General features: G+C 32.2%; 5 protein-coding genes across 8 annotated transcripts in view; 3 read left to right on the top strand and 2 right to left on the bottom strand.

The window, feature by feature from the left end:
- LOC139495286 (serine-rich adhesin for platelets-like) overlaps positions 1 to 664 on the bottom strand; it is a 13865-nt gene extending 13201 nt beyond the window's left edge. For 2 of the 3 annotated variants that reach the window (XM_071283592.1, XM_071283594.1), the window contains exon 1: positions 474 to 663. The gene's annotated coding sequence lies outside the window, so the exon portion shown is untranslated. Of the gene's footprint in view, positions 1 to 473 lie in introns of all 3 variants that reach the window. The other variant, XM_071283593.1, reaches the window with a different exon arrangement.
- Positions 665 to 855: 191 nt separating this feature from the next.
- LOC139495287 (innexin unc-9-like) lies at positions 856 to 7380 on the top strand. Its single transcript, XM_071283595.1, has 4 exons — positions 856 to 959; positions 1059 to 1203; positions 3489 to 6340; positions 7143 to 7380. Coding segments are annotated over exons 2-3 (1254 nt in total). The 5' UTR covers positions 856 to 959; positions 1059 to 1201; the 3' UTR covers positions 4741 to 6340; positions 7143 to 7380.
- Positions 7381 to 18047: 10667 nt separating this feature from the next.
- LOC139495285 (uncharacterized) lies at positions 18048 to 30666 on the top strand. The gene is made up of 7 exons (XM_071283591.1): positions 18048 to 18204; positions 21692 to 21867; positions 22747 to 22813; positions 24104 to 24168; positions 24705 to 24926; positions 27654 to 27854; positions 29323 to 30666. The coding sequence occupies exons 1-7, from the start codon at positions 18177 to 18179 to the stop codon at positions 29584 to 29586; spliced, it is 1023 nt and encodes a 340-aa protein (XP_071139692.1). The 5' UTR covers positions 18048 to 18176; the 3' UTR covers positions 29587 to 30666.
- Positions 30667 to 41833: 11167 nt separating this feature from the next.
- Positions 41834 to 115657, bottom strand: LOC139495284 (transcription factor 12-like). Of its 2 annotated transcripts, XM_071283589.1 has the most exons (22): positions 115443 to 115657; positions 112027 to 112114; positions 104383 to 104491; positions 90171 to 90277; positions 89613 to 89670; positions 88442 to 88494; positions 81773 to 81845; positions 79548 to 79591; positions 62753 to 62849; positions 61788 to 61918; positions 57904 to 58104; positions 56511 to 56592; positions 55524 to 55615; positions 54266 to 54331; positions 52695 to 52853; positions 51265 to 51328; positions 50136 to 50256; positions 47828 to 47881; positions 47152 to 47238; positions 45806 to 45951; positions 44810 to 44932; positions 41834 to 42244 (listed from the first exon to the last, which is right to left on the bottom strand). In XM_071283589.1, exons 1-22 carry the CDS (start codon positions 115502 to 115504, stop codon positions 41949 to 41951), a joined length of 2313 nt encoding a protein of 770 aa, XP_071139690.1. In that variant the 5' UTR covers positions 115505 to 115657; the 3' UTR covers positions 41834 to 41948. The 2 variants fall into 2 exon arrangements, with proteins under 2 accessions (XP_071139690.1, XP_071139691.1); XM_071283590.1 differs by lacking the exon at positions 54266 to 54331 and having other exon boundaries at positions 44733 to 44932.
- A 10537-nt stretch (positions 115658 to 126194) lies between these two features.
- LOC139494067 (uncharacterized) lies at positions 126195 to 143196 on the top strand. The gene is made up of 8 exons (XM_071282237.1): positions 126195 to 126281; positions 130234 to 130390; positions 135891 to 136008; positions 138030 to 138083; positions 138622 to 138701; positions 141009 to 141174; positions 141868 to 141950; positions 142949 to 143196. Exons 1-8 carry the CDS (start codon positions 126195 to 126197, stop codon positions 143194 to 143196), a joined length of 993 nt encoding a protein of 330 aa, XP_071138338.1.
- Positions 143197 to 144179: the final 983 nt, after the last annotated feature.

The following is a 144179-nucleotide window of genomic DNA, read 5'->3' as shown; positions in this document are numbered from 1 at the left end:
AGGTGAGTTAAAGAGTTTATCTGAGTCAGTGAGTGGACAGTATCAAAGTAATGCAGGTGTTAGTTTATTTTTGCACCTTCTGAAGAAAGGAAAAAAAATGCCCAGCAAAAACCAAGAAAGATTTTATCTTTCTTAAACACAAAATGCATTTAACTTTTATATATCTAGTGGATGCTAGGCATTAAAACTTTTCAAACAGCACAGGTAAGTCTGTACGCAGAGTAGTTTTTGAGGTAAAAATACGGCCATATTTGTCCATTTGTTATGATGAACCTTAATGTAGCCATTGGCATTGGCATGTACATAAGCTTATCCTCTTTAGGATTCCGTGTCTAGAAGAGTAATATGATTTAAACACCTAGGGAGTAATTACACATGCTTTTAGTATATTTATATATATATATATATATATTTGAATATTTGAAAAAAAATAAGTGACTTGTACATCATTTTTGTACTGTCAAGTTTTTTACCAATTTTTTTATGCTGTTAGTTTTTGTTTTGATATACAGGAATGTCCTCTTAAACTTGATGTGTTGTTTTATTTTCACTGTGCTTGATGTATATCTCGAGCATTTCAATTTAAATCATGACAAACCAAAACATTGTTGACGCTTTTTTACTTCTTCTGGTTTTAAAGTGTGTAACTGGGATCCAGTTTTAAAAAGTACTATCTGAAACAAGTCAGGTTTTAACCCCAACAATACGGATTTCTTCTAAGTTCTGTACCTCCCATCAAAATTGATAAAACCGTAAAACCTAGGAAAAAGTAAAGATCTTGATTACACACAGACTAGCCAAAATTTCAAGAAATTTATAAAACATGTACAGAGTCAATATTATAGATGATTATTTTATCTAGTACGAAAAAAAATTGCAAAAAAGATTGCACTGCAAAGTCATGCTTCTGATCACGTGATTAAAGCGCGCGACGAATGAATGAAGTTCACATTTACATGGTAAACAAAGACACGTTTTTTTGTTCATTTACTATCATTAATTTGTAATCGTCTTTGTCATCATCATATCATTTAACACAGCTTCTCTTTCATTAACAGATGCAAAATATTGAAATAGCAACATTGGTAAAAAGTTCCATACACACCACATGCGACATGAAGCTGACAAGCTGCTGATGGAGGGATGCTGCATGCTGGGACGTTGATTTCATCATCACAGGATTGTTTGAAAGTTCTGAAGGATGTAAGTTGTCGGATACACCATGGCACATCATCTTTAATAATTAAAATACAAAAAAGTAACTAAAACCTAAAAAAAAAAAAAAACTGGAAAAAAACATATAGCCTTTTAAGTTTTAGGAATCTTATAAGAAATAAAAAATTTATTAGAACATAATGTGGGAATAAGGTTACTGTCAAAATGAATATTATATCATTAACACAGAAAATTACAAAAAAAAAAAAAAAAATTGCTTGCTCACAGTGTAAGCGGGATACAGGAATCTGATCAAAAAGTAAGCGGTGTCCGGGGTCAGAACTCAATGAGACCCACACAGAAAATGGCTTTTTGAAGCCTGATTGTTACTGTTAAGGGCATCCTACCGTCAGAAATGCTTGTACGGTCAGTCTTGAATTGGTAATTTTCTGCTTCTGGTAATTTTTACATGATTCATCACTGTTCTCAAATATTAATCAGTTGTACTGTTTACTTTGGTAATAAAACGTTTAGCATATATGTTAAGTGATGCGTTTATTTTGTTTTTGTTATGCAACAAAATTACCTTCAAATGTAGAATGTCTTTCGGCAAGATTATTTACCATTTTTCATAATGAAGGTACTCCTATTAAAGGTCTTCTTGATCATGTTGATAGATCCAAATTAAATGTTAATTTTTTTCCATACATGATAAATTAATATTAATTCAATGAATTTGAAAATAGTTGAAAACAAAAAAATTACCATGCTTTTTATTGAAGAAGCACAGCCAGGAAAATTATAGAACTAAGAATATTATGGTTATTTAAGAAATAATTCATGGGGGCTTGAATATATTGTGATTTTACCCCGGGTTGTTGTCCCTTTTATGACAAATATTTTACCCTCATCGATAGCGAGGGGTAATATAATGGCATAAAGGGATAACCCGTGGTAAAATCGCAATATAATCAAGCCCCCATGGATTATTTACAGGGGTTAAAAAATCCACTAGCCTGACGCCCGGGACTAGATCATTTACGCCTCGGGCAATTAAAATGTGTAATCCGATATGCCCGACGGACTAGTAACATAAATTTCTTGACGTTTCCAAAATAGAAAGTGAAAAATCCCTTCATCACTATTCTATGTTAGCCATTTCGATTCAATTAAGTCATCCGGGATTCCAAGAATTTGAACTTGTTTGTACAGGTCCTGTTGTACATATTTTAAACATAGAACAAATAACTCTGGTATGTCTGGGTGGCCTGGTATCATGTGTTGATTCTCGTACTTTAAATATCTGTATCGATTTCTCATACCATTGATTGAGGTATTGTACATTGCTTATCGTGCCGAGATTTTCAATTAACGTTATTTGGGGGTATGATGTATGATTGGTATTGACCTGTCTTGTTGCACAGCTCTTGAGCACGAAACTATGCAACAAAATATTTCTTAATATTTTAGTATGGGAACCCCAGGAACTTTGTCAGTTTCAAAACGAAAAACGGTAGATGAATGGAGTAACGAGGCTGAAAATTCATCCCCCTAAAATGCTAAATACGACAGGGAAAAACCGCGGGAAAAAAATAATAGTGTCCAGGACAGCAGGGCTGTCAAGTCTTTAGCGCGAGACTCACACATGTTCATGCTTATTTGGCGGCATTTTCCTTTGATCTATTGTTTTTTTCTCTTTGATCTTAACAATTTGGCCAACAAATCACGCATTTACTTCCTGAAAACTTGGCAGAACTGGGACACAATGATTACCCTGGCAAGGTTGGCTGTTGCTGATGAAAAAAACAGACAATGCTCTGTGAATATTGCCGTTAGTTGCCCCAAGCTAGCCTATAAAAAGTCTGCTTTGAATGTGGGAACAACTTAGTTAGGTTAAGCACCAAAAGAATAATAACAGATCAACAAAAAATATTAAATACAGTGTATAATGTCTCCTTCAAAACAAAGGGCACCTACTTTGTATTATGCAGCAAATTCTTAATTTTTAAGGCATACTAGGGCTAGCAGGTCAGTTTTGATGGACATGTAGGTAGCGTTTGGGCAAACAAACCTATTCTTTTTTAAGGCCCAAAGGAATAAACAAAAGGATAAAATTAAAAAGATATAAATTTTATAGAAAACAAAATATGAATATTTATACATGTACATGTATCTCCCCTTTGCATTACAAGTGTTAGAATCACGGAATTATTTAGGTCTAAGCATGATGCGGGATTGCCAACTTTTTGTGTTAGCGTAAAAATGACATTTACATGTATACTGTAATTCGACTGTGATGATGTGAAACTTTTTTTCATTTCCTTTTTTTACAGGATTGGAGGAGCGTTAGGTGGCCTGGCAAGTTGGTCACGGTTGACTGGATCAGCAGACGACGACTGGATAGATAGAATCAACCATATATGGAGTGTGGTCCTTCTGACAGTTTTTACTATTATTGTCAGTTCAGCACAGTATGTTGGTGATCCAATCCATTGTTGGATGCCAGGGGAGTTCTCATTTGCACGTATAGCCTACGCCAAATCTACCTGCTGGATTTCAAATACTTATTACATTCCGATGGACAATACGATTCCGGAACATATCGAAATGAGACAGAATAAAGAGATTACATATTATCAGTGGATACCCATAATCCTCATGTTCATGGCTTTCCTGTTTAAAGTACCGAACATTGCATGGCGTCTGCTTAACGGTTATTCAGGCATTGATATGAATAAGATTGTCAGTATGTCAAATGCTTCGTTAATGTCTACTCCTGATGATCGGACAAAAAATATTTCTCAAATTGCAAAATACCTTCACCGATGGATTGAATGTCAACAAGATTACCATAGTAACATTTTAGTTCGTATGCGACATAGATTTTCAAATATCTTTTGTTTTTGTTATGGTAAGCGTGACGGAACATTTTTAACTGGGTACTACCTTTTCATTAAATTGTTGTATTGTGCCAATGTTGTCGGACAATTCTTTATGCTCAATGCCTTCATGGCTATGGATTATAACGTTTTCGGTTTTGAAGTTTTAGATTATTTGTTAAGTAATGGGGAATGGAAAGAATCTCCAAGATTTCCACGAGTAACTTTATGTGACTTCCAGATTAGGCAGTTAAACAATGTTCAAAGGTACACAATTCAATGTGTTTTGCCGATAAATCTTTTCAACGAGAAAATTTTCATCTTTATATGGTTTTGGTTGTTCTTGGTGTCTGTTTTGACATTCATCAACTATTTTTCTTGGGTTTTCTATTGTACCTTTAAAGAAAAAAAGCTACAGTACGTTAAAAAATATTTGAAAATGGAACATGAAATTAGAACTGGTATGGACAAAAAACTAGCTAGAAAATTTGTGGAGACCTATTTACGTGATGACGGCGTTTTCATTTTACGAGTTGTCGGGAAGAATTCTTCAGACATGGTTCTGACAGATCTGGTGGTGAATTTATGGAAAATATTCAAAGATACTTATGTGCCAAGCAAGCAAAGCAACAGGTCACCAGGAAGCGATGATACTGATTATTTCCGGTTGAATGGTGGCGACACGACTAAAGAGAATTATGTCTGAACATATCATTACAAATGTATAACAAACAATATTTGTTTTCCAACAGATTTTAGAATATGTCCTACTAGTTTTTAATGACATTTTGAACAATGATTTGCTTGGAATTTTTCTCCCAGAAAATAAAATTATTGTGATAACTAAAATATTAAAAAAAAACATCTCTTAATCTGTACATGTACAGTATAACAATGTTTTACATTTGTATCAATTTGAAGTAAAAGGTATTGAAAGATCAAAAATCTTTTTTAAATCATTTTGATTTTTGACATTTTGGATTTTGATTTTTTTTAAGAGATTAAAAAGGTTCAGTGAACAATTTTAAAGAATTCAAATATTCAATATTTTGGGAATTTAAGCTACTTCATAGTCTACTTTAGTATCCTTGTTGGTATTTTGGGGGGTGGGGGACATGTAGATAGAGGGCATGTCACATGTGGCAATTTTTAAAAAGATTTTTTTTTATTTAAAAAAGAAGTTGTCAAAAAAGCAACACTTTCATTACACATAAAAGCCCCCCTTTTCAATGTTTCCACTCGTTAACTTGAAAACCGTATTTACACATTGCCAGTTACATGTAGTATGGTTAAGTCAAGATGTACAAGGCTGACTTGGCCTAAAGGCAGCTGAATATATATTACAATTTACAGTAACTATGGTAACAAAAACTAACAATGGTGAGTCACCTTTAAAAGTGAAGTCAGAAAGAATCTATTTAATCTGTAGTAAATCTGCAAAATCTAGTCTGACAATAAATCATAAATCTTGATTTATTTTTAATTTTCAATAATTGAATTACAAGATGTGTATGTTGTGATTTAAGTTAGAGGTCAAAGACCATGATAAATGTTCATATTTAAGTTGCAAGATGTTATGATTTTATCTTTTGTGTCGTGAGAAATGTTAGTCAGACTATAAGTTCTTGTCGTTAATTATAACATGTAGATATTTATTTGATTGTTTGTTTTGCATGTTTTAGTTTTTCTTCGTTTGTTCAGTATTTTTGTGATTTTACTTTTTACATGTTGTTCTGTTGTTTTTTTTTTATTCAGGAAGGATATTGTTAGAATTTTTATTTTTATCATGTTTATATTTTTGTGATCTCATACATGTACTCATAATACAATTTACTGTAGTATACATTTGCATATAACATTCATGAATACAAGTAGTATTGATACACCATTGAAAGTATCCCATATAAACAGTATTGGATCCAAGGGTGTCCGTCTGTCTGTCCCACTTCAGGTTAAAGTTTTTGATGAAGTTGAAGTCTAATCAACTTGAAACTTAGTACACATGTTCCCTATGATATGATCTTTCTAATTATAATGCCAAGTTAGAGGTTTTACCCCAATTTTACGGTCCACTGAAGATAGAAAATGATAGTGCGGATGGGGCATCCCTGTACTGGGGACACATTCTTGTTTAATTTTTATTAGAAACTATCATTTATATATATCCAATGTGTTTCAAAATTCATAATGTCATGCATGTACAAAATGTACTTCATGTTTTTTTCTGAATTTTAATTACCATGATTACTTGTACAAAATTTCTTTTCTAATATTTATATAATCAAATGAGAATTTTACATATACCGGTAAGTATGCAGCAGACTTTCAATTATACCACAACTGTTCTTTTCTAATCTTAACTGCAGGGATTTACCATGTTTACATATCTAATATGTGTTCTTGAATTCAATTGTACCACAACATTGTATACCGGTAAGTATGCAGCAGACTTTCAATTATACCACAACTGTTCTTTTCTAATCTTAACTGCAGGGATTTACCATGTTTACATATCTAATATGTGTTCTTGAATTCAATTGTACCACAACATTGTATACCGGTAAGTATGCAGCAGACTTTCAATTATACCACAACTGTTCTTTTCTAATCTTAACTGCAGGGATTTACCATGTTTACATATCTAATATGTGTTCTTGAATTCAATTGTACCACAACATTGTATACCGGTAAGTATGCAGCAGACTTTCAATTATACCACAACTGTTCTTTTCTAATCTTAACTGCAGGGATTTACCATGTTTACATATCTAATATGTGTTCTTGAATTCAATTATACCACAACTGTTCTTTTCTAATATTTACTGCAGGGATTTACCATGTTTACATATCTAATATGTGTTCTTGAATTCAATTGTACCACAACATTGTATACCGGTAAGTATGCAGCAGACTTTCAATTATACCACAACTGTTCTTTTCTAATCTTAACTGCAGGGATTTACCATGTTTACATATCTAATATGTGTTCTTGAATTCAATTATACCACAACTGTTCTTTTCTAATATTTACTGCAGGGATTTACCATGTTTACATATCTAATATGTGTTCTTGAATTCAATTGTACCACAACATTGTATACCGGTAAGTATGCAGCAGACTTTCAATTATACCACAACTGTTCTTTTCTAATCTTAACTGCAGGGATTTACCATGTTTACATATCTAATATGTGTTCTTGAATTCAATTATACCACAACTGTTCTTTTCTAATATTTACTGCAGGGATTTACCATGTTTACATATCTAATATGTGTTCTTGAATTCAATTGTACCACAAGTGTTCTATATGTCATGTGTTATTTTATACAATAATTACATACCTAATGTGTTCCTTTATTCATAGAAGTAAGTGCCTTCATATTGTAAAAATATCATGATTATTTGGTGTTGTTTGTACCAAAGATTGATACATTCCAATTTACATGTAAGGGAGCTACCATTTGATTTTTATGTGGGGGCTAGGATGAAATTTGAAAAAAAGGCAGGACAGGAGTTTTGAGTAAAAAAAAAAGGCAGGATGAGACACTTGCAAAAAATAAAAAGTCAGGACAATTTAGGTAAAAAAATGTCAGGATAAACTAAAAAAAAAAAGGCAGGACCGAACAGAGTGAAAAATAAAAAGGCAGGACAGAGATTACAGCTAAAAAAAAAGGCAGGACAAAATTTTTCATCCTAGCCCCCCCATAAAAATCAAATGGTAGCTCCCTAACTGAATACAATGTTGTTTTCAATTGCTATTGTTAAAGCCTTACTTTTACTAGTATTATTACTCATGTTACTAGTTTTAAATGTGCATAAAAATCTTTGAACAGAATTTCCAAAAGAATTCATTTGAGTAAATTATAAAACACTTTCTATAGGAACAAGTTAAATTTTGGAAATAAATACATATTGTATCCTAATATTTATTGGCTATTTGTTTTTGCTTAACATTAATTGAAATAGGATGACATTTCAAGTCAAAACATTCATTAAAGTACATTATACATGTACTAACAGTACTACATACATATGTTATTGTCATAAAATGGAGAATGGAAATGGTGAATGTGTCAAAAAGACAACATTTATTTTATGATATTTTGCAAACTAATGTACTAATCATGGTCTTTATATAAATCCCCCTCCCCTTACCTGCATGACCTGACAATTTGTGAAAGACCTTTGAATATCATAGCTGCAATAATCATCTATTTTGATAGTTGAATAGTGCATTTATAAAAAAATTAGAAACATCATACTTCTTTGATTTTAAGCTTTTTCACATTTTGGCTATGCAGGTATGTGTATTAAATATAAAAACCAATATTGTCTTATATATAGCTAGTTTGTTGAAAAATTGACATAAATATTGATTGATCTGTCCTATTTTCATTTCCACAGACCAGCTTAAGTTTTCTTCTTCCAAATTTTATGAAACTCATACTCAATTCTAAGAACCAAAACTTGCAGAGAATTCAAATTTTGGCAGGGTGCCAATTTAATACCATTTTAGAGTTATGCCCCTTTATAACTTATAAAATTCTTAATTTTTAAATTTCTACAATCCTACTGAAGTTTTCTTTCTCCAAACTTAATGGAACTTGTATTCTATTACTCTATACTAAAAACCAAAATTTGGGCAGCAAGTCAATTACTGTTCTAGAGTTATGCCCCTTAATATCTTGAAAAGTTGCAATTTCAACACTCTTACTTAAATTTGCTTCATCCAAATAATTTGAGATCATACACAATGCTTGAAACCCCAACACACAAACAGAGTTTAAATTTGGGCAACATGTTATCAACTGTTATAGAGTTATGCCCCTTCATAATTTGGATTTTTTTTTTTCAGTTTCTGAACTCTTGCTTAAGTTTGTTTCATTCAAATTCCATGAAACTCTTACACAATGCTGAGAACACCAATAAACAGACCAAGTTAAAATATGGGCAGTTAATCATTAACTGTTTTAAAAGTTTTCCCTTTTTAAGTTGAAAAATTGCAATGCCGGAGTTGGGGCATTCAAGTCTTCAGACGCATTATTCTTTTATTTTAGATATATGGATTGAAAGTATAACCTTTTTCTAGTTTTTCTAGTACCAACAGTATTATCGAGCTATATGATTGCTCTTGTCTAGTGACTTGTATAACAAATTTACATATTAAAATACATGTATATGTATATTTAGGGATTTTGAGTAAAAATTTGATTTACAATGAAGTGAAATTTATTATAGTGCTTTAATTTTTGTTTATTATGTTGTTTGGAATGTTGTTGTTTTTGTTCATTTTAATTACATAAAGTTATTTTACTTTTATAATGATCTTGAATAGATCGAAAATAAAATTCGAAACTACTCATTATTTTTGTTTATTATCCTTGCCAATTCATCAAAATGTTGGGCAGTGCATATGTATTTATTAATATTCAAGTATTGTAACGGTAAATCTGTGTGTAATTATGTGTCATTTGACGCTTGCCTTAGGACAGTTAAGTCTGGTCATTTCTCTTCAATATGGCCGAACATTTGATGCTTAACTGTACTGTCCAGACAAGCTGATATCCCAAATAGTGTTTGGTTTTTATTATGCCCCACCTACGATAGTAAAGGGACATTATGTTTTCTGGTCTGTGCCTCCGTTCGTTTGTTAGTCCGTCTGTGCGTCAGTTCGCCTCAGGTTAAAGTTTTTGGTCAAGGTAGTTTTTGAAGAAGTTGAAGTTCAATCAATTTGAAACTTATTACACATGTTCCCCATGATATGATCTTTCTAATTTTAATGCCAAAATATAGTTTTGACCCCTATTTCATGGTCCACTGAACAAAGAAAATGATAGTGCGAAGTTCAGGTTAAAGTTTTTGGTCAAGATAGTTTTTGATGAAGTTGAAGTCCAATCGACTTCAAACTTAGTATACATGTGCCCTATGATATGATCTTTCTAATTTTAATGCCAAATTAGAGAATTTATTCCAATTACACGGTCCACTAAACATAGAAAATGATAGTGCGAGTGGGGCATCCGTGTACTATGGACACATTCTTGTTTATAAATATTTTATGATCGTTTGAGTAGACGAACAAGAACATAAAGGCCAGTATTTTGCCTTTTATAGGGTTTTGATTTGATGTAGATTTCTGAAGTAATTAAGAATTCACCAATGGAAAATTATAAAACAATATTTTATATGCCCCACCTACGATAGTAGAGGGGCATTATGTTTTCTGGTCTGTGGCTCTGTTTGTCCGTCCGTCCAGGTTAAAGTTTTTGGTCAAGGTAGTTTTCGATGAAGCTGAAGTCCAATCAACTTGAAACTTAGTAAACTTGTTGCTTATGATATGATCTTTTTAATTTTAAAGCCAAATTAGACTTTTGACCCCAATTTCACAGTCCACTGAACATAGAAAATGAAAGTGGGAGTTTCAGGTTAAAGTTTTTGGTCAAGGTAGTTTTTGATGAAGCTGAAGTCCAATCAACTTGAAACTTAGTACACTTGTTGCTTATGATATGATCTTTCTAATTTTAAAGCCAAATTAGACTTTTGACCCCACTTTCACGGTCCACTGAACATAGAAAATGAAAGTGGGAGTTTCAGGTTAAAGTTTTTGGTCAAGGTAGTTTTTGATGAAGCTGAAGTCCAATCAACTTGAAACTTAGTACACTTGTTGCTTATGATATGATCTTTCTAATTTTAAAGCCAAATTAGACTTTTGACCCCAATTTCACGGTCCACTGAACATAGAAAATGACAGTGGGAGTTTCAGGTTAAAGTTTTTGGTCAAGGTAGTTTTTGATGAAGCTGGTGTCCAATCAACTTGAAACTTAGTAAACTTGTTGCTTATGATATGATCTTTTTTAATTTAAAAGCCAAATTAGACTTTTGACCCCAATTTCACGGTCCACTAAACTTAGAAAACGAAAGTGGGAGTTTCAGGTTAATGTTTTTGGTCAAGGTAGTTTTTGATAAAATTGAAGTCCAATTAACTTGAAACTTAGTACATATGTTCCCTATAGTATAATCTTTCTAATTTTAATGCCAAATTAGATTATTACCCAATTTCACGGTCCATGGAACATGGTAAAGGATAGTGCAAGTGGGGCATCCGTGTACTTTGGACACATTCTTGTTTAGAATTAAAAACAGACAATACAATTGCCAATTGAATAAAAAATGAACAACATTTCTATAAACACTACACAGTAAAATAAAGATAAATCAACACGAATTTACAAGTGAACTCATAATCCATTACTCAATGCTAAAAAAACAAAATTACATACAGAACTGTTGAGTTATGCCTCTTAATAACTTGGAAAATTGCAAATTTTTTTTCAGTTCCTCATTCTGATTTCATTTTTACTTCATTCAAATTCTTAATTCCACAACACACTGACAGTGTATAAATTTTTGGCAATATGAGTTTAATATCCCTTTTTTATTTAGAAAATTGCAAAGTTTTCAGTTTTAATAAAGAATAAACCACATTGAAATAAACACTACAAACACAGAAATAAAGATTAATCAACATAATTTCTAAGGGAGCTACCATTTGATTTTTATGGGGGGGCTTGGATGAAAATTTTGTCCTGCCTTTTTATTTTTCACTCTGTTCGGTCCTGCCTTTTTTTTTTTTTAGTTTATCCTGACTTTTTTTTACCTAAATTGTCGTCCTGACTTTTATTTTTTGCAAGTGTCTCATCCTGCCTTTTTTTTTTACTCAAAACTCCTGTCCTGCCTATTTTTTTCAAATTTCATCCTAGCCCCCCCCCCCCCCCCCCATAAAAATCAAATGGTAGCTCCCTAAAGCAGACCATGGGTGCTCAGTGGCAAAAGCAGTGCTAGTCTGACCACAGGGAAGCTTTGAGTTCAAACACGAACATGGCAGGTGTGTTTGACTGCAAGTTTGAATGACTAGGATTGTCAATTTTTCTTGCAAGGGTTGTGCTTTTCGCCTGAGAATCTGGCTCTGGAAGGGTAAACAGTTCCAATTGTAAATGTCATTATTTTCTGGAAGGGTCAACAGTTCCTGCTGTAAATGTCATGTGCTCTGGAAGGGTCATCAGTTCCTGTTGTAAATGTCATGTGCTCTAGAAGGGTTGACAGTTTCTGTTGTAAATGTCATGTGCTCTGGAAGGGTCAACAGTTCCTGTTGTAAATGTCATGTGCTCTGGAAGGGTCAACAGTTCCTGCTGTAAATGTCATGTGCTCTGGAAGGGTCATCAGTTCCTGCTGTATATGTCATGTGCTCTGGAAGGGTCAACAGTTCCTGTTGTAAATGTCATGTGCTCTGGAAGGGTCAACAGTTTCTATTGTAAATGGCATGTGCTCTGGTAGGGTCAACAGTTCCTGCTATTAATGTCATGTGCTCTGGAAGGGTCGTCAGTTACTGCTGTAAATGTCATGTGCTCTGGAAGGGTCAACAGTTCATGTTGTAAATTTCATGTGCTCTAGAAGGGTCAATAGTTCCTGCTGTAAATGTCATGTGCTTTGGAAGGGTAAACAGTTCCTGCTGTTAATGTCATGTGCTCTGGAAGTGTCGTCAGTTATTGCTGTCAATGTCATGTGCTCTGGAAGGGTTCACAGTTCCTGTTGTAAATGTTTTATGCTCTGGAAGGGTCAACAGTTCCTGCTGTAAATGTCATGTGCTCTAGAAGGGTCAACAGTTCCTGCTGTAAATGTCATGTGCTCTGGAAGGGTCATCAGTTTCTGATGTAAATGTCATGTGCTCTGGAAGGGTCATCAGTTCCTGCTGTATATGTCATGTGCTCTGGAAGGGTCAACAGTTCCTGCTGTATATGTCATGTGCTCTGGAAGGGTCAACAGTTCCTGTTGTAAATGTCATGTGCTATGGAAGGGTCATCAGTTCCTGCTGTATATGTCATGTGCTCTGGAAGGGTCAGTAGTTCCTGATGTAAATGTCATGTGCTCTGGAAGGGTCATCAGTTCCTGCTGTATATGTCATGTGCTCTGGAAGGGTCAGTAGTTCCTGATGTAGATGTCATGTGCTCTGGAAGGGTCAATACTTCCTGCTGTAAATGTCATGTGCTCTGGAAGGGTCAGTAGTTCCTGATGTAAATGTCATGTGCTCTGGAAGGGTCGACAGTTCCTGCTGTAAATGTCATGTGCTCTGGAAGGGTCAGTAGTTCCTGATGTAAATGTCATGTGCTCTGGAAGGATAAACAGTTCATGCTGTAAATGTCATGTGCTCTGGAAGGGTCAGTAGTTCCTGATGTAAATGCCATGTGCTCTGGAAGGGTCAACAATTCCTGATGTAAATGTCATGTGCTCTGGAAGGGTCAATAGTTCCTGCTGTAAATGTCATGTGCTCTTGAAGGATCAACAGTTCATGCTGTAAATGTCATGTGCTCTGGAAGGGTCGACAGTTCCTGCTGTAAATGTCATGTGCTCTGGAAGGGTCAACAATTCCTGATGTAAATGTCATGTGCTCTGGAAGAGTCAATAGTTCCTGCTGTAAATGTCATGTGCTCTGGAAGGGTCAGTAGTTCCTGATTTAAATGTCATGTGCTCTGGAACGATCAACAGTTCATGCTGTAAATGTCATGTGCTCTGGAAGGGTCGTCAGTTACTGCTGTAAATGTCATGTGCTCTGGAAGGGTAAACAGTTCCTGATGTAAATGTCATGTGCTCTGGAAGGGTCAATAGTTCCTGCTGTAAATGTCATGTGCTCTGGAAGGGTCGTCAGTTACTGCTGTAAATGTCATGTGCTCTGGAAGGGTCAACAATTCCTGATGTGAATGTCATGTGCTCTGGAAGAGTCATCAGTTTCTGCTGTATATGTCATGTGCTCTGGAAAAGTAAACAGTTCCTGCTGTAAATGTCATGTGCTCTGGAAGGGTCAACAATTCCTGATGTAAATGTCATGTGCTCTGGAAGAGTCATCAGTTTCTGCTGTATATGTCATGTGCTCTGGAAAAGTAAACAGTTCATGCTGTAAATGTCATGTGCTCTGGAAGGGTAAACAGTTCCTGCTGTTAATGTCATGTGCTCTGGAAGTGTCGTCAGTTATTGCTGTCAATGTCATGTGCTCTGGAAGGGTTCACAGTTCCTGCTGTTAATGTCATGTGCTCTGGAAGTGTCGTCAGTTATTGCTGTCAATGTCATGTGCTCTGGAAGGGTAAACAGTTCCTGCTGTTAATGTCATGTGCTCTGGAAGTGTCGTCAGTTATTGCTGTCAATGTCATGTGCTCTGGAAGGGTCAACAGTTCCTGTTGTAAATGTTTTATGCTCTTGAAGAATAAACAGTTCCTGCTGTAAATGTCATGTGCTCTAGAAGAGTCATCAGTTCCTGCTGTATATGTCATGTGCTCTGGAAGGGTCAATACTTCCTGCTGTAAATGTCATGTCCTCTGGAAGGGTCAGTAGTTCCTGATGTAAATGTCATGTGCTCTGGAAGGATCAACAGTTCATGCTGTAAATGTCATGTGCTCTGGAAGGGTCGTCAGTTACTGCTGTAAATGTCATGTGCTCTGGAAGGGTCAACAATTCCTGATGTAAATGTCATGTGCTCTGGAAGGGTCAATAGTTCCTGCTGTAAATGTCATGTGCTCTGGAAGGGTCGTCAGTTACTGCTGTAAATGTCATGTGCTCTGGAAGTGTCAACAATTCCTGATGTAAATGTCATGTGCTCTGGAAGAGTCATCAGTTTCTGCTGTATATGTCATGTGCTCTGGAAAAGTAAACAGTTCCTGATGTAAATGTCATGTGCTCTGGAAGGGTCAATAGTTCCTGCTGTAAATGTCATGTGCTCTGGAAGGGTCGTCAGTTACTGCTGTAAATGTCATGTGCTCTGGAAGGGTCAACAATTCCTGATGTAAATGTCATGTGCTCTGGAAGAGTCATCAGTTTCTGCTGTATATGTCATGTGCTCTGGAAAAGTAAACAGTTCCTGATGTAAATGTCATGTGCTCTGGAAGGGTCAACAATTCCTGATGTAAATGTCATGTGCTCTGGAAGAGTCATCAGTTTCTGCTGTATATGTCATGTGCTCTGGAAAAGTAAACAGTTCCTGATGTAAATGTCATGTGCTCTGGAAGGGTCAATAGTTCCTGCTGTAAATGTCATGTGCTCTGGAAGGGTAAACAATTCCTGATGTAAATGTCATGTGCTCTGGAAGAGTCATCAGTTTCTGCTGTATATGTCATGTGCTCTGGAAGGGTCAGTAGTTCCTGATGTAGATGTCATGTGCTCTGGAAGGGTCAACAGTTCATGCTGTAAATGTCATGTGCTCTGGAAGGGTCAACAATTCCTGATGTAAAAGTCATGTGCTCTGGAAGAGTCATCAGTTTCTGCTGTATATGTCATGTGCTCTGGAAAAGATAACAGTTCCTGATGTAAATGTCATGTGCTCTGGAAGGGTCAATAGTTCCTGCTGTAAATGTCATGTGCTCTGGAAGGGTCGACAGTTCCTGTTGTAAATGTCATGTGCTCTGGAAGGGTCAACAGTTTCTATTGTAAATGGCATGTGCTCTGGAAGGGTCAATAGTTCCTACTGTAAATGTCATGTGCTCTGGTAGGGTCAACAGTTCCTGCTATTAATGTCATGTGCTCTGGAAGGGTCGTCAGTTACTGCTGTAAATGTCATGTGCTCTGGAAGGGTTCACAGTTCGGGTTGTAAATTTCATGTGCTCTGGAAGGGTCAATAGTTCCTGCTGTAAATGTCATGTGCTCTGGAAGGGTCAACAGTTCCTGCTGTTAATGTCATGTGCTCTGGAAGTGTCGTCAATTATTGCTGTCAATGTCATGTGCTCTGGAAGGGTTCACAGTTCCTGTTGTAAATGTTTTATGCTCTTGAAGAATAAACAGTTCCTGCTGTAAATGTCATGTGCTCTAGAAGAGTCATCAGTTCCTGCTGTATATGTCATGTGCTCTGGAAGGGTCAGTAGTTCCTGATGTAAATGTCATGTGCTCTGGAAGGGTCATCAGTTCCTGCTGTAAATATCACGTGCTCTGGAAGGATAAACAGTTCATGCTGTAAATGTCATGTGCTCTGGAAGGGTCAGTAGTTCCTGATGTAAATGTCATGTGCTCTGGAAGGGTCAATAGTTTCTGCTGTAAATGTAATGTGGTCTGGGGTCAACAGTTCCTGTTGTAAATGTCATGTGCTCTAGAAGGGTAAACAGTTCCTACTGTAAATGTCATGTGATCTGGAAGTGTCATGAGTTCCTGCTGTAAATTTCATGTTCTCTAAGGGCTAACAACTCGTACTGTATATGGCATGTGCTCTGGAAGGATGGGAGGTTCCTACTGTCTATTTAATGGTCTCTATTGAAGGGCCAGCAGTACCGGATGTAAATGACTTGTACTCTGAAAGGGTCAACCGAGCGTTCATTTGAATGTCATGTCAAAATGATGTGCTTTGGAATAGTCAATAGTTCTTGCTATAAATGTCGTGTGCTCTGGAATGACCGGCAGTTCCTTGCGTATATGACTGGTGTTCTGAAAGGGTGATCAGTTCCTGTTGAAAATGTAGAATTGAAACGCAGAACTTTTTCATTGATACTGACTTATCACATTACATTTAAAGATTCTTTTTAATTCTTATATTAGTGATTCGAACTAGATTTCATGTTTAGTTTCGTCCTGAATTTGCCACTGGACGTTAAACAAAGTAACAATTAATAATGTTTAGACCATTTCTCTGTTTTCTTAATACTTATACTTTATTTTTTGCCAATTATTCTACACCCTAATTCTGGTCTTTGTGGTGCAGTCTGCCAAAAATAAGGATCTGTATTAGGGGTCTTACATTATTGTTACTAAATGATTAACTTTGAGACCCTTTTCTCTATTCTATTCTTTACTTTATTTATATTTAATCAGAGACATATGCTACAATTGAATTATATGTCTCTGATTTCAGAAAGCCATTCTCTATTCTTCATATTTTAACCACTTATTTTCTCTTATTTTTTTGTCCTTTATTTTGCACTATTTGCACATTAATATCTTCAATGCACTGATGATTTTTCGCCTTGTGACTATTTTTTGTAATTTAATAACATTCTATTGTATATGATAATATATTGAAACTATGCTGTGAAATTTATAATGCAACAATATATATTAAAAAAACGTTTGCATTATATGTGAAATGGACGAACATTAATTGTAGTGCGACAAAGGGTAATTATACATTTATCACATTTATCAACTTAATCACAATAAGTCAGATTTATCAAGTTTAGTTGAAGAGATCGATTGGTTGTTATGAATTGTGAAGAATTTTGTCCAGTGACTGGATATGATAGGGTGATTCAATTCAGCATAAATACGAACATTTTATTGTATTTGTGACGCCAATTTGGCGGTCGAATATCACATTTTGAAAATAATTCGGAGATGAATAAAAGATTTACTGTACATGATACGTCTATTTATACTAGAATAAGAAACAAACTTGTATGTTCACTACGGTTTGTCTTTGTGCCGGCCGCAAGCAGCCATCAACAATGTGGTGGTTGTCTCAGTGTCGTGAATCAGTACTACACAGACGTTCTATGCTTCTTTCTATGATCTTCTATGTGGCATGGGTTTAAAAAAGCAATTATTAACAAGACAAAGATCTACAAATAATTCCACAGGGCCGAAATCGTCAGTCAACTCCCCCTTTTCAGCTTTTGTGAGGAAGATTTGGTTGATTATAAAGGGAATCACTGAAGCATGACTCGAGCGTAAAGCGAAGAATATACAAATACTTGCATAAACTACTGTTATTCATTGTAGTCGTATATTAAGATTAAAAAAACACAATAAATCATGAATTGAACTTTTAACGTATTATATTAAAAGGGGGATCAACAAAAGTTTGACAAAAAAAGTTCACAGAAAGATGTTTTTATAATATCTGAATGCACGAAAAAGCCCAACCCTGAATCAAAAGGTTAAATTTATTAAGATCAATCAAATCTGAGACTACTGTTTATAATAAACTTATAGTAAGTAGTATTGGAAAACGAGTTTCAAATATATCCGCATAACTTTCTTGTCAATCCGGAATTGACTTGAAAATTACTAAGTTCAAAGTCCTCAAGAAATTTTGTTTTGGAACTGAACTTTTAATAGCTGTTTTCCACAATTCAAAGACCTGACAGCACTCAGGAGTGACATATTACTGTAACAGCATGGCCAGTGATGACGTTTTGAGAGAAGGTGCATTATTTACGTACACTGACTACACCTGTGAATACTTGTGCAGTAGATTTTTTGTAACAAGTACTTGTGGCGACTTGTGCAAAGTTGTTGACAGGATACCTTTTAAAATTTGACTTGTATAGAGTCTTTCTCAATTCAAGTTGCAAATGCTCTATTTGAGGACTTTTTGTGAAGCAAAACAGGGGAGGATCCAGCCATTTTAAAAAGGGGGGGTCCCAACCCAGGATAAAGGTGGGTTCCAACTATATATATACCCATTCAAATGCATTGATCGGCCAAAAAAAGGGGGGTTGCAACCCCGGAACCCCCCTGGATCCGCCAATGCAAAACTACTCAAGAAAGATAAGAATAATGTTTGACATGTTCTTATTCATGTTATTATTTAGAGTAAAATTGAGAAGCAAATGCCTTGAAAATTGTTCAGAATTTATCAAAAGAGTTTAAAAGATATCTACGAAAAATAAAGTTGTAATAATAATTTTAACACCCTGCAATAGTCATCTTGTAAAAGTTTGAACCCATACTAACTCCACATCCAACATACAGTACATCAAGTTGCCCATCTGTAGTAATTGCAAGAGTTGTGATATATCCTATCCCGGCATTGCTAGGGTCGTAAGTTGTCAGTAGATTTCCACTATTGTTCAGGACATGGAATTTATCACTATAAAGGAAATCACCAACAATAACATTGTCTAACGATGTTGTTACTAGGGAGTTAGGGGAAAATCTTTTGTAATCATAATCATCGTCGATTGAATCTCCAGTATAGATATTGATAACCTCTATCTTCCCCAGCACAACCACTCTCTCGAAACTATCTATCGCAAAAATATTTCCATTATGGGTGCTTGTCATAGCATTAATACTTTCCCTAAAATAAGAAATTTCTATCTTTATCAGTGTAATAATTTGTTAAATGTTTGCCATTAGTACCCATAGCAACAATCATTGTCATGAATGCAGGTTCTGGCTCTTTGCCACCTACGAGCACTCTCCCGTCTTTAGATACATGAACTGTTGTTAGTTTTAACGATTTAACACAGTAAATAGAATCTTTCACTTTTTTAGAGCCCGCAGCTATTTGTTTCAGGCAGTTTTCATTTGTAGCCAGTAGAAGGTCATTGGACGGTGTTAAAGCGATACAGTTAATTTCAAGGTTAAAAGTATTAATTGCCTTACATTTGTTTCCTTGAACTTTGACGTTCTGTATTCCTGTACGGGCTGTAGCAGAATCAAACAGCCCTATATCACCGTGGAAAAACCCATCGCCAATCCATAGTGAACCATCAAAGGACACTGCAATGTGATTTATTGCAAAGTCAGTGATATATTTCATAACGTTAGATATCTTTAATTCTGCTGCCTTAATATCAATAACACGATGTTCTTTCCTAGAATGCGTTGTGTCTTTACACATCATACACAAAAAAATATCACAATTCACACACTTCCATTTTACTCGAGGATCAATTTTACACAGTCCACACTGCACAGGCAGTTGTGCTTGTTTTACACCATGCACTGGATTTTGCGCTTGTTGTACAGGCTGCACTGGACATTGTGCCTGTGGCAAATTGCCTTTTGATACACTAGATCCCATTGTCTTGTGGCAAATTGCCTTTTGGCACACTAGATCATATTGGCTAGTGGCAAATTGCCTTTTGATACACTAGATCCCGTTTGCTTGTGGCAAATTGCCTTTTGTTACGTTAGATTCCATTAAGAATAATGCTGGAATAATTATTTTCTAGAATGTAAGCTAAGATAAATTGTTTATCCTTCACAAGAAACCATCTTGTTAATTTTAGTTGTTAATGTCACCTTTAGATATGGTTTATATATGCATGATATGCTTTACATTTATTTTTTTATGTATTCAAGAAAAAAGTTTATTGAATGAGAGCATTCAAATTAAAATGCCATGTTAAAAAATAGTTTTAAAGTTTAAGCACAAGTTTACAATTTACCTATATAATTATATGTAGATATCATATTTATATACAATATGAATTAGAAAATAGTTTTTCGTATTAAAAAGATTATTGGAGTGTTTCGCTAGATTTAAACATCTTTTCAAAATAGTTTTATTTAATATTTAAGGAGTGAATTTAATATTTTTCCTGTCTAAAAAGAAATAACATTAAAATGTGGTGCACTTATGCAGGTTATTTAAAAGTGTGCACATTTTTTAGGCCATTTTGAATAGACAGAAAAAAGATTTCAGCCAATCCTAATCAATTAATCTAATTTCCATTTCTAAGGAGTAAATCATTATAAAAACGTTGACTACATCACGGTCACAAAAAATTATGTCTATGAGCTGATAGACAAAACACTTTGGGCCAATCAAGTTACATGTTACATTCAAAATTGAATCTAAAGTGTAAAGTTATATACAATTCACTTTTAAATTATTGTTTTTACATGTTTTGAAGACCTGTAGTAGACCTCAGTTAAAACGGTTAAGCCTTTGTAAAACCGGTAGTTCATCAATGCCCTTCAACTGCTACCCAACATTTTGACCTAAATAGATTTGGCTTGTTTAATTTACATAAAATTTTGACACAATATTAACTTTGGCCTGTTGAAAAAAATATAAAAATTCAAAGAAATTTGAACCACTTATTTTACAGGAATAATTCAATGGGTTGCCAAACACAAATTTTGATTATTGAGAAGCTTCAGATTTGTCATTACTATAAGTATATATATATATATACAACTCGTCTAAACATCAACCTAACAATGTGAGATCTGTAAATTTGCTTTTCACTGACTCAGACGTACTTATATATATATATATATATATATAACCAAAACTTTGCGAAAGCAAATTTACAGATCTAACATTGTAGGGTTGATGTTTAGACGTATATATATATATAACTCGTCTAAACATCAACCCAACAATGTTAGATCTGTATATATATATATATATATATATATATGTGATTAAAAAATTCTACTGATTTTTAAAGAGCTAACTCCCTTAGGTGTTCTGTAATTCCTTAATCACTCATGTGCAACAGTATTGCTATTAAAACAATTGATTGATTTTTGCTTGCATGCTAAACATCCAGTTGGAAATATTTCATTCTCTATCCATGTACTATGAATATGTTTATTGTTGTTAATGGCAAGAATTTCTGACTATCAGCAGGAAAACTGGCAATCCTAGTCAATTGAGATAGTCAAGCGCACCTTTTCGCAATAAGTTTACCTCGCATTATCAGAGTTGACACTGTCACAGGCAAGGAGCGTTCTGAGGATTCATTATTTTTCGTTGGATACCAATATTCATGGATTTCAAGGGTAAATCAAAATCCTGAATTAACGAAGTAGAAATTTCCTATAAACTGATCTGCAGACTTTGGAAAACCAAGGAAATCATGCATATTCATTGGAATACTATTTTTCCTCAATCCATGAAAACTTGTAAACACAAGGAATCCACAGTAATATATGAGTTATATCTTTTTAGGTGTGAGAACAAATTTAGAAGCATGGGCAAAGAAGCTAGATTGTGGGGGAGACTTGGAGAAACAAAATCACTTCAAGAAACTATTCATCAAAAGATTACAAAATTCTCCTGTTGCCATAGAAACAGACAAGGCAAATGAACAACATTACGAAGTTCCAACAGAATTTTTCACAACAGTATGTGTTTATATTGTATTCTTTTTATTATGCCCCATTTAGGAGCATTATGTTTTCTGGTCTGTGCATCCGTCCGTTCGTCCTGTTTCAGGTTAAAGTTTTTGTTAAAGGTTTTGGTCAAGGTAGTTTTTAATGAAGTTGAAGTCCAATCAACTTGAAACTTAGTATACATGTTCCCTATGATATGATCTTTCTAATTTTGTCAAATTAGAGATTTTATCCCATTTTCACGGTCCACTGAATATAGAAAATGATAGTGCGGATGGAGCAGCCTTGTACTTGGGACACATTCTTGTTTTTTAATGTTTTTTCTCAAAACTTATAGTTTTTATAAAAAATTTACTGATGGAAATTAATCTGAGGGCCGTAATTGGGATACCTTCTTAAGAAATAATGATTAAAAATCTTGACAAATGTAATTAATGGTAATTTTTGGTGCATGACGATAAAATGTACACTTTCTTTTAGACAAACAAATCTGGACTGAATTTTCCAAAAATAACGGTGACAATAATTATTTGAGTCCTCAGACAAATCAAGATAAAAAGGATATTTTAACAAATCATAGTAAAATTTTAACCAATTTTACACTATCGGCAGTGTATCCCAAACTCTGTCTGACGGAAGAAATGTCAGACAAAATATCATCAGGTCAGACAGGAATTTTAGATTTTTCTGTTGAACATATAGTAAAAAATGTCAAATTTCTTTTTCTGTCATACAAACCATAAAACAGTTTGGCACCGACTGTATCGGTAGCCCAAAATTAACGCTTCACACCTTACAGTACTATAAAAGGACATTACTACCCTCTAATATGGGAGTATTGGTCTGAAACTGATGAAATTCATAGTTTTCTCCCTTTGTAATATATTGTAGGTTCTTGGAAAGAGATTGAAGTACAGTTGCTGCTACTGGACAGAAATGACCAAAACTTTAGAGGAAGGTAATATGAGGCCCCTCATTGGGGTGTCAAAGTATTCACAAAATCACAATTTTTTGCTGCATTAATCACATAACCAATAAATATTTTTTGGGACAAGATAATCAAATATTAAAAAATACAGGCCTAAGATAACAAATAATCAATTAATATTTTATCTGGCGATTAAATAATCACTATCAAAACGGCAAAGTAATCACATAATCAAAAAAAACCATGAGGAGGCTCTATGCTGAAACAGTATTATCTAGTCATGAAATAAAACTTGATGTAACATTTATTAAAAAATTATGAACAAATGGTATTCTTTTATTAAATCTTCAGAAAGGTAATTCGCTGAAATATATTATTCAGTTTAATGAAAGAAAAAACACTGCAGCCATTATATAGCAAAGGGCAATGAATGTAGTATCAAACACCTACAAACAGACATATTTAATTCTACTCTAGTCTTCATGCATAATAAGCTACATTTTTTTTAGTACTTCGATCACCACATTAATATGGTTTTAAACATATCAAATCTGCATTCTTTCTTGGTCTGTGTAATAAGAGTGATGGAAGATACATAAATATAAGGGATATTGAAACTCATAAGTTGAAGACCAACTGACAATGCTGTGGAAAAAAGCAATCAAAAGACATATAACAGTATACAAAACACAATATAGAAAACTATAAGAATGAATAACACTTAAGGTGGTACCTAACACTACAGGGAGATAACTCTGTAAAGTCAGCTAAATGTTTTAATAACGTTGTGTTGTAAAGGAAATATTAAACTTCTCAATGATCAAAATTGGTGTTTGTCAAACTGCTATATAACCAGTGTATTTTTTCTGACAAAACGGTTGGTTCAAAATGTTTTAGATTTTTATATTTTTGTTTAAGGGTCAAAGTTAATACATTGTCAAAATTTTATGAAAATTAAACGAGCCAAATTAATTTTAGTGAAAGTGTTGGGTACCACCTTAAAAACTAGGGGTGATCTCAGAAGGTTGATTAATATCCATTATATCACTATTAAAATATGAAATCTACATTTTTTCTCTCAAATAAAATACAAATACATATACAGTGAAACCTGATTAAACCGAACCCTGAATAAACCGGAAACCTGTCTAATCCAAACTTGTTCTGAAGACCAATCATATCATATTTTATGCATTGTGAACCTGATGAAACCGAATACCTGCCAAAACCGAACAACATCTCATGTCCCCAAAGAGTTCGGTTTAGTCAGGTTTTACTGTACATTGGTCTGTGATATGATTATTTTATTCTATGTTTTAGCTGAAGTTGAATCATTGAAGATATATTGCAAATCAGCTAAGATAACTGATGGTTTGTCAGTATTGGTAAGTTTTAGACCCGCCCATGATAGTAATGTCATTATGAAGCCTTACGTTTTTCGGTCTGTATGTCTGTCCTGTATCAGGTTAAAGTTTGGGTCAAAGATAGTTTATTATGAAGGTGTGCTCACATCAACTAATAAACTAAATTTAGTTTTGATACACACTTATTCAAATGTGTTCAAAATAAGTTATCAAAATTCTTTGATTAGTTATTCTGACTTTTTGATAAAAATAAAGTAGAAAATGCAAGGAACTATATCTTTTTCTACATATTTACAATTTGCTTTGAAGCAAAGTCAATGACAATGTCATGACAACTTCTATTGTTGTCAAGACTTCAAAGGTTTAAAATTACCAAGTTTATAAAATAAACACTGATAATTTCACATGTGAAATTATCAGTGTTTATTTCACTGGGAAATCAAAGTAGTTCATTGCAACCAATGTAATAATTGAAAATATCCATACATGAAAATCAATATCTATATGACTTCTGAAATTGTCAAGGCCATGTATATTCTAAAAGTTTTGTTTTGCAGGATTTAGGATGTGGATGGGGATCGTTAGGACTATTCATCTTACAGACGTACCCCAAATGTCAAGTCACATGTGTTTCCAACTCTAACACACAGAGACGACACATTGAGACAGAGGCTCTGAAGATGGGCGTGGCCGACAGGTTAGACTGTATAACTGCTGATGCCAACTTCTTCTCTACAAACAAAAGATTTGACAGAATTATGTCAATAGAAATGTTTGAGGTAAGTAAGGTTTTCTCCCTTGTTCTGGTGACTCTGGTTATATCTCCCTTGTTCTGGTAACTCTGGTTATCTCCCTTGTTCTGGTAACTCTGGTTATCTCCCTTGTCCTGGTAGCTACAGTTATCTCCCTTGTTCTGGTAATATCAGATTATTACATGGCATTTTTCATATCACATGTATTATCAGCCCTAGGTTCAATATCAGCCCAAGAGCCGCACGGCTCGAGGGCTGATATTGACCGAGGGCTAATAATAAATGCGATATGAAAAATGACATGTTATGATCTTTTTATCATATGCTTCAACAGTAGAGAAAAATAACAGATTCATATATTGATCCTTTTACGTGGTTCCCGAAGTTTAAAGAGTTAAAAAGTTCACGGCCGTCGGGCCCAAAAATAGATACTTTCAATATGAAATCTTTCTATCATATGCCTCAAAAAGAGAGAGAGAGAAAAATATTTTAATATGGACGAATCGACAAAAAAATAATTCAACAATATACCTAGTGATCATTGTTTGGAAAAGTCAACTTTTTAAAGAAACTTTCTAAATTATGTTTCAGAAAAACTTAAAAAATGCATTTATTAAATAATTTGTTTGTTTTTTTTTGTTTTTTTTTGTTTTTTAAATTTTATTACTTTAAACAATATACTTTCCAGTATTCAAATAATTGTTTTGTACACTACTTTGTAATGTTTTTCACTGAAAACGTAGCATCGAGGTATACTTTCCGGAATTGGCCGAGTATTACCGGAATGCCATGTGATAACCTTACGGAAAGGCATGTGATAACAATCGAAGCATGTGATAAACTTTTCATATCAGCCCGCTAAGCAGCAATTCGAAAAATATGGAATTTACGTCAATTTAATGCTATTATCATATGGTAAAATTTATATGTTATTAAGTCTAAGTATATGATAACTCTGGTTATCAAAGGCCAGGCCTGCCAACTATCCCGATTTTCGCGGTATCATCCAGATTTTCATCCCTCAACCCTATTTCCCAATATACGGATTGTAAAACAAGTCAAAAACCCAATTTTCACAAAATATACCCGAAAAAATTATTGGTTTATACCAATTTTGAAGTTTTTCTGATCAATTTTTAAAAATCTATAATTTTACCTGGGGACATATTATGACAAGTTTATAATGTATCACAGAATCACACAACAAAAAAGACACACAGCATTTAGTACAGAAACAATCTTTTTTAAATGTGCCCCACAATGGAGTGATTGCTATAGAAAATGATAATTTTTTCATATATGATGTTCCTGGAGATGGAAATTGCTTTTTCTCATCACTTATTAATCCTGTGCTAATCAACGGTCACAACAGGTGTCATAATTTGTTGTTGCAAGTAATCGGATTACCTGATTGGTCATAACAATCCTCGAAATTAATTAATATTTGTAAACAGAAATTCAGTCAGCCTTTGATTTTTAACCAATTTATCATACAAGCACAATTTGCAACGTTTACTGTAGTTCCATGACAAAATCGTATTAACTGAAAGATGAGAACTGTGTAATGAACTCTTAAGAAAACATCGTTTATCTTGAAATCCATTTAATTTTTGAAATCAGACATAAGTCTGTTGATTTAAAATCGATGCCATTTTGTATACACTTCTACTGTATATAAGCCTCCGCCGGTAAGAGCACCTCTGAACACAAAGAAAGATAACTCAAATTTTATCCATTTTCTCATTAATACTGACAGACTTAATAAAAATCTGAATTTATCTTTCTAACTTTAGGACATATAGGTTCATGTCTTTTGAGTAATGGTCTAAAGATAAGCAGGTCTTTGGAATGGGGAAAGGGGGATCTTCACTTTAAATCCTTTATTTTTTATTGTCATTTTTCTCTTTTCTTAAATTGTTTTGTCAATTTTAAAATAAGTACAAGAATCATGCAAATAAAAGAAATCAAGGCTATAAGCTTATCATCAGTATGCCTAAAGAAAAAAAGAAGAGATATGAGACTATTTTAAGAGTAAAAAACAGTGCACACAGAAATGCCGCAAAAACTGTAACCCTTAAAAATCTGGTCGCACACTAAATCCCCCATGGGGATTTTCAAAAGTCGGCAGGTCTGAAAGGCTCAATGAACTTTGTACGATATGAATATATGTATTTTGACTCCTGATGAGAAGAAATTTCAGTTGACTTGAACCAAATTTAGGGTCCCAAGGTTAATTAAAGCATTTAAATTGCATTGTTTTTTTTTATCTCAAATAATACACATATGTCAACACATGATCTAATGGATTTAAATGGATTGAAGAGAGAACCTGACAGTTATTATACCTGTAATTCAAATTCTGTTCATTGACCACTGTATACACCACCTTATTGCTATTTGTCCACCATTACTGGAAATCACATTGGTTCCTGTAAAAGTTTGACCTAAGAGAAATGCCTTAATACCACAAGGAAAAAGTGATTGTTGAATGACATCATTAGTTTAGGTGGCACAGATTCTTTGGTCTGACAGGTGTTACAGATTCCCAAATAGCTATAATGTCTATTTATTTATGACATACATTTCTTGCAAGTTTGTGTCGCTTGATCTGTCAAAATTTCAGTATTTGTTTGAGTCAAATTACGGGTCTCTCGTAATATTTTTCTGATCCAACTTTCTTTGAGATAATTAAGTTCAACTACAAATGAGTGTCATAATTATTAGAAATATGAACTTATTATTTTCTCATTGTAGCATATGAAAAATTACGAGATACTTATGCAGAGAGTATCGTCATGGCTGAAACCTTCTGGTTACCTGTTCATTCAGGTCTTGTGTCACAGACAACATGCTTATGCATTTGATACCAAACCGGGATCAGATACAGAATGGATGGCCAAAAACTTTTTTACAGGCGGAACCATGCCGTCTGCAGATTTGTTCTTGTATTTCCAGGTAAGAAAAATATATCAAAAGATCAATGGATGTCACAGATATAAGCTCAGACTCGGACTTCTCTTGAATTGAATTTTAAATGTGCGTATTGTTATGCATTTACTTTTCTGCATTGGCTAGAGGTATAGGGGGAGGGTTGAGATCTCATAAACATGTTTATCCCCGCCGCATTTTTGCACCTGTCCCAAGTCAGGAGCCTCTAGCCTTTGTTAGTCTTGTATTTTTTTAATTTTAGTTTCTTGTGTACAATTCGGAAATTAGTATGGCGTTCATTATCACTGAACTAGTATATATTTGTTTAGGGGCCAGCTGAAGGACGCCTCCGGGTGCGGGAATGTCTGGCTACATTGAAGACCTGTTAGTGACCTTCTGCTGTTGTTTTTTTCTATGGTCGGGTTGTTGTCTCTTTGACACATTCCCCATTTCCATTCTCAATTTTAGATGTGGTATGAGTGCCAATGAGACAACTTTCCATCCAAGTCATAATTTGTTAAGTAAACCATTATAGGTCAAAGTATGGTCTTCAACACAGTGCCTTGGCTAACACCGAACAGCAAGCTTCAAAGGGCCCAAAAAATTACCTGTGTAAAACCATTCAAACAGGAAAACCAATGGTCTATATTTAAAATGGGAAACGAGAAACATTTATGAACCATATCTACAAACGACAATCGCTGAACATCATATATATTATTAAAACTATAAATTGATGTATGAACAAGTCCATTGCAAAAAACAGACAGACACAAGCCCAGGAAGATAACATAAACTTGAAGAAAACACACACAAGGATTTTATATTATGAATAATAAATACCAAAAAAAACAATTGCATTAAGGTGACAGGGGCGTCTTAATTAAAATCCATAGAATTTTTAAATAATTTGACGAAAATGAAGTTTTTTTCATGCTCTTTTCAAAAATGTAATAAAAAGTATGGGTCACCAGACTTTTTATCTAGGTACAGTACAGGTTGTGTAAAAAATTTCAGATTTTATATAGATGCTTTGAAAATCCAATTTTGTGTCATGAAAAGAAAACTGCTTGATAGAATTTTAAGATAAAATGTGAGAAGATAGTTCTTATAACATGCTTTCAGATAAGAACAAAAAAAATATTTATATATGAGCAAGAACTTTACCCAACAAGATATTTTGCTACAAAATGTATTTGACAAAGATGTTGGCTTGTGTAAAATATCTTTTTGGCTAACTCACAGAAAAAAGAAATGCACTTTGTGAACCTGATTTGGTTTTAAAAATCAGACGGATTGTATTTTGATAGAATATTAATATCTGTTTTTTTCCAAAATCTCCGTACAAACCTATTGTTAATTAGTACTTGTTGTATATTTATACCCCCCCCCCCCCTTTAAGTGGGGGTTAACTGATAATATTGAGTTGTTGTCTCATTGGTGTAAATAAACCCACATTACCAATAAATAATATAATGTAACTTTATTTTTGCAGAAAGATGTATATGTGGTAGATCATTGGGTTTGGAATGGACAGAACTACAGCAAAACATTGGAGGCGTGGCTTGAGAAGACTGACCTTAATATTGACAAGGTCAAAGATATATTTAGAAACAATTATGGTGATGAGGCAGACAAACAGTTATTTAATTGGCGATTATTTTTTATATTTTGTTCCGAAGTTTTTGGGTTCAAAGGTGGCAACGAGTGGCCTGTAGCTTTATATTTGTTTAAAAAACATCTTAGTAGTTCTTTATGATGTGTTTATTTATACCTTTGAGTTTTAAAGACGACTAAAAATGGTTTGAAACTTTATATTTACCAAGTATTTAAAATGTTTATTTTATGTGTGTTGACATGAATTATCATTGATATGGTCTTCTCAAACATCTTAGTAGCTCTTTACGATACATTGATGACTTTTGGATTTGAAGACGACCATAAATGGCTAGTAGCTTTATATTTACCCGGTACTAATAATCTTAAATTTAAATCCACGAACATTGGTACCCACGAAAATTAAATGAATCCACAGTAGCTTTATATTTATTCCAAATCATTATTTTATCTGTGTTGGCATGAATTATCATTACATATGATCATCTAAAACATTTAAGTATGGTGTATTCATGACAAGTAGTTGATTAACTGATGAATATTTTTTTTAATATTATGTTCATATTGATGGGGTGTAAGACAGCCAAAAATAGTCAGTAACTCTATATTTTATTATAAAAATACAGAAAACGCTAGCTGTATTATTCATATTTAGGAATTGTACAATTGCTGGGACCAAATTGTGCCTATCTTTGCCTGAAAAAAGGTAACCATACCTGATGTCGTCACATAAAAAGAACACAACATTTGCAAATCTTTGAAAAGTAAGGAAAAAAATCATCAGGGAAACAGATTCCACCACTATAACTTGTGTATTAAGATATTTCAGCAAGCCTTACGCTTTAAATATTTAAGTTTAATTGTCTCAAGTGGAGAAATTTCATAACACACTTGTTTTAGTGGTGGAGTAAATATATCTACAATGTATTTGAATTTTGATGCTCTATATCAGAATTGTGGTGCCTAAAATATTAAATATTATGAAACTACAGGTTGTAAATAAAAATTAATGATCAGGGCATTGAGTTTCAAATTGTAAACCAAACTTTATATGAGATACATGTATAATAATGACAATTGATTAAAGTATACAATTATATATATCGATAATTTTAAATTATACAAATGATTTTATATTTATAGTTATTGTTGTTAATTTTTTTATATCAATTTATGTAAGATTGACGAAATATGTTTAATGATTAAATGATTTACAGAATAATCTCAGTGATTGTTTTTCCTTCATAACGTTAATAAATATATAGCACTTTCAAAATGCATATACATTTGTACCAGATACATCATATGTATTTATCATTAATTTATTTTCATGGTTCCCTGGTCAATGTTAATTTTTGTTGAGCCTGAGAATTTTGTCACAGAAAGCTGGACATAGGGATAGTGATCCAGTGGCGTTAGCAGCTTACTTCCTAAAAGCTTTAAATTTTAGAAGATGGAACACCTTGATGCACCTTTCTTTGTATCTAGATGCCTTATGTTATGAATTTTCCATCTGTCATATGTCCATTGTCCTTCACCTCATTTTCATGGTTCAGTGGTTTTTGAAAAAAAATTTATTTTAATTTCCTTCTGATGAGAAATAGGATAACTATATTTAGTATGCGATTACCTTGCAAGGTCCTCATGCACATCAGGCAGTTTTCATGTGATGGATCAATGAACAAAGTTTTTCATGGTCTAGTCCATATATCAGATACTGTAAGCAATACTAGGTCTACTTTATTGGGTATGGAATGATTGTAAGGTGTACATGTCCAACTAGCAGGTGTCATCTGACCTTGACCTCATTTTCACGGTTCAGTGGTCAAAGTTTAGTTTTGAGTTTTGGTCTCTTTTTTTCTAATACTATACGCAATAGGTCAACTATATTTGGTGTTTGGAAATACTATAGGATGTACATGTACAAGTCAGGCTCTTAAGATTTTTTTTGACCTTGACCTCATTTTCAAAATTCATTGATCAATGTTAAGTTTTTGTGTTTGGTATATATTTGTTATATGGAAGGATTGTAAGGTGTATATGTCTGTCTGGTAGGTATCACCTGACCTTGACCTCATTTTCATGGTTCATTGGTCAATGTGAATTCTTCAAGGTTAAGTTTTGTTCTTAGATACTTTAAGCAATAGGTGAACTATATTTAATGCAAAGATTGTTTGTAAGGTGTACATGTCTTGTCTGGTAAGGTTCATCTAACATTGGCCTCGGTTTCATGGTTCATTTGTCAATGTTAAGATTTTTTTTGTTTAAGTCAATTATTAGAAACTATAAGCAATAAGTCAACTATATTTGGTGTACTGAATGATTGTAAGATGTAAATGTATTTCTTGTTTGGTTTATCTGACCTTAGCCTCATTTTCTTGGATCATGTAAAGTTTATGCAATACTTGTAGTAAAGCTTTATATTTAGGACTATCAGCACAAAATCCATGGTAAGTAAAGAAGGCAAGACATTTCAGCATGTACACTCTTGAGCATATCAGCCCTGACCCTTGACTACAATTCATAGTTCAATATTTTGTTTGTTTCTTGAACACGCTAAGCAAAAGGTCAACTATATTTAGTGTATGGAATGATTGTCAGGTGTTTACCTCTCCTTTACCTTATTGTTATCAATCAATTCATGTGAGACTTGTAAAATCATTGTTAGAAATAAAAGACATTTCAGTATGTACACTCTTGTTGCAATACTGTTCAGACACTGGTCTATCATTGATTGCTATATTGTCCTCTATATTTCTTAAGGTCATTATTGCTGTTGGGTTGCAGTCTCATTGGCATATATTCGTACCTCAAGTTTTATTCAAACCAACAGAGATCTTTCATTTATGTGATTGGAAATTCACACCTTTGATTTCTTCTTCTAGGGAGGAAGTGGAATCGAAATTTGATGACTTAATTCAATAGAAAAACTTTGAGATGTATTGGTGAACACAGAAAGTTCTCTCTTGATATTTATTTAAAAGTTTTAAATATTTTCACAGTTGAAATATATTCATCTTGTTGTTGCCTTTTCATTCCAGAGAATTTAAAAAAAGCAGCTCTGACTTCAACAGTCGGCTGGTGATACTAAAGTTGGTAGATTTTTTTGTTGTTAATTGAATGCATACATATACACACAAACTGTTGATGATACTGATGATGGTAGATTTTTTGTTTTTGGTTGAATGCATACATAAACACTCAAACTGTTGATGATACTAATGTTGGTAGATTTTATTGTTGTTGGTTGAATGCATACATAAACACACAAACTGTTGATGATACTAATTTTGGTAGATTTTATAGATGTTGGTAGATTTTATTGTTGTTGGTTGAATGCATACATATACACACAAACTGTTGATGATACTAATGTTGGTAGATTTTATAGATGTTGGTAGATTTTATAGATGTTGGTAGATTTTATTGTTGTTGGTTGAATGCATACATATACACACAAACTGTTGATGATACTAATAATGGTAGATTTTATTGTTGTTGGTTGAATACATACATATACACACAAACTGTTGATGATACTAATGTTGGTAGATTTTATAGATGTGGGTAGATTTTATTGTTGTTGGTTGAATGCATACATATACACACAAACTGTTGATGATACTTATGTTGGTAGATTTTGTTTTTGTTGGTTGAATGCATATATATACAAACAAACTGTTGATGATACTAATGTTGGTATATTTTATAGATGTTGGTTGAATGCATACATAAACACACAAACTGTTGATGATACTAATGTTGGTAGATTTTATAGATGTTGGTTGAATGCATACATAAACACACAAACTGTTGATGATACTAATGTTGGTAGATTTTATAGATGTTGGTTGAATGCATACATAAACACTCAAACTGTTGATGATACTAATGTTGGTAGATTTTGTTGTTGTTGGTTGAATGCATACATATACACACAAACTGTTGATGATACTAATGTTGCTAGATTTTGTTGTTGTTGGTTGAATGCATACATATACACTCAAACTGTTGATGATACTTATGTTGGTAGATTTTTTTGTTGTTGGTTGAATGCATACATATACACACAAACTGTTGATGATACTAATGTTGGTAGATTTTGTTGTTGTTGGTTGAATGCATACATATACACTCAAACTGTTGATGATACTAATGTTGGTAGATTTTGTTGTTGTTGGTTGAATGCATATATATACACACAAACTGTTGATGATACTAATGTTGCTAGATTTTGTTGTTGTTGGTTGAATGCATACATATACACACAAACTGTTGATGATACTGATGTTGGTAGATTTTGTTGATGTTGGTTGAATGCATATATATACACTCAAACTGTTGATGATACTTATGTTGGTAGATTTTGTTGTTGTTGGTTGAATGCATACATATACACTCAAACTGTTGATGATACTAATGTTGGTAGATTTTTTTGTTGTTGGTTGAATGCATACATATACACTCAAACTGTTGATGATACTAATGTTGGTAGATTTTGTTGTTGTTGGTTGAATGCATATATATACACACAAACTGTTGATGATACTAATGTTGCTAGATTTTGTTGTTGTTGGTTGAATGCATATATATACACTCAAACTGTTGATGATACTTATGTTGGTAGATTTTGTTTTTGTTGGTTGAATGCATATATATACAAACAAACTGTTGATGATACTAATGTTGGTATATTTTATAGATGTTGGTTGAATGCATACATAAACACACAAACTGTTGATGATACTAATGTTGGTAGATTTTATAGATGTTGGTTGAATGCATACATAAACACACAAACTGTTGATGATACTAATGTTGGTAGATTTTATAGATGTTGGTTGAATGCATACATAAACACTCAAACTGTTGATGATACTAATGTTGGTAGATTTTGTTGTTGTTGGTTGAATGCATATATATACACACAAACTGTTGATGATACTAATGTTGCTAGATTTTGTTGTTGTTGGTTGAATGCATACATATACACACAAACTGTTGATGATACTGATGTTGGTAGATTTTGTTGATGTTGGTTGAATGCATATATATACACTCAAACTGTTGATGATACTTATGTTGGTAGATTTTGTTGTTGTTGGTTGAATGCATACATATACACTCAAACTGTTGATGATACTAATGTTGGTAGATTTTTTTGTTGTTGGTTGAATGCATACATATACACTCAAACTGTTGATGATACTAATGTTGGTAGATTTTGTTGTTGTTGGTTGAATGCATATATATACACACAAACTGTTGATGATACTAATGTTGCTAGATTTTGTTGTTGTTGGTTGAATGCATACATATACACACAAACTGTTGATGATACTGATGTTGGTAGATTTTTTTGTTGTTGGTTGAATGCATAAATATACACACAAACTGATGATGATACTAATGTTGCTAGATTTTGTTGTTGTTGGTTGAATGCATACATATACACTCAAACTGTTGATGATACTAATGTTGGTAGATTTTGTTGTTGTTGGTTGAATGCATATATATACACTCAAACTGTTGATGATACTTATGTTGGTAGATTTTGTTTTTGTTGGTTGAATGCATATATATACAAACAAACTGTTGATGATACTAATGTTGGTATATTTTATAGATGTTGGTTGAATGCATACATAAACACACAAACTGTTGATGATACTAATGTTGGTAGATTTTATAGATGTTGGTTGAATGCATACATAAACACACAAACTGTTGATGATACTAATGTTGGTAGATTTTATAGATGTTGGTTGAATGCATACATAAACACTCAAACTGTTGATGATACTAATGTTGGTAGATTTTGTTGTTGTTGGTTGAATGCATACATATACACACAAACTGTTGATGATACTAATGTTGCTAGATTTTGTTGTTGTTGGTTGAATGCATACATATACACTCAAACTGTTGATGATACTTATGTTGGTAGATTTTTTTGTTGTTGGTTGAATGCATACATATACACACAAACTGTTGATGATACTAATGTTGCTAGATTTTGTTGTTGTTGGTTGAATGCATACATATACACACAAACTGTTGATGATACTGATGTTGGTAGATTTTGTTGATGTTGGTTGAATGCATATATATACACTCAAACTGTTGATGATACTTATGTTGGTAGATTTTTTTGTTGTTGGTTGAATGCATACATATACACTCAAACTGTTGATGATACTAATGTTGGTAGATTTTTTTGTTGTTGGTTGAATGCATACATATACACTCAAACTGTTGATGATACTAATGTTGGTAGATTTTGTTGTTGTTGGTTGAATGCATATATATACACACAAACTGTTGATGATACTAATGTTGCTAGATTTTGTTGTTGTTGGTTGAATGCATACATATACACACAAACTGTTGATGATACTGATGTTGGTAGATTTTGTTGATGTTGGTTGAATGCATATATATACACTCAAACTGTTGATGATACTTATGTTGGTAGATTTTGTTGTTGTTGGTTGAATGCATACATATACACACAAACTGTTGATGGTACTAATGTTGGTAGATTTTTTTGTTGTTGGTTGAATGCATACATATACACACAAACTGTTGATGATACTAATGTTGCTAGATTTTATTGTTGTTGGTTGAATGCATACATACACACACAAACTGTTGATAATACTAGTGTTGGTAGATTTTATTGTTGTTGGTTGAATGCATACATAAACACACAAACTGTTGATGATACTGATGTTGGTAGATTTTTTTGTTGTTGGTTGAATGCATAAATATACACACAAACTGATGATGATACTAATGTTGCTAGATTTTTTTGTTGTTGGTTGAATGGCATTTATTAAACAGAAAAAAAGACACACACAAACTATAATAAAATTTTATTAAGTGTCATTTTCAGCAATGACTATACCATAAAGTAGTCAAACAAAGATAGAAGACAGAAGTGGGCAGGGCAAGGGGTGTGGCAGTGTTCTTGACTGGCAGTCGATATGTATAAATATTCAGATCATATTTGTGTTTAATAGCTTGTGACTATTGTCTCTTTATTGCTTGAAAATCATTGGGTCTTCACAACCAGATATCACATTAGTGTAATCCTGAACTTCATCATTTTAATCTTGAACTTTATCCTTTATAAAATATTTTTTTCTGGTCACATTCAAGTTCAGAGTAGAGGATGCCCTGCCCACTTCTAGTCTTCACTTCAACATTATAAACATACACATGTAATTTCAAAAAACTATTTTTTAATAGCATTTGGTTTTAATTTTGGCTAAATTCTCTATGTAACAGTTATTGAAAAAAAAATATGTTGGAAGTGTATTATATGATATTAAATACAATCAAATGTACAAATGTTCAATTATTTACTTGTTTAATCTACAAAATAGGCACGATCTCTTTAAATTTGGATGAAGGATGATATGAGTTAACTCCCCTCTCATACATGATTTATGTCCCTTTGATGAACTAATATTTGCATGCCAACAATATGTTTTGAGATTCAAATATTGCAACATTATATGAAAATCATAGATTGAACATTTTACTGAAGCCAACAAATAAAAAAAAAAATAGTAATACATAATTTTATACTTTCAAGATTTCTGGACATATTCAAAAACATTAGAAAAACAGATTTCATTGTGAAACAAATCAATTTCATTTGGTGCAAATTTTCATCTTAATATATCCAAATATTAAATACATGATGTAATTGTTACACAATTGTAAAAAAAAAAAGAAGAATTAATATCTTCAACACAAAACATTTAACAGATCTTATCAAAATAAAAACAGTGACAGTTCTAGAAATGAATATCATCCAATATCCTACCCCCCCCCCCCCCCCCCCTTTTTTTATTTTTATTTAAAGAGCCAATTTTGAAACAGTTAGCAGCAAAATAATCTGTACTTATACATTCCAGCAAAATTAAAATAAAATTGTTTTTTCAACTTTCACCACAGAAGATTCAAATTCTCAAAATTTCCAGATTTTACTTATGAGGTTGTATATCATTTCTTAACTTGGTAATTGAGACACATTAAAAATATCCAAAATATAGATGTATACAATTTGTATGTAAATGTTAACAATTTTCTAATTGGTAAAAAAAAACCATTTTGGTTGTGGCTTGAAAAAAAAAAATCATACAGTGAAATGATTTTTTTCATGTCAAAATTTCATATACATCAAATTCTTAAAAAAAATCTTGGCTTTTAAAAGTTCTTAACAATAAATTGAAGCCAAAAAATTAACAGCCATCTTTTATTTTGATGCCAGAACAATACATGACCATAGAATTTTCAGCTAAACACTTATATTTAAATGTACATCAGATTGAGTGAAAGAAAAAAAAAATATGAAAAATTCAGCACCATGTTATAAAAATCTTTTGGCTACCCTACATTTTAAAGGTACAAACTAAAAAAAAAAAAAAAATCAGTCAGGAATGAAAAAATAATGCAAATGGTCTATCTAAAATATCAGCTGAGAGATATGTTTGGTAAAAATCAAAATTGGTCAAAAAATGTTAAAAAGTTTGTTAATCAAATATACAAACTCGCATGCATGCACATTCATTCATTTTAAACAAAGTATTCATTTGTTTTGAACATAACGAAATAAATTAGTAGATTACTATATAATATAATTATAGTCTTACACAAAAAACTTTTATGAAGTGGACAAGAAATTTATTGACCAAAATTATTAAACTTCTATATTCACCAAGGTCAAAGGCTGAGGTTACTTATGGTTTTGTTTATTTAGTTTATAAACTTCCTTTCTACTTATTAAAACAAAATAAATGTTTTATTATGATATTATTTGTCTATCTCATATAAAAATTTCTCTCTTCGATCTATCTGTGTGCCATATACACCTTATATTTAACATTGTATTGATCATTCAATACAAATATTCTTAGCTAATCTGAAAAATATCTAGATTAATATAACAAAGTATCTTGTTTACCATGAGTAAAACTTTTGTTTCAAATTTGTACCCAACACTTTGACTAAAATTAATTTGGCTCGTTTAATTTTCTTTAAATTTTGACAAAGTATTTACTTTGACCCTTTGACAAAAATATAAAAATTTCAAAAATTTGAACCAACCGTTTAATCAGAAAAATTACACTGGTTATATAGCAGTTTGACAAACACTTATTTTGATCATTGAGAAGCTTATTATTCCCTCATGAACACAACTTCATTAAAACGTTATGCTGATTTTACAGAGTTATCTCCCTGTAGTGTTAGGTACCACCTTAATTAAGTCTAACAATTCACATCAAAATATAAGATATAATTTCAACTTCAAAATAAGAAAATTTGAAACAGATTTTTCATCGTTATCAACAACCCTTTAACCAATATTTCAGACCTAGTTTCAGCTTTGTTCACACACATATACACAACGAACACACTTGTAATTACACATGTACACACTTGTGACTTGTATTATCACATATCACTCAGACAGATGGGTATATTACAATGTTTTGATGCACTATGTACAAATTATCTGAGCAGACGGCAAACTGCACCACATTGTTTACATTTCTGTAGTCATGACAACATCAAAAGTTGTTTCTGTTATTTGTTTACAAAAATAAATCCTTTTAAAACTGAGAATGGACATATTTAGCATCTATAAAGGAAAAATAACCCATTTTAAACCAAATGTTGAAATTAGTATGGCGTTCATTATCACTGAACTAGTATATATTTGTTTAGGGGCCAGCTGAAGGACGCCTCCGGGTGCGGGAATTTCTCGCAACATTGAAGACCTGTTGGTGACCTTCTGCTGTTGTTTTTTCTATGGTCGGGTTGTTGTCTCTTTGACACATTCCCCATTTCCATTCTCAATTTTATTTAAAAAAGTAAAAAAAAAAAAAAAAAAAAAATTGCATATAACAAGTCATGAACTCTTAACATTTGATGAATTTAAAAAAAAAAACGGTTTCCAAAATGTTTAAGAACTGTGGTTGAATTAAATCATCAACTTTTCATATTGTCTCAACTACAGAAATCTGATTTAAATTAGATGAACATGATCAAATATATTAAAACTTAATGATTGGAACTAAAAATATTTCACAAAAACTTCAGTGTGTATATTATTTCATATCAATTTTTATTGCAAGTTTAACCCTGTGAAAATAAATATATATATGAAACAGAAATTAATGCATTTTTAAATAAAAATAGTACATTTTAATATTGATTTCTATAAAAAAAAATTATTCAGAAAAATCATTGAAAATTTCAATAGTTAAATCAAGTGACAAGATGTTTTCAAAAAATATAAAAAAATCTGAAAATTTCAAATTTCAAAATATATTTGTGTCATGGAGATTAACTTATGTTTTGACAGCAAATTTGCTGTGGTTAAATTCAGATCTATATTCAGAGATTTCTTATTTTGAGCTTTTCATCTACAGGGAAAAAAGGCATTTTTAATAACGGCTGCCTAAAAAACTAGACATACATGTGTAAATAAAAATATTTTTTCTGTGTTTTCTTTCACATTCTAAATTATCTGAAGCATTGTCAGAATTGAATACAGTTGATAACTGTATTGTAGATTGAAAAAACAAAAATAATATCATAGCTTAAAAAAAAATTTACTTTAGCAATTTTTGGCTTTAAAAAGCACCATATTTCATCCAAATTCATTAGAACATAATTGGAACTACGAAATAATTTAACAACAGATTCTTAAATTTAACAGATCTGTGTGAAGATTATACAAAGTGTGGTTCATAACTACACACATCTGTGTGAAGAAAATGCAACTTGTGGTTCACAACTTTACACAACTTAGCAAGTCCAGTTAAAACTGATTTGAGACATAGATAATTGGTAAAAGAAAACTGATAAATCTTCAAGATTTGTTTGTTCAAAAGTTATCTTTGTCAACTTAAACCAAATAAGTTTTTGTATGTACAAATTCCACAAAGCAGAAACATCTGATTGGATATGGTCCGAGACCACAATTGTCGTCCCTTGATTTTCGTTGTTCACGAATATAGTCCCTAGTGTTGACAGTGGGTTACTTGCCATTAATTTTTATACCCCTTCCAAATTTATTTCTCCATGTTTAATGCCTCAAATTGCAAGTAGGGGGGTGAAATTACACTGTAAAAAAAATTGGGTCCAGAATTTTAAAGGAAAGTAGTGATTTGGTCCAGATGAAAAAGGTTAAAAATTAGCTCTTTGGAAGCTGTCAAAAGATTTCATGACGCCCTAAACATAGAATTGTCCATATTTTGAGTTAGAGCCAATGAAGTTTTCTATAATTTTGATATAATTTGTCCCAAAAGTAGTACAGCACACTGTAAAAATTTCTTTGAGAAAGCGCAGGTGGGATTTTTTTTATTTTCATTTATGTTCTAAAAGAAATGCACTACAACATAATTGTGTTCTCGGACCATTTGTAAGTACAAAAAATATGGAGAAATCAAACTTTCATTTCTAACCTTGTTAAGGAGGTAGACCTAGGTTAAGGGAAGTAACTCTTAAAATCATCAGTACGTTTGTGTCAACCATTTTTGAAGAATATATTCTAAGCTTCTAGGTTACATAGATTATTTTCAATCTGTTTCAGGTAAATGCTTTAAATACATTGATGAACTTGACTTTTACAAACGTTTAACTGATTTAAAGAGTTATCTCCCTGAACCAAGGTCAATCCCCTTAAGTTCAACTTAATGTTCCTAAGCCTATCATTTAATCATCATCATTCAATCATAATTTAATACAAAATATTTTAGACTTTGTATGACACAAACAGTGTAGTTGTTCAACCGGAAAGATAATTATCATACACACATACAGTCTGAAGTTAGTACTCCATAAAAATCTAAAAGATAATAATACAAAAACTTAATTTAAATAATGGACAAAAGCACTTTAAATATGAACAAATACAACCATAGTTATTAGTAACAAAAATATAAACACAAATTTATTGCATCAGTGTATTCCTTAACTCCCATCATTTAAATCTTGAACTTTATAAAAAGAAATCACTCAATCTTGAACTTCATAATCTTTTTACAATATCTGAGAATCTGAATTTCAAATTCAAATAATTTTTTGGCAATGATTTTTCTTTTGGCATGGTTTAAAACAGCGGGATTATTCAACATGCTTCAAACCCCTACGTAAAATCATTTTTCAAAAAAAATAAATCTTGATTAAAAATGTGAAGTTATTAACGGAAAATATCTAATTATTAGAGATGCAAATTCAAAATCGAGATTCTCAATTACTAACAAATCCTTATACAAACAAAAAAACTCCTCCTCAATAACAAAAGATCATTTACAACTTTAGAGCAGACGACAAAATATGACCCACAAATGTTTTTTTGTTTTGATGAACTGGTACCACGAGAAAGCAGTCTTAAAAATGTTCTGCTAGCAGTTCCCTTGCTCATGTTGATGTTGTTGTTTTGATGAACTGGTACCACGAGAAAGCAGTCTTAAAATTGTTCTGCTAGCAGTTCCCTTGATCATGTTGTTGATGTTGTTGATGCTGAGGTTCCGATGACATTCCCTGGGCGAGACATGATATATCTGGGCCACATTGGTCCTGCATCATACCGTACATGTTATGATGCATGGCCGACATTGTCTGTGACCCATCCATGACGGGCTTGGAAGGACTTTCACGACAGTCGTATTTAACGTCACCGTATTTGTCCGACATAGATAAAGGATTGTTTTCTTGTCCAGACATATAAGAATAATTCCCATGCATTGATCCCACTCGATTTCCTATGGACGGACTAGCTGTAATGTTGAAAAAACAAAATTTAATATTTTCTCGTAAAAATTAATACATGAACAAGAAATAACAAACACACAATTTTTTGTGTGGTATCTTACCAGCAGCAACAATAAAGGAGTAGGTCCGGTAAGGGCCGGTTTTGGCCTCAAATTTCAAGTTCATCGAACGAAAGATTTTGGACACTTTTTAAACCCTTAAATGTCTATTTCAATTGATTCCAATTATTTTTTGTGAAAGATTTTAACTGATCCACTCATTAAAAACACTCCCGTTCAAGCTTAAATATGAAAATCTATGAAATATGCCAAAAACTGTCACTTTTCATATGGTTTCTGTCAAAAATGAAAGTGGCTGCATCAGTGTTCATCCTCAATCTTTATATAGGTTATGTATTATCATTAAACACAACTTACATTTCAATATCAAGAATGAACAGGAATGCGGCCGTTTTCATTTAAGACGGAAACCGTCTAAAATTTAAATAAAATGCTGAAATAGGGAAGATTTCAGTAATTCAGCATGACTTAATGATACAAGTACCCAATATATGTGCATTGTAATGCCAAAATAAGCCCATATTTATGTAACTGCTATCCTCCTTTGTTTTTTTTTTTTTTTTTTTTTTTGACACTTTTTCTTATTTATTTTTATCTATTTGCATTTCTGCCTATGAAATTCAGATTTATGCTTTTGCTGATTTTCTTTTTCTTTGGTTGAATGTGGTCTGTTCAAAATTCAGTGTATTATATTTCACAATATAAAAAACAAATATTGTATTTTTGATTTGAGATTTCCCCCTTTTCTATACTGTATAAAGGGTTATCTTTGTGTAGATTTTTTTGGTTACCTTCACGACCCAGGGAAAATCACAAATGTCAATACATATAAATTTGTTTCAATCATAATCAGAAATAAGATGAAACAATAAAACACAACAATTATCGTAAAACAGGAATGACCCTAGATAATGTGAGCTTTGACCTTGACAGAAATACACCTATATATGCGAGTAATTTTGTATTTTTTTTTCCATTTAAGGTGGTACCTAACACTTTCACTAAAATTAATTTGGCTCGTTTAATTTTGATAAAATTTTGACAAAGTATTTACTTTGACCCTTTAACAAAAATATAAAAATTTCTAAAATTTTGAACCAACCGTTTTGTCAGAAAAATTACACTGGTTATATAGCAGTTTGACAAACACTAATTTTGATCATTGAGAAGCTTAAGATTCCCTTCACAACACAATGTAATTAAAACGTTTAGCTGATTTTACAGAGTTATCTCCCTGTAGTGTTAGGTACCACCTTAAAATATTTAGCCTTTACTAACTTCAGGTAATGTCTCCTTTATTCCCCCCCCCCCAGTTATTGTTTGTGTCAATCTATAATTTGATGTTTGCAAATAGTGTGTACTGATCAAAATCTAATATCTTTTTTTTTTTTTAACTACATAATAATTTTATTCATCAAATATTGCTTGTTATCTAATATCATCAACATTGAAACTAAAAGTTTGCTGAATACTCAACCCCTCCCCCCATTAACAAATTAGTGATAAAATTAATAAAATGATTCAGTTCTTAGAATCCTGGGTAACAAAATACATCTTGTTCCATTAGATCAGACAAATTAATCCAGATTTTTTTTACTCTACTCAACATTTTCACTGAAGAGTAGGTATAAAATGTACTTTTCTGTTGTCAAGGAAGTAAAAAAACTCTTATACCCAAAACTCCCTTAATCTTGATTACCCAGAATTCCCTAGAACTTGATTACCCAAAATCCCCTAGAAATGTATTACCCAGAATCCCCTAGAACTTTATTACCCATAATTCCCTAGAACTGAATCAGTGAATATTAGTGCACTTGAACTGAAGATATGGCATGCTAGCAGCAGATAAGGAGAAACCATATAACCAAGAGATTTGTAGATAGATGAAAATATAGAAATTTTGGAAAGAGAATTTACAACAACAAATTGGCAAGGGCTTTTGTAAGCTACAGTGTTTCAAAATGCAGAATAACTACTATCAAATTTAACTTTTTTTTCATGTATCAAAGCTATTCTTTTTCAAGTATCAAAGCTAATAAAAAAGAAAATATCAAGGCTTTATTTTTTTCTTTTTCACGTTCAAATGATATCAATATCTAAAATATCATTTCATGTTCCAATACTATAATTTTGTTCAAGCCTCAATTCTAATAATTTTGTATTATTTAAAGATCACTTTTTAATGGGTGACAAATTTTTACCAATTTTACAAGTTCTTTCCTAGCTAAGAAAGTTGGAAATATTCAGATATTAAATCATCCCGAAATTCCCAAGAAACAAGGACTTTTTTCAAAATTTTATCTTTTACAGAAAAAGTTGATTTTTCATCAATCTGTCCATCATCAATCACTGAAATGTCTTACGCCAACTCTCGCAATGGTCACATGACTTTGTCAGTCACATGACCTGCTCACATGCTAACCATGTGATTTACCTGCTAGCAGTCCATATCATCGTAATCATCATAACTGTCGTCTGCCAAAAGAGGTAGCAACATGTTGCGTACCTTACCTGCCAAAGCTGCTTGCTGTGCAGCAATGTCATCTGAAGTCATGCCCCGCCCCCCTGGTATCTCATCCCCTTTCTCCTCCTCCCGTCTCTTCAGACAGGCTGCTTTGGGATTGAGATTTCGTTCTGTAAAGAAAAACAAGATATGGTTAAAGTTGAAATGTCAAAAAAATTCTAAATCTGTATTATTACTACTGGTTTACCATATAATGTTTTACACCCGAGTTAAAATCATATTTTTTAAGGTTGGAAATTGAGGTCAGGATGAATTAATTGGTGTGGTATTTGAAGCCCCTTTTGGATATTTAGTAGCAATCAGTCTTTATTGGAAGCTGGAGTGAACTACCACCTTTAGCAAAAAAATTAAAATCCTTTTTAAACAAAATCAGAATTGAGTGCACCTACCACATGTGGGGATTGCACTCAAGACCTCATTGTTCACAGGTTTGTGATAATGTTGATGTGTGGTGACCTACACTTGTTCACAGGTTTGTGATAATGTTGATGTGTGGTGACCTACACTTGTTCACATGTTTGTGATAATGTTGATGTGTGGTGACCTACACTTGTTCACAGGTTTGTGATAATGTTGATGTGTGGTGACCTACACTTACTAATATCCACATCATTTAATTGATAATTATTGGCAATAATACCACATCATCTATAAATGCTGTTTTAGTGATGTTGTCAGAGGTTAGAGTTAGAGGACAGGTATGGATAACTAACCTCTGACTTGTTGTTCTAGTGTTGTTATGACATTAACAACCTGTTGTAAAACCACAAGTTTTGTGAAAGGTTGACTGCTTCCTGAGTATAATGTTACCCGAGGCTGGGGCTAGAGGACAGATATGGATAACTAACCTCTGACTTGTTGTTCTAGTGTTGAAATAACATTAACAGCCTGTTGTAAAACCATTAGTTTTGTGAGAGGTTGACTGCTTCCTGAGTATAATGTTACTCGAGGGTGGGGCTAGAGGACAGATATGGATAACTAACCTCTGACTTGTTGTTCTAGTGTTGTTATGACATTAACAGCCTGTTGTAAAACCATTAGTTTTGTGAGAGGTTGACTGCTTCCTGAGTGTAATGTTACCATGCTTCCTAATTCTTTAAAGGCTTCGTTTATATCTCGTACTCGCACTCTGAAAATAAATAAATTCAGACATTTCAATTTTGTATACAAGTCTTTCTATTACACTATTAAACTGCAATTAAATGTTATGAATAAAAAAGTAAAAATATCCACCATTGATGGGTAATTTTTTGATATAATCGACATGTGGTTTGTTTCTATCTTATTCTTAGTTCTTCATTGGTCAAAATTCATTTATTTCCTTGATTTTTCTGCCCTCAATGCAGTGGGAAATCTATATATACATAGAGTTAGTGGAATCTTTTTTCCCAGAATAGTCATTAAAGATAATCTTCTGACCTATCATAACTATTATTACTATTGCAAAATACCAAAGTTGTGTTTGTCCTTTGCAAAATTTTAGTTGTCGAATACTTACAACCCCACTTTTCTGCCATGGAAGAATCTATACATACATTGTAATATCTCAATTCAAACCTTAATTCATTGCAATTAATAACACAAGAGAAGATTCAGTAAATTGCAATATGCACCAACGGGAGATAATTGGTTAATTGCAATGAATACAGCAATGGGAGATAACCAGTTGATTGCAATACATAAAGGGGAGATAACCAGTTAATTGCAATGTACACAAAGGGGAGATAACCAGTTAATTGCAATGTACACCTAGGGGAAATAATAACAATTAACCTTTCTGTAGCATTATTAGCCTGTCTCCTTATAAGTTTCCGTTGAAGTTTGGTTTCTGTGGTTTCGTCCTCCTCGCCCACATCGTTAGTGCTAAGAAAAAAGACAGACAATGTCATACACATATTGAACCATCCATTAGTCTAAATTGAAAAAAAATTCTGAATAGAAATTTTCTTGAATGTTGACTTTGTCAAATAAAACAGACTTTCTAATTTCAGTCTGTTATTTTTATTATAAATCTTAAAATGAATAGAATTTCAAAACAAAATTCTACACTATTTTTTAAATGCTATTCCTGAACAGTAGAACATTTTTAATCATATGAAACTACATGGATGTTTCAATTAAACATTCAAAACAAATACTTTGGGAGTACTTTAATTCGTCAATACCAATTTTTGCAATTGAAAAAAAATAAAAAATTAGAAATCAATATAAAACATGAATTAATTGGTTTTCTAAAATTTACGCCTTTGATTTACAAAGAAATCAACAAAAATTGGTATCATATAAATCCAAGAACTTCCACATTTTTTCAAAGTTTAAAATCACAAACCTTTCTCTACAATTGTTGGCTTGCCTCCTCAATCTCTCTCTTTCTAGTTTAGTTTCAGGAGATTCATTTGGGTCGTCTCCAATGCTTCTGTTGAATAAATAACAACCTTGTGTAAAATCAGAATTTTTTTTCTCGTATCACAACTTTCAACATGGACAATCCTTAAGGCATTTGATAATATATCACAACTTTCAACATGGACAATCCTGGAGGTATTTTCTTTTATCACAACTTTCAACATGGACAACCCTTTGAACAAACAGTTAAGAACCACGACACTGGTTCAAGTCACTGCATTAAACATGAACAGCCCATGTTGCAGACTTTTAATCAGCTTGTCAGATTTTTAAGTCAGGACTTGTTCCAAAAAATTTTGCGAAAAATACATCAAGCTTTTCAGTATAATTTGCAATCTAAAATCTTAAGATTTGTTGCAATGTTTAAAAAGAGTGGCTATAATTATCTTAATTTCTTAACATTTGTTTGTAAAAAGATTTTTTTTTTTTGTATTTTGAATCCTCAAAGCTCTTCAAATTTGTACATGACATTCCTTTTAAACTTTTTTTTATCCAAACATCACTCATGACTTTTTTTGTAGACAAAACTTATATTAATCCTGGTATCTTTTTTATATGTTTGTCTATTTAAAAAAAAAATATCATAGAAATAAACTTACGATGTTGGTGATGCTGGTCCTGCAGGCTCAACGACTTTCTCTTTAGCTGTCCATCTATAAATAGAATCTTATAAATTTCAAGACTTGTTAAAGTTATTGTTCAATCAAACATTTTTACACTTCCAGATACTGATGTTCAATTCTCTTTAGTATATTTTAGTGATGTATCCAAAGTATGTTCAAAAAGTTTGCCCAAGATTGTCCATACATTTTTTGGAGTGACATTTTGAATGAAGAATTAGTCTACACTGCATCACACTCAACCATGGATGTATTGAACCTCTGATAAGTCGGAATACTTTCAGTCCAATCTATTCAATAGCGATTAAAAGAGGTTCCACTGTATATTTTACAGAAAAGCATTAAGGTGGTACCAAACACCTCGACTAAAATTAATTTGGCTTGTTTAATTTTCATAAAATTTTGACATAAAAATACTTTGAACCTTTGACAAATATATAAAAATTAAAAAAAAACTTAAATAATCCAAAACAGGAGATTATCTCTTGTGCTGACTTTTTGACATTTATAAATTTCTTCCCCACTCAAAACTTTTATCAAAATTAAATGCATTACACTATTGTTTCAGATAAGGGTGAAGGTTTGGTACCATTAAATCTTTTATATAGATTAAACCATTGTTTTTCCCATTTGAATAGTTTTACAATAGTAATTTTTTGGGGCCCTTTATATACATATGGAAAAAAGTATTGCAACACCAAATTGAAATTGAAATTAAAAAAACACTTTTTATTTTTTTGTGATATAATTTGGTAAAATAGAACTTCTTAAACATTATTTAAGTATCACCTGAGTTTAATCAATAAATATCGACTCGGTAAGTTTTTATCTGCACATGCAGCTACTGTACCCGTAAACAGCAAAACAGGTGTTTTCATCCTCATTGTTTTCAACACTTTAAATAACCAAAATTTTAAAGTTATGTGATTGACACCTTGTAATGGGTCATCGACAACTCTTAACTGCAGCAAGATGACAGATTATCAGCATGAGTGAAGCAGGAGGTCGCTGTAATAACTGCACGTATTGTTGGTCATCACCATTCCACTAGAAGTCGTTTTGAGAATTAAAAATGGCACTAAACGATGTTAAAGACCTTCCGAAATAAAGAAGACCCTCTATACCATTTGCTAAGGAAAATCAAGCATAAAAAAGGTTGGTCAGAAGGAAACCCCTTGCATACAATACAATCCAAAAAAGAGAGTGTTTGGCATACAGGGACCTTTTAACAAGAACTGTTCGAGATTGACTCATTGCTACTGGTTATCGTGCGATAAGACCATTTCGGAGACCTTTGTTCACGAACAGACACACAGTTTTCCGTATCCAATGTTGTGCAGAGCTCGCTAAAATTGAAAATTAGCATCATGGAGGAAGATTCATTGTTCCAATGGAATTCGGGTCATCTTCTGTGGACGGATCGTAGCCCAGATTTGAACCATATCGAGCATATATGGGACACTATTGGGCGGGAAGTGCGCGAAAGGACACCCCAGTTCAAACACATCATGAAATAAACAATGCCCTTCATCAGAAATGGTTGCTGCTACCTTAGCAACAAATTAGTCGATTTTTGGCAGGAATCAGAAGACGTTAAGATGCGGTTATCCGTTTGAATGGAGGCTGCGCACAAAGTACTAATTCTTTGGCGTGTAACGATCAACCATGATGTGAACAGTCATCTGAAGATTAATTTTGAAATGTCTGACATTGTAAAGTTCGACTACAGTCAAAGTTGTAAAATGCATTTTTTTGTACAAAAAACGCTTCATTTTGTTATTAAAATTGTGGTTATATAAATCATTTTTTTTTAAACATTTTTTGTTCGTTTCAATGCCAATGTTATCATAAACTATGTTTCAATAATATTATACAAATATTTTATTATATATCATCCAAAAAAAGAGGCTGATTTTTCAATTATTGAAAAATCAAGGTGTTGCAATACTTTTTTCCATGTGTATAGTTTGCTGTTCGGTGTGAGCGTAGCCAACACTGTGTACTTGACTCTATAATAGTTTACTTCAATAAATGGTGACTTGGATGGATGGAGAGTTGTCTCATTTACACTCATTCCACATCTTCATATATCCAAATACCAAAAGCAGTCTGCACCCAAAACTTTTACTAGTCCGAAGACCAATATCCTGACATTTTTCTTATTGGTCCAAACAAAGTTTTGCAAAAACTTACTAGTCCGAATGAAATTTTACTAGTCTGGGGCATCGAACTAGTGGCTAACCGTGCAGACTGCCAAAAGTGTCCCAGTTTTGTGTTTTTGACTTACCGAGATCGTTTAGCTGGAGGTGGTTTGGCGGCCGTCTCTGTGTCTTTACCTTTACCGTCCTTTTTATCGACTTTCTGTGCAGTCTTTTGTTGAAGTGTCTGACTTTGTTCTAAATTGTGTACTGCAATAAACAATTACATTTTGAAATTATGACCAAAGTTCTGGCAATTGTGAATAGATTAGATCTTCACATGTAGTAGCATGATAGCCTTAAGGTGGTACCCAACACCTTCACTAAAATTAATTTGGTTGTTTAATTTTCATAAAATTTTGACAAAGTATTTACTTTGACCCTTTAACAAAAATATAAAAATTTCAAAAATTTGAACCAACCGTTTTATCAGGAAAATTACACTGGTTATATAGCAGTTTGACAAACACTTATTTTGATAATTGAGAAGCTTAATATTCCCTTTTCAACACAACGTAATTAAAACGTTTAGATGATTTTACAGAGTTATCTCCCTGTAGTGTTAGGTACCACCTTAAAGTTGCTTACATTCTCATAATTTAGTTGCTGGTGGATGGTTGTTGATTTTGCAATTATCTCAAATCTCTTTAGTTTTCATATCCAGTAAGGACATACATTAAACTTACTGTAAATTAAGAAATGAATGTGTGCATTTATTATTGCGATATTGTCATTTTGGACTAAAATGAAATTTTAATTTTTGTGAGAAAGAAAAATCCTGTGAAATTTATATCAAAAATTTCAAAAGTTTAAATTTTTGCAATGTTAACCCTGTTGCATTTTTAGCAATGATAAAAACATCGCAATTTCTCAGTTTACAGGAGTTCATTCCAAAGATCAGTCTGCACTGTTTAAATAGCACAAGCCTTGTATGAATGTATTTGCCAAACTTTGTTCAAAACATAAGAAAATTGTTAGGTTGTTGTTGTTGTAAACGAATCAACTTTGAATATAGATGAAAATCAAGCAACAGTTGACTCAATCCAAAACATAATTATTTAGAGGAAAGAACTGTTTCATGTCCTTGTATCTGTGAGACCATTGTGTATTGGTAATGCACAACCTTTAGTACATTGTACTGACTTTTACCTGATAATTATACCTTTTCTTAAACTAAAGCTGAAAAGAAGGGGGGAGTGTGGTAATTTATAAACTTACAATCAGGTTTAGATTGTTCTGAAGTACTGGTTCGGTTCTCTGATAATGAGTTGTGTTGTGTTGCCTGAAATGTAAAAATATAATATTTTAATCCAATCAAAGTAGAGGGTTTACTTTCCCAGACCTGTTCTTCAATATAACTTATTTATGCATTTTGGAAAACAAATAAGTCAACAAAATGAAGTGAAACAGACACCTTCCTCATAAATCGATTACATGGCTGTGTTTTTTAAATACAAAAAACATCCCCTTCAATTTTTATCTGGTTAAGTTGATAAGTTAGTGTTATCTGAATTAAAGAAATCTGCCAAAACACTTTATATAAATGGATTACATCATGACAAGACAACAGCTCTTCTCTGGGGAGGTGGAAAACAACTCTACCATATGTGCTCTTCTGCAAGAAGGCAGAAAACACTTTGCCAGATGTGGAAGCCATTACTCAGACTGCAAATCACTGAGTTATGCATGAACAATCCTGCAGCCGCCTCAAAAATAATCATTTTACCAGATTGTTATTTGAAAAAAGAAAAAGAAAAGCAGACATTCTGCAGTGCCTCAAAAATAATCATTTTACCAGATTGTTGCATTTGAAAAAAAAAATGCTCATCAAAGCAGACGACACATTTTCACAGAGAGGCTATATGCAAGTAGTTACTAAATACTTAATAATTACAATGTCCGTCTGCAGTTTGTAGAAAATGTGCAGCCATTACATCACAAATTATCGTAATGTCCTAACCATGCATGGGAAACATGTGTGAAAAGTCTATGGTGATACCATTACCGTTTTATTGCTTCCATAATAAATTATTTGAATGACTTAGACAGATCAAACTTATTACAAAATGATAAATGAATGCTTTGTCGTTTTTTGCTAATGTCTATATCAGGTGTCAGACTTTGTGCATACCCATCAATTCTCATTCTAACAGCGGATGAAAACAACATGAATAGAAAATGAAACATCTCCAATAAACAAATTAAATGAGACTCTAGTGGTCACAATATTAAACAATTGAAAAGAGAAAAGCAAACCAGGTGTGACAAGCTCTTAATTGAATAAATCTGTTTGGAGGTACCCCTATTTTTGACATTTTACCTATTGTTTCTGTTTGCTTTCTTCATGTATTGATGTCAATATAATGGAATTTGATGAGACTGTCATACAAGTAAGAGGTTTTGCAAGCTACAAAACCAGGTTCAATCCACCATTTTCTACATAGGAAAGTGCCTGTACTAAGTAAGGAATATGACAGTTGTTGTCCAATCGTTTAATGTGTTTGAGCTTTTGATTTTGCCATTTGATTGGGGACTTTCCTTTTTGAATTTTCCTCGGAGTTCAGTATTTTTGTGATCTAACTTTTTTCTTACCAAGGCCTCAATGGTATTTGATCCCATACCCCATGAAACATAAAATTCATTCTTACCAAGGCCTCAATGGTATTTGATCCCATACCGCCAGCGTATCCCATAATACCATTGGAATGTGACGGTTGCATCATTCCTTGCTGGCCGACCATCTGAATCGGCTCAGCATGGTGTCGTAAAACATGTATTGCATCGTCTAATCTTTCCTCCATCCGACTCTGCTACAAGGAAATAAAACATTTTAAGTAACCATTACAACTAACATTATAATAAAACATCTCTGCAGTGACCATGACTTTCAACCAATTCAAAGACCATCACTTGTGATTTCCATTTAAGTTTTCGCCATTTTTAAAATTGGATTTTTTTTTAAAGAAATAATTTCTTAAAATCAAATGATTCATTATCTATTTTTAAACTGCATTTGGAACCACTGATGAATTAATGAAAATTAAATGTTTAAACAAAGTAAGAAAATGTAACAACGCAAGGGTTATAGATGGGTCCTATTCTTCCAAAAAGCACTTGTTTTCCTATTTCTTAAAAATATAAAATCCTTAAAAATGAAAACTTCACTTATAAATTTTGTGTGTCTGAAGTTTATTTTTGGAACAGTTTCAATGTCTGGCCATATTTACAAAGACAAACATTGAAAATAAAAAGACCATTAATAGCTGTCAACGAAAAACTGAACCAAAATGACTCTTTAAATCGTTAGTTATCCGAGCTAAACAGAGCTTAACAGAGCATGCAAAGCTTTGAGGATGATTATATACAAATGCATGTTGTAGATGATTAATGAAACTCTACTAGTATTTCCCTCCCCCTTTTTCCCATCCCCCATGATAAAATGATAAACATAAAACCCTAGATGAAAATAAGATGGTGAATGATTGCCAATGAGACAACTCTCCACCAGAGACTAAATGACTTAAGAAATTGACAACCATCTGTCACCGTACGGTCTCGTTTCCATTTATTAAGTCGCACATCTATAAATAAATCTTTTACTCATTACAACGAAGAAGGCATTGAACAAAAATATAAATAATTTTTGGGTCTGAAAGAAAGCAGATACATAAATAAACACAACAGCTAAATCAAATAGATTTTGTGAGAAAAAAAAAACACCAGACATAAAACGGCAGTAATTAATTTCATCAGTCTATAAATAGATATAGGAAGATGTGGTGTGAGTGCCAATGAGACAACTCTCCATATAAAGTCTGTTTGTTTAATGATTTTCAAAATTAACTGTATGAACTTTTTATACAAATGAAATGACCAGAATCAGGAAATAATTTGTAATCAGCATTTTTCAGAAATATTAATACGTGTTATTTTTCTATTTTCAATTCGAATATACCAAAGAAGACCAAAAGAAATATTTTTATTTTTTTTAGTTTTTGAAATTTTTATTTTAAATTTTAAATTCAATTTAAACGAAGATTTCCCTGCATTCAAAAATATTTACATTTCACTTGAGTTGTCTTTCCTTTTTTCTCTCACAAAATCACCTTATATATACATGAACAGTTTCAATTGAACAACATAACCGCAGTCCCATAAACCTGGCAATATTTTGTTTTTAAGCAGATGGAAGCACCATTGAACCCTGGGAAATTTTTACCTCCAGCTCGACGTGATCTCGAAGTACGTGAATCGCGTCGTCCAGTCTCTCTTCCATGCCTCTTTGCTGGATAAACCAACAAAAGGGTTAGTACACATGCACCTAGATTATCTACCGTGGATTCATTAATAATTACCAGGTGGGAACCAAATTTATTGTGGATTTTGTTGTTTCAGGTAGACCACAAATTTAAAAGGTCAATAAAGTATTCATTTTCCATTGGCTTGTAGGCAGAATTTTGAGAGAAAAATAAAATCAAATATCCACAATTTTTTAACTCCCTCAATCCAGATTTTAATGAATCCACAGTATTTTCACTTTTTAGTGGGTTCTTATATTAAATCGTTTTCCGATTCAATCTGTTTCATTTGACCGTATATGTGTGAAATCCTTTGAAATTTTCATGAGTGATTTAAAAACAAATTTTTCACATTTCTCTTATATTTTTAGCTGATACAGAAGTTGTTTAAACTGATAATTATCCCCTCAAGTTTGTTACAAATTTCCATTGCAAAAAAAATAAAAAATTAATACTTATAAAACAGATTAAATTATTTCACAGATCATTTCAAAATATGAAATAATAATTTTAATATGTATGATTTTTACTCCAACAACAAAAATAAAATATTTAGTTTCTGTTTTCAGATATTTAATTTAGCTGTTTAGTAATAATACGATATGAAAAAAATCCCCCCCCCCCATTTCTTATTGAAAAGCAGGGAAATTTGCATACACACATGAAAACATATTTAAAGTTTATTCATACCACAGAGAAAATATTCATTAACGAACCAAACAGACATTCACAATATATATAAACATGCACACGAAAATTATTACAGTAAATCTTTTCAAATTTTCCATATTCATACACCACATTTATAAGTACCCTCAGAAAGCAAACCATATCAATCCACCAAAAAATAGCACCCACATTATGACTTAACAGTATATATTTTTCATTTCTGTCATAATCTACCCGTTTTTTGTTAAAAAAAAAATGTCCATCTTTTGAAAATACATATATAAAGGAATGTTAAGAAAACAAGAGTTAGTGCCCTTTACAAACTATATTTAACCAGTCCACGAGGTAAACTTACTTAAGAATGGAGGGTTTCTTGTCATCTTTTGTACATGCATATTAAAGATTGGTCAGAAAACAAGAGTTAGTGCCCTTTACATATAAGAATGGTAAGTAAACAAGAGTTAGTGCCCTTTGCAAACTATATGACGCTGTCCTCAAAGGTAAACTTACTAAAGAATGGAGAGTGCCTCCTCCTCCTCCTTCAACAAAATGGGGTGAGGTAGAACTCTGTTGTACTGGTCTCTGCCACTGGCCTGATGAACCTACAAAAGACAATACAACAGTGAAACCAGTCTACAAATTCATATAGAAAATCTTAAATTCCTGCATTTTACCGTGAATTTAATTTTGCGATTTTTCAACAAAGGATAAATAACATATATAAAGTTAAAATGAATAAAGTTCAGGATTTATTCAAATATGTCTAAAAATATATAAAGTTCAGGATTTATTCAAATATGTCTAAAAATATATAAAGTTCAGGATTTATTCAATTATATCTGAAAATATATCAAGATCAGGATAAAAAACATTGGCAGAAACATATACAAAATGTTAAAATAAAGATGAAAGTGTCAACGAAATGAATGTTCAAATAATAAAGGTTTGTAATGTCATAAAAAATAATTACCAAAGGAAACATACATCGAAGAAAATTATTAAGTGCAACTCTGAAATTACTTATACAGTGAAACCTGACTTAACCGAACCCTTTCGGGACTTGAGATTTTGTTTGGTTTTGGAAGGTATTCCGTTTCATCATGTTCACAATGCATAAAATGTGATATGATTGGTCTTCAGAACAAGTTTGGATTAGACAGGTTTCCGGTTTATTCAGGGTTCGGTTTAATCAGGTTTCACTGTATCTGATCATCTTGGTAAAATTGAAATAATACAAATAATTTCTTATATCATCTTGGTAAAAAGGAAATAATACAATAGCATCTTGTTTTTAAAAACTATAGCATCACATTCACAACACTATCAATAAGAAACTTGTTTCAGATAGCATCACCATGATGCTAAAACGCCCTGGGAATAACACTGTGCAACTATCATAAATTTATAATGTATAGAGTTATCTCCCTCTATTCAAATGACGAAATGAATTATGTTGTGATGAATAAAGTGAGGGAGAAATTTATAAGCGGAACTCACCAGCTAATGGGGATGGAGATGATACTGGCGTTGAAGGGTTTGAACCATAATTACTACTTGTATGTTCATTTGGTGAATATATCTGAAAATATATAAAGTTCAAGATTTATCAAATATGTCAGAAAATGAATAAAGTTCAGGATTTATTCAAATATGTCTGAAAATGTATAAATTTCAGGATTTATTCAAATATGTCTAAAAATATATAAAGTTCAGGATTTATTCAATTATATCTGAAAATATATCAAGATCAGGATCAATCCAACAATGTCTCAAAATAAATATCTAAAATATCTACTGTAAATTCAGAAATTATTGCGTGCATTTATTATTGTGATTTTGTCATTTTAAAGTAAAATATGATTTTAATTTTTGCAATATTGAGAAAATCCTGTTAAATTCGTATAAAAACTTCCAAAATGCAAGTTTAAATTATTGCGATTATAACCCTGTTGCATTTTTCACAATAATAAAAACATTGCAATAATTTCTGAATTAACAGTAATATTATTGTATGAAAATATATATTTGTAGTTCCAAGATTTATCTTATATTGTATGACAATTGTAAAGATCTAATAATGTTTAAAGTGTTGATTGACTAAAGGCAGGTCTATTTAAACAGGATTTGAAAATTTCAAGAATATATTCTTGTCTAATATTTCATATATTACCATTTTAAATTCAAACTATTCTAGTAATTTTCAACAACATGTCCAAGATTCTCACTTTCCATCATATCAATGAACAATATGCATGCATCCTTTTTTGTTATTTTACTTAGAGCGCATTTGTTTCTAACCTAAACGATGTAAACGATTACGCGCGTAGTCGTTTAATCCGTTTGTTTCTTACATTTTTTAGTCAACGTTGACATCGTTCACATAAACGATGTACGCGCAAAATAGTCGCGTAGTCGTTGATCGTTTATCGTTGAGACGTGTAAACGATAAATTTGTTTCTGCATCTGTCGTTTAAATAATTACGAGCACGTGTTGTTTTCGCAAAGTCCTGGTTATTTATTTCCCGCACTTTTACTTGTTTGTTTACAGTGCGTGAGTGTAGTCTATTTCTGTCTGACTACGTGGGGTCGATAAAGTTTATTAAACGATGTATTTGTTTCTAGCAGCTTAACGTTTACTAAACGATAGTCATCGATGACAAAATTTCGGGTTAGAAACAAATGCACTCTAAAGCAGATAAAACATGTTGCGGGTAGGAGGTACATCATTGTCTTGTTTAACTGTCAGTCCTTTAGAACTTGATATAATTGATTGATGTATTTCAAGCATTTTCATAAAAATTCAATAGGATTTCATTTTATTACCTTCACTTTTACAATCACAAGAAATGCAATTTTTAAAATAATTTTCAACTAATAAATAATTCCATACCGAGGCTAATGCTTTTCCTAAGGCGTCGCCTGTCTGTGAACTGGCTGGGGGTCGTATCATTTCCGTCCCACCATTAACCGTGGGAGATGTACTGGAATACGCAGATGTTGTTGGCTGACCACCTCGGAAGGTGGACATTGGAGGAAGACCAGAGTTTATCATGTTGTCATGTTGTGAGGGTGACATGGCAGGGTAGCCCTGCTGAAAAAAGATAAAAAAAAATCATATATCAATATATTTATCATATCTATACTTATATTTAAACAACAGAATTTTGAAATAAACTATTGTTTTCAGAACAATACATGTAAATAAAGTGAATAAACTAAACAGTGAATACTTTTTTTGTACAGGGAATAGAAAATAGAATTAACTATAAGGATTGTTGTCATGAATTGTAAAGAATTGAGAGCTTTATGCTTCTACAGATTAATATAGTATTTCAAAATTCTAAAGGATTGGGGCCAATAAAAATCCATAGGGCACAACAATACATAAACCCCTTTACGTAAAATCTTTATATTATAAACATGTGGATAAAACAGTTTTGTACTCAACTTCCATTTTCAAACGGAAAGTAGTATTTCACCCACACTGTCACTAGTGACACTTGAAAAACAGTTGTAAGATATAAGTGGCCCTTCATAAATAGTGTTAAAATCGCAAAATAATTGCATCACACATTTTCTTTCCCACAAACCTGGCAACACTTTCAATTTTACTGCACAAAGTTTATTTATTTTAGAGAGCCAATTCACTCAATTAATTATTTGGTACAAGAATAGTAACACATCGCTTTCTTTGCTCGTTATTTGATCGATGACGCAAGGGGCTGTGTCAAATTCTGATATAAATATTTAAAATGTCATGGTTTCATATTCACTGGAAAATGGATGTCCGCCAATTATTTGGATAAGCTTTCTCTTTTTGTGGTTTTTAAATGTGTTCCCATGGAAACGATCAAATCTAATATTTCTTACATCTATATAGTGTCAGTGAAATTGTTTGAATGAAAAATTTCAAATAATTAAAAGTTGATAAAATAATTTGTCACTGTTCAATGTGTATCTATTTTTTTAGTCTTTTCAGAAATTTTGATATGTTGATTGAGAGAAAGTGATTTAATGCCATCTTAATTCACATGTATATATAGAATAACCATACATTGTCTCGAAATATCAATGTTATTTGTACAAGGCTTAGAAACAGGTAGAAAGCGAGGCTGTGCAGAGCATTTCTACCTGTTTCGAGCCGAGTACAAATAACATTGATATTTCGAGACAATGTATGGTTATTCTTTATATACTGCAACTCTTATAACTGTTCTAAATGAAGCATTTAGGGTAAAAAACATCATTTCTTAATTTTCAACGGAAGAAAAATTTCCACGAACCTGTATGTTTTATTGACGTCATGAATAAAACTCTACGGAAACATATTGTCAAAGTCATAAACAAGGTGATATACGGTCAGTGACTGTATATCACATATGAATATACGGTCAATGCAATCTGACTGCTCAAATAGCACAGCTGCAGTATATATCAGGGCTTACATACATAAAAAACTTTTTAAATGCTAATCATTTACACACAAAATTCAACCAGTCAAATTACCAGATTTTGTGTTTAGAGCATACTTTTGTCCTTGAGTACAGAGTTACTTTTATGAGTGAAAGGCCAGATATCTTATGCTTAAAACAGATATTTGTCTCTTTTGACATATTGTCTTTGATTATTATGTATTTGCAGTCTCATTGAGTTATTTACCTAATCTTGTCAAATTCTGATCTATGTAGAGAAAGAAAACTTAAATTTCATGATTACTTCAATGTGAGACTTAGAGAAATTTATAATAATAATATTATTACTGGAATTTTGGTCTTCTTTTTTTCATTTTAACTATCGGTAGACATGAAGAGTTTCTGAAACTTAAACAGATGAAGACGAGAATTTTTGGTTAAATTTCCATTTTATACATCTCTATAAACCCATAAAATAAAACTTGATTTATGGCTGTTCCAGATGCAAGAAAAATTCAAGTACACTTTCTGCCAAAATTTTATTTTTTGATTCAGACATGTACATTTTCCCATTTTTTTGCACCCCTATAAACCCATAAAATAAAACTTGATTTATGGCTGAAAGTACAATTTCTGCACACACAAAAAATTTGATTCAAAGAAACATTCACATTTTCCCCAGTGTTTGACAGGAAGTCCAACGTTTAACCATGAGAAAATTTTGACATGTAAAAAAACATTTTTGACAAGTGACGTAACATTTCTCAATCTTGTAGATTGCAGTCACTGACAGTGCCATTTTTATGAATGAAATAAACATCTGTTTTCCATCTTTCTACAGGTAGTCATGGTAACCCATACACCAATCTCACCTCTACAAGAAAGAGGTCACAGTATTGCTCTCACCCTGAACGCTCTTTCCCTCATTAACTTTTACAAAATATACAAAGATTTCTCTGTTTACATGGTGGTATGGTATAATCAATTGATTATTTGTCTGTTAATCCAATTAGAGGATTATTTCAGACTTTACAGTAACACCCAAATAAACAAGGTTATCTGTGTCCTAATTCACAAGCTGTTTTCTAATCTGACTAAATCATTCACTATGATTATATTAATGTTCTCATTTGCAAATAATTATTCAAACTGACTAAAATCTGAAAATTCAATAAAATGAAATGAAAATTTTCTAAAATAAGTTTAATTTTTTTATTGACGTACTGTATCCCTTATGAAGCTTTATTCCCCTAAAATGAACTTTGAAGGCCCTAAATTTAATTTGTCTAGCTAAGATTTAACAAAGATTTTATTTCATTTTAGACCCAGAATTATACAAACAATGTTAAGATTGGGGTTTATAAGACAAGTTTGCATTTATAAAGATCAGAATTTATTTAATATTGTATGAAAAGATATGTGAATTCCAGGATTTGTCTAATATTATACGAAAATGTATGAAGTTCAGGATTTACTTAATATTGTATGAAAATATATAAACTTCAGGATTTTGAAATATTGTAAGAAATTATATAAAGATCAGGATTTATCCAATACTATCTGAACCCGTTATAAAATATCCCTGTACACTGTAACAAAAGGGGGATAAACATATCTCTATCTGAATCATTGAAAACAATAATCGGGCTGATCTATCAATTATCAAAAGCCCTTAAAATCATTAAGAGGCTGTTACCTCAATTATCTAAACCCCCCAACCGAGACATTTGGGTAAACTCTATTTCACAGGTTTCTTTCTCTGCAGTAGCGATCACAAACAACCTGTCTTTAGAATCAAACTCTTCAATGATCTTTACTTAACAATATGCTTTTCATCTGACGATAAATAAAACATATGCGACTCTTTGTTAAGTAGACAGCCATTTTTTCCTCGTTAATGATACAGACTTATTAATATACCAAATAGCCTCATTCAACTTGATCATGAGATATCCAGATTGGTTTAGAACACAGTTTGATACCAGTAACAAGCACGAAAAGTAAAGCTAGCAATTTCAAAACTATTTAGTAATAAAATAAGTAAAGCTAGCAATTCCAAAACGGTTTACAACTAATAACTTCTGTCAATTCAAAATTCTCTATTGTCTATGGTTTCAGACTTTGATATGACTAAATGTGGCTTCAGACTTAAATTTGACTGTGCCTATGGCTTCAGACTTAAATTTGACTGTACCTATGGCTTCAGACTTAAATTTGACTGTGCCTATGGCTTCAGACTTAAATTTGACTGTACCTATGGCTTCAGACTTAAATTTGACTGTACCTATGGCTTCAGACTTAAATTTGACTGTACATATGGCTTCAGACTTAAATTTGACTGTACCTATGGCTTAAGACTTACCATTTCATGATGCATGTTTGAGTTGTACTGCTGATGACTGTTGCCAGGCAACATGGATGAAGGATATGTTGATGTGGGGGGAACATTATTCGATGACCAAGGATCCGGTTGACTGTGAGGAGTCGATGGATCTACAAGTAATACAATATAAGCATGATGGAAACAACAAAATCACCTTGATTTCTTCTATAGAATTTTATGCAACTGTCATACAAGTGAGAGGTTTAGCTAGCTATAAACCAGGTTTAATACACCATTTTTTTTCTTAAGAAAACGCCTGTACCAAGTCCGGAATATGACAGTTGTTATCCATTCATTTGATGTGTCTGAGCTTTTAGTTTTTGCCGTTTGATTACGACTTTTCATTAAGAGTGCAGTATTTTTGTAATTTTACTTTTTACAGTCTTCAGTTTTATATGTGGTGTTTTGTGTACTGCTGTTAGTCGTTTTGTCTTTTTCTTATTTAACCATTGTGCTGTTAGTTAATCTTTGTCTAAGTTAGAATGTTAGTTGTCTCCCCTTGGTATCTTTCACCTTGCTTTTAATATGACAGTTACAGTGAAACCTGTTTAAACCGAACCTCTTTAGGACTTGAGATTTTGTTCAATGTTCTGTTTTATCAGGTTCACAACGCACATAATTTGATATGACAGTGCTTACGAACATGTTTGGTTTATACAGGTTTTCGGTTTATGCAGGATTCGGTTTAGTCAGGTTTCACTGTACAATATTTGGGTTTATGAGAAGTTTATGAGAAGTTTTTGATACTCTTGAAACATTGATATTTGACAACTTCAAATTTTGGGTCCTCAATGTTCTTCAACTTAGTTCTTCATTTAGTGTGTTTTACAGTTTTTATTCAAGCATCATTTATGAGTCTTGAATAGACAATATGCACATCTGGCATACAAGATTTATAAAACTGGTATCTATGAGTTTCTTTGGAACAATGATTCAATACCTACCCATATAATATCCCCCTTCCCCATAAAGGGGTTTTGGGGAGGTGTATCTGTTGGGGGAATCTTGATAGTCTTCCGGACTGGGGGCAGGCGGATAAACCTGAAAATACAAAAAAAACATTAAATATAACTCATAACTCACACAGAGATATAATCTTCTGGACATGGAACTAGAGAAAAAACCTGAAAAATCAAAAACATAAAATGTAATTATAATAATTCTTCTAGACATGGGGCCAAAAGATAAACCTGAAATTTTAAAACATAACTCATAACTTCGATGAATTTGGCTATTTTTTATATCCTTTTTGGTTTATAGCTCTTCAAAGTTTTCAGTCCTTAACCATCCTTGGCTTTGACAAGTCTGCACCGTTAGTCACTAGTCCGATGCCCAAGACTAGTAAAAATTGATTCGGACTAGTGATTATTTTCAAAATTTGTATGGTCATATTGGGACAAATTTGGATATTTAGTGTCTGGACTAGTAGATGAAAAAGTTTTTGGCGCAGACTGCTTTGAAATATTCGACTTTTGAGTGTTCCTGATGAAGGTGAATCCAGGGAAAGTGCTTCAAACCCATGAAATGTATACAGGGTTGTTTTTAGTTTTTATAGTTCATACAGAGATATTTGTATATATATATGAGAAAATACTACAAATCACAGTAAATTATCCAAAGGGGTTAGCTATGCTGGAGCCAAGAGCCTCATATAAATTAAATCTGACAATATAGAGAGTAAAATATGTAAAGATGGCTGAAGGTGCAAAATGTCAGCAGTGAACAGGAAATAACAGACACTAGACACCATTACAATCATAACTTGGTTCTCACAAAAAATTGTTTGTTCATGGTGCTTTAATCAAACTGAACTACAAAATTTTGGCACAAATAGGCTTAGATTTATGTATTTAGCTGTAGAAAGAAGAGTTTAAAATCGGCACAAGATGGTACATTCTTCAATTTTTTTATGCAACTCCCACACAATTTACCAATAAAGTAAAATATGTAAAGATTGCTAAAGGTGTAAAATGTCAGCAGTGAACAGGAAATAAGACACTAGACACCATTTCAATCATTACTGGTTTCTCACAAAATGTTTGTTCCTGGGGCTTTTTGCAAAGCGAAAAGTGAAACATTCTTCTTCTTAAGAGTTTGGGTTAGATTTGAATGTAAGGACCATTGTTGGGGTTAGGTTCATGTATGAGTTAGGGTTAGTGTTTGAAAGATCTATATGGTTAATAATTGGTTGGAAACCCAAAAATAAAAAGAACAAAAATATGTATGGATTGCTCATAGTGCAAAGTGTCAGCAGTGACCAGGAAATAGTACAGAAATTATTCTAATAAATTGTTTGTTAGCATTGAATCTTCTAACACATTACAATAATTCATTCTTTGCTTATTTCTGATATATGCATCAATTTACACACAGCACATTTATTGTTTAATAATGTGCAGTATAATTCCAAATTGCAAAGAAATTCAAAGAATGCACGCAATTTTTCTTGATGCCGATTTTGAGTTGTTATTTTACAGAAGCTTAATGCACAATTCTTAGCTTTTTGTACAATAATTTTTGCCCGAGAATATGTTGTTAAGTTTGATTAAAGCACCATTAAGATATATTTTGTGGGAACAACTAATTCATTTCAATAATGTGACAACATCTTATCAAGAAATGGATAAGTCTTTTATAATTGACGCAATTCAACTTTAAATTTTTTTTTTGATTTTTCGTGTTTTAACGCTACTTTCAAGCACTGCTTTTAGGCTTTTTCGTGGCAGTCAGCTTTTATTGGTGTAGTAACAACTTAGACCACTCGATCGGCCACTGAAATTTCCAAGACAATCCATTCTCACATAAAGATTTTCTTCCAAAATGATTCCTTATCCGAAATTAATCCCTGCTTCAGAATTGCTAAATGCAACGAAGTAAATCTTATAATTTCAACCAAATTTTACAGACCAATAAATCCCCCCCCCCCCCCCCCCCCTCCAAAAATAATAAAGTCATTACTTTTGGCGGTAATTTGTAAACAACGCTATATAGCAATTCTCCAGACATTTGTTACATGTTGGTATGTTTTGTGTTCTTTCACACCTGTCGTGCGATTTCAGAATTGGATAATTTATCCCTTCTGTGGTTTTTTACACCTGTATGTATGTTTCACATCATGTCAGTATGGCAAAATACACCTGTCTAGGAGCAGTATCTATTCCTATAGATAAACCCAGGTGCTGTATCAATTTAACAGTGTTTTTATCGTAAATCCCCTTGCTGGGATAAATACGATAATACAATATTTTACAATATTCCATATCGTATCAAAACACAAACTGACAACTTTTTTTAATTTTTCATAATTTCGTTTTCAATTTGGTTTAATATCTAGCAGATGTCTTATAACTGTTTAATTTCACAATTTTTCATCTAAATTTCATAATTTATGGCGCTTGCGATAAGAGTATCCCATAATTTTCCAATTTTAACAGCTGTAATATATTATAAGCTTTTCAAATGCATAATACATTTGATAAAATTTGGGTAAAATTAATTCAGTTTTTATTTTTGTAATGCCTTTTCACATAAATTATAATGAGCTATGCCACACTCCTATTTCAAAGCATTATTTAATCTTTTATTTATTTCCGCATAATTTTGTTTTTCTCTGATAAAGGTTTTGAATACTAAAATCTTGTAATTTAGTAACATTGCTCTGCTATTACTTTAATATATCACAGCTATGCAGATAAAGAATTATTGATTGTTACTTGCTTAACGTCCAGTGGCAAATATTTCATTCATTTTCAGATGTGAATTTTAATGTCCAGTGTCAAATATTTCATACATTTTAAAAGAATGTGAATTTAGTAATTGTAAACCGCCCATACTAAACAACTCTCCCCTGCCCATTAAAATTCATCCTCAAATTTTATGAGAAAAAAACCCGGAATATTTTCCATGCATTTGTTGTTGATATTGTTAATAAACGGGAGAAAAAAATGTGACATAAATTTACCAGATTTCAAATGTGAACTCATTTTAAAATACTATTTCAAATAAATTAGAAGATTAAAATAACAGTTCAAAATATATAAATTTATTTTTACATAGTTTATTTTTAATGCTAGGTTTAAATTTATAATTTTTATTTTTTTTAGGAAATTCTTATTTTCAGTAGTTAAAAGAAATCAATGTAATGTTTATAGACAGGCATTGATTCCAGGTATGATTTATTCATTTCATTGTGTAATTATGCAAATTTAGAAATTTGAATAACTTTGAATATGAATATAGAAATTGGATAAAATTGATGTTGCAAAAAATAAAACTCCTTTTTTTAATTTTGATAGCATTATTTATATGCAGTATTTCCTGAAATAACAATTATTACTCTACTTAAACAATCACAATAATATTTTTTTGAATTTATGGCAAATAGAAAATTTTCAAGTTAATAGTTTTCTTTTGGTGTTAAATCCTATTTTTAGGAGAAAGTTAAAACCTATAAAAGACAGGTATGACTTGAATTTGTCTTTCTTTTCTTGAGAACTACGTGAAGAATTCATTCCTACTCTGAAAAAGTATAAATTTCGATCCGCTGTTGGCCCAAAAAAATAAAATTTATGAGAACTATTTCAAATTTGCATATAATGTACTGAAAATAGATACAATTAATAAATAAATCAATTACAGAAGGTTTTTGAAGTCACAAATATGTGTCATCATATGCACCTTTTTATGATCCATATTTCAGTCTATTTTATAAAATGTAAATAACTTTCGCAACAGTTTGTTGATGTGATAATTTGTAAAATTTATGAAAATTTGCTTTTATTTTCTCAACACCTTTAACTATAGTATTGCAAAGAATTTAAGATCTAATATAACCGCTTTTAAATGTGCACCCTTTACAACTCTGTCACCAAAGTGGTAAATAGAAAAGCACAAAGCACAAATACATGTACAAGTTGAATATGTACAAGCATATTATACATACTCCCGATACTTTTGTCAAAAGGATTTTTTTATACTTACTCCCGATACTTTTGTCGGAAGATACATCCCTATCGGAGGATAAACAGGATAAGAATAGAACATCCTGCGATATATATCTCGATGTGACGCCACTTTGATTTTTTTTCAAATCCAAGATCTGAAATGTTTTTTTTTAATTTTTTTAATTTTTCCTCTTTGAATTTTTTTAAACACAAAGCCTGACTAGCAATTGCAACAGTCAATTTGTTTTTCTCTACAGTTGTCTTGTTGATAATTCCAACTGAAAATTCCAACGATGAAGTTTCTCACAAAGAATGATGATTTCCAAAAATAAAACTTTCCAATTTCAATAAATCCGAAAACCAAATTCAAATTCAAATTTGTTCAATCATTAATCCATGCACAAACTTTACGAATAATTTTTTTTTTTTAAATTTCAAATCACATATAAATTTTCCCAGAATAAACTACTTCTGCTTTATATCAAAAAGCACAAAAGCACCAAAAAAATACCAATCACTTCCTAGTTAGTTGAATGTTTGTGGAAATAGCAATGTTCTACACTCTGTCTAAACATCTGTGTGTAATTAGGACTGGCAAATTTTAACAGCATTTTGAATGCTGGTGGTTTGCAAGTTAAAATAAAACCCAGATTTATAAAACATTCTCGTGATTACCTGCACATGTGGAAAGTCTCAGAGAGAGATAATTATAAAATCTTTAGAATTACAAAACTTCCTTTCTCACGGAATTCCATGAATATTCAGATGTGTACATGTAACATTTATTGACAAACAAATTACCATGACAAATTGTCTGTCCATTTCAAAATATCTTTTTCATAGTTTTATAATGTATCTTCTTTTACTTTCAACAATTTTTTGTATTGTTTCTTACTATCTTTTTCATCTCTCTTCTAAGAGTTTTACAATTTTCATCTTGTACCAAATGTACTTTTTACAGCATTTGGTACCAACTTTCATATCCCTAAGAGCTTTTACAAGTTTCATCTGCCGAACCTTTTGAATATACTAACTTTCATATCCCTAGTATTTTGTACGAACTTTCATCTGCCCAACATTATGCACCAACTTTCATTTCTAGAGCCTTTTGTGACAACAGTTTTTACAATTTTCATCTGCCCAGCATTTAATATAAACTTACACCTGCCCAGCATTTTGTATCAACTTACATCTCCACAATATTTTGTTACAATTTTCATCTTCCTAGCTTTTTGTACCAAATTTCATCCCCCCCCCAACTTTTAGTACCAATTTTCATCTCCCCAATTCTTTTTAAACAACTTTCATCTCCCCAGCTTTTTGTACCAACTTTCATTTCTCCAGCCTTTTGGCACCAATTGTGATTTCCCCAGCTTTTTGTACCAAAGTTCTTCTCCTAAGCATTTAGTATAAACTTTCATCTGCCCAGCATTTTGTGCCAACTTTCATCTTCCAAGCTTTTTGTACCAATTTTCATCTCCTGAGCTTTTTGTACCAATTTTCATCTCTTGAGCTTTTTGTTTCAACTTTCATTTCCCCAGCCTTTTGGCACCAATTGTCATTTGCCCAGCTTTTTGTACCAAATTTCTTCTCCCCAGCTTTTAGTAACAAATTTCGTCTCCCCAGCTTTTTGTACCAATTTTAATCTTGCAAGCATTTAATATCAACTTTCATCTGCCCAGCATTTTGGGCCAACTTTCATCTTCCAAGCTTTTTGTACCAACTTTCACCTCCCAGCTTTTTGTACCAACTTTAACCTCCCCAGCTTTTTGTACCAACTTTCATCCCCCAAGCTTTTTCATGCAGGTTGTTATTGTAATTACTTTCATCATCTATGAAGGTTTTTTTATACTATCTTTTATTTTCCCAGTACTTTATTCTTCAAATTTTCTTCTTCACAGTAGTTTGAGATTTTCATCTAACAAACAGTTTGTTTTACATGTTTACTACCCCAATGTGCATTCATCCCCCCTCCCACAGTTTGAACCAACTATCATTTCTCAAATGTTTTTTACTAACTTTCATTTTCAAAGCAGTTCTATTGCAGTATGTTATTCTTTTATAGTTAATCCAAACTTGTATTTGGCTTATCATTTCTACAAACTTTCATCTCCCGTCTAGTTTACACTGGTCAACTTTCATCTCTCCTCTAGTTTACACGTACTTCCATCTCCCCTCTAGTTAACACATTTCATCTCCCCTCTAGTTAACACCACATTTTATCTCCCCTCTACGTAGTTTACACCACATTTCATATTCCCTCTAGTTTACACCACATTTCATCTCCCCTCTAGTTTACACCAACTTTAATCTCCCCTCTAGCTTACATCAACTTTCATCTCCCCTCTAGTTTACATCAACTTTAATCTCCCCTCTAGCTTACATCAACTTTCATCTCCCCTCTAGTTTACACCAACTTTCATCTCCCTCTAGTTTACATAAACTTTCATCTTAACATTTTGTATTAAAATTTATCTTCCATGCAATTGTTTTACTATCTTTCCTCTACCAAATAGTTTTTATCTTTCATCTCATTTTTACCCCTCCTCCAGACCAGATAAACTTTATTCCTTCCTCCCCATACATAAATCAATTTGAAAGCAATATTTTACCAATAAACTAATCTCCCCTTCCAACAAATTCCTATATCTTTCCCATTTCATTTTTTTCTCAAAAATAATTTACTAAGATAATTTCCTTCCATTTTGACAATTTTTTTCCCTGATATTTATAAATGATTTTTATTTTTATGAATACAAAATCCTTTTCAAAATTTCCCTCACTAAACCTCACAGCATTCCTATTGGACATTGATGTGTTAATCTCCCAGTGGGAGGGTCAAGTGGTTTATGAGTGACCACTGGTCAGCATGGGGAGATCAAAGGACCTGAGATTGAGGTCAATGTAGTGTATATGATAAGAAGTGACCCCCTGTGTAGATAGGCATGTAATTTATCTCTACAATATCTTAATTATCAGTAATTTCACAGAAAGAGTTGTTTATTTGCCCTTGTACTAGTTTGTAAACAAACTGCTTATCAGTTGTTTATTTCTATTTGAATTTAAAATATATGTATGTTCTCTCAATCTGTCAAAGTATTTTGTTTAAAGGAAAATTTCACCATTAACATTTAAAACTGACAGTTGTTTACAAATGTTTTTATTTCATTTAATATACATCTATGTTTTTTAAATAATAAAACTTTAAACAAATGTTTATCAGATATAAATGTAAATGGTGAAATTTTCCTTTATCAAGTGTCATCTTTTATTTGATATAAAATACTTGTATGTTAAGTTTAAGAAATTAAATTCTTAAAAATATACCTCAATTTGGAGTATTAAGATGTTGAAAAGGACTTCAAACGCACCAGCTTTCTAATTCTTATCTTTATTCGTTTATTTGATTTGTATAACTTGTACATGTTTTTACCTCTAAACCTAAAGTTTTGACTTTTTTTTTTTAATAAATGCTCTGGAATGGTTTTTTTTTTAAAATTATTATGAAATTGCACAATATTTAAATGTCTCAATCTTTAAAAAAAACTTTTACCCTATAACTTGTTTTTATTTAATGTTGGATTTTCTAAATGTTCTCTTTTTGATTTTAATTCTGATAATATTAAGCACCTTCAAATACATATATGTACTTAAAAATTTGTGTTTTATTTTTATTTATTTTTTTATTCTTTTGCTTTTAGATATAATCTAACTGTTACGTTATTTTTTTTTTTAAATGCACATAACTTTTTAATGTTATCCTTTTCTGTAAATTTTATTTCCTTCCATTTAAATTAAATCCTATAATGTGCAAAAAATGTCTTTATACTAAGAATAAATAGTAATAAATATAAATTTTTCTACGTTTGTGAAAAGCATTTTAAGTTTATAACTACCATTACCCTAAAAACAGGCAAAAGAAAGAAATACATATAAATCTTACAATTACAAAAATATATATTTCTAAACATTATATCCAACTTTCTAAATGGTTGATATCTTAAATTTTGTTCACCCTTTCTTGTACATTTGACCAAAAGAATTGACCTAATTGCTATTTGGGGAATCTGCACAATTTTTTTTAACGATTAAAGTCATACAACACAGCCATTTTTCTTTTGTGGTAAAAAGACATTTTCTTTTGCGATGTCAAAATGTTACAGGAACTTCGGTGATGTCCTGAAAGGATGTACAAATAGCAGCAAAAAATATCAAAGGCAGTCTACATAATCTGTCTGTACATCAACCCTAATATGAACTATATAAACTGCTGAATCATATAAAGGGTTAAGATGCAACTTTCACAATTTTAAGACATGACATGCAACAACTATGGAAGGGGTTTCTGTCTTGGGACAGACATTGAGACACAAGATTACATTAGATTATAAAACCATTAATGTAATACAAAATCATTTCATAATCATATGTCTAAAAATACTACTCATAACTTTTTTCTTTGCTTTTGAGATCAGCAATATACCAAGTGAAAGTTTGAAAAATATCAAAGTTCCAAACAGACAAAAATTGTTTTATATTGGTGAATCACAATATCACTCTATCCTTGAACTGAACTTGATAATTATGATTCATACATCAGAATTAAAGCTGAAGAATGAGGATGGGTCCTTTATTTTTCTTTCAAAACGAGGAGGGGAGAGAAGGGAAGGGGCCAGTGAGACAGATTCTAACCTATAACAGACTCCTTTGGGGTGTAGATTGGATGTTGACTACGAAAAACAAACTTGTTTATTTTTTCCCACCATTTTTACATATATATACACCAAAAAATATGCATCTATCTATATATTTAAAATAAACAAAAAATCCAACAACATCTTTATTCAATGTCGGGGATTGTGTTCAGTTTTAGAAATTTACCAGCTTACTCTAATCTCTTTACAATACAACAGCTAAATTATCTGTTTTTAATTTTAGAAAAAAAAATGGCTGCCAAAACACAACCACACCTGTGTATAAAACATCAGGCTTATCATGACAACAACCAGATGGTGTGGAGATCATGTCGTTCCGTTACACATCTCCAAAACACAACACATGCAGCATAAGAAAAAACACACGAAACATGCATCTGAAAAACATGCACATGACAACGCACCTGTGAGGGTCTGAGTGGTCGCGGGTAGTAGAACATTGGAACCAAATGTTTAATAATCCAACACAATGAAAACCAGATTTTCGATCACAAGTATTTTTTTTTCTCTCTCTCAGCTATAATTCCTAAAACCTGAGAATTGGGCGCCTGTCCAAGATTTCTGATTGCTACCACATGGCAGTAACACTCAGGGCTATTAACAAAACTTTTCTGGCAGGGCAAAGGAAGTGGATTATTCCATTAGTTAATGTCAGCAGGGGTGTGTTTGTGTTTTTAATTTCTTGATAATTATTCACTTTATCTATACTTTTAAGATTTTGTATTGACTTGAGTTGGTTTGTTGAAAGCAATTAACATTATTTAATAATAACCTAATTTCTTAATGTATTTTTTGTATTTTTTTTTATCATTTTTAAAAATATGTTTTGTTATATTTTTACTTAAAATATCAAAGAAATTAAAGAAAATTAAAGACAGTTTGTTTTTGAATTCTAAGTTTTCTTAAAGCGATTTTAGTCAATAAATTATTTCACACCCCTCAACATCACATGGACTATTCCAATGCATGTGAAATATGACCTGCATTAAGAATTTACATACAGTAATTATGATTTCCAGATGTTACCAATCACACACTGGTAAATACTTTTACACAGCAGGAACACACCAGGGCAGTTTTATTGTTTATTTCAAACTTTTTTTATTTTAATGGGTCCTGGTGGTATGGTTTCAATTAGAAGTAAGGGAGGATACAAAAAATTGTAATAAAAAAAAAATATATATATATAATTTTTTTTTTTAATTAAAAAATAAAATAAAATAAAAGATAAAAAAAAAAAATCTTTTTTTTAATTAAAAAATAAAATAAAATAAAAGATAAAAAAAAATAAACACCTTTTAAAGGGTTAAATTGAATGTACATGTTTCACTGACATTTCAGATTAAATTTTTAATAGCAGGCAACAAACTTCAAATGCTCTTAAATGAGGCCCCTCATGGGGGGGTCCTAGTAATCACATAATCACCATTTTTTTGCAAATATAATCACATAATCATTAAATATTTGCTTATCTTTAGTAATCAAATAATCATAAACTAAAAATACAGTCCTAGGTAATCAAATAATCATGAAATATTTGGCTTAATAATCAAATAATCATTAAAAAAACGGCCAAGTAATCACATAATCAAAAACCCCATGAGGACCCTCTTAAATTTTACCGTCAATGAACATTATTCCACTTTTGATCATAGTTTATATGACATTCATTAATTCTCAGATGCTTTAACCTCACATGTAATGGAATTAAACTCCAAAATATTATTTTTTTTCTGTACAAGGTAACAATTTATATGTAGATGCCAAACTTGGAAAATCTTTAAATTAAATTTTTCAATTTTAAAATGGAGACCAGCTCATAAGTTTTTTTTTATTTTAGCAAATACTCCTCTTCTGACACATTTTAATACCAATTTTCTGGAACTAACACATATAGATTCCCACAACCCAAATAAAATGTGTCCCTTTTTATTAGGGTCAAAGCAAAGGTAAATAAAAGTTAAACCGGAGCAGGTAGCTGAGTCTAACATTATTTTGTTCGCAATGTGAAAATAATTAAAATTCTTTCTATATAGGATTTATCTCCCTTTAAACACTTTTGTATAGTAAAATTTCATAAAAATTCATTTCAACCGTCTCTGTTGAAGAGTCTAAATAAGTAGAAACAATCACACGAACTGACAGGGAACCAAAAAAAATAATATTATAAAATTCTAATTTAGGGACAAAAACAATACAAGTGTAATATTCTTGTACTAATAAATATTATTCTTTCGATGTCTAGCTTATTTCCTTATAATGAAAAACGGGACTTGATTACAAAATTAACGCCCTTGACCCCTAGTGACCCTTTCTGTGTGGTAATTAATACAGTTTTTCCTACAGAACTAACGACCTAAATTATATACAATAAAGACCATGTTAAAGCATGTTCAAAGAGACCGCAAAACATCATACAACCGCGACCTGCATAAAAATGACGAAACATCTAATTAACCCTGGTGGCAATAATTGCTTACCTCACGCAGGTACGACAAGACAATACTTTGTTTATGTAGTACCAACAGGTGAATTAAATGTAATCGTAAAATTTAATGTCCTCTGACAATATTGAGATAGATGAGTAACATCATTATAAATGTTTTTAGCAAGACTGTTCTATTTTTTGTGGTCCACTTTTCTGTGGTTATCTGCACTTGTCCTATTTCAAAATAACCACTACTATCTTTAATTGTTAAAGAACTAGTTCACATAAAAGAAGGAATTTAAAAATTAAACTACTAAAGATTTTAGATTACATAATTTTCTCCTCATGAAGTTTACATATTATTTTTAATAAAAACACCACAGATTTACACCAATAAACAAATTTCATAAAGGTCTTTCTTCCCTCTAAACAAATTCCAGAAATATTTTTTTTCAAAACAGTTTTTTCAAGGACAACAAAAATTTCTTGGAACATTACAGATCTTTTCAAATGGCTCTCTCTTTTAGAGTTAAAAAAGTTCTAGTTAATTTTGGAAATCATCTCTAATCTTTGTTTCGTTACTAGTTCAAATAACATAATTTCAAAAAAGCTGTCCTATTTCCCTTTTTCAAAAACTTAATACAATACAAAATGATCAGATTAACTCAACATAACCACTCTCCAAAACAGAGCATTTTCAGCAAGTCTAAAATCATTTCTTCAAAACAAACTTGAGTTGTTTCCCTTAGACTACTACACACTGACTGCCAATACACAAACAGGTGTATTACACAGATGTTGTTAATAAACTGTAGATAACAGATCAGTTCTGTCAGCTCTATTACATCACTAAACAGATGGAGCAATAAAAAACACATTCTGTGCACATGCTTCCAATACATAAACCAACCTTACACATTATTGTAGATAGCAATTGAATATTGTTATTTGATCTTCAAAGAAAAACCTGTTCTAAAGGCCAAAAATCAAAAGTATACAAAACATTTATTCAAAATTATAATATGGCACAGAATATCTTAATATCTAAAAATAGATTATGTGTTAAAAAAGTAATTTATTATTAAAAAAGTGTTTTAAAGAAAAAATTAAAGAATATGTAAAACTTTATATCTAAAAATAGATAATTTTTTAAGAAATTTATAATTAAAAAATATTTTGAATAAAGATAAACAAAACGTCTGTTTTGATGAATCTTTCAATTCAAAATATCATGCTCAGAATATCTTTATTTGAAATATTAAGAAATTAGAAAACAAAACAATTATCTTTTGACGAATCTTAGAAGTCTAAATATGGCAGTTCAAATTACAAAGAGATCTTTTTGAAATACAGGGAAATATTTTCTAGTTGATCAAAGCCTTGGGATAAAACACAACTATTTCTTCTATATGATTCTAAAGTAAACCCAAGTATGCACTAAATAGAATATTGCTATTGCAGGAGTCGAAATAGAAATTTTCATGCATGGGAGCCCAGCCAATAATGTTGGTGGCCAAGTGCTGTAGGATCAAGCAAAATGGTTGATAAATCTTAATCTAAGGGGCCATATTTTATCAGGACCCTGCAAATTTCCATCACTATATAATACTAAGCCAAAGCCTTCACTCCCTCCTTTTTTGATTGCCAAAAATTCCTTATCTTTGACTAAATTCATGAATTTCTTTTCACTATATAATACAAAGCCAAAGCCTAAACCCCTATTTTGATTGCCAAAATATCCTTATCTTTGACTAAATTTCATGAATTTTAGATAAATTGTCTGATCATTGTTTGTTTTCTAAAAGCCCATTAATAGATTAATTTTAATAATTTCTATTTTTTCCAGAGAAATAAATCAATTTTAATCAGTTTTTAATAGCATTGTTATAATGCTATATACCACCCTACTGGTTCCCAGTTCTTTGATTATTTTCACGGAATCCAGATACACCCTAAACAATTTTTAATTCAATTCTGCAATATTTCATGTTGCTAACACCATCCATTTTATCCATGGATGCTAATTTTTAACTCTACCATTTTTTTACTTTCAAATCTAAACATGTATTTCCTCATGTGAGCATAAGCACCCAGCTGTGCGCCACATTTTCAAACTCAATTCTAAAATATATTGTTTTTTCAAAAGTTCAAGTTAACACAATTTTTATAACGCACATTAAAAATCCAGTTCCGCTTAAAACAAAAGCATATTTTTCGTCAAATCGCTTCAACAGATTTCCCCCAGCTGTATCTAAAACAATAACAGCTTTCGTTTATTGTAATGAACTAAGTTAATGGAGTTCTATTCACAATTTATGGTGTCATAATTTTACTTTAAGTATATTTGAAAATAAACATATGACAACTGCAAAATTTTACAAAACTATGCAAGGAAAAGAGATAAGATCATGAAATAAAGGAAGCTAGGCATCTTCCTACACATGTATCACTTTCAGCTTGTCCAGTGGAAAACATCTTTGGTTTTAGAAGGGTATATTTGTCCATATTATCTTACATAGAGAAAATATTCAAAAAAACAAAAAAAAATTAAAAAAAATAAATAACATTTTCATTGCACACATCATGCCCATGAAACATTTTTTTCTCTCATTTTAAATCAGACTTTATTTTTTTTTTTTACCAAAACTATGCCTCTGCATCTTCCCCCTCAATATAAGAATTGTTTAATTTGAATGTGAGGAAAAGATTTGAGCTGATTCATGGAATAAGATGCTCATTTCAAGGCAGTACTACATTAACACATCCATGATCAAAGCAAGACCGTAATGGCAGGATAAGTCACATGACCAGTAACATGACCTCAGTGTGATAACGACATTAAGATTTACCTGTGGTGCTAGGAAATCTAGGAAAGCCCAATCGTCCAGAGCCATCATGGCGAAATAATTGTTTGAGTTTCAAATCTCTAGGTATATATGACGCTGGTGAAAAACCACAATAAACACACACTATCAATCTCGTTCCACAAAACACGGACAAATCGGCTTCGATACTCTTTGATCACATAAAAATGTGTCAGACAAATTTCAGATCTTTGAGGTTTTGAAAACAAACTTAGTCTAATCCTTCTGTGTCATTAATTATATTACTCATCTTCCAAAACAGTTTTTTTAAACAACTATTTTTTTGCGGGGGGAGTTCCTTCTATTTTTTTACAGATCCAATGCCAGACAAATGATAAGATACTATTTTGGCCTTCCATAAATTTCTGATGACACAATTCTACAAGTTATAGTGATCTTTTTTCTTCTATCTTTTGAAAATCTTCACTTCATTGTCACTTTTCAATGAAATTTTTAAAGTTTAAAGTGTTTTAACCACAAGAACAAAGAAAAACATCAACTTCTTCAGATATCAGTCCAAATTTATCAAATCCATGTTCAACAGCTCATTCTAAGAATACAGTTATCTTCAGACTTTTAAAGGTATACATTTCAGCACAAAGGACCTTCCTTTTTTAAAACCACACAAATAAAACTGAACAAAGGAAATTTGGTATGGATGTGTTTTCTGTTTTTATTTAAAATTTATTTACATTCATCATTTTATCCTATCATAAAAGAGACAGTGGGACATGGTCAATTGTCTTTATTATAAATCTATTTAAATAATTACATGGAAAGATGAACTGTAAACTGAACTGTCTGAGGTTCACAAAAGGGGGTATCAAATTTCAATTCATAATCATTTTTTTACAAATTCCTAAAAAAAAGCTTTTTTGTGATTCAAAAGATATTTGCATTTTTAAATATAAAGCGCAAAATTATCCCCAAATGAAAATAATTACCAGACAATTTTCTAAACATTCAAACATGATATCATTTTACAAATCTTTTTTAATTAGGTATTTATTTTAACCATCATTGCCCAAGGACCTCTCATGTGCATTCAACCATGACCAATCCTCACCCTAGGTCCCATAGATGTTTTAGATAATGTAAATAACAAGGTAAACTTCATCTGGCCATCTGTTACCTTAGAATCAATAGCCTCTGAACCATGGAACAGGTGCCTGCCTTCTGATTGGTCAATTTTTTTTTAAGTATAAAAATCTAAATACACACACAAACATTGTAATAGGATTTAACCCCTATGTAAAGTCAAACATATTCAGGGAACAATACCTTATATTGTATTTGCTTTTCCAAAAAAAAAAAATCATTATTTTGAAAATCTATCACTATGATACATTGAACTCCATTTCCTATTTAAATAGTCATATTATTCATTATTTTCAAAAATATTTTAATAAATCATTATCCTGTGAAAGTTTTTGGCAACAAAAAATAATAAAAAGTCTTTATTTTCAGACAAATTTTCAATACTTAACATTTCCTGAAAGTTCTTAACTAATTTTCAAAAAATAATAGAAGTCTTTTTTTTTAGACAAATTTTCAATACTTTTAATTTAATCCTTTACATTTCCTGAAAGTTCTTAACTAATTTTCAACAATATTTTAATATCAATAAATTTCCCAAATTTAATGTAAGTTTAATAAAACAATCCCCATAAACAATGTCTTCACATCAAGTTGATACGATTTGGAAACCCAAGATATTTTGACATACAATTTTTTGAAGCATTTAGCCCTTTCTAGGCTACTACACAACATTTTATGTTTTGAATGATTAAAACCTTCTACATGTATTAGCAGTAAATCTATTGAAAGAGACCAAGTCAGTGATATTTGGTCTCACCACAGGAGCAATGAGCAAAACTGAGAATTTTTTTACAGACTAAAATATTGGACAACACTGTTAGAGGCATAGCCAAACTGTTAGAGGCATAGCCAAACTGTTTATCAAATAATTTTAAAATGAAAAAAAAAACTGCCACTGAATAACCTTAAGGAAAGCCTAACTGTTATATAAACATTTAATGAGATAAAATAAATTAAAATATCAAATAACCCTGAAGATGACATTTTGTTACAGGTGCTAAAAATGCACAAGAGTTACAGAGCAAGCTGACATTTGACACTTAAGACTCCCTCCATGTATCTTGAAGGTTGAGGCCAGCGCTTAAATTGAGGAGACCTGTGTTTCATGTAAAGATGAGTTGCGCACAAGGCAACATTACGTGTATATATACACTTTACGTAAACAATAGGTAACATTAAGGAGTTAACGAACAGCGCCATATCTTTGGAAACAGTCTGACCTGACTATTTTACTTTTCATCAACAAACAATCGTAAAAATACAATATGATTACACACATGCATTTCATGAGAAAAATCATACACTGAGAAATGTATGACAAAAAAAATATAGTACCTATTCCTAAAGGGGGTATAAATATGAAACAAATTTATTTCCACTACATCCTAAACAGCAACATAAAAAATACTTTGCACTACTTTTCTTTTGGTTCTAATTTTAAACACAGTTCTATTTTTAGCCAAGTCAGCCATCTTAGATTGCAGACTTGGTCATCAAACACATTATTTAAGCTAGTTATTACAATGATGATTGTGGCCAAGTATGGTTATATTTGGCAAAACATTTTAAGTGAAGATTTTCTAAAGTTATCAGACGATGAGGATGGATAAGTGATGAGAAAAGCTCTTTAATTTAATGAGCTACTGATTTTCAGTTTTATTACTCTGTGATTAAAAAACAAATCAACAAACCTTTGATCGTTTTCCTGGAGCACTGTGACCACTTTGCCGTCGTCCTGGAAACAAATAAATATAATTGATAGCCATTTCATTTTTTTTTTTTATTAATGAGCTTTAATATAGAAATATTGCGATGATTACCAATACAATAGACATTCCATCAAACTTAAGAACAGGGATATGAATAACTACAGTTCAACAAACAAGTCATTCATGATTGTTGCTGTGTCCAGGGTCTCAAGGATTTTTGAAGGCGATAAAATATGTTTATAAGTTTAATGTCCAGCAGCAAATATTTCACACATATAAAACACGAAAATTAATTTGGTGGTATCTATAATTAGGGTTGCCCTAGGTAGATGGAGGGGACTTATATTATCATTGGAAATAGAGAATGTTATATAAGGCCAAGAAATGTATGTCTGTTTCCTGCTGCCAAGGCAAAAAAATCAGGGTCGGTGGGTCGGGATTTTTTTTTTTTTTATTATTATTTTTGCACTCCCTGTCAGATTTGCAGATGGTTAAATGTCATGTTTGGATGGGGTCCTGTAGCCTAAAATCATTTAATCTATTAAAGAAGCTTTAATTGAATAATCCTCCCAGTGCCGACATTTTTTAAACCTTAATTGTAGCACATTTGTGCTTGGAGCAGCCATTTTGATTGTTTGGGTATAGTAAAATACGGATCTGGATTGGACCGGAAACAAATTTTTCCAGGCCGGAAATTTTTTTTTCTCCAGAATTGAATAAAAAGATCTAGGGTCAGGGGCTTTGAGTCAGGGTCGGTCGGGAAACAGGAAACAGACATATATTTTTTTTTGACCTTAGCTATATATGGCAATGGTTAACTTCAATAAACAATTTTTGGTCAGTGTTTTTCACATGCAAAGAAAGATATTTATTCTTTTGATATAATGGGTAGTCACATGACCTTATTTTCTTAATGAGGAACAACTTAAGATTATTTTTTACAATTTCTCCCGAAGGTACTCGTTTTGAGGATTTCTAACCTTTTTAACACAACTATTATTATTTGTATGCAAAAACACAAAAATATATAAAGTCTGCAATTAAGATTTATGTTTGCAATACCATTGTACCAGATCTTGTACTGAAGGCAAATAACATATATACAATTGTTTTTGTCTCCTGACAAAGTTAGATAAGTAGGTGCAACAATTTCACTTTGAAAAAATATGTAAAACGTAGAGAAATGTTCTGAATTTAACAATGGTGCTTAACCAAAAATTTTAAGTTTTATACCAGTCTTAACAGTCCTTCACCAAATTTCTTCATGAGTTAGGGTCTGGGATTAACAATTTAGGTAGGTAGGTAAGGATGGAGTAAGGGAGGGAGGGAGGAAAAAGTGCTATACTTTACAGTGCTTAATTTATAAATATGTACAAATTTACAACAACTGGTTTTACATTTTACAGAATTTCAATTAGTTTCATTTTCAATTTCATGGCTAAAGTCTTGCATCCTTCCAAATGTTTGAAAATGAATGAGGTTATTGTCTAATGAATGAGGTAAACTTATAGTCCAAAGAATAAGTTAAACTTATTGTCTTAAGAATGAGGTAAACTTATTGTCTTATGAATAAGGAAAAGTTATAGTTATAGTTATATAAATAAGGTAAAAACATTGTCTAATGAATGAGCTATAAAACTTAATTTCTAATGAATGAGGTAAACTAATTGTCCAATGAATAAGGTAAACGTTGTCTTATAAATGAGGTAAACGTATCGTCTTATGAATTAGGTAAACAACAAAGACATTTTAGACATTATATTTTAAACCTTATATTTGGTCAATGTATGACTGCTAGTCTCACACTGTCAAAGCAAACAAACATAAATATAAATATCAGGAACCATATACAGTAAAATAGAAATTGTGTAAATTTAGTATACACTTTCAACCCAAATCATCTGCTGTCAGAGTAGTTTCAATGAAATTTTCTTGGAAGATTTATTTACATACATGTACACAAAAAACATTCCAATTTTGAACATTTAACTTAGATTGCGGACCAATTTACACGAGCATGTGCAAACAAATGCAGCATAAATACCTATATATAAATCTGATGAAACTAATTATGAAATTCTGTAAAATTAGTTTAAGGGATAAAAAAAACAAAATAAACATGTAGAATTCCCCCATCACCATAATGGTTAGTACCACATTAAAGTTAAAGGTTAGTCCATTTTAGGAAGTAAGGGTAGAACACATGCCTCGGAAGAATGCAGCTTTACCTCCAGGTGACAGGGTGTCAGGTGACATCGGCATACTGTTACCCATCATTCCCTGCAAAACAAAAATAAATAAATTTACGTCTCCTTTTATATATATACTGTAAATTCATAATTTCTTGTGATTTTTTTATTAAGGCAAATATTGCAAACGTGTGTCTCTTGCAATGATGTCAATGATAGGAACTTGCAATATGAAATTGTGTTACTGGTATTTTTTCTACTTTCAAAGGTCGTAAAAAGTTAGCTATCCAGCAAACTAATTTGGTTGCTCTCCCAAGCACGTTGCCATTAACAAAAGAGTCCTTAAGGTAAGTTTTAATTAGTGTCAAACAAGGAATTTATGAGTGAACCCTTTTTAAAAAGGTTGTATTGCTTTGCAGTAGCATTCTCTGTCATGTATTTTATTTTTCTCAAATTGCAGGTTTTAGCAACCTCAATCAACAGGCGCGGATCCAGAGGGGAGGGGGTTCAGGGGGTTGGAACCCCCCCTTTTTTTTGGCCGATCAATGCATTTGAATGGGAGCATATAGCTGGAACCCCCCCCCCCTTTACTCTAGGTTGGGAACCCCCCCTTTTTAAAATGGCTGGATCCGCCCCTGATCAATCCAATAGAACCTCAGCCACATCATGAGGCAACCAATACAACCTATAGCAATGTCAGAGAAATTTTATCATTTTGAGTTATTAAAATCATTTCATTTTAAACTAAACTTTGCCTTCCCTTATATATTTGTTATGGGGCCAGTTGAAGGACGCCTCCTGTTGCGGGAATTTCTCGCTACATTGAAGGCCTGTTGGTGACCTTCTGCTGTTGTTTTTTTCTATGGTCGGGTTGTTGTCTCTTTGGCACATTCCCCATTTCCATTCTCAATTTTATTGAATGTTTTTAAGAAAAAGGAAAAATGTAATGCAAAAGAAGTTTGTTGATGCTATGAGTATGAATTACTCAGAAGTGTGATTTCGACAATCTTTCTGTCTTTGAACATGCACATACAGAATTTAAGCATTCTGAATAATTCATCAAATTCATAATTATCAATACAAAAACACAAAAAAATTTCATAATAAATATTCTGTAAGTTTTACATAAATAAAATGTCTATGATTTATAGTATTCCAGGTGCAATCAGTGTGCCAAAGTATTTACAATGCCAGGTGTCTTCTGTTCAACTTTCTTTCCATTAAAATTCAACCCTTGTAATAAGGTACATGCCAAATAAGGTACATGCCAGCAGATTTAAAATGGAGAAAAATACCTTTTTACACTTAACTCAAAAGAGATTTAAATTTTCCAAGAGTTGTCTTTCTTGGTAACAGATTTGAGGATTTAAAAATTCTGTTTATGGATTTTTCAAAGATTTTTTTCAAAAAAACATTGGGGGGGATTTATATATAATGTCCTTCAAACAAAATAGTTGAAGACCATACTTTGACTTAATATGGTTTAATTTACTTTTTTTACAAATTGTGACTTGAATGGAGAGTTGTCTCATTGGCACTCATACCACATCTTCTTATAACTCTTCTTTTATATGGTACAAATTGTTGAGAAATAAGCAAGATCACAAAAATACTGAACTTCCAGCAAAATTAAAATCAGAAAGTCCCTAATCAAATGATCTCAAAGTCAAAATAAGTTAAAATCATTACTTAACATTTTTTTTTATCATACGCAAATTATCAACAAGATTAACAATCGTTCAGTGCATCAAGCTACCAGGGGTTGATTTCAACACCTGAACAGAAGTTACATTGGTACAGAGTTGTTTATCTTTTTATTACATAAACATGCAAAATCACTTCAAAGAATGCTAACATTTTTTACCTCCTATCTCAAAATTAGCCAATATCAGGAATACAAAATCACTGATCAATTGACAAGCCAAACAACTGGTCTAAAATAGGATCACAACGACCTAAATTCTTTAATTATTAAAAAGAAGATGTGGTATGGTTGCCAATGAGACAACTCTTCACAAGAGACCAAATTATTAACTGTAGGTTACTGTAGGGCCTTCAACAATGAGCAAATCTCCTACCACATCGTCAGTTAATATTTAATTTCTTACTTTCTTACTGTTGTAAACTACCTACTTTTTAGGGAGGAGCAGGGCTGTAATATATGAGGGAACAAGAATGTGTCCCCAGTACACGGATGCCCCACTCGCACTATCATTTTCTATGTTCAGTGGACTGTGAAATTGGGGTCAGAACTCTAATTTGACATTAAAATTAGAAAGATCATATAATAAGGAACATATATACTAAGTTTCAAGTTGATTGGACTTCAACTTCATCAAAAACTACCTCGACCAAAAACTTTAACCTGAAGCGGGACAGATGGACGAACGAACGGACGAACGAACGGACGAACGAACGGACGCACAGACCAGGAAACATAATGCCCCTCTACTATCGTAGGTGGGGCATAAAAAAAGAATATTAAACTTTATATCAGTTGGGGGATTTCGATATCTTCCAGGGGTTGGTTGACCCCTCTCCCGCTAATTTCTTTCTGAAAAGTGTGAAAATCTCATGATGTTCCAGGCGTTGAAACTACTTTTTCAAAATAGCTAAATAAATCTGCGCCTACTTTCTAATCTATTTATTTTTTACAATTGTAAAAGGCGCAGGTGAAAACTCATTACACACAAACTGCTAATAACAAATTTAGCACAATTTTAAAAGTGTTACGCGTCATGCTGGTTTGGTTCAGTCAATGACTTAGATAAAAATAACAAAAGTACCTATATTTGTACACGTATACTATTTTCATCAAATCAATTTTTCGTTAAAAATATTTCTTTTCATGATAATTCAAAAATTTTGAAAATCCCCTTTTTTTCCTCCGTCATAAACCACCTTCTGTATAATATTCCTTCTGAAGAATCTCGGTTATAAATTACATATTTATATTCATTACGCATTTTTTACAAAGCTCAGAATACAAACAAAAGACAGCATAGCTTTGCTAATCAATCCAGACTTTCTCTTCGACACCTGCGTCCCTGGCTTAAGGCTGATCATTGCTGAGGACCATCTCAAAAGACAAAATTCTGTCAGATAGGAATGTTATAGAATTTCATATCATACTACATGTACTCAAATAATACAGATTTACACCTTATAATCGCGTGACTTTAGAAACATTTTTTTTTTATTCATGACAAATGTAATGTTTGAGATTAAGTGCATAAGTTAACTTTTTATGTACATGTACTATTTTTCTTAATTTATGCATTTTTTTTACCAGTTGAATTTGATGATATGTAAAGGAATTTGCGCACTTAGGCCAAACTATGACATGACAATTAAAATAACACTCAGTGGCGGATCCAGAGGGGGAGGGGATGGGTTGTGGAGGTTGGAACCCCTTTTGGATTTCAATACATTTGAATGGGGACATAATTGGAACCCCCCTTTTAAAAATGGCTGGATTCGCCTCTGACACTAATTCAGATCAAGTCAATCCATAACTATCTATCATGTCTATAGTATCAGATATTTCTAATATATCAAGGAAAATTCAAAACAGACAGTCCCTAAATATCAAATGGCAAAATCAAAAGCTCAAACACATCAACGAAAGGAAGGCTCTTATTGCATCAACGAAAATTTCAACATTTAATACAACAAATCCATTCTGAGAAGACCCCTGTAGTTAAAAAGACAGGAAAAGCTATGATAGTTTATTGACAATAATAACATGAGGACTCCAATGTTCAGCACCTGAGACCAGTACGACATGAGACTAATTAGAAAACAATATCACGATACGATCTATAATTTGTCAACGTGCTACCGGGACTCAGTCGCCTAAACACATCTCGGAAAGTGTAAAAATATTACCAAGGAGATATCTTTAAATCCGCTATAGGTTAACATTGCCAAAAAAGTAAAAAACACATGTAAAATGGAATATATTTATTTGAATGAAAAACATATGAAAAATGTGAAAAACATTCTTTTTTTTATTTTAGTAAGAATCATATCATAATTTCAGAAAATGAAATATTAAAATAATTTTATTGTCTAAAATTTAAAATACATTTTTTTATTTTTGTAAAACCTATTCCGTCAGAATTTTTTTTTAAATTCTAGTTTGATAGGAACACTTTGGCAATGAAATTAGCACTTTGTAAATTTGGGGAGTCAAATCAGCTTAGCTTTTCTTGTTTAAACTTCATCATGGAACATCAAATCCCAAAATTTAAAAGCCAAGAGTATATATATACTGATATATTTGAGGAGCTATACACCCAAAAGGGACCTAAAACATAAAACTTCTTTCCAGAACAGAATGTGTCCCCAGTACACAGATGCCCCACTCGCACTATCATTTTCTATGTTCAGTGGACCTTGAAATTTGGGTCAGAACTCTAATTTGACATTAAAATTAGAAAGATCATATCATAAGGAACATATATACTAAGTTTCAGGTTGATTGAACTTCAACTTCATCAAAAACTACCTCGACTAAAAACTTTAACCTGAAACTGGACAGACGAAAGAAAAGGACGAACAGACCAGAAAACATAATGCCCCTCTACTATCGTAGGTGGGGCATATAAAGGTAAACTCTATTCTAAAACCCGACAACAGAACAAATTGTAAATTCCTATATACATGTAGGCAGTCACATCCTGAAATTCAAACAACCAGACAAACAAACAAACAAATTTCGAAAAACAGTTTTCAACAAAATCAGGCTCGTTGTAAAAAGAACTCTTACCATGCTGTAATAATTTCTCAACATTTCTTCCTCTAACAAATATCGTCGTTTCTTGGTGTAATACATGTTGCTCAGGAAACGTGAAACAATACAGTGAGACAATACTTACCAGTAGAAAACATATGTCGTAAAACAACCTGTTACTGTAGAAACTTAACTTGGATAATTTATAAATATATATGTTAATTAATTTCAGCGAAACTTTCGATCTCTGTTTTAGTAAATAGCTTCCTGCTGTGATTTTCGTCAGAAACTTTACAGCAGATGTCAAAAGTTGAGAACATCAAAAGGCCCTTGACAGAAATCTTATCCAACTGTAAATTCATTAATTTTTTCGTGGGTACCAATTTTTGTGGATTATGAAAAACTTGTATGTTCATGGAAATTTAATTTTGAGGTTTTGCAGAGGTTTGCATACAAGCCTATAGAAAATTTGTCATTTGTTGAACATTTAACTTCCTGGTTCCCCTGTACCCATGAAATCCACGAAAAAATTGGTATCGAATGAATATTACAATGAATCCACAGTTTAAGGGAGGTAGTCAACTTGCATGATTACTTTTAGGGTCTATTCTAGAAAATACCTAACCGGGTGGTCCATGTGTCAATATATACTTGAGCATCAATCAATGGTGCAAATAGACCTTTGACATCAATATATGACAATCCACAGTTTATGGCAAATAGTCAACTGGCATGATTACTTTTAGGGTCTATTCTAGAAAATACCTAACCGGGTGGTCCATGTGTCAATACTTGTGCAAATAGACCTTTGACATGAATACATGATTGAAAGTCCACTCACTGGCATGTTTCTTTTAGGGTCTATTCTAGAAATGACCAAAGAGGTTGTCAGTACATGTATGTCAATAGCTGAAAATCAAGCAATGGTTCAAATAGGTCTTGACGTCAATATAAGGTTAAAGTCATCAGGCATGATTTTTTTTATAGGGTCTTTTCAAAAATGACCAAACTTGGTGGTCACTATGTCAATAGTCGAAAACACCAATACACCTTTGATAGCATAAGCAATATATGGTAGAATGTTCACTAGTATGTTTTTTGTTGGGGTTTATTCTAGAAATGACCTACATTTTTTTGTAACTTGGGTGGTCAGTATGCAGTGATATTGTTGGCTTTTTTTCAAAACTACCTCTACCCTTTTTTATTGGGAAAATATGCGTAATTTTCATCAAATTGGGAAATTTAGAATAAACCATGAATTTGACTGAAACTTCAATTTACAAACTCCCTTTCAACAGTCAAACCCTGCTTTGAAATAAGATCCCTTTTTGTCTGTGGTGATACATAAATAGACCCTCAAATCTGCACAAATAGAATTTTCATGCATGAAAAATGTACAAATGAGTGTTTTTCAGTTTGAATTCATGCACAATTACTACTGAGACTGCACTGTTTGGGAAAAAAGTTGTCTTTTTTGGAATAATTTTAAGCCATTTTTTTTCAAATTGGGATTCTTCTCCAGGGGAAAAAGCCTTTATTCTCCATTAAGGCATTTAAGGCAAACAAAATCACTGGTATGACAACTTCAACAGATGAGAGTCAAGAACACCATTAGGCCTATGACAGTAATATACTGGCAGAAAGCCCACAAGCTTGTCTTCTTTTAAATTTTATTCTAGAAATGACCAAACTGAGTGGTCAGTAGGCCTCTTTATCAAATTGAAACCAGATGGTTGGCTATTTTTGGTTGAAAACAAACAATCTATTTCCATGGATACCAATTATCGTGGTTCGAGGGAAATTATATTTTTCGCTGATTTTATATTTTGTGGCTTAGCCAAGGACTGCTTATAAGCTTATGGAAAAATTGAACTTCCTTGAATACATACATTTCTGAATTTACAGTACCCAGAATGCACAGTAATAAACTTCCTGTGTAAAAGCACTCTTACCTGTTGCTGTTGTGAGTTCATGCCTGGTCCATATTGTTGTCTGTGGTCTTTAGCTGAAACATACATAGACACTGATAAAAACATATCAAAGATACTGATGATAAATATGGCAGCCACCATATAAGCAACTCTGTGTCATTTGAAAAGGTCAGAAAGGCTTGGCAGATGTTGGTTCTATACTATACTTACTATTTACAAATATCAAGAGAAAAAAACACAGAAAATTTAGTAATATACATGTAGCTATAGGTTAAAATGACTTCTGTCTGGTTAATTTTGACCAACCTATTTTTTTTCTCAATTGAACCTTTGAAGGTTAAGACCAACAGCTTTAATTGTAAATTTTCATGAAAACACACACGTTTCCAAAGGTTGGAAAATTAACTTTCAATATAAATCTATTGAGGGTCCTAATAACAAATTGAAATTATTCATATCTCCAACTTGTTAATCTGTCTAGTTAAAACCTGTATGGTCAAATAAGCCAGAATATTTGCCCTTTAATGGCATATTCAAAGTTTATGAGATGTTTTTGTTTGTTTGTTGTGTGATTTGGTTGCTTTCTTGTTAAAATGTTATATCTCTCTGCAGGAGACTAAGTGGCTGTGTGATCTAAGTAACACATCTACACTGACCAACAGTGGATCAACTTGAGGTTCTGACTTTGAGCCTGACTCATGCTGAGATGTGTATGACTCCAATCTTAAGGTGGTACCTAACACTACAGGGAGATAACTCTGTAAAGTCAGCTTAACGTTTTAATTACATTGTGTTGTAAAAGGAATATTAGGCTTCTTAATGATCAAAATTGGGTGTTTGTCAAATTGCTATATAACCAGTGTAATTTTTCTGACAAAACGGTTGGTTCAAATTTTTTTTTAATTATTATATTTTTGTTAAAGTGTCAAAGTAAATACTTTGACAAAATTTTATGAAAATTAAACGAGCCAAATTAATTTTAGTGAAAGTGTTAGGTACAACCTTAATTGACAAGGGATAAATAGTTCCTATGCTGAAACTTGTTATTCACTCTGGATATGCCAGCTTCAAACACCATTGTTAATGGATCACAATGAAATGCCTAGGCCACTAAACGTGGCATTGAACATCAACAATCTAGCATATTTCCCCTCATTCAAAAATAAACATAAGTTGACAAAATCATACATACTCATAAAGGGATGCATATTATCATTTTGGCCGTCATAATTTTGTCCATCATATGGAATCTGAAAAAAAGAAAAAATGCATTGAAATAAAAATGCCATGAGTCAAATGCTTATGCCTATAGAATATTATGTAAATGTATAATAATGTAAAACTTTTAACAACCATATTTTACTTAAAATTCTCAACCAATTTTTTTTCTTTGCTTGTTGCTAATAAATTTTAGGTGAAAGTGATAATATTTTCACTTATCAACTATAATACTTATTTCAATTTGGTCTATATGGACTATCAGTTTGATAGCCTTTATAAGTCTTGTATGAGTTTTAATTTTAGTTTCTTTAATATATTTCACAGTTTAGTATGATGTCCATTATCACTGAACTAGTATACATTTTTGTTAAGGGGCCAACTGAAACACGCCTCTGGGTGCGGGATTTTCTCGCTGCGTTGAAGACCCATTGGTTGCCTTTGGCTGTTGTCTGCTCTATGGTTGGGTTGTTGCCTCTATGACACATTCCCCATTTCCATTCTCAATTTTATTTTAAGAACATAGACTAACCTGGTGATTATTGTAATGTCCTGGAGGGGGATGTCCAGGAGGGGCGTGTCCGGGAGGGGCGTGTCCTGGAGGGGGGTTTCCTTGCTGCCAATTTCCATCATCCATACCTGAAAAATAAACACAAAATGAATTAAACTGCTGATTTCAAATTTTGAATACACATTGATAATGTCATCTTTAAAGCTACACTGCAGTTAAGAAAGATTTGGTCACTTTTGCTGACAGTTGGTGATATTAGTGGTGGTAATGTGTATGGAGTGGAAAAATCTATTTAATGTCCCTTTTTCAAGCCGATCGTTGCCCATAAAGACAACATGGTATTTATTTTCTTTCATTTTTATGCTTGCACCATGCATTGTGCATAAGTCTGATGATGGGAAAGAAAATTAATGGTACTAAGGTCATATCCATATTAAATCTAGAGTTTTGAACATTCTATACATGTTTATAAATTAAAAGGGTGGATAGGTGGTGCCATCAAAATCTGTCTGAACTGTAAGATATGCTCTTGGAAAAAGTTACCTGAATTTATTCTGTTAAAACTAAAAGCTATCAAAGTATCTGATTCCTATTTCAGTTTCACTTTCAAAATTCCCAATTTAAACTTACTTTATTTACTATATATTTCTAAGATATTTTACTTAAACTCTACAGCTACCTAATGTATTACATAACCTCTGTAACAAATAGGACTAACTCATTACAAAAGATCTAACAGATTGAGAATTCAAATCCAAATTTTACAAAAATATTAAGAACTCCACTTTTTTTAATTGTTAAATTGTACTCTACAAATAATTATCATTGTTTTACAAGAACTCTGACCCCTGCCAAGAAAAATATTCAAAGACTAGCAACCTCTTCTGTCATATTACCAAATGTGTAAATTTAGTCACTTTAAATCAATTTTTCTACACTGGTATTAACGACTGGTGTATAAATAGAGAACCATAATTTCCTCCTAAGCTAGATAAAACAATTGGACGACTTTAGAAGGTGTTCCCGAACAAATTACAGACAAATTGATAAACATACACAAGTCATTACAAAAGTAATCCGCGGCGCTGCGACATATAATCGAAAAATCCAATCATATTTCCTGTAACGGTTGCCCCATCAGGACTGACGACAGCCTTTCCATTCAAATCAAACCGCGATCGGAATTAAACGAGCTGAAGATGTGAATTCCCAACGATTTCACTTGTGACAATTCTATTAGCCTTTCCTTTATAATTGGCCGTAGGGAGAGTGATGTAAACAACATTCTACAATTCTTCCGTATTGATCAGACCATTAGACAATGGATTAAAGATAGCTTCTGTTGTCTTTAAGGTTAACTACTTAACACACAACGTTAAACAATTGACTAACGTTTCATTACATGCTTAATCAGCAATAATTAATTTTTTGATCTTAAAATTATTGGGATTTATTTTTTTCTGAAATTGTTTGAATTTTTTTTGTTAAATTGTTTGAATTTTTTGTCTTTAAGGTTAAATACTTAACACACAATGTTAAACAATTGACTAACGTTTCATTACATGCTTAATCAGCAATAATTAATTTTTTTTTCTGAAATTGTTTGAATTTTTTTGGTAAAATTGTTTGAATTTTTTGTCTTTAAGATTAAATACTTAACACAAAATGTTAAACAATTGACTAACATTTCATTACATGCTTAATCAGCAATAATTAATTTTTGATCTTAAAATTATTGGTATTTTTTTCTTTCTGAAATTGTTTGAATTTTTTTTGTAAAATTGTTTGAATTTTTTGTCTTTAAGGTTAAATACTTAACACACAATGTTAAACAATTGACTAACATTTCATTACATGCTTAATCAGCAATAATTAATTTTTTTATCTTAAAATTATTGGGATTTTTTTTTTCTGAAATTGTTTGAATTTTTTTTGTAAAATTGTTTGAATTTTTTGTCTTTAAGGTTAAATACTTAACACACAACGTTAAACAATTGACTAACATTTCATTTCATGCTTAATCAACATTAATTAATTTTTATCTTAAAATTGTTTGAAATTCTTTTTCTTAAATTGTGTGAATTTTTGCATTTAGAAACAATTAATCGACTCCTATTTCATTAATTTTATTACATGCTTAAACAGCATTAATAGTTTTTGTCTTAAATTTGTAAATTTCGTTGTCTTTAAAGTTAAACACAATTATAATTGAAAAAAAATTTACTCACGTTTCATTACAGGCTGAAACATCATTAATAAATTGTCTTCTTCAAAATGTGATTTTTTTCTTCAAAAATTTGTCTATAAGGTTAACATAACATTTATCATTTACCACACCATGATAAACAATAAACTCACGTTTCATCACATGCTTAAACATTATCAACTAATTTTTTGACTTACTTTAGTGAATTGTTTGTTTTAAATTGTGTTTAAAACTCATAATTAACACACCACGTTTAACAATTGACTCCGTTTCATTGCAAGCTTATATTAAATTATCATTAAAAAAAATCATCTAAAAACTGTGACATTTTTTTTCTTCAAAAAATTGTTGTATTCAAAGTTAATTAAACACTTAACAAAGCCATGTTAAACAATTGACTCGAATTTATTACATGCTTTGGAGTTTAGTATGACATCCCTTTTCACTAGTACACAATTTTATTTAGGGGCCAGCTGAGGACCACCAGAGTCCAGGTGTGGAATTTTAACACTGCATTGAAGACCCATTAGTGGCCTTCAGCTGTTATATGCTTTTTGGTCAGAGTGTTGTCTCACCATTTCTATTCTCAATTTTATTATATCTTAACCTGATTTATAAAAAAAAATCCTAAAATTGTTTGATTTTCTTGTTTTTTAAATTATTGTCTTTTTGGTTAAACACATTAAAACATGTGATTATAAATTGCTTCACTTTTCATTTAATGCTTAAACACCCTTTAAAAAAATCTTGAAATTATTGTTTTATAGGTTAAACACTTAGCCCCCATGTTAAACAATTGACTCTTTTTTCTAAACAAAGTAGAACATCTATTAATTATTTTTTTTTAAATGTTGTCTTTAAGGTTAAACATTTAACACAAGAAAGATGTTAAACAATTGACTCACGTTTCAACACAAAAGTTCTCAACCAATGTTAATTTTAATTTAGTTTTTTTTTAACTTTTGTGAATTTTTTGCTATAAATTGTTAAGATTTTTTTTTAATTGTATGAGCCTTCTTGCTGTGCATAGTAAAAAATGTCTGAAGTAATCTAAAATTTAGAAAATTTGTAAAAAACCCTTCTCTGATTTTGTCAGATTAATGCACATTCAAAATTTTAAAGGCTGAAATTTCATTGGCTAGACACTGTTGTCACATCCATGTGAGCAAAGCTTGACATTTTGATCACAGTTTTTTTTTTAGTCATTCTTATATCTCATAGATATATACCACAAGTCTATGTACAAACCCCTGTACAAAAGGCAAAAATGGATCAGAAATGGCATTTGTTAGAAGCAGCTTTTATTTAATTTATTTGATTAATTAACAAAATCTTTTTGTAATATCTATATATATATCTTATTATATCCATATGACTTAATTGATTTATCAAGTATTACTTTATTTTTAAAATGTGTATCGAATACTGTAGTATGTAATTTCACATGTTTCATCATCAAAAATAAAATAATTACAAATAAAAAGTCTATGTTTAATCCAGTGTGATTAACTTGCTCGAAATAAGCCATTGTTATTCTTATTCCAAAATTTAGGTACCCTGTAAACCAGAAGCCTTTTTTCCAGATCGGCCTTACAAATAATACCTGCTATTCCATCTGGTCTGTAATAATGATCAATACACATTGGAATAAGCCTAGAAATGTGTTATTGCGAACCCTATCTTAGTTTTCCATAGATTCACCTGCAAGTTACCTGTCCATTTAAACTTTTGTAAGTCCTATTGTCCCATCTAACAAATACAACAGGTATTGTTCTCTGTGTAGTTTATTCACTGGGACCTTTAAATTTCTTCTAGGAGAAATATATCACTCATTGATTAATTTACCTGACCAAAAAATTATCTTCTTTTTTATTGAAATACTTCTAATAACTCACATAAACTGTATGCAATATTGTATTTATTCAATATTATCATTAATATATTTTCAATCTGTTCAATATAAAATCTGGTTTAATACTAAAAAGTTTATTTCAGACACATTTTTTAGTATTTTCCAATGAATTTACATGTTTTTGTTGTTGTTCATTTATAGACTTATGTTTATGAAGACCTTAATTTAAAAATAATAGTATTCAATTTTTTATTTATCAAACACACAAAAATATTGAATATTTGATCAGAAATCAACTTTTAATTTTTGAATCAGTATTACAAATGTAATATTGAACACATTAAAAACGAGTTCCTCCAGGTATCGAATGAATACAACACCACATGCAGTTTTTTGAGTCCTTACTTAGTATTGGTATAAGTATTTTTTCTTCATTGACAGTTCAATTTTTTACTCAGGTAGATTAATCAATGAGTGATATATTTCTCCTAGAAGAAATTTAAAGGTCTGAGTGAATAAACTACACAGAGAACAATACCTGTTGTATTTGTTAGATGGGACAATAGAACTGCCAAAAGTTTAAATGGACAGGTAACTTGCAGGTGAATCTATGGAAAACTACGATAGGGTTCGCAATAACAACTCTTTCATCCTCCTGCTTTTACAGAAAATTTAAAATAATGTGGTGTTTTGCTCATTGTTGAACGTTAGGTACTGGTTAACCTATAGATTTAATGAGCTACTGTTGTTAACATATTTGTACTTTGTTCGATAGTTGTCTAATAATGGGCAACCTTACTAAAAATAAATCTGTCCTATATACGTGTTATATATTTTATAAAGGAATGAAAGTTGTAAATATAACTCGCCTTCCCACATATGTTCCTGTAAAATTTATTTTTATCATAAAAATTTACACTTTAGTGTTGAACTTGATGGCAAAAACTGAATTCCACAATTGTTAACCAAACTGTGAACTATTGATTTCAAATAGAAATAATAAACAAAAATACTTAATTGATCACCTCCATCCAAAGCTTAGAATACAAACTATATTTGGTTTAAGCCATAAACATATCTACATTTGAAAATACTTCGTCAAAGCATTTTCATGCTAATTATAGCAGAGTGAGACACAGTTCGGCAGCAACCCACCTGCACACCATACATTCCTATATCATGAACAATTTTTTCCTTACAAAGTGCCAAGTCCTAAGACAGCATTAAAATATCTGGAACATAGTGAAAATTCAAGGAGTAAAACTCATATAGTTATACTGTTGCCAAAAACCCACTTATGTATTTCTATTTACCTAACATTTACCTCAACCGTGAATGATTAATTGAAGGACGATGGGTACAGAACACCCAGCGGCTAGTATTACAATCCTAACAATCCTACATGAACCTGGGAAGATGTTTTAATGCAGTCCAAAAAATAAGCAGATGTCCAGTACATTAGGCTTATACATTTGAAACTTTAACTGGCTCAAGTATTCACCTCCATACGAAAGAAAAACAATGAAGAAAATTCATCAAATTTTGTTGGACGTTAAGGGGCAAATATATCATTCATATTCTTAATGAAAAATAATGGTAGTCTCAGTTTGGAAGAAATATAACCTTTCCAATGACATTAACAACATCATGATAATTATTTGTCGTTAATTTCTTGTTATCACACCTTTCCTTGAAATTTGAACATTCAGCAGCAAATATTTCATATTCATGTTTGATATAAAAAAAAAAAAAAATAAAGAAAGTCTGGAACAGTAGAAATGTAACCTTTGAAATAAAATTAAACATATTGCAATAAACATTTGTCTCAATTTCTTGTTTTCACACCTTTTCCCCTGACATTTAAAACATATAATTTCAATATATATACATGTATATATTTCATTATTTGTTTCATAAAAATGTATATCAAAAATACAAAAACTGCAAAAAAATTTAAAGTAGTGGAGACCATAAATACTCATAAAATATATATCTCTTCCTTTACAAACCAATGGAATGTATGGAAAAGAACTGTTATATTTCTGACTTGGTATAGACATTTTCAGAAGGAATGATGGGCTTTGCTCACTGTTGAAGGCTGTACGGTGGCCTGTAGTTGTTAATGTCTGTGTCATTTTGGTTTCTTGTAGACAGTTGTCTCATTGGCAAGTATACCACATCTTCTTTTTTTTTTATATAAACCTGGTTTTGTAGCTAAGGAGGTAGCTAAAAGAACTATATTTGAGTGCAAACTTTCGAAACCATACCGAGAAAGATGAAAAATTGACCGCATATTGCTGACTGTTCAGCAGCAGATATTTCATATTCATGTTTGATAAAAAATAAATAAATAAAAGAAGTCTAAGAACAGTACAAACCTAACCTTTATATTGACATTAAACACATCGCAATAAACATTTGTCTCAATTTCTTGTTTTCACACCTCTTTCTCTGACATTTATCTTGTAAATTTCAATACCATTCGATATTTAATTGTGTCGTTTGGTGTCTTTCAATAAATCTTAATGTTCCCTAATTGTTTATACATGTATATGAATGGGAGACAACTTTCCACCAAAAACCAAATAATGTAAAAGTTAACGTGCTCATTGTTGAAGGCCGTATTATGGTGACCTATAGTTGTTAATGTCTGTGTCATTTTGGTCTTTTGTGGATAGTTGTCTCATTGGCAATCATACCACATCTTCTTTTTTATAACTTTAGATCTTTCCAAGGCCTATAACGTGTTGATGTTCTTTCTTCTGTTTTCTTACTTTTTTATCACTTTTGCATGGATGTTTTCAAACTTTTAATTCTATATATATATATGCATAAATTCCAACAGGTATTTCACTGGCCTAATGACCACTGACCACTATTTAAACAAGTATGTGCAACATACATTGTATATGTTATTTTGTACATGTATTAATTCACAGGCCAGATGTCTTTAAACCATTGTCCACCCTTTAAACTATTATATGACATGTGTATACATTTCAATAACATTCAGGTGTCTTTACACACACAATTATACATGTGTAATACTTGTATACAGCAGTCAAAAGTTAGTGTGTCAACACAAATTGACACATCTATCTATCAGGATTAGATAACCCTGACACCTTTCTATTTACCAATGGCCAATAAAGTTATACCTTTATAAGATATAAGTCCCAATACTTAATCTTTTAAGTGGCTAAGGATTTTCACACCTCAGGTTTTATTTTGTATTAATAAATCTAAATTCCATCAACTCTATTCAGGCCATTCAAACATTGAAATCCTTGAAATTAGGACAGTTTAGGGACGACATCAAAAGATTGATGTAGGATAGAAACTTAAATCAAATAGTTTGGGGAGGGGGGGTTAAATTCTGCAAGTTTTGTATATTTAAAATAATCCATTTTTACATATATCCCTATTGGTAAATCAATTTTTCCCAATTTAAGTTAAGAGGGGGGGGGGGGGGGGGTCAGTGAAAAACTATGTGAATTAAGTTTTTTATCCTACATTGAACTTTTGATGTTGTCCCTTATGTATTGAACTAAAGATCTTCTTTACATGCATCACTAAAATATGACATTTTTTAATTTTCTTTTTTTTAAATTTGTTATTTGATCAAACTTTTTAAAAGCTTCTTCATAATTAATTGAATAAATTACAAAAACTAAGAATCATTTATATTTCAGTAATGTACAAAATAAGAATTCACCAGACCGAAAGTGATCTATTCTTTGTGAGTAATTTCAAAAAAATTATCTTTATACTCTTTGAGTTTCAACTACCAGCACTTCGCATATTTTGATATTTTATTTAGCATGATAAATTTATTGTAGTTTTAATTTATCCAAAATTACTAAAACAATCTTCATAGATCTCTGTTAACTTAAACTTTCTTTCTATACCAGTGGCACTATTTCATTACATGTATATTAAGTTCCTTTTAAAAGAAGCTTTGCTAATAATTGGCAAGTTAACGAATATATTTGTAATGGTTATGAATATAACCTCCTCCAATGATTTTCAGTCCCCTCAATTTCTTCCACATTAGATCAAATTTCTTTAATCAGGGTCAAATGATATAATTGACATATCTCAATTAAGCCTTTGAAATCACCTGGCAGAAGATTGTCCTATTTTATCTAGTGTAGTATTACAATCTCTTATAAAGGGGTGACGAGGTCAGATTTAAACAGACAACACAGAAGGTTTTGTCCCACTGTTCCATTTAAATCAATTTTGGGTAAATCACAACAGTCCTTTATTTGTGTCACAGTAATTACACCCAGTTCATTAGACTGTGTAATACTACAGCCAGTAACTATTACCTGTGCAATACTACAGCTGTGAGCATTCAATCTTATAAATACAGCCAGTCTAATAAACTGTGAAATACTACAGTCAGCCATTCAAGTCCATTCTTCAATGAATTAATTCAGTCTTACATGTTACAAATTGGATACACCATGACTTAACACTGACATGGAAGAGGATAAGATAAAATTACCTCAGATAATCAACAGATTAAACTTTGGATTTTTTTTGGGGTGGTTTTGAGTTCATCTTTGTATAATGAACATGCATAATGGGAATAGTGTGTAACCCTTTCCCATGTTTTGACTAGATTTCTAATGAAGACACTACTCAGTACGGCTCAGGTTAATTTAGTAATTGAAACCTCTCCTATTACCGTAGACAGACAGTCAACTTCAACTCCCGTTCAATAAAACTGAATTTTGTATACCAGTAAATATTAAAAGACAAAGCCTGAACTCACTTTCCAATACATGTGCAAGCAACACCTAGTTGGACACAGAGGCACTAAAAAAATTGGCCATTTTGTACCCTGTTCCACCATAGATGGGTGCCTCTGGGTGAAAATAAAAATATCCTTATTCACTAATGCACCAAATCAGGTACATTCCAAACTGGTTCTATAAGAACTGTACTCCCTCACCTCACTCTACAGATTTGTAAGCTATAACATCTGCAAACACCATTTTTTTCTCTCATTGTGAATGATAATAAAACGACTTATCATTTAAAAGAAAACAATTTGTATCAAAAATGTGATTAAAAGGTTTAATCTCAAATCGTAACCACTCCCCTAATCCCTTTAAACTAAAATGTCAAATGACTAAAGGAAACATTTAAAAATCTACCGTACAACATTCAATATTAACTTCTACAAAATGAGTGCTTTTTAAACTGAAGATTTTTTTTGCTTAATACAAATGTATAACTATTTCGTACATATTGCAGAGGACAGGCAGACTAATAGAAAACATAGCAAGCAAGCTATTGAAGATCTCAAATGAGGAAACTAACATTGCTGCATTTTACTACATAGGTATAGGAAGATGTGGTATGAGTGCCAATGAGACAACTCTCCATCCAAGTCACAATTATAAAAGTAAACCATTATAGGTCAAGGTACAGTCTTCAACATGGAGCCTAGGCTCACACCCAACAGTAAGCTATAAAAGGCCTCAACAATTGCTAGTGTAAAACCATTCAAACAGTAAATGTAACTGAAAATGACACACCACACATTTCATCAATTAATCTAAACCAATAATTACCACCTTACAATAACTCACATCACTGCGAAACTCCAATTTTTTGTGTGTGTAAAATTTTAAAATATAGAAATTTGATTAAGTTCTGATTGACTACAAGATAACATCAGATAGAAATGTTTACATTGGCAACAGCTGTTCCGTAAAGTGGCTGCCGATGTTGACACAGGCCGCAGATGTTTAGCAACCAACCTGTTTTAAATATCGGTCTTTTTTTGTCTTTTATATTCTTACATCAAATAATACTTTGTTTTATGCTACATTACTGTATAATTCATTTATTTATTTACAATTAAACAATTTCTTATTGAACATTATAGGATGGGTTGGAATAGTTAGGGGGGAAAAAATCATTGAGGAGGGAAAATATTGACAATTTTTTTTTTAGCTCAAAAGGTAATAAGTTGTATATTTGTCAACTCAAAATTTTTGTCCATGGAATTCTAGCCTTCTTCAAATAGACAAAAAGATAAGAAAATGGCTTACGTCAGAGAATAATTTTATTGAAATAGAAAGCTGTCATATCTTTTATTTCTGCACTTCTAAATCATTTGTCTGACATGAGTAATGATTTGATTTGATTTTTGTATTTTTAATGCCACTTTTGTGCTATTTTATGGTTGCCAGTTTTTATTGATGGAGGAAGCCCGAGTGCCAGAGAGAACCACCAAACTTGGTAGGAAAACTGACAAAGCTTGTCACTTAAGCTTGGAGATGAGTGCACCCGCAAAAACGGGGTTCAACTTACAACCTCAGTGTTGACTGGCTAGTGATAACAGCAGAAACAACCTAGACCACTCAGCAACCAAGCCCTGACATGAATTATGTAATGCAATCCATGTCTAATTATTAGAAAACAAGAATGTGTCCCCAGTACACGAATGCCCCACTCACACTATCATTTTCTATGTTCAGTGGACCGTGAAATTGGGGTAAACCCTCTAATTTGGCATCAAAATTAAAAAAATCATATCATAGGGAATGTATACTAAGTTTGAAGTCGATTGGATTTCAACTTCATCAAAAACTACCTTGACCAAGAACTGTAACCTGAAGCGGGACAGACGGATGAACGAACGGACAGACGGACGAACAGACGTACAGACCAGAAAACATAATGCCCCTCTACAATCGTAGGTGGGGCATAAAAATTTGATGAGCTAAAAATCGTAAGGTCCATAATTATTTAGCTTGGTAAGCAGTTCACTTATATCCATAAACCCCATTTTTCACTGAAGGTCTTATTTCTGCAAGTTACGCTCCTGTAAAATTAAAACAATAAGCCCACATTACCACCCCTGAACTACATATATAAAGCCTCAATTATACAATTATACAGGTACAGTACTATACAAGTAATCATGTTAGAAGTCCACCAAAATTTCCAAAGATCCTGACCCCCATAATTTGTAACGGATCAATACAATTTAGGTATTCAGCAACAGTGGCGGTTCCAGAAGTGGGGGCCCACTAACTGACTAAGAGGGGGCCTGCTCCAGTCATGCTTCCAGCATTTCCTATATAATCAATCTATTTTTTCTAACAGAAGGATCCCCCTCTGAGCTATACAAATAATATTCAAAAACACTGAACTCAAGGACCACCGTGCACTTGTTAGGGAAACAACTTTGAGAACAGTTTCTAGTTGAACAAAAATCTATTATATTACGTGTACATGTATATTTATATATATCATGAATCACTAAACCAAATAAATCAATTATTAACTTGATCGCATCATTTAACGATCAATCACTAAATATGAATTATTTGAAATAAATTTCTCGTTATTCATCCGAGGTAACAAAACTATATATGACATCCGAAATTTCTAATACACAAATAACAACTTGTGTATGGTAATTTAAAATACATTCGTACTAGCCTAGGTTTGTCAAAATCAAAATTACAAATTTAAATTGAACTTGTTAAATTATAATTAAGTCAAGTTTTGAAATGATCGTAGTAAAATTTAAACCAATATTTCAATCGCTCACAGTAGATTAAAGAAATATAAAAGGCGAGGAAATGCTTGTGGTTACGTTATTTTACACCTTTCTGTCTTAATCATATATTAAGGCCAATCAGTTAACTGGTACAAATCCTCCACAAAAAATAAAAATAGTTTGGATATCTACGGACTCAATTCATATACATATATTTGTATATATAATATATACAGGTACTTTAAATTGATTTACAAGTAGCAGTTTTTCAAACGAGAAAACTAACGGCCTTATTTATGTAAAAAAAATGAACGTAAAAAAACAAATATGTAACACATAAACAAACGACAACCACTGAATTACAGGCTCCTGAAGTTTTTTTGAGGTTCTGGATTGGGTGGAGGGGGTATGATCATTTCTGTATTCTACTCTCATCTTAATTTTTTTTGTCTTGTTATTCTTTTCCATTCTTTTTATTTTTTACAACCCTATTCTTTATTCTTTTTGTTACATTTTTTTCTATATATTCTGTATCTTTTTGGCACATTATTCTGCATTATTTGCAAATTATACTCTACTTTTTCAACTCGAACGGTATCTTCAGTAAAATGGTCAGCCTCATCCAAACCAAAATAAACAAATATTAAATAACATTTTTCATAATATCACTATCAAACTTCATTTTAATAGCTGTATGAGATGTTTTAATAACAATAAGATGATAAATATACCCCATTTTTTTCTACTTCCATGCAAATTCTACTTAAAATGATATGTAATACTTATACATTTTAGCCTTTTGAAATAGTGCACCTGGCCTCCCCACACGATAATTTAACGGGCGTTGATTTCTTTAATATTGAAATGAACATTATAGTAAAATTTACGACAATAATCTGAAATCTAAATAAGACCAGTTTTTTACTATATACATGTATAATAAGACTCTTTTAAAGAACTCGGTGACAGTGGAAAATCTTAATCTATGAACATTTGAATAAGGAATTTCAAATTTATTCTTATATCAAAACAACTTTGATTTCTTTTTGATGTTTTTTTGTATAAATGAAATATTAGAAACAAACCACAGACTTAATTCATCAATAATTCATCTTTAGAAAGACTTTCAAATTAGGAATTATGGAGAGAAAAAAACTGTCTAGGTCATATTTAAAATTTAAAATTCAGAAATATAATTTATATAGATCTTTAAAAATGAATACTTTTGATAGACATTTCTGGATGTTTTCTATTTTACCCCTTATATATGGCACATAATTTCTTTGATTTGAAAGCTATTCAGGGTGTTCGAAAAAGGACACATTTGCCTTAATTTCTTTCAATAAAGAAAGTTATAAAAAAATTCAATAAAATCTTTGCTAATTATGGTTTCACAACCACGTTTTTCTCTTAAAATCAAGCAGTTGCTTAAAATTTAATAAGTGACCCTGGTTACAGGGAAAAATGTTCAGTTTTCATTTTTTTTTTTTAACATTATCCCACACACTTATAGGTCCAGTCTTAATTCTTATTCTCCCAAGTAAGGATTTTACCCTTTTCCATCTTTCCGAAGAAACTTATTACACAAAATAATCAATTACATTATTTACAGCGATTTCTCGAGGAGGCTTTAAGAAATCGGCTGATCAGTTACTTCTCCATTTCAGAAGAAATTCAATTTCTCTTTACCATAAACTATTATCCGGAGCTTAAGAGGTGATAATGTTAACAAAAGCACCAGCCATAACATGATCGCTCGAGGGCTAATAAATTTGTACAACTTCAGGTAAAATTTATCACACAGGTAGTATACTTGTGGCTCGTCTAACACCTGTTCAACTTTTTATTCACGACAAAAACTTATATGGGGCTCAAAACAGGAAAAGAAATTATTAGAACGACACACTGAATGATCAGAACTTATCTTTTTTAGAACTTTCAGAGACTGGTATATTTTGAATTTTAAACTAAGTGGTCTTTTAGCCCCACAAGAAAGGCTATAAATCAAATTTTGAGCTAATACATAAAGAAAGATTATAACCCCTCAACCAGTAAAATGCAGTGTTAATGTTATAAAGGTGGCCTCTGTTTAGAGGTTTAATTTCAAAGGAAAAATACAAACACAGCTCTTCTAGTGTCTGGGACTATGATGTAAGAAGTTATCTAAGTCATCAGAGTTCTTGAATTCATGTTTAGCCTGGTGGTCATGCAGACCACCAAGACTAAAGATTTGGTGGTCCACATGTACAGTATTTGTTGAAAATTTTTGTTTTCAATTATTTTTCATGCATGTAGATAAAAAATAAGATTAGATTAATTTATAAATAATTACATGCATATATATTTCAGTATCAACAATATATATATATATGTATTGTAATCAGATGTGATATTAAACCAGAGAGCCAAAAAAAAAAAACCAATATATAAAACCAACACAAACTTTTACTTGGATATCAGGACCACCAATATACTCATAATGGTGGACATACATAATATTTGGTGCCGTGGTCAGGACTTACAGATCTGTCAGTTTTCCAGAACACTGGACATGTGATCAACATCACTTTGTAAAAACATGATCTAAACCTTCAACCAGGAAGTGTTGACAGAAGAGTTAGTTCCCTTTAATAAAGAGTTAACAAACCTTGTTTATAGTTCATCCCAGCAGGGTGACCAGCAGGATGACCACCAGGGTGTCCGCCAGGGTGGTTACCAGGGTGGCCACCATTTCCTCCAGTTGGTGGGGAAAACATCTGAAAATACAGGAAACAATTTTTATTTCAGATACAAGTGAACCAGATCATAGTCAAAGTTTTTATACTTAAACCTTTCAGAATTTTCGTTCTTTTTCAAATGCTCATCAACTATGTATTTGATTTACTTGTAGCCATGCATCTTACTGAGGTAATTTAAGTGCCACTAATGATGGTTAGACATACCAAAATATAATCCTGGGATCTTTGACCACTCTTGATCAATTTTAGTATACAAAACTTGATCTAGATATATAATTCAAAGGAATTTGTACCTTTATGAACCATCTGACACCTAGAGAGATCACGATGAAAAAAAAACAAAAGTCACATGACAACAGTAAATGTATGTTTTTTACCGAAACCTTTAAAATCAGAATATATATACTAGGTTGATTGGCCTGTGAGTTTGGATATAGATCTACGGACTCAATTCATATACATATACATGGATAGAGGTCACCTTCAAGACCAGAGTAGGCTGATCTTAGAATAGATTCTAAATGCATAGGTATATTACTAATGAGACAAGAAGATGGTGACCTGACATGACAGATTTGACCTAACAGAGGTGACCTTAAAAACAGATTTGACTGCAGTATTTAAGACAAATCAAACCATCTTTCATTGTTACTAGATGGTAAACAAATATATGAATCATCCCTCCATGATATGCCATGTCGTTTTAAAATTCAATATTGTGTTTTTCAAGGAATAATTTTTTTTCTACATTCATGTTATTGGTGCATGGAATTTTGAAGGTAAACATGTGTTTGAATTAACCCTCCCTCCCTCCAGCGCCATGACATATTAGAATTTCACTTTCGTGCCATTGAAGAATCCATTACAAGTTTGATATGTCAGACAAAGTAACAACCAGGTGTAACATTTGTGTATAAATTACAAATTTGTGTTACAAAATTAGGGTCGTGTGTCACCAAAGAATGCACAAAGTTTAATTATAGATTATGATGTCAAGATGATATAGGTATAATACTTATATAACCTCAAAATTGTCTGTTTATTAGTTTTTCTTGAATAGTCAGCAGAAAAAAGTTAGAAGACGATCTAATAAGATTCACTTACTTGCGTCTCTTCAGGTTTTTTTTATTTTTAATACAGGTTTCTTTTGAATTTTCATGACACTTACATACATTGTACATTACATAAATTTATGCACTAATATATAATTGTGGATTTTGTGGGTACATGTATATAACCAAAAACATATAATATAAAAAAGAAGATGTCGTATGATTGCCAATGAGACAACTATCCACAAAAGACCAAAATGACACAGACATTAACAACTATAGGTCACTGTACGGCCTTCAACAATGAGCAAAGCCCATACTGCATAGTCATAAGACTCGAGTGAAAACTTAATCTTAGGAATCCACACAATTTTGAATTTCTCCTGCAGGGTCCAAAATTTTTCTAAAGAATGCTGCAGACTACAAGACTTTTCCTAATTCCCCTATATTTTACATGAAGTTAACTGTAATCCTCAAGCTAGAATCCATTTCAAACATTGAAAATTTTTCAAAATTTAATGAATCATTTTTCTAATGCTAAATTTTCTGGTATCAAATTATATCTAAATGATAAATCTGTCCATAAATATGTACACTAAAAAGATTTTTTGTGCTTTTTTAAAGACAGACAGACAGGCCAAACATTCTTACTAACAGTTAGTAAATAATTACCATCAATGCCAACGGAATCAGAGAATTTTCATGGCCAACTGATTATAGTATTGTCTTGGGAAAATAAATGTAATTTGCAAGAGGCATAGAAAACAGGTACTGATATATATATATATTTGAGGTTTGGCAAGTTTTTTACTCTAGTTCAATGCCAAGTACAAATAGAAATATCATGTTATGGTAGATCGATGCCTTTCAGCTACATTTTTCAAATATTCAAAGAACTGGGAATCGTTTTTGGAGCAGAGCAATTTTTCTTCAAAATTATTTTTTTGAATTGTCTGCACACATGCACATATAGTAACACAATACAAAAATTCCACACAAAATATGTATTAGAACTACAAACAAGTGCAAATTTACTTCTGTTACAAATATAATAAACGGTGTTTAAATTTACTAGTAAGTAATGGAAGAGGGAGGTAACATTATAGTGATCATTTCCAAAATAACTTTTTTTGGGAAATTTTGTCCTACCCCTCCCCCCCCCTTTGTCATGTTTCCAGAACCTGCATGAATGTCTCTACTTCTTTAACCCCTTGTTTTCACATCCCTAAAGCATGCCATCTCCCTCATGGTACTAAGATGGTAATCAAGTCATAAAGGTCTGAATCTCTATTGCATTTCATTCTATATCAACAAGATATTTTTACAACTGTGTAATATCTCCCCATAATGTTTGCAATGCAGTAATTTCCCCATCTGGTGCTACTATTCTTCAGTAGTAATAAATTTTATGAATGGTGCACTATGGACCATCTGGTCTTTTCCCGTAGTTTTTTTTCCCATTTTTTTTTGCCTGCAAATGTTGCATCATAAAATGTAAATAATCTTATGCACTGAAATGACACAGATTTTCCATCTGCTTCACCCACTGCCCAGAAATAATATGATCATTACTACTCCATTCAATGAAACATTCTTCCGACCTTGTCCATAACATCTGGCAGATCCAGACTTATGCCATATTGGAGGGCAATATGGAAAATATTGACCTATATTTTCCCCTATGCATCAAATGCAAAGGAGTTCCAGGTGGTTGGATCATATGGCCAGAGGGCAATTTGGAAAATATTGACTGATTTTTCTCTCTGCATCAAATACAATGTCAAGGGCAAAATCAGAAAAGTTCCAGGTGGCCGGATCAGATGGCCAGAATGCAATATGGAAAATATTGACTGACTTCTCTCTCACTTCTTCCCTGAATGTCAAGGGCAAAAGCAGAGGAGTTTCAGGTGGCTGGATCAGATGGCCAGAATTCAATATGGAAAATATTGACTTATTTCTCTCTCTTCTTCCCTGAATGTCAAGGGCAAAAGCAGAGGAGTTCCAGGTGGCTGGATCAGATGGCCAGTAACAAGGTTTGATGGGAACCAAGACAGATGTGAAACAGACTAGAGGATCAATATCAGATAACAGAATGTAAACAAACAGAAAATACCTCTGATAACCTGGGTTTTAAACAGAATGGATATCTAAGAATAGGAAATACCTGAAGACAATTTGTATAAAAAATCAAAAACCACAAAAAGCTACAAATTAAAATAAATCTTTCATTTCATTTACAGAATTTAAGATGTGACATGATCACCAAAATGAGACAACTAGTTAACTACCTTTATCTACCAGAGTTCAATTTGACAAATGACGGGATATAAGTAATTATTGGCCACTGTATAATGATTCCTAGTTTGGTGGATTTAGCCATGGTTTTAGGGATCCAATTCCACACATACAATGAAAGGAAAGGGTTTAGGGAACGGATATCAAAATAATAAAATGAAAGACCAAACATGACATATGGGTAAAGAGTAAAACATTGTTGAGGTTATCTGTTCAAAAAGACACTGCAGTAGACACATTAAAAATGTGCCACCTTGATGTACAGTTGTATTTGGCTTAAACTAATTTCAAATTTCTCGACTTAAAAAGTCCTCTTATGTTATAAGAATCATCAGAATTTATGAATTTGAAATAAGTTTGAAAACTGAATGTGGTCAGTCAAGGACTCATTTAATTCCAGTCTACACTAGTCTAAGGTCACAGACTAGTATTTGTAATAGTAAGTATTTATACTAATAAACAATAAATAAACATGAAGCAGGTTTTGGTAAAGTACCAGCCAGGACTGGAGCAGACTTTATTACACAGACATGTCCAAAACATCTGGATGATCCAGTTCTAGACTAATTCCAAATTGGAGGTCAATATGAATGTGAAGGACAAAAGCTGAGGAGTGTCAAAAAATGAAGAACATAGATCCTGCAATGATTGATGTTTTCTTGAAAAGAAAGAATCATTGGGCTTTTCACTGACTTCTAGGAAGATACAATATCTTTCTAGCAAACAGAAGACATTTGGGCCTTCAAACTGACCGTAATTTCTTTCACTTATTTTTAATTAATCACTTGTTGATATGACCGATATTTTTCAATTTATTTTTTACAATTGGTAGGACAATATATATTCTACTCAGACTGACAGATGACTAAAATAGAAGCAACAATGTGCATGTCAATCTGTCCATCTGTCAACAGGCTACTAATTTCACCAGAAAAATGTAAGAGGTCAAGGTCAGTCTAACAAACTGCATGTACTTAAATGGATTGAGAATTGTCCATGGAATTAAAATAGTTCATTTGTTTATAGTGTAGTTTAAATTTATTCAAACTATTTTTTTCATTTTGATTGTGCTGCTGATATTCATATCTTCTATAGTCAGCAGACATGATTTACATGTTGGAAATATATCCTAAAACAGTGGGGTGAACAGGGTCACTGCTGGTAGGTGAAATATCTACAATATCCCAAAAGAGGATGGAGGGTTATTGAAGGTGAAATGTCTCTGTTTACCCAAAGAAGTAGTGATATATCATCATATATCACCATAATTCACTGAGTAACGAACACAGAGTACTTTCCCCCTATTTGTGTTCCAAATCTGTTTTGCCAAGGGTGGCAAATTTAAATGGTTTAATCTCTCTTAAAGTTGTACTGCCTCAAAAAAATCCTAACAAAGTAATTAGGGAGTATTTAAACTGAAGTGAGGAAAAATGGGGTTTGAAATTGTATTGGTCATTAGATTTTTAATGCATGGAGTAGGAAATAGAAGACTGTTCAGGACCTACATTTTTGTATGGGGAGGTTACCAAAAAAATCAATTGTTCATATTTATTTGGGTTCAAGGTCATAGACCTGCCTTTTCTAACAGAGGACTTTTAATTTCAAAATAACAATGTCGTGAATCTTCCATTCTTTACACTGATACTTTATACAGGACAATTGAATTTATCATGGAGGACATTTCACCTAGATTTCAAATGGTCTTGAACCTTCTTTACGGCAAATTTGAACCCCTGATATACTAGCAGGATGTTTTAAGTTTTTAAGCCCTAACATATTTTCTACAACTGTTCATAAAGTGAAGAATGTTTAAATGCCAAAAAAAGTATTTCCAATGCAATGAAAGACAGGAAATCAGACATAAACTATTTTCAACATCTGCGACTTATTTTTCCTAAATTTCTTTTCAATCTACAAAAAAACTTCAAATAACTTAAGGACAATTACACTGTGACAATGAAAACACACCAAAACACAATAAATTTTAATGGGCAGCTATTTACAATTGATCAATTACAAATTTACAGATCAACCCACAGAAATCTACAATGAAATCTACACAATTTACAGCGATATTGATCTTTTGGAGTTTTTCATAAATAAGTTGAATAATATACCAAAAAGACAAGTAAGGGAACAGCTGGGGAGGCCCTTTAAGGGATAACAAGAAATTCTATAATGACGTTTTTAGGGGCCATCTAAGGGAACTGTATTTATTTTCTTTGAACTAAATCACACAAATAATTTCAATTTCAGAGTTTTTCCCATCTTTCATTAAAATTACAGTAGTGGATAATTTTCGTAAATTTATAGAGTAACTTAAGCTTAATTAAATTACTGAAACTTTTTAAAAAGTTGTGTGATAAAAATCCTAGAGAAGGCAATTTGAAATCTCAATACTGGGGAGCATTAAATAGTACATTTAGTGCAGTGAAAATATTTGAGAAATTTTGAAATCATCCCTCAATGCACGGTAAATGTAACCCCAAACTTTAAATTGACGAATTCCCTGTGTACGATATAAATGTTAAAATTGACAAGCACTAATTTCAATTCTTCTTTCAAATGCTCTTAAAATTAAAAAGATCAGTTTTGAATAGTTTAATTTTTTCCTAATAAATTCTTATTAAAACTTCAGGTTTTAGGTTTCCTATTGAACAAACTGAAGAACCCATATATATATATACATTTGTTTAAACACAATTTTAAAAGGTTGTCACCTCAGCTCTACAGACTACACATTCCAAAACCACTAGAAATATATATATACAAACATGTGTAAAAGTAACAAATTAAAAGAAGTATGTTTACATATTTATATACATGTATATACATTTGTACATGTACATGTACATGTACATGTACATGTATATCTTGCCAATATCAAAGGAACACAACTCTAACAGAAAACACATTATATTTATAAGCATACATACATGTATGAAGCATTATCTTGTTTTTTAAATTTGTATGATATCAAGATTTTTTTTTATTGAAATCAGCATGGATTGATCATTGTTGATAAGTTTAATTATGAAGAACTAAAAAAAAACATGTTTTACATAAATTAGGCTGCTAGTTTTCTCGTTCAAATTGTTTTACATAGTCATTTCACTGCCTTTTATAGCTGACTTTGGGGTATGGACTTTGCTCATTGTTGAAGGATGTCCAGTGACCTATAGTTGTTAATTCTGTGTCATTTGGTCACTTGTTGAGAATTGTCTCATTGGCAATCATACCACATCTTCTTTTTTATATTTTCAACCATTATCCTGAGGCTTAACCATTCGGAAAAAAACAAACCTTTTACATGTACATGTATGTTCAATAATTTGATTAACACAATTTACTGAGGTGTTTTATGTAATCTTGCTTTCTACCATGGAATTAACACCTTATTCAAGAAAAGAATTAACACTAAAAACTGTGGTACGTCAGGAGCTCTTTTCTTGATTTTCCTTCATTAGACTGGTCAAAGCCATAAATAAAGCTCTTTTCTGGATTTTCCTTCATTAGACTGGTCAAAACCATAAATAACTAGGACAATTTAAAGAATGTTGTTAAATTCTGACGTCAAGGTCCATTTTACCCCCAGTTTATGGCGAAGTTTGTGTTGCTTAGTCTTTTAGTTTTCTATGTTCAATGTGTTCTGTGAAATATTTATTTGTCTGCTTGTCTTTTTCTTTTTGGCATTATTAGTTTGTTTTCATTTATGAGTTTGAACGTCCCTTGGTACAATGTATCTTTCACCCCTCTTTCACACAGTCTTCATCATGATAAACTTTTAAATCTACAGTCCTGCAGCTCAAATTTTGAAAATTTTTAGTAAGACTCTGTTGGCCTGTAGGGATGATTTTAAGTGTCCAAAGAGGATTTTAAAAGCCTGGGCTGCCGGGTCTGTGGTTATTAAGAGTGAAGATTGCAAGTATCTTTGTTGTTCTTACATTTTATACTTTGGAATATTAATTGTGTGAAAAAGTCCATTTTGGGAACACAATGTTGGAAATAGTTCCCAAGAATAGATTCACAGTTTGAAATTGTTCACTACAATATGAACAATACATGTACTAAAATAAATCTATGTTAAAACATTTTTTGTTTATTGTTGTTTGACTTTTTTTTAAAACAAGTTATGAATTAATTTCAATGGTATTTTCAAACAGTTAGTAATACTGTATCGAAGTGAATGTAATGCTTTCAACTTACTGCACTGAAGTCTAATAAGTCATTTAGTTCTTTATCAGAATGAACATTCATCCGGTCACCAAATGTTGGTCCCATTCCATGCATAAATCTGAAAAAGTGCAATAAAAAGTGCAATAAATATTGAAGTTGTTTTTATCAAAATGAACACTTCTTCAGCACCATAAATCTGAAAAATAAAAAATTATTAAATTCTCTATCGGAATGGATATTCACATCCGTCAGATCACCAAAATTTGCTACCATTCCTCCATAAATCTGAAATAGTGCAATGTACCGTCAAATACATGTTGCCATATATGGGCTATGCTCATTGTTGAAGGCCAAAGTGACACACATTTATTAATTTCTGTGTCATTTTGTCTCTTTTGGAATCTTGAGAGTTTGTCTCTCATTCATTCATTGGCAATCATACCACATTTTCTTACTTTTAAAGTTTGGTAATTCCAGTCCTGTTTATCCTTTTTACAATATGTACATGTATGCAAAATTAAATAGAATTATTGGATACTGTGGATTCATTTATTTTCGTGGGTATCAATTTTTGTGGATTTCGGAAAACCAGCATTTTCGTGGATATTTGATTTGGTGGTTTTGTCAATCTCTGCATGCAAAGCCTATAGAATGTCAATGTGTGTTATTCGTTGAATATTTGAATTTGTGGTTCACTTATACCCACGAAAACCACGAAATTGGTATCCAACGAATAATAATGAATCCACAGTATTCGGTGTATAGTGATTTTTCAATCTATGTACATGACAAAATAGAGCAAGGGAATTACATTAAATTAATAGAATGATGATGCATCCAGATTTGAAAATGATGAGTCCATGAGAAACCCGAAAATGCAGCATTTTGGCACAACACATACACGTAAGACAGACTATTAATTGATACACGTGTATGTAGAAATACATGAAAAAGGAATTTCTACTGAGCTCCCCAGGGAATCAACTGACCTTTTCCCAATTCAAAACATAGGCAGAGAGGCCCAGTCTAGATACATTTGTATGTAAAGGTCAAGGTTATAATATGTCAACAGTGGACAAGGAGAACTTAAATTATGACAAGCTCTTAATCATCCCCTTGTTTAAAGACAATTTGTAAATAAACTAAAACAGACCTGACAAAATTATCTGACACTGACACCAAATCAATTAGGAGCTACAAGTGTGGTGTCAAACACAGGGAGATGTCACATAGGGTTTTGACTTGGATTGTGGTGAAAACAAAAATTTAGGTTATTAAAGTTTTTTCAAATAGTTTACAGAACAAGATGGATCTCTGCATATATATTTTACATGTCAATTAAAATTATTTTTTGTTAAACAAGCATTGGAACTAGGGCTTTTATCATGGCAGTCTTCAAGCTGAACCACAGGCCGGGCGAGCATCTGCCCAGGCTTGTAAAACTCCTTTTTGGGCCTGTAAAAATCATCTCTACAGGCCACCAGAATCTAACTAAATTTGTCCAACAATTGAAATCTGGCCCTATAGATTTAAAAGTTCATGGTGAAGACTGTGACATGGGACCTACATCTAGGTCAGATAGTGCTTAGAAAGAGGCTATAGAAATGAACAAAAATTTAACAACCATCAGAACATTTTATATCAGCTGTTACCTTGTAGTATAAGAACAGGTAATTCCCCTAAAATGTTTCTTAAACATTGGAATTAAAAAAGACATGTTTTGTTTAATTGAATTGCATGCATTTATCTTTTTAATTGGACAACCTTTCAAGTAATGCTTTCTTATATTTTGTAAAATTCGAAAAAAAAGTAAACAATATAAATTAAAATGGACATCAGATTTTGAAGACTGAAATGAACAGTAACTCAACAAATCTACATGTAACTTACATACAAGGTGAACAGCTATATATACATGTATGTGTATCAACAGTCTGAAGTGTTTTTGTTTGACCCAGCTCCACAAATTATCTCCCTTAGAAAAGTTTAGGTGAAGTTTCAGTTCTCCCTTATTATTTGGAAGTAGAGTCTACTATACAGAAAAGTCAGAAATAATGATAAAATAAAGACGTATTGCTGTAAAAAATAATTTAGAAATGATTTTATTAATTATTTCGTGAAATTTTATTCCAACAGAATTTATGTAAACAGTTGGAAGTCAAGTACACAGATACATGTATAAGTAAATATTAAAGTTAAATTATGTTTTATTTACAAATAATTATGTACAGAAAAGTCAGAAATTGGAATACAAAATGTATATGAGAAGATGGCAAGCATGAATCTAGCAACCAAAGATGATGAATTTATTAAAACCAGTCAACAAACATGTACATGTAGTCAGTGCATGTAGTATCCAAAAGAGTTCTTGAAAAGTGGTGGTCAGGGCTTAAGAAGATTTTGACCATAAAATTTTCTATATTTAACCCCAATGGCAAGGGGAAAAAGGTTTTTGACAACTATCTCTTCTCTACACAATGCGAGCTTGAGTGTACATGTACATGTAGTAAAGTTAAACATTTCAAAGTATACATATATTCGCCTTTAATGGAACCTGGAAATCTTAACACCTACATATTATATTCAACATCTCATGTGAGCGGGACATGTCATGAAAGAGATAAAAATTTAAATTCCAACTTGGCATAATCGTTGACCTTATAAGATTTCAAACAGTCATGGCCAGACAGTAGGCTGATTGCATTTGGAATAAAATAAAGTCTTGTCAATAATAATCCAAATTCAAGTAAAAATTAAGCCATAAACATTGGTTCTACATGTAGATTCTCATGGTTTCATTGAAAACATTTCGACAAAAGAAGGTAGACATATTAAAAACAACGAAAATAATATTAATGCATAATAAAAATAAATAAATAGTGAATTAAAATTGCATGTCCTTCTAAAACAAATGCTGCATTAAATATTGATACAGTAAAAAAAACATGAACAGTTGTTTAGCATTGATTATATAAGGGGTGCCGTGTGTTTCTCAATGGTAGGACCATCTGTTCTGTAAAATATGGTCTTTCCCACGAGCAACAGTTGGAACAATTACAGCTGGTCATAACATGAACGACATAGTCGAAGAGATCGGATGTGTATTTATTTACTATATTCATTTTCATTTTAAGGAATAGTTCCTGAAATTTGATGTGTAATTTCTATTGACCAGCATCTTCAACATCTTAGTGACGGTCATCTGATCGGAATGTATTAATTTGATTCATCAATATTTTTTTCGTGCATGGTATCGGATTTCAAAAAAGTTTAGGATATTTCACCAAAGAAATGGATGCATTTATTTGTCAAGTGTGGATCTGACTTACTGTCATTGAAAACACATTGAGATCTTGACATTAACACGTCTACAAATTAAAGAACGTATCGGAATATGGCGACAGTTCTTACCAAAAATAGGGGGGTTCATGTCCACGCTGCCTTACCTTTGTGGGCGACGATTTTGCCAACCGCCCTGGCGATCTTCCAACCCGTCAGAATTTATCATGCTTGAAACTCTACCCTACGGATAGGGATTCCAATTTTTAACTTCCAATGAGTTATAAGGACTTTTCATGCACTTGAAATTAACCTTATCCTTAATTTTCTGACATTGTTCGATATTTTCTTTGTCGTGACGGCGTACCGAAGTTGATATTCCTACGCGGAGCGGCTGACATTTGAAATCGCTTTGTTTACCATTTATTTGATTATTGGGTTGAAATCAAGCGACTGCATTGATTGACATAAAATATAAACTCTTCATTTTTTTACATTTTGGATACAATAATGTTGATATATGAATGTCTTGTTTTCACAGGAAGGAGAAACATTTTTGGATCGCGGACTAAAATTAAAGAGAGTCGTGAGGTGTCCAATGTTTTCATCCAAGTTGCAATATACAACAAGGTTCCAAAAGGGACTTTTTATTAAATAATTATTTTTTCAAATATGTAAACATTTTTGTTTTTAAAACTACTATAAACAAAATCTAATAAGTAAATCACCTTACCGAAAAGTCATCTGTTTTCACAAAATTTTCAGCTCTTTTTTATTGTTTTCAGATGGCACACCTATTACCCCATGTAGATTACCTCTCAACCGATCGTTATGAATGGGGTCAACGTGCACGCTTGAATGAAATAGTTTCGGAAACGAATTGATGATCACATCGAAGGTGTGAAAATCTTCGTTAATCTTGTTTAAGCAGATTAAAAGGGATTGAGTTATTATATACACGGAAATACAATGTGAAAGTGTTTGGATATATGTGTTACCCTTTCAATTTATTATTTTCCGCGTTTCTTTCATCTTAAGAATGTTTACTGAATTATTTTTATGTTATTATTTATAATAATTCTCAAAATAGATACTATTTTACCAGTCATTTTTATATTGATAATAATTTATAGAATACTTACCAACCTTAAAAAAAAGTAAAGAAACTTCAAACTTAAAAAGCATAAAACATAAAACATAATTTACATTGAAAGTTTTAAGCACAAAACAAAAAAACAGAATTAAGCCATCGGATGTGGTGTATATACTGCGATGGTCTTGTCGAATATTTTTGACGATTGATTATTCCTTTATTCTTCAAGTTTATATAGTACCATGAAACTAAATAGATAATAGAAATAAGCAAATATTTGTGAAAATATTTCATGTAATTTCATTATTTATAAATTTAAATATTTGTAAAATAACTATATGTATAAAACATCAGACAATGCTGTTAAAATATCAGAGGCGGATTTAGGGGGGTGGGCCCAGGTGGCCCGCCCCCCCCCCCCTTTGGGAAAAATTTTGGTTGCTTATCAAAAAATCAGAATGTGAATATATATGTTCAAACTCTTTTAGGTCATTTTTTAGTAGCAATAAACAAAAAAACTATGTTAATTGGACATGCTTTGATACTATATATGCCCTTGAATTTTTACTAGATAACATTTTTGTTCGCTTTGGGGATTCCGTATATCGTCAGATTATCGGAATTCCAATGGGGACTAACTGTGCACCACTTATTGCGGACCTGTTTTTGTATTGTTATGAGTTACAATTTATGACAAAAATAAGCAAAGACCCATCGAAACAACATCTGATAAACAAATTTAATAATACTTTTAGATATTTGGATGATATTTTGGCTCTCAATAATGACGACTTCAGTATGTATATTAATGAAATTTATCCTGTTGAACTTACTTTAAATAAAGCTAATACTAACAATGACAACTGCCCTTTTCTCGATCTTGATATCTATATCACTAATGGAAAGCTGAATACTAAAATTTATGATTGATAAAAGGGATGATTTTTCATTTCCTATCGTTAATTATCCGTTTTTAGATGGTGACGTTCCCTTGTCACCATCTTACGGTGTTTATATATCTCAACTTGTACGATTCGCTCGTGTATGTAACAATGTTTTAGATTTTAACGAGAGAAATTTATGTATTACTGAAAAATTATTACACCAGGGTTTTCGATATCACAAACTAGTCAAAACATTTACTAAATTTTATCATCGGTATAAAGACATTATTCGTAAATATAGCTCAACATGCAGACTTTTAATACGTTCAGGTATTTCACATCCAATTTTTTATGGTAATATTCTTTATAAAGCACAAAGGTGTCAGTATTCACCTCAGAAACTTACAAAACCTTTGAATAGACTTATTAAGAAGGGATATAATTACGATACTGTTGTCAAGTCATTAAAGATTGCATATTTTGGCGTTAATATTGAGTCACTGATAAGGTCTTTGCATCGGAACTAAACACATTTATTCTAAAAACAGTTGTTGGCATGACACGGGTTATGTTCTTCTCATATATGTTATGATGGTATGATACTAAACCCCTAACGGGAAGGATTGTGCCCGATGTTCATATGATGAAATCATAATCTTTCAGTCAGTTTAGTTGAAGTCTGGAGCTGGCATGTCAGTTAACTGCTAGTAGTCTGTTGTTATTTATGTATTATTGTCATTTTGTTTATTTTCTTTGGTTACATCTTCTGACATCAGACTCGGATTTCTCTTGAACTGAATTTTAATGTGCGTATTGTTATGCGTTTACTTTACTACATTGGTTAGAGGTATAGGGGGAGGGTTGAGATCTCACAAACATGTTTAACCCCGCCGCATTTTTGCGCCTGTCCCAAGTCAGGAGCCTCTGGCCTTTGTTAGTCTTGTATTATTTTAATTTTAGTTTCTTGTGTACAATTTGGAAATTAGTATGGCGTTCATTATCACTGGACTAGTATATATTTGTTTAGGGGCCAGCTGAAGGACGCCTCCGGGTGCGGGAATTTCTCGCTACATTGAAGACCTGTTGGTGACCCTCTGCTGTTGTTTTTTATTTGGGCGGGTTGTTGTCTCTTTGACACATTCCCCATTTCCATTCTCAATTTTATATAGGGAATCACTGAATCGTGACTGGAGCGGGCCACCTCTTAGGCCAGTCATTGGGCCCCACTTACAAAAATTTCTGGATCCGCCACTGAATATTACCAACGCAGTTCAGTTAAGTTTAGCTCTGAGACATAGTAATGCCTCTAAATTCCCTTTCATAGCCCAGAGCAATCCAACAAGCTATGGTATAAATGTCATAGTAGTCATAGTAGATTATTTAGGATATCACTGAAGCATGACTTGAGCTGACCCCCTCTTGGCCAGTCCTTATGCTAATTTCTTGATCCGTCGCTGTGTTAGGTTTGAGTCAAAGCTCCGCGTTGAAGGTCGTATACTTTGATGATGATGGAAGTTTTTAACAACCTTGACTGGCCCTTGCACGGTCGGTCGTACTTAGATCTATAATTGTTAGCTTTTTATACATTGCAACTTGGAGCTAAATCTAAATGAATACGTTGCAGGACCAGTATATGGCACCAATGGCAACGGGAGAGAGGCGCTGGAAAATTACTAGTACAACGTTGTGAGAGCAACCGATGTCTTAAAGCTCTCAATTGATTTAGCACACACGAGATTGTCTGATAGTCTATTCCAATCGGGTATTGTTCTTACAAAGAATGACTGTTTGTATTAATCGTATTTGCAGGTGGAATTTTGAAGCACCGGCTGTTGTTTTAGCAAATTCGTCTACAATGTTTGTTGTTTTAAAGTCACTAAATTGTTTTGATTTAATTGTGCTTTTGATCTCTCTTTGACTAATACTGAGCCTTGTAGACTAGTATAGCTGGTACCAACTCTCCGGCCACCTTGTAAAGAAAAGTGATTCTACCGTGACGCCGTCTGTTTTCCAGTGTTAGAAGTTTTAGTTCATTCATTAGTCGCCGTATACTTCCTTCCTCGCTGTTTGTATAATCCCCACCGATGAAACGCACTGCTTGTCTCTGAACTCCTTCGAGTACTTTTATATCCTTGATTAAGTAAGGGTACCAAACTTTGGAAGCGTATTCTAAAAGTGATCGGATAAGTCCTATATACGCCTGTTTCCTGCAATCATTTGGACAGTGGTGGAGGTTTCGTCGCAAGAAGCATAGATTGGAATTAGTCATCTTTACGGTTTTAGCGATGTGGGCGCCCCACTGGCCTCAGATGACTCAATGGCACCCACACCATCTTCGTATTGATATCGCATTGCCATGTTCTTATTGATATCGCATTGCCAAATTTATATTGATATCACATTGCAATGTTCCTATTGATATCACATTGCAATGTTCCTATTGATATCGCAGTGTCATGGTCTCATTGATATCGCATCGGCATGTTTGTGTTGATATCGCATTGCCATGTTTGACAAAGATCGTTTGACTGCGTTGGATGTAAACATCCAAAGACACTCCACTAGGAATTGGGAAGTTAAATCCGATGCCTCATGTAGGGAGATTACCACGCTCTACACGGAAACCTTGTTACAACTCTTCAAAGGGTCACGTTTGCTTTTTTCACGGCAAATTTCTGTCCCCTTAAAATAGTCTTCAATTTTTGGGTCTTTAAGGAGTTTACATGAAGAATAGAGAATACTGGACAAACTTTTTAGAAAATAAGGCAAACAAGTAACAAAAAGAGAAATTCAATGAAGAAGTTACAGAAAAACTGTACTCATGCAGAACTCTGAGTAAAAAATGTGTGCTCGAAAATCAAATCCAGTATTTGATTGGTTGAATTCCAAGTTTGAGTAGGGCAAATGTGAATACTAGAAAAAACAGTGATCTGATAGAGTATTTACAATAAGTATCTCTCAGTGGCGGATCCAGGGGGGGGGGGTTCCGGGGGTGCCCCCCTTTTATTTTTGCCGATCAATGCATTTGTATCGGGACATATGTTTTGCACCCCCCCCCCCCCTTTGCCCAGGGTGCCCTGGGTTAGCACCCCCCCCTTTCAAAAATTCCTGCATCCGCTGTCTCTACTGTATTATGCATCAGGATAAACACATTTGGCTGTTCTATACTTTTTAAAATAGATTCGCCATAGATTAAGATAATTACTTAACTTTTGTTTCCTAAAATAGAATAACATACATAGGTAATGCATTGTTTTAGGTAGGGACACATCATGCTTCGTAAACTAACCACTTTTGTCTGATTCAAACAAAAGGTTAATTTAAAGTTGCACCGTCAAGATGCTAGATGTGTATATTTGCACTACAGTATTTGTTGTACGTTTGGAGGATGTGTTTTTTTTTCAAAATCCAGATGACACTCATATGGAAACCAGATGTGCCCCCTTTGCCTACCCATTTGTTCCTTTATTCTCATGATACAGAATTCATTGAAGGAGGACCAAGAAGAGAAGGAGCGGAAGTTATCCTTTAACCACACGTTTCACTATTGCACTGAAAAATGTTTATTTACTCTGCTCTGTTGAGTCCATCAATCTCGGCGACTGAATTACAGCAGATTTCAGTCAGTATGTAGCTAATGGTAATATCTTTGGTTAGCTTGCTTGTTAGCTGAACCGTGAAGTCATTGTTAGGTAAGGTAAACTTCCCTCCTTTAAGAGTAGACTAGTCCGGCAGACAACCAATCTATATGTCTGTTTGACTAGGCTACTTCGAAAGAAGGGTAGTATAACTGACTTGATAATGAATTCACGGTTCAGCTAACAAGCAAGCTAACCAAAGATATTACCATTAGCTACATACTGAATGAAATCTGCTGTAAAGGATAAACACATAATCAGATAAGCCTGCTTCCTATATCTTGACTTACATCTATAGAAATTTGATAATGATGATCGGTTGAGAACTCATATTCACAACCTAAGATATGATTTCAGTTCCAACTTCGTTTCTAGCAACATTCAAACATTTTGCGGACACCATTATTTTTTGGTTGACTGTTTTGGCACATTCATATCACCACATGGTTGTAGGGATATATTCCAATTATCTTAACTACAATCCCGACTCCTCTTCTTTTGTGATTTTACTGAGTGAAACTATCACTCTGATTTTAATTGGCAAACACGACGGGTGCCACATGTAGATCAGGAACTGCTTAATCTTCTCAGGAACTGCTTAATCTTCTAGATGACGTTACATCACTTCAGTTTTTTTGACGAGTTTGCATTGCCTCATCTTCAGTTTTCTGTGTATTGTATTCCATTTTTTTTTTACGAATTTGGTGATGTCTAAATATTTCATAAATAAAGGATCAGTAAAGAGCACGCCCAGTTTTGGTTGGGTCCGTGTTGGTCAGTTTTTACTTGTTGCTGCTCACAAGGAAGCTATTAAACCAAGAGTTCCAAATGGTGGAGTTGAAATCATCCCTTTGTAAATTTTACAGACGCCATCACGAGTTGGTTGACCGTTATAGAATAACCGTTTCACAGAAGATATTGGATATGTTCCTTACGTCGTTACTACAATCCCCTTCCCTTTCATGAATGTGACATACCGAATAAGACTATTTACCGGATTTGTTATAAAATGAGCAATACGACGGGTGCCACATGTGGAGCAGGATCTGCTTACGCTTCCGGAGCACCTGAGATCAACCCCAGTTTTTGGTGGGGTTCGTGTTGCTTATTCTTTAGTTTTATATGTTTTGTCATTTGTTCCATTGTTTGTCTGTTTGTCTTTTTCATTTTTAGCCATGGCGTTGTCAGTTTATTTTCGATTTATGAGTTTGACTGTCCCAATGGTATCTTTCGTCCCTCTTTTTAGTTTCCAATGTTGTGTGTTTTGGATATTGTTGCTTGCCTTTGGGTTTTTTTTTTCATTTTTATCATCGATTTATCGGGTTGTCTCTTTGACACATTCATCATTTCAATTCTCAATACTAGCCGCAATTTTGCGCCTGTCCCAAGTCAGGAGCCTCTGGCCTTTGTTAGTCTTGTATGATTTTTAATTTTAGTTACTTGTGTATAATTCGGAGTTTAGTATGACGTCCATTATCACTGTACTAGTATACATATTTTTAGGTGCCAGCTGAAGGACACCTACGGGTGCGGGAATTCTCGCTACATTGAAGACCCACTGGTGGCCTTCGGCTGTTGTCTGCTCTATGGTCGGATTGTTGTCGCTTTGACACACTCCCCATTTCCTTTCACAATTTTAATTGTCCCCAAAATCACTCTTTTTGCCTGAATAACATACTTTATGTTAAAACTGTTGTTTGAACATCATCTATAATTAATTTGTAATATCGATTAATTAATAAATAAATTAAAACGGTTCTTTAAAGTTTTCTACTTTTTCTTTGCTGCATGTGGAAATAAAGTTTCAATGTTATTTTTGAAATTGCATAAAACATGAATTTTCTTGTGCGTCGTTCATAACGTTGCTGCACGAAACTCACTTGAAAGTACAACAACTCATATACGAATTCATTGACAAGATGGCATACTGTCTGCCAACTTCCGAAGCAAGGTTGTCGGCTCTCCGGACATTCCCGAAGTCCTGCGGTTTAACACCCTTGATTGCCGAGTTTATGAGCTTCGGTCCTTGTTTGGAAGTTGACTGTCTGCATCATTTGAGTTTGCTTTCAGTAAGCGCAAGCATACCTTGATACGACGGAAAAGAATGACGTTGGAATATTTACAAGTATTCATTTATTGTCGTTTTTATAGTTTAAAAACTATATGTTTAACAACACTGAAAGTCTTATGGAAATTACTTGTTGCAAGGCGGATACCTCTAGTGGACCAGAAACGGTTATTCTCCCGGAACATCTTCTTTCACCCTTATTTTTTTTTTAAAGGGCGGGTGCTGCTTGACTTTGTTATGTTTCTATTGTGCTGTTTCATTTTTCAAAGACTGTGTTAATCTTTCTGTGTTAATTTTTCTAACGGTTTACAGCTTGCGTATCATTTCTTTTTTCTGAGAACCATGCATTCGGTCACGTTTTAATGCATAGAAAAACTCAAACCAGCAGATGACGTAGCCGGAATTTATGTGAACTATTACTTATTATATGTTGTGAAAATATTTGACACTAGTCTTCAACGTATTTTAGCAGGAGTAGCTGACGATGTACATGTATGTCACTTGGTAAAATGGAGGAACTGTTTACCCTCACAAAGCTCAATACTTCTGGTATTAGGTTCGCGGTGCTGATACTTTATTTGTATGTGTATTCTTTTGAAAGAGAGGAGAGAAGGATATCACAGGGACATGCAAACTCATAGATGGAAAATAAACTGACAACGCCAAGTATAAAAAAAGACAAACAATATAGTACACAAGACCCAACATAGAAAACTGAAGACTTAGCAACACGAACCCCACCAAAACTTGGGGTGATCTCAAGCATAGTCAAGGCTCCGGTGTTGAAGGCCATACTTTGACCAATATATGTAATGGTTTAATTTTTACCAATTGTGACTTGGATGGACAGTTTTCTCATTGGCACTCATACCACATCTTCTATTATATACTTAATAGTTACGAAAAAAGGAAAAGATATATTCCGAAAAAGTAAGACATCAAAACAACTAGATATGTAACAATAGGGTGTTTGTTTTACATATTTTATAAAATCGTTGGAACTGTCTTACATCTGTCTATTTGGGGCCGTTTACACTATAGAACGGTATATATGGGGTCAGTAAATTTCATACAACAGACTTTTTGGTATTGGTTTTGTTTATTGCTGAAGGTCCTTCTTGTGACATATAGTCAATTTTAACTTCTATATCATTGGGACTCTGGTGGAGAGTTGTCTCATTGGCAATCATACCAAATCTTTTTATTTTCTATGAATGTTTTCATCAATCTCCTACATGTATTAATATGTCATCCAACTAGTTTAATATGCAGATGGTTAACTGTTACACCAAATCAACACGTTACAGTCCTTAATTGATGTTAACTTGCCTTTTAAAAACAGAAACTAAGGTATATAACCCTCGAAGTCCAAGGCAGAAGATACAATTGACGGACAATATTCAAATGCTGGAAATTGGAGCTTAAAATTATTCAGCGGAGAACAATTTTACCATATGATGGGTACATTGATGCAAATCAACTTCATTAGCAGTGACGGATCTAGATATTTACTTAAGTGCATGGGGGCCCACTGACTGCCTAAAAGAGGGTCCGCTCAGGTCATGCTTCAATAATATTCCTTGCATAATCACCAAAATTTTTCCCCAAAAAGGGGGCCTCTAAATCCGCATCTGCTTTGTCTAGTAAAAGTACTGATATTGTAGTTTCGCGGGATTTTTTGACTAATACTGATATTGTAGTGTTGCGGGATTTTTTGTCTAATACTGATATTGTAGTGTCGCGGGATTTTGTAATTGACTTCTGCATATAAAGTCGCGTGTTATCGGTTGACCATCAAGTTCAGTTTTAAAAATTTAGATAGCTTTTCAGGTGATAGAATACGCAAAGAGGGATAACTCAATTTCAAAATTTTGAAAGTACAACAAATATTCATATTATTTCGGCGCGATGAAAATAAAATGACAAATGCAAAGTTTAACAAATCTATATAAATGCATACAAGTCAAAGTTTGTGAATTTTACAGTAAACTATCCGAAGCGTTATGAACTTTTAATTAAACGGAGCAATAAACTGCATCCCCCTTTTTTGATCTAAATTATGTATTTCTGGGATCTGAAGATATAAAATAAAACTCTGTGTTTAAAATTATATTATTTTCAAATTCTATATTTTCTAAACAGGATGACAATATGTGGGTTACATCTTCTATTTCAATTAAATCACAATGTGGGCAAATCCTATTGCGATATCGCACTCTTATAGTTATTGGGAGTTATTCTCGTGTTTGTAATGCTTTGAATAAAAATTGATTTTTGTTTGTTTTGTAATAAATAATGTATGATAATGAGAATAAGATGACTGGATCGACCACATCTTTTAGCCATTAAAGTTCTAGTTTTCTATGCTATATATTTATTGTAAACCGAAAAATACTAATTTTGAATTTTTCAAGTATGAAATTGAAGTTTATAATAATTAAATTCAAATACGTTTTTCTTTTAAAAAAATGTTGTTGACTTTTTAGAATTATAAATTCGTATTATGGATGCTGCATAAGCAGACAAAATTAGAAACTTCAGATCACAGGGCTTGGATTATCATTGTCTGTGCTACAAATTATTTAAAAACAAAATTTGCAGCTAGGCATCAGGGCGTGTCCACACACCGGTGGGCCTGCATGCCGTGCATCTAGGGGCATAGTCTCCTGTGGTTCTGCCTGGGATCGTGTGATACCCAGTTTACGTCTGCCACCTCGAGAAGGATCCCATATCTGGACCAGATTGGTCTTACTGCATGAGAGGCTATAACTGGCAGGGAAGACTTACGCACTCGGCTTCCTTTTCACAGCAAGCTGCTATCCAGTGGTGAGGCTGAAAGCGGAAGTGACAAGCACAATCACAACAACAACACACTGTACGCATCATACATTGTACAATCATTCCAGCAGAAATTTCGTCATCATATCTGCATATTTAACTTTATTAAAGTAGTTTTTGCATAAAGCAACACAATAAGAATGGGGATCTACACATAGTATTGATTTCTGCATCCTTCAATTTTTCTATGCATTTCTCTTTATTCGTTTTATTTTGCCCATCAATCTCGAAATTATATTTTTTAGCACCCGATTATTCAATAGCATTTTATAAATCGATTTTTTATAATCTCTGGAACACTGAAAATATGTAAAATACTGAAACAAATATAGAAAAGGTGTTTATGGGGCTCTAAATTGGGTTTACAAAATAGAATAACAAATAAAGAATAACTGATAATGGACAAAACAAGAATAGAGAATAATGGTTTAAAAACAAAGAATAAAGAAATAAGGACACCATTCGAGGTCATCGACTTTGCCAAAGTGAATGTGAAAAAAATATGTTTCACAAGCCTGTAGATTGTAAAACGAAATAACACTATGGCTTCTCCATAAAAATGACACAGAATCTTTTAAATTTCATGATGATCACATGATTTTTTAGCATGTAAAATGAGTAAATTCATTTCTTATAGGTTATTTGATTTTTCTCGCAGCATGTGTGAAAATGGCTGATTGGCTGATTTTTAATGTTTAATGCCACTTTCAACACACTGACCAACTATGTAAAGATATGTTTCCCTTGTCACTATTTACATCTTTTTCTTACGATGTCCAGCAAATAATAAAGCAAAACAAAATTTTTCAAGTATTAGAACAATGCATAGTTGTTATCATTCAACAATGTTGCGTCTAATCTTTATAAACTTTTGATAAAAATTTATCTAACCGGAAGTTAACCCTGTTTATAATCACAATAAGAGGTAAGCTCAACATATTTTAAACATCAATTCTCGTCTTTTTAATACTTCATAAAACAGTTTACTGTATCATAGAGGCGGAAGATACAAGAGATACACTCAAATTCACAAATCGAAAACAAAATGACAACGCCATGACCAAAAACAAATAAGACCAACAGACAAATAAGAGCACATAAAACAAAACATAGAAAACCAAAGACTGAAAAACACGAACCCCACGATGGAATACCATTAGTATTACAAGTATATGAACAACACTTTTTATGTTTCAAAGGAAATATCAATCAAAGAACTGTTATCGGACTTCTTAATTGTGTTTTTCGAGGTCTTGCCATGGGTTACCATATTGAGCACCCCTTTACCCAAGTAGTAATATATAATTTGCTTTATGATTTCAGTCTATTACAATTACGTTTTTTATACTTCATATTTCAGAACTATAGTTCTTGTGCCAGTAAACGGTTTGCAAGAAACAACTAAAACACAGTATGATCGACGTAACAATACGCAGGAGCGCAATCATCGTGTTGATCCTGTCTTTCTGCTTTGGTATAGCTTCACAAACAGAATGTAGGTTTAAAATAGAACGAAAACAAACTAAAATATTCAAAAACAGTAAATCCGGACACTTTATTCTATTCAATTTTTCTTAAACGTACATTCCGGTGTTTTGTTTTACATTCTACATAATACCCAAAATGTTTAAGTGTCAATAATGTTTTTTTTTTGTATATACTGTTCTTCGCACGTGTAATTGTTTAAACTATCATTTTTATAACGCCTGTCTAAACAAAATCGTCATTTCATTAGTGGCTGTAAAAAGTTAAATCACGTAAATAATGAACTCTGAGGAAAATTCTAAACGGAAAGTCTCTAATAAAATGGCAAAATCGAAAGATCAAGCACATCAAACGAATGGATGACAACTGTCATGTTTTTGTCTTGGTACAGACATTTTCTTATGTAGAAAATTGTGGATTAAACCTAGTTTCAAAACTAGCTAAACTTCTCACTTGCATGACAGTCGCATAAGATTCCATTATATTGTCAACGATGTGTGAACAAAAAAACCAAACAGAAGTAGGAGTGCAGAAGTCACATTGTGTTATATATATAATCTTAATCACTAAAAAACAAACAAACGTGTAACAAAGAAGGCACAAAAAGTCATATAGACAAAATTTACAATAGCACAATTACACAAGGACGTGATGTCAAAGTACAAAGCCGCGTCATATGTATCAAATAAACACAAAAAGGCATATAGACACAGCACATTAAATTGGCAGAAATGAAAGACGAGATATCTTATCATAGTTGAAAGATAGTCTAATTTAGGCCCTTTTAACCACCAACGACATATACTGATACCGTAAAATTTTCGGTTTTCTTTACCTTGAAATAACTTGGTTTCTTTAATTTTAACTAACTTGGTAACATAATCAGAAATTATCCAAAATAAAATAAGAACCTTAAAGCACGTTCTAAATGCCGTCTTACTCTTACATTTAGTAAAGCTTGAATGGATTTTCAACGGTATATTTATACAGACATTTTACAATTGCAGTATGCAAAGATTATATTACCAGAAAAAAGGACATTGGTAATACAAATATTGAATCAATAGAAAACTATGCATTGGACCTCGAAGCCAGACTTAAAGGAAAAGGCATATATAATGTCACATTCAAATGTCGAAACGATTTCTTATTACAAGGACCAAACCAAGCACTATGTTTTCCGAATGGAAGTTGGAGTCGAGTAATTCCTAGATGTGTGGAACAATGTTTTAACTTGATAAACTTTATTGAAAACGTCCAAGTAAGAACTAATAGTAAATGTCTATCTTTTGATAAAACAAATTCTAATGTAAAAATAATTACTGGTAGATGGGATATGATTGCGAATGAGACAACCCCATTACCAGAGACCAAATAACGTAAATATAAGCGACTACAGGATATCACAACGTATATTGATTTCAATCTACAAACCATTTTGTTATTCTTTTAGTTATTTCCTCCAAATGTAAGAATTAAACGAGTTTCTATTAAAGTTAGTTTAAAATTACGACGAGTTCGTTTGCTTGTACTTTCGTTCTCATGCATGTCCATAATTGTTTAGAGATGTTCAACGTGACATTGTTTTCGGTTAAACACAAGTCGAACAATTGTAGACAACAGGCACATGAGGATGAAAGAACAGTCATACATATCGCTTGTCACAAATTTTTATAAGTTTCAGTGATATTTTAATAATTGCTACACAGAATTTGGAAGCAGAAAATAAAAACGACACACTAATAAATCTATGTTAAACTGTTGTAATAATTCCTTATTGAACCACCTCAAGGGTTTAGGTCCGTGTAACACCTATCTATTAAAAATTTAAAAAAAAACAACATTCAAATTTTTTTTTTGATCTAAATTTAAGTATCAGACTTCCAAATTTTTTTATTGGAAATTTTGAAAATAAAATATAAAAGTCCCAGATTTCACCAAGTAGTTAAAATTTAAAAATCATAAACTTAGTTTTTAGAAATACTTAAACGAATGTTCAGTTTTGAGCTTTCGCTTTTTGAAAGTTCGCTTTTTGAATTTTTGATAAAATTATAGAAAATGGGAAAATACTTAAAAGTGGATACCTGTTACAAGTGCGAAACGGAAACAAAAGTCCCCTACGAAACAGTACACAAATTATGAAAATAATATCATTTTAAAGAATATTTAAGATTGCACTTTTTGCCCGGTTTACAGGTCTATAATAGAAGTATTCAAAATAACTCTTGAAATTAAATTTTAGACAAGTTGATTTTCCATTTTTTTTAGGTCTGAAAGTTGCGCTTTTATTGAAAAACGCCCATATGCAAAGTAAAACAAACATGCATGTTTACTGATTGATAGTTTGGCATTAGACGCATGATCTTTTCAGTATTAGTTGTGATTGGCTATGAACTAGCTTTCAGTAATTGCGAGTACTGTCATATCTGTACATTGTGTCTTTTGCATAAGATTTGTCCTGGTTTTTATATCGATTTTATTAGAAAAGCCTTCTAACTGATTCTTATGTCGTATCATTACACCACTTTTCAAGGTTAGGGAGAGGGTTTGGTACCAGCAAACCGTGATGTTTAACCCCGTCTCAAGATGTATGTGCATGTTCCAAGTCAGTAGCTTGTAATTCAGTTGTTGTAAGCTGCTGTATACCATATTTGTTTTTCGTTATATTTGTTTTGTACATAAATCAGACCATTAGTTTTTTACTAACTGTTTTACATTTGTCTTTTTTGATTTAAAAATCTTACTATGCGGTATGGGCTTTGCAAATGATTGAAGGCCGTTCGGTGACCTTGTTAACTTCTATACGTCATTTGGTCTCTGTTGGAGAGTTTTGCCATTTGTTATCGTGCTATATCTCCTTATTTATATACAAAGGTTTTACAAAACCCTTATATAATCATTAATTAAAAAGGAAAAAAAACAAACATTGACGATTGTTTTGTCATTATATAGGTGTCTACTAACAAACGGACTATCAACTCAACAGTTGAACTTTCCTGTAGACTCCCAAAGTACGAGTTTAAAGGACCGAAAAATCTTTACTGTAGACATGGTGGATGGTGGTCTGAAAAAAAGAAACTGAATATCGCAGACTTACCTAGTTGTAAAGGTAATTAGATTGATTTACTGACTGCTGCTTTACGCACAGTGGCAACTATTACACATATACTATGGACCACAACATGTTAATGTGACATAAAGACATCATTTTACACATCATTTATAATAAACCACTAAATCAACCCTGAGTTCAAACGTGCTATATCACCTGGTCATCATACACCGACATTTTATCATGACTATACGAACCAGCCATTGTCAAGAATCAGTCCGGTCGACATTGCGCATGCGTGAATTCAGATACCCTACATGGAGACAATCGTTATATAGAAGTTATATGGAAAATAATCTTTATAAGACGATATTCAATTTTCTTCCCGGTTGTTTTCTTAGCTGTTGTGATCACCAGAATCCTTAATGTGTCTTCTTTTTAATGATATAAATTATTTTAAAATAATGTTTAAACTTCATGCAACAAATTTAGATTTTTCATACAGTGGTGTCAAATGGCTTACATTTGCCGTTATTCTTACAGAAAATGCCATTTTTAGGGAAAGTGGTCAGCTTTGAAAAAATAAATAAAATACTTTTACTGATGACATTCCTTAGCTGTTGTGACCAAGAGAAAGATGAAAAGTTATAGTTTAATGTGGTGCAGTTTATTTTTAAATTGGTTATTGTCTCCTTGCACCAAATTTGATTTAAAAGTAGGCGATTTTAAGTTTTTATTCTATCAATTTCTATTTGACAACAGGATACATTGTTTGTGTAAACAGATAGTAGCCTGTTACACAATCTTGTTTATACAGTCATGCTGAGACATAATAATTCATGTGATATAGTGTAAACGACGTTTTGTATTAACTTGGTTTAGGGCTGAAGGAATTACAAAACAATAAATAATATAAAATTCACGTTTTTATTATTGAAGTTAATTATATATTCAAAGTTTTTGTTTGTGTTTGTTATCACGTGCTTATAACCGATATTAAATAAAGTATGAGAATATGCAATCGTAATCTAAAAGTTAACGCATTGTATTAAATAGATGCACGTTCAACTGAGTGTTTTATCAATACACAATCACATTTTTTTTTGTAATTAATGGGATTAAATAGTTTCTATTCATATTTGGTAAAAAAAAAAAAAAAAAAAGGAGTTTAGCAGTAGCTGTATGATGGCAGATTGTCAATGAGACAACTCCCCCAGTGACTAGTTGCATTTTAACTGGTCCTTTTGACTCTTTTTCGTAACAATACTTGTATAACCTTTTTAATAAAATTGAGAATGGAAATGGGGAATGTGTCAAAGAGACAACAACCCGACCAAATAAAAAACAACAACAGCAGAGGGTCACCAACAGGTCTTCAATGTAGCGAGAAATTCCTGCACCCGGAGGCGTCCTTCAGCTGGCCCCTAAACAAATATATACTAGTCCAGTGATAATGAACGCCATACTTATTTCCAAATTGTACACAAGAAACTAAAATTAAAATAATACAAGACTAACAAAGGCCAGAGGCTCCTGACTTGGGACAGGCGCAAAAATGCGGCGGGGTTAAACATGTTTGTGAGATCTCAACCCTCCCCCTATACCTCTAACCAATGTAGTAAAGTAAACGCATAACAATACGCACATTAAAATTCAGTTCAAGAGAAATCCGAGTCTGATGTCAGAAGATGTAACCAAAGAAAATAAACAAAATGACAATAATACATAAATAACAACAGACTACTAGCAGTTAACTGACATGCCAGCTCCAGACTTCAATTAAACTGACTGAAAGATTATGATTTCATCATATGAACATCAGGCACAATCCTTCCCGTTAGGGATTTAGTATCATACCATCATAACATATATGAGAAGAACATAACCCGTGTCATGCCAACAACTGTATTTTAGAATAAATGTGTTTAGTTCCGATGCAAAGACCTTATCAGTGACTCAATATTAACGCCAAAATATGCAATCTTTAATGACTTGACAACAGTATCGTAATTATATCCCTTCTTAATAAGTCTATTCAAAGGTTTTGTAAGTTTCTGAGGTGAATACTGACACCTTTGTGCTTTATAAAGAATATTACCATAAAAAATTGGATGTGAAATACCTGAACGTATTAGAAGTCTGCATGTTGAGCTATATTTACGAATGATGTCTTTATACCGATGATAAAATTTAGTAATGTTTTGACTAGTTTGTGATATCGAAAACCCTGGTGTAATAATTTTTCAGTAATACATAAATTTCTCTCGTTAAAATCGAAAACATTGTTACACACACGAGCGAATCGTACAAGTTGAGATATATAAACACCGTAAGATGGTGACAAGGGAACGTCACCATCTAAAAAAAATTATTGAGAGCCAAAATATCATCCAAATATCTAAAAGTATTATTAAATTTGTTTATCAGATGTTGTTTCGATGGGTCTTTGCTTATTTTTGTCATAAATTGTAACTCATAACAATACAAAAACAGGTCCGCAATAAGGCTATTTTCTCACGATTTGAATACACAATCATAAAGGAGAACAATTCCATTTCGTCGCACTTTAACAGTGCATGCATAAAACAGCATATATAATACACCACTGAATTCGACCACTTGATACGGCAAGTTAAAATCAGATAATAGATTTTTCTTCAAAACCAAGTTTCTGTTATTAATTTCTTAAAACTAAATATACGAATAATGTGTGCGCACAATACATTAGAAAGTTAACCCCTTTTAAGACACGTTTTACCATATGATGATATAAATTTACATTCGCCGTCAAAAAGAAACTTGATGATGACTAAAATAATCGAAACTAACATATATATCTAAATATAACAGTATTCTTGTATAAAATGAAAATAAACTGCTGTTTATAGAATTGCCTTGTCATTTTATTTTATCCCAAGCTCTTCAACTGAATTAAAATTCATTGAACCGAAACAATATTAAATAAAAAGTCAATAATTTCTTCACAAAACGATAAAGATTGTTAGCTTTGAACAGGTACTTGTATGACAATTAACATGTCAGCTTCAGGCTATATACCTGTGGATACTCGAGGTGGATATATGGTGGAAACGATGCTGGAATCTTGTATTATTTTTATTAAAAACAGGAAAGGGTCAACAAATATGACATTTCCGAGATTTTATTTTCAGACATGATTTAAGAGTGTTAATTGTCATAACGTAGATACAAACAAAATGTAGAATCTGCTTTTGAAATGACGCTTTCTCACTATCTTCGTGCAACCGTATAAGTTACTGTATGGCTTTTATCAATTATCTTAACCCATATCGTATAGTAGCTTTATAACTTCAATAGAATTGAGAATGGAAACGGGAAATGAGTTATAAAAAGAGGCAACAACCCGACAAAAGAGCAGAAAACAACCCATAGTCACCAATGGGTCTTTAACGCAAAAGGAGGGGGGGGGGGGGGGTATTCAATACAATAATGTTATAAATATATATAATTTAGCGAAAAGAACGTCACACAAAACTCCGTAACATATAAAAAAAAATTGAAAAAATACACACACACACATAAGACTAACAAAATTTCTGTGTCATATTTTCTCTTGTGGATAACAAGAAACGACAACTTCATAATAACAAATAATTTGTTCCTGACTTTATAAAACAAAACTAGAAACCGTGGCATTCGGCGGGGTTTAAAATGTTTGCGAGTGCTCAAATTTATCTGTGGTATAAAAGCACAACACAAGACCAAACTCTTAAAATTAGTAGGAAAATGCTTCCCTGTACATTGGGCATGAAACTTATCTACAGAATACAAAAGATCTAAAGTACCGATTTGAAGATAACTTGAGTTATCTACCAGTACACATCGAACATAAATATGAAAACCAAAAAAAATGTGATACGATTGCCAATAAGACAACTGTCCACCAAAGTTCAAACAAAAAAAGTAAAATCACAAAAATACTGAACTCCGAGGAAAATTCAAAACGAAAAGTCCGTAATCAAATGGCAATATCAAATGATAAAACACATAAAACGAATGGATACATGTAACAACTGTCATATTCCTGACTTGGTATAGGTGGTCGTATCCAACTATATGTCTCTGGTATAGTCTGATATAAAAGGCCCCAACATTAAAAAAATATGGAATTATTTAATTGAGAAAACTAACGGCCTCATTTATAACAAAAGAATTTACGAAAAACAAATCAGAACCCGCGGAATTGTGCTGTTATCCTCACTCAAAGCATAGAACTTATTAGAAGTAATATTACTTCCATGCTCAAAGTGAGTGTACATTTAATAATTATTAACTGTCAATGAATTTTAAAATTGAATTAAACGACAGACATTCCGAATTCTCAAGGTACCTGTTACATATATACACATAAAAAATAAAATAAAGACTCGTAAGACAACGACATTTCGGCCAATTGTGTTACTTGAACTAAAATTTCAAATACATTTCAGTCAGTTTGATTAACAATCCATTTTGAATAAGAAAATATAATTTATTTATATGCATTTTTCATTTACCAATTTGGGTCAAACATCTTGCGCCGTTTTAATGTTTCAACTAGGACTAAGAAACTAATTCAGTAGTCCCCGGTTTCAACAAAGATCGGAACTCCGGCCTTCAATTAATTTTACAAATTGAACCAAAACTTAGAAAACATGAATCAAAATTATTTTAGCGATAACATCTGGTATTGGTTTCCACTGAAGTTATCTTACAGACCAGCGGGTGTTCAACCCCTTAAATGTGCGTCTTATCGCAATTGTCAAATTATCTAGTAACCCCATGTGGAGCGAGGATGTATTATCGTCCTTCTCGATACAAATAATTGTTATCAAATTGAGTTATCTCCCTTAAACCGGACAGATTCTTGGCAATGAAATCTGTTTTCTTGCTCCTATTTATCGCGTTAGGAGATGCAACTAATACAATACTTACAGTTTTTAGTTTGACACGCTTTTTGATCGAAAGATTGACCATCCTTATTTGTTGTAAGATTCTAAGAACAATGTCGGAAAAAAGCTTGAAGTTTCTTGATTATGACGATTATCTTATATCGTGAACACATTCATCTGGTTTATCAACAAAGAAGTGTGTATGCAAAAGACACTGGTTTCTTGGTACAAACCGTATAAATATAGCATTGCAATGCACGATTGAAGTTGCGAAACGTTTGAAATAGGTTACAACCAACTACTGGCTATCGGTACCACAGATGAAAATCTGTTGTACACCGGTAACTATATATAAGCTGCATGGTTTGGGGAAGCGCAGTTGACCGAAAGAGTTGCAACTGTTCGTATTTGATTGACAAATGATTACTACCTTTTGTCGTGTAAAAACCGACTCTCATATTTCAGGAGCCTAGCTTAGCTGTACGGCCAATAGAAGCAGCAATAAAGCCTTATTTTGAATTTCTAACATCCATTTTTTTTTAACTTTGGTGCATAGTTGTCTCTTTGGCATTCATATCACATCTCCCTATTTTCATACTAAAAGAACACGAAATAAAATTTATTTTTATTGTATATTTTTATTATAGAAAAGCCTACATATACAAGTTGGAAGGTTTACCTCATCGGTACAGGAAGTGTAGCTGGCGCCATTCTGGTACTTATCATCTTCCTAGCAGTTTGCATATGGACGAGGAGAAAACATGGGTGAGTTCTGGTTACATAAAAAAGTGGGGATTATGTATTTTTCTTTAAATTCAGAAATTGTTTTTGTACCACGAAATCATATTATTTTTATTCAAAAACTTAATATAATATATAATTTAATGGCATAAACTCACAATCAGAACCTCCCTTTTCCCCTGATCAAAATATTCTTTTTGTTGGAAATCAGAATACCTTTTTGAAAAATACCATGAACCCTCTCAGAGTAAAATAGTTGTTCACTGATTCCCAAGTAATTGCATTTTCAGTTATACTAAATCTATTAACCCTTTTCTTCCTCCTTACGAAACTAATTTTAATATTTTTAATACAACATATAGGCTGTTCTATTTTTATTATCAGTACCTGCCTCTTTTGTACTTGGTTTTGTTTGAAAAAATTTAAAATCACACTGAAAGTTCCTAATCAAATGGCAAATAAAAAGCTGAAACTCATCAAACGAATGGATAACAACTGTCATATTCCTGACTTGGTACCGCCATTCTCTTATTTATAAAATAGGGAATTAAACCTGGCATTATAACTAACTAAACCTTTCACTTGTATGACAGTCGCATCAAATTCCATTACTTGTATATTGACAAAGATGTGTGAACAAAGCAAACAGATATGGACCTGAAGTTGTTATTTTCTATATCATTTGGTCTCTTGCAAAGAGTTGTCTCATTAGCAATCATACCACATCTTCTTTTTTTATATACGTAATAGGTAAAATGTCAAAAATAGGGGTACACCAGTCAACAATGTGTTATAACCATAATCACTATAAAAACAAACAAAAATGTAACAAAGAAGCACAAAAAGGCAAATAGACAATCAAAACACATAAGAAAAAATGAAAAACAAGAATACATAATGTACCATAGCACATTAACGCATTGACGTGATATAAAAATACAGAGTCACGTCATATGTATGAAAGAAACACAAACAAGCATATAGACAAAGCGCATTAGCAAAAATGAAAGACAATAACACAAAAATTACCATAGAAAAACAGCACAATGACGGGATGCATAAGTAAGAGTCACGTCAAATGGATATCACTTAAACAGACTAAACAGTAAAATAAATATTTACAAAGACAAATAAAGAATATTTTAACACGTTATAAAGAAGACAAACAACGTCAGTACCTAGAATTTATACTTCAAGACCATCGTGTATTATTTGTGAAGTTGATACGGCATATTTATCAACAAGGTCTTGATACCTTCCGATGAACTTTATTGTTTTAAAAACAGAAGGACGAGACCTACCCTGGTTCATCAACTTTCTTTTCAGAATTGTGTGACGTTTTACAAAATCTGAATAGGAGCTATAAGCTTTTGAATACCGAATATTAATCAATAATTTTGAAAATTTATAATATCCCGTATGCAGGTGAAGTTTGTATATTGCTACTAAGGTAGGGGGAAATTGATAATTTCAAAATTAGAATCGTCTCATTTGTCATAGATTCTGGTAATGAGATGACCGTGCATGTCAAATTCTAGGTATAAGTCTAAAAATGAGGCGGAGGAAGCCGTGTTTGTTGTTTAATTAATTTCTAATACCAAAGGCGATATTAATGGAACCCAATCAGAAATAGTTGGATTGTTAGTGGAAGGAGCATCATCAATATATCTGAATCTGAAATTTAATAACCTGACTTCTTTGATCTTTTTGTTTTTGACAAGTGTCTGAAGGAACTACGATTCATGTGAAAATAAGAGATGTCGGCAAGGAGAGGAGCACAGTTTGTTCCCATAGGAATACCGACAACTTATTGAAAAATGTACACCTCCAAATTCAACAAATATTTTGTCATTTAAAAATTCAAGCATAATGATTACTTTTTTCCTTTGTATAGCATGTTTTTCTTTTTGGTTTACTATAAACAAAATAATATGCCGTATGATATTAGCATTGAGTAATTGTTTATCTTTTAGTTTGAAGAAAAATAAATATTAAAAATGTATAAGATATTTAGCATTAAATATATGTCATTATTTTGTTTACAGAAAAGACATAGATGGCGAAGTTAAGGCGAACCCTGATTTACTGAAATCTTTGTTGTAAGTCACTTTATATTCAAGTTTTAATTCTTGAGTTTTAATATTTTGTGAAAAATTTACCATTCGGTTTTATAGTTGATAATTTTTTTAATTTCGCATTATCTATTTTCGAAGCTAAAGTCGTCTGCTAATAGTACATAGTTTGAATTTCGCATTTCAGATATCAAATCAAACAAATAATTGATTTAAACCGAAGGAGTTCTCGACAAATGTATTTTACGGTTCGGCGGTTTTTGAAATCTGAATAATTTACTATTACTTATAGAACATTTACACAAAACAGTCAAGCCAAACGCGCCCTACATTTCACACTTCATTAACAATGTTCGAGTATTTCATCCGAGTTCTTTCTTTGATATTGAGATATCTTCAGTTATCTCATGAAAACTGTTTAAACCCAAAGACGTTTTTAAGAGGATCTACACGTTTCAAAGTGATGCCGTTATTTTGAAAATCTTTTACATTTCATTTTCTGAGGGAAACTTGAATAGCAAAGCGATTGTTTTAATCCATTTTTATTTAATGTTTGAAATTGCAGTTGTGTCAAAGTATGGAGTGCTGATCGAGAGAAGAGAATAGTTATGGTAACAGAAGGTTATAAATCACTTAGAAACTCAGGTACTGTATCAAGTAATTTAAAGAATAACAAGAGGCTCCTGACTAAGAACAGGCAAACAAATGCGGCGGGGTTAAACTTTTTTTTTAGATATCAACCCGGCCCTATACCTCACGGCAATGTAGAAAAAAAACAAACACACAGCAATACGCACATCTAAATAAAGGTAACAGTAGTATACCGCTGTTCGAATGTCATAAATCGATTGAGAAAAAACAAATCCGGGTTACAAACTAAAACCGAGGGAAAACTATAAGAGGAAAACAACAAAATAAAAGAAACACTAACGTGCAACAAAAAACCAAACGACAATGTACCATACTTAGATACGAACTATAAGATAACAACTGTCATTTTCCTGACTTGGTACAGAACATTTTAAGAAAAAAATGGTGGGTTGAACCTGGTTTTGTAAATAAATAATACAATAATACATTTCGACATGCTAATAGTTATCAAAGGTATCAGGCTTATAATTTGATACGCCAGACGCGTGTTTCATCTACAGAAGACTCATCAGTGACGCTGTGATCAAAATAGTCAGAAAGGAAATACGTATAAAGTTAAAGAGCATTGATGACCCAAAATTTCAAAACTCAGTTTAAAAGAAGTCCGAGTCCGATGTCAGAATACGTAACAAAAGAAACTAAGCAAAATGACAATGATACATAAATATACAAAGGACTACTGACATGCAAGCTCCAGAACTCAATTATACTGATTGAAAGATTATATCTTCATCATATGAATATCAAGCATAATCCCTTCTGTAAGGGGTTTAGTATCATGCCATTATAAAATAAATGAAAAGAACACAACCCGTATCATACCAACAACTGATGAATCACTGGTTTTAGAATAAATGTGTTTATTTCCGAAGCAAATACCATATAAGTGACTCAATATTAAAGCCAATATTAAATGATCTGACAACAGTATTGCATTTCGACTCCTCTCAATTTCTTTAACCTATGGTCTGTTGTAATTCACAATCATTATTAGTGATGTAGTAAGGTTGTGATAGCTGTTCAACCTGAAATCAAATACTTGAAGAGGAGCCCGTTTTAGCTTACCAGTTCAAGTTTAGAAATATTTAGACTTTTCAGAATCTAATTAATTCTTGGTAATATTATCACAAACGTACATCAAACTTTTGTGATTGGCATACCACCTCTTTCACAATGAGGATTCAATCAATGACGTGAAGTAATTTTCATTTTGGGGTACGAACAATGAAATTACCCACAATCCTTTAGATTATGAAACGGCAAACTGCATGCAGAAGGTAACACACATGCTGATCTCTTATTAAACTTTCAATGATATTTTCAAATGCGGTTTATATATTGATATTAATAAGTATTGTAATTTTCACAAATGTGACGTCATTTTGTGTGTTTTTTTTCAGAATTTCTAATGTGACGTTACTTTATGTGTTGAGGCTTTGGCTAACTCGACTGTGTACTTTTATGTGCTGGATTAGGTTGTTTTATGTATTGTTTCCGTTTTTATTCTGTAGTTAGTCACAACTTCAGTTTTATCATGTATATCTATTATATAGTCATTTTTTTATATAAAATTACTGTTTGCAAAAGTATGAATTATTCTAAATAATAACGATGTTCTTATCCCCGGGAGAAAACCCTAGCTGTATTGGGCACAACTTTTTGGATTTTTTTGTCCTCAGTGCTCTTCAACTTTGTACTTGTTTTGGCTTTCGAACTATTTTCATCCGAGCGTCACTGGTTAGTCTTGTGTGGACGAAACGCACGTCTGGCGTATTAAATTTTAAACCTGGTACCTTTTGTTAGCTATTATTCGTGTGTTTCTCCGTCCTATTTGTTCTCCCATTTATTTGTATTGTAGTCTTGTCATGTAATGTTGTCATTTTGATGTTATATTTAACATTGCCATAAAAGCGGGAGGTTTGGCATGCTACAAAACCAGGTTCAACCCACCATTTTTTTTCTTAAAATGTCCCATACCAGATCAGAAAAATGGCCATTGTTATATTATAGTTCGTTTCTGTGTGTGTTACATTTTAATGATGTGTTTCTGTTGTGTCGTTGTTCTCCTCTGATATTTGATGCGTTTCCGTCAGTTATAGTTTGTAAACCAGATTTATGAATTTCGAACAGCGGTATACTACTGTTGCCTTTATTTATAGGATATATCAAATAGAATCGAATTTGTGCAAAAAATAAAAAAAATTATGTCAAATGATATCAGTAGAAAAACAAGTTAATTAAGATAGCAAAATCGAATAACTCAAATCGATATGTTACTTTGTGATACACCTTACATTTCAGTTAGTTTAGAATTCAATATCAATGGCCGATTAGTTTTGGAAGAAGATGGCACTGAAATAGAAAACGACGAATCTTTACATAGAAGTAAAGACAAAACTTTGATGGTTTTAGCGAAGAATGAACAGTGGAAGAATTCAAGATCGCGTCAATATAACTCCTCTCAAAGGTACTAGGAATATGTCCAAAATACACTAATTTCATTGGACGACGTCATAAGAAGTGAGGGGTATAATCCTGTTTTCCTACCGGAATATGTATCATGAATCTTTATAGCGTTTTCTAAAGTTAGGTTAACTCCAACATATTTCGAAGTTAAATGCATGTGAACATATATGTATATAGTTAGATTTAAGATATTTAGTTGTGTATGGCCTAGTCCGTAGTGTTACAACCATAGTCAGAGGCGGATCTAGAAACTTTCCGAAGGGGGACCCACTGACTGCCTTACAGGGGGCATGCTGCAGTCATGCCTCAGTGATTCCCTATATAATCAACCATATAATTTTTCCAACAAAAAAAATCGGGGGACCGCAGCCCGACACCCTAAATCTGTCTCTGATGGTGGATATTGTAGCTAATTTCATTGTTATGATAAACCAAAAATGTATATAATGCCACGCCATTGGTTGAATTTTCATATTTGAGAACATTTTAACTTATCACAATTTTTTGGTGTACGCTTTGCAAAATGATACCCAGCATGTATTATATTCTGAACCGTTGATTAAAGCGGATAGTCTACATGTACAAAATATAAATGTATTCTTTTATTTGTGGGAATGCAAGAACAAATATCTTAGTAATTATATAGTATTAGATACACCAAGTTTAACATTCAATTGAAAATTCTTTCTTTCAGTGCAGCCTTCCACGTGTTTAGTCATGATAGACAGAAATCTGTCATGATTTTGTGTTTCTCATTGGAAGATTTGTGTGAACAAGGTAAGTTAAAATGGTTTTTTTAAGATCTGTTAGTTCAAACATATTTATTTATAGCGGAAATGGAAACAACTTATATTAATCACTTCCCATTTTGTTTGTGCGAGTGTTGATTTGTCATTAGCCGACTCATGTTTGAAATCTACAATGGTGTCTTTTACGTGCAAGAGATATTGCTCTCTCTTAACATGGGCCAGCCATTTATCGTCCTCTTTCGATGCACGATTGTCGTTATTCAAGACCATATTCGCAAGTGGTGTCAAGGGAGAGCTTAAAATCCGGTCCCTGATTTTTTCCACCGAAACGGGGATCGAACCAGGAACCTGTGTGCTTGTAGTCCGATGCGTTTACCACTACACCATACATCTGTTTTTCAATATATCAAAATATATGTATGCTTTAAAGTCTTCTAAAAACCCAAAATGATATGTGATTGCACCTTAAAATTTTAAGAAAATCAAAAACTCGAAATACAAATGTCAATGTTTAAAGTTAAATGCATTGTTACCGCACTGTGAGCGGTTTCTCATTAAATAATATTTGTGAATGCATTTAAATATTTTCATGTACTAAAAGAGGGACGAAAGATACCAAAGGGACAGTCAAACTCATAAATCCAAAATAAACTGACAACGCCATGGCTAAAAATGAAAAAAGACAAACAGACAAACAATAGTACACATGACACAACATAGAAAACTAAAGAATAAACAACACGAACCCAAAAAGTTCTTTCAACAAAACCAAGCACGCAAATCTTCGTAGTTCTAATTTATTTGACCTTTTAACTTTTTTTCATTCGAGCGTTACCGATGAGTCTTTTGTAGATGAAACACGTGTCTGGTCCATTACTAAATTTCAATCCTGGTATATATGATGAGTTTATTTTTATCTATCAATAACTCTTTTAATATTACCTCCTTCCAAAAAATATTATTATTTTCAATATCACCATCGGCCATCCCCTGTTGGACTATTTTATCACCTCTGTTTCTTCACAGCATTACACATGCTTGGGTATAAACCGCAGTACATCTGTCTTGAAAATGACGGCACATACATTGAATCTGATCGTGAGCTTATGGCTTTTACCGGAAGTCGTCTGATGGCGGTAAAAAATGGATGCACGTGGACAGTACACCAAGATGGCGATTTTCAACATAACTCGCATTATTCGGCAAACCAAGAAAGGTATGGATATAAAAATAACGTGGATGAAGGCAACTATAAGTCATCGTACGACATATAACAATGAACAATTCTATTAGTTTAACTATAAAAGGCTACGACATGAAAAATGTTAAATAGTTCAAACGAGAAAAGCAACGACACTTTTGGTGATACAACAAAACAATGATATCAAACAGAAACCAACTCGAGCGTAAGTAAATTAGAGGCTCATATGGAATGTGGCGGAGTTCTTATAACATGTTTGTGAGCCCTCAACCCTTCTTTTACCTGGGATAGTGGTATAACAGCACTATAAAAGAACAAACCGCAAAAACCGGTTGGAAATTACTTAATTCATCCGATTGCCACGAAGCACAAGCACAACAAACACGAATTTACAAGTGATTTTTTATGTTGACACTTTGACATAAAGGTGGTACCCAACGCCTTGACTAATATTAATTTGGCTTGTTTATTTTTGATAAAATTTTGACAAAATGTTTACCTTGACCCTTTGACAAAAAATACAAAATTTCAAAAAAAAATTGAACAAACCACTTTATCAGAAAAATTTCATTGGTTATACAGCAGTTTGACAAACACGAATTTTGATCATTGAGAATCTTAGTGTTTCTTTAGCAATACAAAGTTATTAAAACGTTTAACTGATTTTTACGGAGTTATCTCCCTGTAATGGTAGGTACCACCTTAACTGATATACATTGAATTGGGAAAGAATACTAGGACGGACAATTTAAAAAAAAAATGATAAAATCTTTGGAAGGAAGTGTTTAATAAATTGTATTTTAACGCAATTCCATTCTGACTGCAAACATGTTTCACTGTAATGATCTTTCTCGACGTGTTTGACTGGTGTAACGATTTCAGGTTTATTTACTGTGTAGTATGTATACATGACTAATATTTATAACTGGGCGATAATAATCTATTATTCAGTCCTATATATATGATGTATAATGTAGCTTACGTTTGAATAATTTTGCTTGTGCATTACGGTACATAGCTAATAATATCATTCCATATTCATGACATTCGAAAATC

This window comes from Mytilus edulis, chromosome 11 (assembly GCF_963676685.1).
Source record: "Mytilus edulis chromosome 11, xbMytEdul2.2, whole genome shotgun sequence".
Taxonomy (NCBI): Eukaryota; Metazoa; Mollusca; class Bivalvia; order Mytilida; family Mytilidae; genus Mytilus; species Mytilus edulis.
This window is presented reverse-complemented; position numbering and strand designations above follow the sequence as displayed.

Coding starts and splice junctions, on each gene's coding strand:
- LOC139495285 (XM_071283591.1), top strand. CDS start 18,177: ATGGCCAGTGATGACGTTTTGAGAGAAG. Junction 24,169..24,704: donor CTGATGGTTTGTCAGTATTG/GTAAGTTTTAGA, acceptor TTTGTTTTGCAG/GATTTAGGATGTGGATGGGG. Junction 24,927..27,653: donor TGTCAATAGAAATGTTTGAG/GTAAGTAAGGTT, acceptor TTCTCATTGTAG/CATATGAAAAATTACGAGAT.
- LOC139495284 (XM_071283589.1), bottom strand. CDS start 115,504: ATGATAAATTCTGACGGGTTGGAAGATCGCCAGGGCGGTTGGCAAAAT. Junction 112,115..115,442: donor CAAAATCGTCGCCCACAAAG/GTAAGGCAGCGT, acceptor GCACTTTTTCAG/ATTTATGCATGGAATGGGAC. Junction 47,239..47,827: donor GGACCAGCATCACCAACATC/GTAAGTTTATTT, acceptor TTTATTCAACAG/AAGCATTGGAGACGACCCAA.
- LOC139494067 (XM_071282237.1), top strand. CDS start 126,195: ATGGACAAAACAAGAATAGAGAATAATGGTTTAAAAACAAAGAATAAA. Junction 138,702..141,008: donor TAAATCACTTAGAAACTCAG/GTACTGTATCAA, acceptor CTTACATTTCAG/TTAGTTTAGAATTCAATATC. Junction 141,175..141,867: donor CAATATAACTCCTCTCAAAG/GTACTAGGAATA, acceptor TCTTTCTTTCAG/TGCAGCCTTCCACGTGTTTA.